This window comes from Ammodytes marinus (assembly GCF_949987685.1).
Source record: "Ammodytes marinus genome assembly, chromosome: 15".
NCBI classification, from domain to species: Eukaryota; Metazoa; Chordata; class Actinopteri; order Uranoscopiformes; family Ammodytidae; genus Ammodytes; species Ammodytes marinus.
This window is the reverse complement of record NC_137219.1, coordinates 5,515,896-5,660,074: the sequence shown is the minus strand read 5'-3', so window position 1 is coordinate 5,660,074 and position 144,179 is coordinate 5,515,896. Positions and strand designations below refer to the sequence as shown.

General features: G+C 40.6%; 6 protein-coding genes across 6 annotated transcripts; 4 read left to right on the top strand and 2 right to left on the bottom strand.

The window, feature by feature from the left end:
- The first annotated feature begins 21,168 nt into the window (after window positions 1-21,168).
- tmx1 (thioredoxin-related transmembrane protein 1) lies at window positions 21,169-26,923 on the top strand. Its single transcript, XM_080041781.1, has 8 exons — window positions 21,169-21,357; window positions 21,619-21,734; window positions 22,447-22,492; window positions 23,010-23,138; window positions 23,576-23,621; window positions 24,316-24,417; window positions 24,533-24,599; window positions 24,921-26,923. Exons 1-8 carry the CDS (start codon window positions 21,170-21,172, stop codon window positions 25,154-25,156), a joined length of 930 nt encoding a protein of 309 aa, XP_079897907.1. The 5' UTR covers window position 21,169; the 3' UTR covers window positions 25,157-26,923.
- A 40,294-nt stretch (window positions 26,924-67,217) lies between these two features.
- Window positions 67,218-94,606, top strand: frmd6 (FERM domain containing 6). Its single transcript, XM_080042810.1, has 14 exons — window positions 67,218-67,374; window positions 78,589-78,919; window positions 79,707-79,797; window positions 81,933-82,012; window positions 82,428-82,504; window positions 82,605-82,791; window positions 84,440-84,595; window positions 84,728-84,793; window positions 84,917-84,985; window positions 88,479-88,653; window positions 88,985-89,290; window positions 89,723-89,854; window positions 90,362-90,453; window positions 91,233-94,606. The coding sequence occupies exons 2-14, from the start codon at window positions 78,821-78,823 to the stop codon at window positions 91,551-91,553; spliced, it is 1,851 nt and encodes a 616-aa protein (XP_079898936.1). The 5' UTR covers window positions 67,218-67,374; window positions 78,589-78,820; the 3' UTR covers window positions 91,554-94,606.
- Window positions 94,607-99,856: 5,250 nt separating this feature from the next.
- Window positions 99,857-115,184, top strand: gng2 (guanine nucleotide binding protein (G protein), gamma 2). The gene is made up of 4 exons (XM_080042051.1): window positions 99,857-100,039; window positions 108,969-109,045; window positions 112,413-112,531; window positions 113,135-115,184. Exons 3-4 carry the CDS (start codon window positions 112,445-112,447, stop codon window positions 113,261-113,263), a joined length of 216 nt encoding a protein of 71 aa, XP_079898177.1. The 5' UTR covers window positions 99,857-100,039; window positions 108,969-109,045; window positions 112,413-112,444; the 3' UTR covers window positions 113,264-115,184.
- A 2,873-nt stretch (window positions 115,185-118,057) lies between these two features.
- Window positions 118,058-120,236, top strand: LOC307261803 (dual specificity protein phosphatase 23-like). Its single transcript, XM_080042429.1, has 3 exons — window positions 118,058-118,150; window positions 119,112-119,395; window positions 120,050-120,236. Exons 2-3 carry the CDS (start codon window positions 119,126-119,128, stop codon window positions 120,233-120,235), a joined length of 456 nt encoding a protein of 151 aa, XP_079898555.1. The 5' UTR covers window positions 118,058-118,150; window positions 119,112-119,125; the 3' UTR covers window position 120,236.
- Window positions 120,237-120,556: 320 nt separating this feature from the next.
- Window positions 120,557-134,585, bottom strand: LOC307261632 (afadin-like; the record flags this gene model as incomplete). Its single annotated transcript, XM_080042215.1, has 23 exons — window positions 120,557-120,679; window positions 121,030-121,081; window positions 121,208-121,307; window positions 121,766-122,635; window positions 123,336-123,476; window positions 123,640-123,731; window positions 123,872-123,961; window positions 124,116-124,234; window positions 127,151-127,224; window positions 127,311-127,376; window positions 127,480-127,566; window positions 127,663-127,754; window positions 128,238-128,436; window positions 129,812-129,955; window positions 130,065-130,336; window positions 130,485-130,579; window positions 131,065-131,210; window positions 131,663-131,868; window positions 132,169-132,236; window positions 132,347-132,474; window positions 132,584-132,690; window positions 133,024-133,216; window positions 134,490-134,585. 23 exons carry the CDS (start codon window positions 134,583-134,585, stop codon window positions 120,586-120,588), a joined length of 3,531 nt encoding a protein of 1,176 aa, XP_079898341.1. The 3' UTR covers window positions 120,557-120,585.
- A 2,355-nt stretch (window positions 134,586-136,940) lies between these two features.
- Window positions 136,941-142,646, bottom strand: LOC307261630 (solute carrier family 22 member 3-like; the record flags this gene model as incomplete). Its single annotated transcript, XM_080042213.1, has 11 exons — window positions 136,941-136,998; window positions 137,334-137,433; window positions 137,547-137,659; window positions 137,829-137,937; window positions 138,256-138,470; window positions 138,567-138,670; window positions 138,766-138,883; window positions 139,078-139,246; window positions 141,136-141,290; window positions 141,400-141,503; window positions 142,248-142,646. 11 exons carry the CDS (start codon window positions 142,644-142,646, stop codon window positions 136,941-136,943), a joined length of 1,644 nt encoding a protein of 547 aa, XP_079898339.1.
- Between the last annotated feature and the right edge of the window lie 1,533 nt (window positions 142,647-144,179).

Genomic DNA, 144,179 nt, shown 5'->3' with positions numbered 1-144,179 from the left:
ATTTCAGAATTCAACAGCTTTCAAATAAATACAATTTGTAAAGTATTATAAAAAGGACCTCTAAAAGTAACTGCATTTAGTTACTCTCCACATCTGAGTGACAGCAACAGGACAGGACTATTTTAAGATTGCTTAAGCCAGGATCTACATGAATAAATCTCCTCCAGTTTTGCTGCTATGCATAAACTTGCTGGATTTGAGTTGTTTGTTTGTTGTAAAGCTTGTTCATCTTCCTCACAGCTGCTGAGGGCAGAGAGACCATTCCTATAGGGACAAACATGGACGCTGGCACCTTGTGAGATGAGATAAACCTCTCAAAAGATTTTTTTTCTTTTTTGGTCTTCCAGTATCTAGAACCTCTCCATTCCTGTGGCCAAATGCCTCAGTCATCTCCGAGAGAACCATGGCAACGGAAGCTCACACACACATTTAGTTCCTTTAGCTAGGCTGTTGATAGGGAAATTATACACATTAATCCCATTTTACGGAACTGCTGTTTTCGACGACCCACAGAGGGCAACGTGAGGCCACTCAATCTGATTACATTTGCATATTTTGTAAAGCGTGGAAGAACATTAAAAATGGGCGTCTTTGTTGGATAAATATAATCATTTTATGCATTCAGTAATGCTTTCTGATGATATGGACATGAGGCCCGCGGCTGATAAACATTTCAAAGTGTGAATGTGAATAATCAACTTGATATCAGTGAACATGTTGATGATGTACTTGAGGAAATTAAAATATAACATGGTTTTGCCAACAGACATAGTTGGTACACCTATTATCTATAAAATTATCCTCATGTTAAAGGCGCTCCGAGGAACTTTCCGTTTGTGCGAATTCTTGCACCCCCTTTGGACACAAGCGGGAGTGTTTTTACTCTGCCAGCTGTTGTTCCTGGGTGAGCGTACCCATGACAAAGGAGAAAAAACTATATCAAATTGGCATTCTTAGAACTGATGGTCTCGTTTGCTGTTACATGTCATTTATGATCATCGGGGGGGGGGGGGGGGGAGGGGGAAATTAGACTGTTTCAGAAATATTTGAAAGTTCCTCGTAGCACCTTTAATGTATATATTTTGTAAATAAATATAATAATTCATTTCTCTAAAGAATAAGGTGGTTAAATCAATATGAGAGCCTCCAGTGCTGATAAAGTTTTTGCTCATAACTCTCTAAGATTTGCGATAAATACGCAACAAATGGCAAGTTTATCCATGTAAACATTTGCCTGGATTTAACCAAATGCAGTGTTGATTCAAACCAAGTGTCTGGAACCAGACCAGCAGCTATTTTTGGACACTTGCTACTTGCCGACGCCTCCAGTGCGATGACATTGTTCTCAGTGTAATCTCCTCGGCAGTTTGGGGGCCACACTGCGTCTTCCTGTTTGCTGCCTCCGAGCAGACAAGTGGCCAATCCTTTTCTAAGTCTATCTAATCTTTTTTCTTCTTCTCTTTTTTTGTGTTGGTGCCAGCAGCTCTTCTCCTGCTGCCAGGAAACAAACACACACACACACACACACACACACACACACACACACACACACACACACACACACACACACACACACACACACACACACACACACACACACACACACACACACACACACACACACACACACACACACACACACACACACACACACACACACACACACACACACACACACACACACACACACACACACACACAGGGGCAGGAGGCTCAGTGAGAAAATCTTCCCACAATGATCCAGAGTCTGTGATTGAGTTTCGGTGACCTCAGGTGCAGAAACAAGAAGATGCATCAAATGGTGAATAGCTGCTGATTTACTAGTGTGTGACATAGCAACAGTATCAGCAAACACACATATTAACAAATTAACAGCAAAGTTACGGTGGCCAATAAGGGGCAAACAACTCTGGCAGTTATATGCATCCACAAGGTGTTCAATTGCCGAACGGTGAAAGCACAATGGTGGTGGAAGGCAATGCTTTTAAAGAGGGTAAAGCCCTGAAGAAGCTACAATATGGTCATACATATAAGGTCACTGCTCCGCCTCACAATATATAAGCAGCAACCTTTGATCTCCAAAATCGAATCAGTTCATCCTTGAATAAGAGGACATGTGTTCAAAGTTTGAAGAAAACCCCTTGAAGCATTCTTGAGATATATCATCATCATCATCATCTTTATTGTCAGACTCAAGGTCCATAAAAAGAACACACAAAACATAAAAAACATAAAAAACCCACCCCACAGATAGGCCTACACACATTTTCATAAAAGACATTCATACCAATACTTCCACATTGGTGACTGGTAACGAATTGTACTGTAGCTAGGATTAGTCAGCACAACAACAATGCAATTCTGTGACGTATTAAGGCGACAGATAAATTTATACATCAGGTTCCTCAACAATGCTCTGAAAGTGCTGACACCTGCATTACAAAACAGGGCACTAGCACTACAGCACCTAGGCCTCCTCAGTAGAATCCTGAAGCATATACCGGCAGCTTTTACTAAAATGGCCTTGACGGACGGAAGGACAACCCAAAAACATAATGGCAAACATGCTGCAAATAACATAAACAATGCAACGTCAAAAACACAAACTCGTTAAAAGAAAGGCAACAAAAAAAGACTGCATATCCGATCAACTCCACAGAAGAGGATTTTTGATATCGCATGTCAGAGAAAGTTTACCTTTACATCTCTATACATGTCTTTTATTGTAAAGTTCATTACCACAACAGTTCTTCAAAACACCTTCAATAACCCAGATCCCTTGCACACCAGAGGGAAATAAAAATCCCATTGTTAGTTAAAGCAGTGTTCAACAACCCACAGTTTAATGTTGCCCAGGGCTTACTTAGTTTATTGCAGTCTGCCCCTCCATTGATAAGGGATGGAGTCTGCTTTGTGTGTTCAACTGAGTCTATTAACTTTCTCACCACACAGTCTCCTTATGTAGCCCAAGAGAAATGGAGCCTACTGTGTAAAGAGTAGACACAAACTGCAGCCCCGGACACTGTAGATAGGAATCTCTATTGGATGTAGTGGAGATACTGTCAAGATATGAATAGAAAGCGGTTGGAGTTTTGTTACCGTCGAGCTCTGGTTTAGGGAAAACTTTGGGTTTTATATCTCCTCACAGGATATAGTTACTGTCATGTTGGTAGAGTGGGTGGTTACACTGGGTCTGCAATTACTCAGTGAAGCAACCTTGCCCACAAGCATTGAAGTTTCTTTTCATTTGAATTAAAGATTAAAAAGTAAACTTGCCTGGTAGTAAATGAGAACTGCTGATAAGAATGAATGTAAAAGAAAATATTTAATTTTAAAGGTAAATGTCATTTTCATCTTCTGCAATACTCTCTGTAACTACTGGTTAACTATAGTGATGATGTCAAATGAATGAAACACATTTGTCCATACCCTCCCTAACAACACATTTTCTGTTTTGGTCGGAAAATAATACGGCTATGTCAACACAAAACAAACTTGAGACAATATATTGTAACAAATTAGTTTTAGGTGTGTAAAAATGTCTTAAAAGACTTGGTCAAGATCATGGCTACAGTTTTATTAAAAAAAAGGGAATAGTAGTCGCAGAAAGCAAACTCTGGTGTCTGGCATCTTGGACTTGTGTCACACCCATCCACCACCACCCTGACATACACACCTTTACTCTTTGCCTAGGGCTATAGGGCACACTTCACTTGATTTTGGCTTTAGACTTTAATTTGTGACATGCAGAATCGTGGGATATTGCATATTCAGCTAACTGTATATAGTGTGTTGACAAAGTTCATGGCTTTATCCAACCTTCAAAAAAAACTACTGAATCAAACTTATGAAGGTGCTGCCTAAAAGATCACATGCACATTCACCTCCAGTAAACTTTTCTTATGCAACGATATCTCACATAATCACCATATGCTACAATGGTTCACTGAACGAGCCCATTGGTTGACACAAGCCCAAAGTCATTCCACTGACTTCCTGACATGCCTCAGTGTAATGCAGCATCTTCAATGACCTCATATCAACTCATGTTTATGTATTCAGCACCAGCTGTGCCCTTCACAGTGACCGGAAAATTCATTTTCTTCATGCAGTATTAGGCTTAAATTAGTAAATTAAGCCTTCAGGGTGGTAATGATAAATATTTTGAAGGAGAAGTGGGAGGGAAAGGAAACTGAATATAAAACATGGCCTATAGGAAAAGTTTGTGTTTTGCATGATGAGGCCAACCATCTGGAATACAGAAACGTTTTACAGTTTTGTTATGTGCATTAGTTAATAAAACTTTGCCTACATCTGCATGTGGAGCAAAAAAATTCAATTTACATAGTACAGTTATCCAGGTTTCCTTTCAGTTCATGGACAAAATACATTGTAATCAGAAATCTTTAACCTTTTAACTTCCCTGCTCTGATACAACTGTAACTAATCATATTGGAGAATGCCCAAAAACACATTCTCATGCATCAGGGAATGATTGAGCCATCAAAACCAATGTGTAGTATTTTTTGCCAGTTTTTCCATCTTTTTTTGCATGCCGAGTTTAAATATTGCATTTCTGCACCGGGAATCAGCACGGGAGGAATGCCGTAATGATGTGTTTCTTATAGCCTCTGATTTTGGGTCTGGCTCTTTGCCTCTCAGTGCCATGTTGTCAGTGAAAAACACAAAGGCTCAAAGCATGCTGAAATACATTTAAGTGCTCCATTGTGTGCTGTGCTGGATGGTGATTTCTGTCTGGCAGTATATGTTGCACACAGCCTTTCTATAAGAGGTGGCCAGGGTCAGAGTAATTGTAAAGGAGAAAGTGCAATCGTCATTTTACTGTGTGGGTTGGCTGAATAGGCACGTGCAGCACGGAAAGGCCTCCACGTGTATAGCATCAGTTTCCACATCATCCACGGCTCTAAAGGGAATCTGTATTGCAATTAATAGACTAATGATTTTTTTTTCTTCTAAGTGGGATGGGGATTTGCTACTAAACCCAGCTCTCTCTCTCCTGTTGCACTGGGACTTACACACTGTTCTCCTAACCCAAAGAAACCTGAGGATCAGGCACACAAATAAGAAGTAGAATATTGATTATTTCCGGTGTAACAAGCAATCAGTCAAATGTAGGTGTTTCCAAAGGTCCTGTGGGCTAAAACATTACAAATGATGTGGCATGGAGTTTAAACTTTGTTGAGCCAGAAATAAATCAATGCAGCTTTAGGGATTATTCATTTAAATAATATAGTTGTATTGTTAAACAGGGCTTCAATAGAGTGTAGAGCCCTTTTCTATTGAATACATCAGCTCTTCACATTGTTCTCCCAAGGACAAACCAAGTAAATACTCTGAATAACTAAGAAATGTCGACAACATTAAGAGTTATGACGTGGGGCAATGTTCACATTGGTTCCCAGATGATGGATCATTTTTTCCTCTTCTCTCCTATTCTTTTTGTGATGGAGAATTGAACATTTTCAACACTACAGTTGCAAACACGCTTTAACAAGCCTCCAAACGTACATTCAGGTCTTCTAACCCAACCCCCACCCGGCATCCATCCAGCAGGGACGCCCCGCTAATGGAATCAGCTCTTGTTACTTTATTACTGGCCTGAGGACTCCTTTGTTTACCTCCGATTTAGTGAAAACAGAACAGGTGCAGAAAAATGGAGAAGAATATAAACAGGCTTTATATATATACTGTATATATATAGAAAAACACTATGATGTTACAGCCAATGCTAGTGTTTACTCATCAGGAAGAGAAAGATATGCCAGGTAACTACAGGAGGTATACTGCATGCTGCGTTTACACACTGTGTCTAAAAACAGAAAAAGGAGAAAATAAAAAATTCTGGCTTTAATGAAAATTTCATGGCAATACCCATCAGGGAATATAAAGCCTAGGATGTACTTTAGGATTTATGAAGAAGCCCTCCTGCTACAGCCTGAAGCCAATAGATTTAAACCCATTGAACACCTTTATCAAATACAGTATGAAGAGCAGCAGTTGGTATAATATAACTCTGATCTTTGTCCACACACTATAACACCTCAGGGATTAGAACTCATAAAACTAGATGTTATTTCAAATCTCAAGTGGTGGAGGAAACAGTTTTATTGTTTAGAGAAAGTCATGGGACATGTAATGTGATATAAAGTCCCAACTGTGCTGGGTTTTTGGGTCATGTTAACTTCATAACGAGAACCCGCATGACAACATAACTCAAGATAATGGTGGTGTTCCTGTCAACTACTGGCTACAGATCCCAGATATATTGTTGCAGACTATAAACAATTGCATTTATTTCACCAAACCAAAATTCAACCAAAGAAAGATCAAGGCCGATTGGACGTGCAGTAATATCTGTTGGACTCAGAACATTCTATGCATAACACATATGATTGTTTCTCATTGCCCTCTGGATTACTATTGCAGATAGCTACAACAGGATCTGGCTAACCAAGAAAGGCATTTCGTTAGCCTATAGCTTAATACCTTTTCTTCTGCAACAGCCACCGAAACAATGAAATATAAAACTTTCAGGACATTTTTATAGTATTTTTTCACCTAGTATGAGTCGAATTAGGCTACTTAACAACAGGTTTCGACCATTTTTCATGACACCATGCGGCTAACCTACTGTTCATTCACTTATTTCCCCACTCTCTCTATCCTCTGTATCCTTCTCCTTGTTTCTTTGTCAGCTCCATCTTGCTTCCATGTTTCTTTAAATGTTTTCCCCTTTCAATGCCAGCTCCGCCCAATACATCTCTCCTTACTGCCATTGAGGATTGACCTCCCACAGGCTCTAGATGAGGATGGAGAGGTTGGCTTGGTGACCATTGATCCACTGGTTTGCCAATTGAGGCCTCCCCCCATCTCAGCAGCCTAACCCCCTGGGGAACAATAAGGGGCTCTGGGGCTCGGAGGTGAACACCAGCTCTGACAGTAAAGGACATTAGAAAGCCAGCAGTCAGGTCTACGCATAGGCCTTGCTGGTAAATCACAGTGAAGGGTACCGTCTGGATAGTTGAATTTATATATTTCTTGGAAAGCAGTAGGTCATGTGGGAAGCATAAATCATTTGGTTTATGTAAATGTTCACACAAAAAAACAGTTTCAAGGTGGAGTCAGCGATTCTGGGGAATTTAATCACTTCTTGTCAAAATCAGTGAATATCTCCTCACAGTCTGCTACCTGTGTGTACTGTGTGTGGCCAGTGTTAATAAACGGGCATGTCGCTATCTACGGTAGGCCCCCTTTGTTTACATACCCTTTGTTTACATGCCAGTTTACAGAACCTAAGCTGTGTATATTAACACCAGATTTTTTTTTTCAGCACACACACTGTATGGACAGTTAGCAGATCGTACATTTTCACTTTTTTGAGTAGTAGTAAAATACTGGAATGCACAGTGAGTGAACACAGAGATCCAAGCAGGCCAAGTACACCTCTAACAACAAGGTGCTATTACCGGCCTTTTTGAAGAGGCAAAGTGTTCAGAAATAGAAGCTGAAGTGGGTCAAAGGCAGGTGCGTTTGTTGGAAACATCTCTCTGTTAATGCACTACAAACTACACCACAGACCAGCGCCGAAAGCTTTAAAATGTCATCCTACAGTGGACTAACATTAGACCCCTCACACTGCACTACAGGGAGATAGACGGAAAAACAAGAACAGGAAGTGCACATTTATCTCTAATGGCTAAGGCTTGAGAGAGTCTTTTTGTGTCGGATAAAAACAGCTTGTTGTGTACTTCCGATCCAACATTTTCTGTACTAGCTTCATTCTCTAGGCTTAGATGTACAGAAATTCACATGTAGTACATTCTTACATGTGTATAGATATTTTATAATTTTTCCATCATCTTCCCTTTACACCATACTAAACAAGCAGCAGTAGCTTTCTATCTACAGTCCAATATAACTAAATCCTGTTGTCAGTCCATTATAGCTTCCTTTGCGCAATATATTCTGAAAGTTTATAGTTGGGTTTTGTGTCTGCGATGAACTGGAATTGCAACATATTGCAGCAAAAGAGGGAGAAAAAAAGAATGACAGGCCGCAGCAACCTCATGTTAGCCTTGGATCGGCCATTTTTCATCACACTGAATAAAGATTGGCTTGGTTGGATACTACAGCCAGACCCACAACCTCCAGTGAATTTCTACCAAGGCCAATCTCATCTTGTTCCAAAAAAACAGTATAACACATTTTATCAATCCCGGTTTTGGTTTCTCTTGAAGATTTCTGATATTTACTCAAGCAAGCTCATTGGGAAGCTGGTTGGCTCATCTCAAGAGCATTTGAGTCTTTATTTGGGGGCTTTTCTTTAAAGTCTTTGGAAGAAACATTACATTTTGTCACTGAAAAACCATCAAACCTCTGCAGGACTTTTCTTTATCTAGTTCTATGATTCACCTTCAAGGATCAATATCGACTCTATCAATGTAGCTGCCAGCTTTGCATCATGACAGCAATGCAACGCTCAGTATGATGACGTGAGAAATCTTTGACGTCACCTTCCCGAATGAGGTGTCTGTTTCAAAGGACGGGTCTATTTTGGTAAAGGTATGTAGGATTTGCTCAAGGCAGTAAGCTTGTTACATAAAAAAATTTATTTTTGAGATGGTTTTGATGAATGTGTGTCTGTGTGGGTGTCTGTCCATGAATGATACGCCATTGTGTGCCTCCTACATTTCGGCTTTTCAGGCTGTTTCCTCACTCATGCCCGGTCTGTCCGCCCACTGCTTCACAAGCCTTCCTCCCTCTCAGACACCATATAGAGGCCTGTGTGAGCATCATCTGTCACTGACTCATAAATGGATGTACTTACATGGGCATAGGGGATCTTTAGAAACGAGGATATCCGCCTTATAAATGTCAGTTCCGGTTTATTGATGAATAAGAGCAAGAGTGGTGGTATTTTAGTAGCAGGCAGGAGAAGCAACGTAAATCATTGCGTCCGTGTTTGCCAAACAGCGAGAGCAGAGCATAGAGATGAAAGTATTATGACAATATTGGAAGTACTCGGAACCTTTTCTGTACTTAAAAGGAGCTCTACTTCAATATATGCTGCCTTCCTCAATGTACCTAATGCAGGGATCAGATTACATCAATGGTGGAAGGGGGTATTGAGATCTTTAAAGGTGCTCCAAGGAACTTTTAGTTTGTGTTAACTCTTGCACCCCCAAGGGGTAGTGTTTTTACTACGCCAGCTGCTGTTCCTGGGTGAGCGTACCCATCACAAAGGCATGAAGAAAAACTATATAAAAATAGCATTCTTTGCACTGATGGTCTCGTTTGCTGTCACATGTCATTTATGATCATCAGAGGGTAGGGTACATGAGATGTGTGTGTGTGTGTAAATACTAGTCGACTAGTGCTGCCAATTTCACAGAAATGTTGATTTATGTGTGTAATCATAACAAATGAAGAAGAGAAAATGACTTTCTACCGTGATTTCTCATGCCATATGAACTTTAAGGTCTGAGTCTGTGAAGGATCTGCAAGACGTCTCTTCCACAAGGGCCTGTGTGTACAGAACCAGCTATGAATGTCTGATCAATCAAATAACCTGGAGCAATAATATAATCAATAGACTCAGGCCATTTGAACACACACACACACACACACACACACACACACACACACACACACACACACACACACACACACACACACACACACGTTAATAGACAAAAGAGGACAACACAAAGCAGGATCATCTTTAAATGTAATTTTGAAGGAGACTGAGTCTGTCAGCCCCATTATGCCGCAGCAGATGAACAGTCGTCTGTGTGTTTCAGATGTCTTGCCATTAAATACGCCATTAGCAGAAAACCAGATACCAGTGGAGTGAGTCCATTACTTTTCGCTGTTTATTTAATGCCGTACATGTTCAGCACCTCTTGCCTTCACCTACAGACTGTCGCAGAGGAGTGTCAACATTAGTGTGAGCATGTGTGAATGTGCGATGCCTCCTCGGGCCTGTTAGGGCTAATGGATCTGAGTTGAAGTTTGTGTGAAGGCGGAGGTGCTGTGTTCCCGAACATTCGGATGAGGCTGAATCATCCACACTGACTCACTAAACTAGCAGATAAATGAGATGCTGTTGTAATTGTTCATTACTTTTAAAATGACATCAAATCAATGTTCCAGGTACATTGTGTGAGCAAAGAAGGGTTCAGTTGTTCTCTGCAGCATCTCCTCAAAGAATAACATTCAGGTAGAAAAAAACAGCCCTTTACTTATGAAGTGGATAAGGAAAAAAAAGTAATAAAAGCTCATATGCTAACCTCTCTGGGTTGTTGCGGCCTTGTTTCTTGCCTCGTGCAATCACATTTTTTTATTTAGGGAAAGAAGACTGTAGAAGATAGAAAGACAACATAATCTACAGTTGTGCTTTGAGATGCTAACATCAGTATGCAAACATACGCAGAGGGGCTATGGTGCTGATGTTTAGCAAGTTATATTGACAAGTGCTTTACACCAATGCATTTTCTCTTTTGTGTGTGGTAAATAAACCCTTTGCACCACAAAGCTGGTGTGATGTTGACGTCACCTATTAATCAATCACAACTTTTAAAACGGCAGAAAATCCCCCTTGCTCTGAACAAAAGCAGTGTAGCATGTCAAAACATAACGTGCTGCTCTATGTAGTTCCTACCTTGACCATGTTTGTATGCAAACAATAGTTCAATTAGCACTAAACAGTGTACAGCTGATAGGGATGTCATTAGCATTAGTTTTTTTACCTAGTTCAAAAACCAAAAATATAGGATGCTACAAAAATAACCAAATGGCTTGGCAATCTGTCCAATAGTTGTTGAGGCATTTCAGTCTGGACTAAATTGGTGGACCAACAAAGTGACTGACATCACCATACATAGAACCACATCTCTGGTTTGGCTACAAAAAGCCTTGTTAATATATGACAAATGTAGCTCAGAGTCTGCTGTCTGCCCAACACAATGGAAATGTGTCAGTGTGCTCATTCAGCCTCCATCCTGATGCTGTGACAGGTTGTATAGCGCAGTAGGGCGTCTCATTCTGTATGCACATCCCTTCACAATGTAAACTTACTGTGGGCGGTGAACACATGCTTGCTTGTCCTCACACAAATGTTAACGCCATCTTCTCTAACTGTAGCTCTTCGGACAGTGGAGTTCATACAATAAAAGGTGTTGTTTTCCTTTTTCCTTCAGGTTTTTTAAGACTTCACTGTCCTCTTCATAAGCTGTTTACCATAGAGCGAGCGAGGTGAAGTTAGGGAATTGAATACGTTGAACAATAGGATGTGCTGTGTATAGGATGAGCAGAATATAGTCTTTTGTTCCAAATGAATCCAGGCCTTCTTCCACACGTGGAAATCCAATTAGAGGGAACCAGAAGGAGTTGGCTTTCCCCTGCTGATGCCTGACACATTTACGGAGCCTCATAAAGAGGCATCCCAGGCCGCACACTATTAACCACCAACGCTCCTGAACTAATCGACATTGTGCGAAAACCCCTAGTGAACTTGTCCCCGCCGCTCCGTAAAAACCAAACAAGATATGCAAACAAATGTTTTTCATTAAATAGGCCCAGACACCACAGTAGACTTTATTTTTAACTAAGCACACATCGAAATAGAACGAACACAAGCAGGGGAACATATGACTCCATTTTCATTTGAATATCACTGACTTCTTTGAGTGTTTACTCTGACAAACATATAATTGGGGAGAGTCATTAACGAGGTTTGATTTAAAATGTCTGCAAAAAATGAAAGGACAGAAATATTCGCAAGTTTATATGGCATCAAAAAATTGCCTATAAAGGGAAGGATCCCAGATTAATCAAGCCATGCCTGAAGGTCAAATAAAAAATGATTCACTCTGAAGAACCTTGGTTGAGTTAATCTCGAGGAGCCTGACAAATTGAATCACTTTTGAAGAGCAGTAATGTATGCCCTTCGCTGCGTTAGTGGACGTCATAAAGAGTCATAAAAAGGTGAAAAATGTTTGGCCTGTGATGAGTCAAGGTGTCTGATTATAAACTGAGCTCAGCAGAATCTGTGGTGACCCCCCCTCCCCTCCCCGGCCCACTGACCCACTGTTCAACTTCTAACCACACCACCTCAGCTTATGTCATTCAATGCGTCACCCCTCCCCTCCCTGTCACGGACAACCAGCTCCGATGCCCATAAACCTAGGGGCACTGTTGCAATGACAAGTTGTGACAATCACTGACACACAGACAGACACACACAGACACAGACACAGACACAGACACAGACACACACACACACACACACACACACACACACACACACACGCGCTACATGAAGATCAAGACAAACACAAAACTGCAATATGATTATTAATGGTGGAGTCCTCACGTTCCACTATCTGTTCATGCTGTGTGCTGAAAACCGTATAGCGAGCAACATACACGTTTACAGATCCTAGGCTGTGTATTAACACTAGATCAGTTTCAGCATGCACACTCACACAGTATGGACAGATTGAGGATTGTTAGGAAATATTCACTTATTTGGCAAAAAGTGATTTTGACAACAAGTGTTCTCCAGAATCGATGACTCAACCTTTAATGAAATGGAAGGAAAAATGAACATGCAATGAGGCTTGAACAGACAGTCATGTAAACAGCCCTAAAGGATGTTCAGATTTAGTGATGCGTTTGAAAACATGGGCTATTATAGGCCAAACACTGCCTGTGACTAGCTTTCCACCATGAGACAGATGCATCTAATATACGGCTGGGGCTCCATGTCCTGACTGAGTAAATCAAATTGACCACTGGCCTATGCTGCGTGGTGGCAGCAGGGTCCTAAAGGCTTTTTCAGCTAATCTCACCAAAGCCAAAATGATGTAAGAGTGTTAGTAAAATTGTAGTTTCTTCCCCCCTGTAGGTGATGTATTTCTCCATCCTTGGCTGAATGGCCAGAGGTGTAATATAAATGAATCCCACGAGATATCTCATGTTGCACTGGAGCGCTCTAAATTTTTGCATGATTCTTTAGCTCCTGAATATATAGTCGTACATCAAATTTAGAAACGGTTTTCAACTTTTCATATACTGTCCAGGATTGGGTTACAGCAGCTATTTGTTTGAGTTTGTGTGTCACATTATTAGCATTAGATTTGTATTAAGTATACTATGGTATTCTATTATTAAACAGCCATTTTATCATGTGGGTCTGATCTATCAATTATATTTTCATGTTACTTTTTTCACTTTAAAAAGGGGATGTAAAGTTGCAAGAAAGCTAAAGTATTTTTAATATGATTTTGTATTTTTTAAACCTAGTTTGTATGCTGGATTTAGTAAATGTGTAAATATTCCCTTAGTAAGCACTTAATTGTTGTGCCTTCATTGTACTGATGGCCAGGAATAGATCATTTGTTATATTAAGATACCAGATGGGTAAAGCACTAAGGGAATCGTCCTCATTCATTTTTAAAGACCTTTCTCTGCTTAAAAAATATGACTAATTGTGTGGGGAAAACATTTATACAGTTGCAGCATTGTTCGAATATTGTTTTTCTAAAGGAATGCTTCTAAAGGAATGCTTTTAAAGGAATGCTTTAATAATTTTTTCTATCTGAGGACCATTATTAATGTAAACCAGGGGTGTCAAACATACGGCCCGCGGGCCGGATCCGGCCCGCGAGATGATTTGATCAGGCCCGCGACCTGTAGAGCATACATTTCTGAGTATGTCAAAAAAAAAAGTAAGTCTCTAGCCCATTCCTGTGAGGAGTTATGAATTTTTAAAGAAATAACCGAAATGCTCACTCCTGCCGCTAGGGGGCAGCCTAAATAAAAAAAGCACATTTTAGCAACGTGGGAAATGGTAAATGGCAATCCTGCTTCACCGCTATTAATGTTTCCTCCAGTGCTTTATGGCAAAGTAAAAACCAAAAAAAAAAAAACATTTTTATTTTTAGTACATTTATTTTATTACTTTTTTTTATAAAAATAAAACTATTTTTATTTTTAGTGCTGAACAATTAATGTACTAGCAAGCGTGGTGTGTCTGCGGCTCTGTGTGCGCAAAACGAGCAGGAGCATGCTAGTGTAGGCCTACAAGATTTATTTCCTAATTTTCAATGCTGCTTTATTTTTATGTTTTAAATTGGGAAAAACGAATTCCAAAACAACCAATAACCTCTGTATTTAAAAATAAATCAAAACAGTAGAAGTTGCACTTTTATTTAATTGTATTTTGTCTGCATGTTTGCACAAAATGTGTCCCTGTACATATAGTAAACAAAATTGGACAACTGTAAGGTCAGTGCCTGTTGTATTTGTGTATTCAAATAAACAGTTGTTTATTTCATTAGTGCACATTGGCATCTTTGAGCAAAATACCCCCAAAATTTTTGCTGCGGCGCTACGCGCCGCACCTCCTATTCCCATGGCCGGCAGCAACCTTTACTAAGACATCTCCTGGGGGGTACAGAGATCCCTTGTGATCCGTGATAATGTAGGTTACAAATGTAGGCTGATAAAGCATATTACTGAAAAACAAAGTTAGGGATTTGGAGTTATTTTGCCATTATTTTACTAGTCCGGCCCACCTGAGATCAGAGAGGCTGTATGTGGCCCTCGAACCAAAATGAGTTTGACACCCCTGATGTAAACCATCAGGAAAAGAAAAAGCATGTATCATACAGTGTGCGGTAACATATCCAAATGAGGAATATGGGTTAAATCTGACATGGTCCCCTCAAGTGAGTCAGACAAGGAATCAAATGAGGACCCCTAGCAGCACCTAAAGAGAGCCGAGCGAATAGAGGGGCCTCGTTAATCAACGGCCCGAGGGTTCAGTAGCTTGACACTCTGACACTTGTGCAGGCTGCCGAGCTGAAGGCTGCAGATACTGTTTGTACCGAGGCTTCCCAAATGAGAAAAGGCATTATGTTGCAGAGTCCCTAATGTGGTTCAGGGATGCAATGCGAGGTGATTTATAGCGTTTAGGAGGCGAGCAGGAGGCGTTGTTTGTGTTATGAAGGAAATGACTGCACTTTTTTCGCACTGAGGAGGAAAACTCATTACGATGTTAGGGTGAAAGGAAGGGAAGATTGGTAGGAAGTAATAAAATACTGAAACATTCTCTTCAGTCTGACTTTTTTGTTTTTACAGCTCCCTTCTCACATATTTTTCACTAATGGCATTTGGGTGAGAGGAGGAAAACATCTGATCACTGCAGATTTTGAAGTCGTCAAACATTTGAATGCCTTTTTAAAAAGCCATTCAGATAGATATCAAGAGAAATTAATGTGGATTGTTGTATTAAAGACCATTTAGGGATTTTGATTTAAATAATTAAATTTAGAGATTTTTAAGGTTTCCCTGCATTATCTGAAAAAGTAGCAGGAAATTTGACTTTAACGCTATAGTACATAACTTATGATGCCCCCATGAGGAATGCTGAGTAATTACAACAACACTGCTGGCATATCTACATGAGGTACTGTAAGCCTTTGGTGATCGTGCATGGACTTTATTCCTTTTGCTGTGCGTACAGGTTGTTTTTAACAGTAGAATCAACAACCAAAACATTTCTTGGGCACTTCTTGGGAGTTTGCTGAGCTCCTGCCCTCCTGCGCCAGTTTGTAAACACAGAGAAATACAGAGAGAGTTTTGTGGAGCTTAATCAACTTTGTGTCAACTTGTTTCGGCATTGGCTTGAATGTAACCAACATTCATTCATATAAAAAAGTTACGCACTTTAGCTTTAAAACATATACAACAACATTAAACTACAATAGTTGTTATCTCGGACCCTTTACATTGAGAGTTGTTTTAAGGTGGCCCTGCTTTAATTGAAATGGTCCCAGAAAATTTGAATTTAAATGAAATATTTTAAAAGAATTCCATTCATCAACAGCTGGTTTGCTCTTAGACATATGAACACGTATATCAAATTAAGTTAATTACCGCACTCTGAATGAGGTTGCTATGGGGTTGTGTTGTTACGGCAACAGCTGGAGTGTAAACCACACTGCCTGAAGCTTGTAATGTGTGAATCTCTCCGGAGACTCTGAACCGCGGGAAGTCCTCATTTATAAGACTGAGTAAGACGTATGAGAGGACGGGGGGAGGGAGGGGGCGAAATATGAAATCCCACAGGTAATAAGGAGCGCTCCGGTGGCTCCAGATGTTGATTGGGATCCTCCAACAGCTGGTCTCTAGCTGTAATTGCCACACTATAGGTTTTTTCAGGTATACCTTGTCTTTCTCAATGGTCCAATGGAGAAGCATCTTGTCTGCTTCACTTGGCCCCTCCCACTGATTCTGCTGACACAACATCATTATAAAGTTGAAGCAAGAACAAACATGCTCAGTCTCCTCCTCAATTTGTACTGATCACAATGTTCTTGATGGTTCCAGCCAAGCTTGACATATGCAACAAAGGTTATACGCCCCTAGAAAAAACTTAATCTGGAACATGTTGAAATCTGACAAAGATATTAGGTTTAAAGCTGCATCCATCATAAATAAACGGTCATGTGTCTTAGCTAAGGTGGCCCCCCTTTGTTTACATAGCAGTTTACGGAGCCTAGGCTGTGTAATAACAACATATATTTTTTTCACGCACACACAATACGGACAGGTAGGCGGATCGTGAGGAGATAATCACTGATTTTGACAAACGGTGATTTTGACAAGTGTTCTTCAAAATCGCTGACTTAACCTCTAACTGTGCAGCTATATTGAATATTAGACCTGAATATAATACCCCTTACCTAACAATGTGTCTCCACATCTACAAGGTCAGTCTGCAGCTCAACAACAGCGAATAGATGCAGAGAGGCACTATGGCTGTGCTCAAGAATTATGTCACCCAAACATGTTACCACTTCATCATAAAAGGGAAGAACAGAACACAAAGCAACAAAGACCGAGGCTGTGGGTTTGCTATTCATTACATTAAGTCTGAGTTCAGGTGAAAATTATGAAATGCCAGAGAAAGTGATTGGAGAGTGCTGTGTGCCGCTGTTTGAGAGGCTCTTCTGTGATTAGAGTAGTACATGCTCTGCCTACTCACTCCCACGCTCTGCCACTTCTCACTCGTCGTCACCCTTGAAATGACTGGAATCCATCAGCTGTCACGTGGATGCCAACGGCCTCCGAGAGCTGTATGTGGTAATATATCAAATGTAGTGCAGCACATAGATCTAGATCTGCCCTATGAAAGTCTTCACAATCATGCAGAGTAATACAGCTGTAGGCCGTTGGTAAGTAAGAATGTTGGCTCTCTTAAGGTAGGAAAAACCTTGAAAATATGAACTGTGGCCACTCAACAAAACACCTGCTGGTGCTGCTGTGCTGCAGTTGTAGCCTTTATGGGCAGTGAATGGCCTTCACACTAGTCCCTGAATGCTACAGGCCATGTAGAGCATGAGCAACTGAAGTGGAATGATGTACTCTGTGAATTTCTGTAAAGCTCTCAGCATTTTCAGGTCAAATATAACTTAATAACTGTTGCTAACATCTGCTGCAGTTTCTTTTTAAATGTATTTATAAATATAAATTCTGTATTTTACTTTTTTAACATGTATATTGATGCATTTTTAGCTTGTGATACTTGTTTTTGTGTCTTGTTGTATGTACTACAGCTGCTGGATTTTTGAATTTCCCTGAAGGAACACTCCTAAGGGATCAATAAAGTGTCTATCTATCTGTCTATCTATTTTCACAATCTGCTGGATGTGTAAATAGTTTGCTAACATGTTAATATTATGCCTGTTTATTACACTGCCAAAAAGTGGCTAAAAGGGTTAGCTCCGAGGAACTTTACGTTTGTATTAATTCATGCACCCCCTTTAGACAAAAGCAGTAGTGTTTTTACTATGCCAGCTGTAGTTCCTGGGTGAGGATACCCATGACAAAGGCATTAAGAAAAACTATATAACAATAGCATTCTTTGCACTGATGGTCTCTTTTGCTGTTACGTCAATTATGATCATCAGAGGAAAAATTAGACATATATATGTATAAGTTCCTCATAGCACATTCAAAGGAACCTACAGTATATTATGTGCACAACATCCTCATAAGAGATCTGAATCCTTTGAGGTCAATAATTAAATGTGTGTTCATGTGTTTCCCACAGTGAATAGGTCACATCAGCAGCTGTATTCTTCTGCCCCGAATTTGAATACAAACAGAAACGACCACACAGACATACACAGTGATGATCTCAAGTAGGAGGTACACTACTGTCCTTTTCACTTAGGATAGACCAGTATGTGTGTCTGCTTGAAAGGACAGGGGAGAGCAAAACACGGCGGTTTTACTGCTATGTACAACAGGTGTGTTTCCTCAGACCTATAATGGAAAACACATGCTGTGCCATTGATAAGCTGCAACGAGGAGCTGATTTTCTGGGCCTGTACTTGTGCTAGGGAGCCTTGCTACTCTATGCTTGTACAATAATCACCCTGATGGATTTTATATTGCAGCAATTACTGTGTTCCTCAACAACTCTTTATGGCTACGCACCAAAGTACAAGTCATTTGCACTTGGACCTATTCCATTGGACTAATCCACTGGACTTATTTCTTGGACTTATTTTACAGAACATTGTGTTGGACTTGTTACAATATAATTGCATCAACAGTAATAATCCCACTGTTCTATTACAAAACCATTGGTATAAATCCTGCTTTTGCCACCTCCAGCTGTCATTCTTTCTATGAGATTCCTCTCTTGAAGTTTCTACTATTTTCTTCCTTTTTGATATTGGGCAAAACCTAAAAATCTTGACTTGCTTTGACACAGAATATTGATTTGAAATGGTGATTTACATTCTGTTCCAAAGTTTGGTCTCGCTAGTAGCAGTTTAATGCTCAAATGTGATACAAATATAAATTTTCTTTTAAATATCTGTATGTGTAAACTGAGGCCCAGAAGAAGAAAAAATGGACTGCAGCCATTGCCTGTGTCTGGCATCAACAGGCTGAACTGTAGCAGAGCAGAAACCATGGCAACAATCAGCCTCTGGCCAGCCATCAACAGTGTAATCGACGGCAAAATAAAATGTAAAAAAATAAACTTGAAAAGAAGGAAAATGTTCCACAGCTGAATGTGTGCTCTTATCACATCAGCAAGGTCTTTCAGATGAACTCTTAACATGAGCCTCTTTGAAGGCTTCCTTGATGTTAGAGGTAAAAAAATATATAATGCAAAGTCAACATAGGCCTATTACTGATGTAAAGTTCATCCAGGACTGTGAATGTCTGTGCCAAATTTCAAGGCAATCCATCGCTCTGTGTTTACCCCTCCCTTTCGGAGAATTTACAGAAGCTACGTTGGCCTTCAAGGACAAGAAGCTAAAGATGCATCATCCACCACTGCGACAATATCAAGTGATGAGGTGAAGATGTATTTAGTTATTTATTCTATAGTACTTCTTCTAAGCCTTCCAACAGGTGCATTTCTGGCGTACACCAACTATATATGAAAACGCATGAACACCATGTTTGTCCATTTTGTGCTACTGTAGAAATATGGCGGTGCAACATGGCTGTGTGCCCTTCTCCTATGTAGATAAGAAAGGCCTATTGTAAGGAAATAAAACAACTCTTATTTTCAAGCGATTATACACTAATTAAAACATACTTTGGAATACTATATTCCATTTCTACCATTAAGTAATGGAAATGCCCAAAATGACAATATTTAATTTGGAATTTGGAAGAAATGTTGTCAGTTGTTCATTTACTCATACATGCTAAGACAATAAGACACCGATCAATTAAAGTGGTGATCTCTAGTTTGAGGAGAGAGCAGCAGCAGAAGAGAAAGATACATTTTTTACACACACACACACACACACACACACACACACACACACACACACACACACACACACACACACACACACACACACACACACACACACACACACACACACACACACACACATTAAGTTGGAGGAGAGATGCAGAGGAGGAAGGAGATCCACTTTGCGGCGTAAGTGGAGCAGAGCTGATGGCTGGAGAAAGGGGGCGACGTTCGGGGCACAAAAGCATGTCATCTGGAGGGTATTTATAGAGCGTGAGGTGCGCTGATAACTGGCTGCCATTGCAAATCTGCCGGCAGGTTTTTCCCAGTAATAATAATAAGTGCTGCTCCCATTCTGCACATTCACTCAGAGTAGAATCTTCTCATGCAGAGAAACACTAGCAGACTCTCACTCTCTTGCACGCACACACACACGCACGCACGCACGCACGCACGCACGCACGCACGCACGCACGCACACACACACACACACACACACACACACACACACACACACACACACACACACACACACACACACACACACACACACACACACACACACACACACACAAAATGGAAGAACACGCTTTTGAATCAACAGATTTACAATATTTGAGAGTGGAAGGATGGTTTTTAATTACACAAAACAAAATTAGGAGCAAGATCTTGCAGTATTTCCTCCTGCGATTTCAGCAGCAACAAAAAAATGCTGTTACTTGTTGAAATTCACCAGGGCTATTTACCTATTATCAACTTCTAAAACTTGAACATGCCCAATGGTAGTTTTGTCTGGTAGTTTTGTCATTAATGAGCTTTCATAGATACTGCTAGACTGCAGCACTTTTTTTTTTTTTTTACGGTTACAGCTTTTCAAGGTAAGATTTACACCATTGCTCTGTTTTACACAATTTTTAACTGAATAGGCTATGTCAGCTTGAGTTAACACTTTACAGTACTCGTAATTTGCATTTTTCAGTGGCCTATGTTCTGACATTTAGCCTAAGCCTTATTCTTGTCTCCGACCTATAAACAGACACATTACCCCATAGCATAGTAGATTAAGTGCACCTGTACCAGTATAAATACAGCCTATAAAACATGTATGTAGCAGCCTACCTATGTTTCCTTCCAGATTCAGTAGTCACCTCTACATCCTTTCTGAGTTATTTAATGGACAATAGCACCACCTGCTGCTGGGAATAAACGTTGACAATGACAACAAATGAGAATGACACACAGTAAAGTTGCTAGTGGTGTTACTGTTATGTAACCATTGATTACACACTGCCCACGTGACTCGGAGGTTAGGGTGCAGAGCGGAAGTGGGCGGGGCTGTGGGACAGATCAGACATGGCGGCGTGTGGAGGCTCAATGATGTTTTCTGTCACACGGCAAAGCAAACACTGCTCATGGATGCGTTGTTTGTTTCTGTTGTCGTGTTTAACGTGGCTGCCCGTGTCGGCGAAGCAGGGCAGCCTGAGAGAGGTGACCGACGGGAACTGGGAGGAAATCTTAACCGGAGAATGGATGATTGAGTTGTAAGTGTGCATGCTAACAGCTAGCTGCTAACTAGCCTGTCAGTTAGCTGTTTTTAATACCATACAAGCAAGGCAAATTGTGTTTTTTACGTCTCAATATGCAATTTGTTATATTATCTGCTTCTGTTTAGTCCTCACAAGTCACCAGCTTTGGTACACATAGTTGTCTGCTAACTGGCTAATAATATAGAAAACAGACGTATCTACATAATAAGCACCTTTTGCCTGAGGCGTCACCTGTGCATCTTTGTCCCACGTAAGCTTTGCGCCCTGGTGTCCGGCGTGCCAGCAGCTGCAGCCGGCGTGGAAGGAGTTCGCGGACTGGGGGGAGGACATGGGGGTCAACATCGCCAAGGTGGACGTGACCGATCAACCTGGTAAGGCCTGCTGGGTGACCTGTTAATCAGCTGACCCAAGGGGGCGGGTTGTGTCATTTTGGGGCTTGAGGCAGACACAAATGGTCCCCTCCACATTCCCTTTTCTCCCCCCTTTTCAATCCTTATTTAGATAAGAAATATCTTTGTAGCATGTTTCAAACTCAAATGGCTATATTGGCATGAAGGTTGGAGAACATCAATGTAACAAGTGCTATATTGGCAACTGGTTAGTTTACAGCAGGTGATACAATGGAAAGATATCACAATCCACTCTCTTTCCCCACATTTCAAACTTTGAATCTGTCAAAAAATGTCTAAAAAGCCTTAAAGATAGATGAAAAAATAAATGGTTTGTCCAATAAACAAGATTTCATTTATACATTTAAATTCAACACATTAAGATGAATATTTGCAAAAGATGTCTGCTGCTCTTCAGTAATGTTTTTGTTTTCATCAGTAGTAGTCACTGTGAAAAAGTTTGTCACTTTTGGTACTTGAGTCAAAAAGAGTCCTCTCACTTCCTGTTTTCAGTATGTGTATGATGTATGAGTTTTAACAAAATGGTATTGTACTGTATTTATCTGTGTTCTGTCTTTGTGTATAAATGTTGAAGCCAGTTGTTGCTAGGCAGCTGCTGTCAGACCTTAGTTGAGCCCGTCTGCCATGTTTGGTTATGAGTGAAACTGACACCACTCGTCTTCTCTCTCTGAAGGTCTGAGCGGGAGATTCATCATCACTTCACTTCCGACTATTTACCAGTAAGTTCTTTGTAATGTTGTGGTTGCTATTGCTTCCTTCCTCTTTTAGTTCTTGTATGCAATTTTGATGTGCACCATTTTGAAGGAAACCAATCTTGTACCATGTAAAACATTACACTGACAGCCAAATCATTTTTAACCAAAGTTTAATGGATCATCTATGTATTTTTTTTTTCAATGTCAATGAATCAGGTTTTACATCTCAAGAAACTGAAAAAAATAAATATCCCAAAACTACAATAAGCCAAAAGGAATCTAGTTATTGATTATAGAATTATATAAAAAAAAAAACAGCAAATCCTCCCACAGAAATGTTTGCATTTTTTTTTGCTAAATAAATTACTTAAATACCTATCGGGTTCTCTAATAAGTCTCTGTTCCTCACCAGAAACGGTCCTATAAAATGTGTGTAAGAGTAGATTCTGTTAAAATAACACCAGAGCATCTTGTGGCTAAAGCACAGACGTTTTAAAAGTGACATCATTTAACTGTTTACATTTGTGTTTGTGTGCGTCAGCTGTAAAGATGGCGTCTTCAGGAAGTACCAGGGCGCTCGCACCAAAGACGACTTCCTCAGCTTTGTGGATGAGCAGAAATGGAAAGCGGTGGAGCCGGTTTCCTCTTGGTTGGGCCCGTCTTCCATTCTGTGAGTTTCAACAATAATGGCGATGAAGTGGAATGATGTGGTAACAGATTTCCCTACAAACATTATGAGATTTTGGACATAATACCACAAAAATTAGCGTTTTGTTTTGTAAAATGTACATTTTATTGATATTTCTCTAAGGATTCAGTCTTAGCAACATAAAAACTCAAGAGTGAAAAAGTCAAGTGCTTTGTAGTGCTGTTGCACTCCTAAAAAAACCTAAAATAACATCAGACACATTCCCTGTTTTCTCTATTTTTAGCGTCTTTCTCCTGGGTTAAAGGGTGGAGTCAGCGACTGTGGAGAATGCTTGTTGTGTAAATCACTTTGTCTAAATCAGTGAATACAGTGTTAATACACAGCCTGAAGTCTTTATAGTGATGTTACATTAAGACAGATCCCTGTTAACTCACAATGCTCTTTCCTCCTCTTGTCAGAATGAATTCGATGTCTGCTTTGTTCAAGCTCTCCATGTTTATCCGGGTAAGTGAGGTTTTCAATCCTACTGTCAAAATCTAGGTTATTATATTGTGTTAAATAAAAATGATAGCAAGGTATTTGTTACGTTACGCACAATAACCTATTTAAAAGGAGAATATGCGGCTTGGTATACAATTGCATGAGGAAGTCAATAGTCAAAGACAGACAATAGGTTTGGAGAAAGTAGGACAGAAGGCTAAATTTACACCAAATCTACAGCTGTTGAGGTAAATCACCCTCCAAAAATCATCTCAGGTTTTAAATTTGATTGTTTTTTTGACAAAGCAAATGTCTTAATGATAGATAACTTGTCATCTCCATTATCAACAAGGATAAAGCTGCCATTCAACAAATCCAATGAAAATACCTATAAATAAATATATGTCAATACTTTACGAACTCAGCCCTCTAAGCCAAAGTATAATGTTTGGATTTTTTCCGTTTTTTCTAAATGCTCAGTAAAGTCCTAAAACACTCAGTCTATAGGATGGAGCAAATGTTAATCGATTAGGAGGAAATAGTGCATTTGTTCAAGAAGGTTTTGAGCTGTGGATATACATTTGGTGCTCTTCTGAGTGTTTCAGGTAGACACCTTTGTAAATGGGATTCAGTCAAAAATAAATGAATGTTCATAATGAGTGAAGAGCGAGGCAATTTGTCAAGTTATTAACTCTGTAAAAAATGATTGTTTTTCCAGCGTTGTCATAACTACATGACGGAGCAGCTGGGGATTCCTGTGTGGGGGTCGTATGTTATCTTTGGCCTGGCCACTCTGTTCTCTGGCCTTGCACTGGGACTGGTGAGGATTTATTTCTGATCATTTAAAACAATGAAATTTACAGTGAAAGTGTTCATCGAATACAAACACATGCGTCACCAGTGATTTAATTGTTGTTGTTTTCTTGTCTTTGCAGCTACTGGTGTTCATCGCAGATTTTGTCTTCCCCTCTCGACGATTTTCTAATCCAGATTACTACCAGAGTGAGTATGAGATTATACTACTACTTTAGTGGCCCATATGTGTATATATATATACACATATATCTTAACATTAGTCAGGATTTGTTTGTAGCTGATTTTTGAATGGTAAGTGCAATAAAACCTTTGCAAGTAAAAATCCCAAACTTTACAGTATACCAATTCAGACGTGACATAAACATGGACCTTCTCTGTGTGTCCAATGAATGAATGCCTGACTCACACATGTTGCAATTGCTGTCCAAATCCATATTTTAAACATGCACTCTGTAAAATTGCCACGTGTAACTGTTTACACCCCATTTTCTCCATGTCATTGTGCAGAGAAACAGTCGATGGAGCAGGCCAGACTGATCCAGCATCACGAGGACGAGCACGAGGCGGACGGCGAGGAAGACGATGATGAAGAGGATGAGGATGATGATGAGGACAGCTGGCAGAGGAGGAGAGGCTCTCCAGAGGGCCAGGGCCTCTCTGACCAGGCTCTGAGGAAGAGGGTGGTGGCCAACCGGGAGGAGAGGGACGAAGAGGAGGAAGAGGAGGAGGAGGAGGACACCTAGACACTCACAACACCAAGGAAATTGATTATATTGAGAAGAGTCAGCAGGAGTTGGAGGGAGTGTCCCTGTCCCAGCGTTTACAGCAGGGAAGCCCCTAAAACCTCTGCCCCCCCCCCCCCCACACCCTACACCTCCTTATTTCCCTTTGTCTTCCTCTGGGAAAAAAAAGCTTTTCTTCTCCTCCTTCCCTTGTCCTTAAACGGGAGCGCTTTAGACTCTCTCTCTCCGCCTGAGCAGCAGCAGCAAGTCTCCACCTGGAAAAAAAAAAGCAGAAACGCTCCTTGACAAACGTTTTCACTTCTGGATATGAATGGTCTGGCTGAGGTTTAGGTATGAAGTGCAGTACTAGAGATGGATTTTTTGCAATGTTGTCTATGCTATGCATTTTTTTTTCTTTTTTTTAAGATGTGTGCGTTATTATATGTTTTATTTCTAATTAATTATACTAGGCTTTTGGTTTGAGGTTTATCTCCTTACATTTCTTATTATTCAGCTAATGTATACCTATGTTGCATATTATTTACAAACCCTTACATTTTAACCCAACCTAACCATGTCACGGAAAAAGAGAGAAAAAAACAAATGGCCCCCTGAATGTTAGTTATACTCCTTAAGATTTAACTCTTGGTTGATTTTTGTGACACCCGGCCGTCGTGGTAAAAGTGCAGTCCAATGCTAAGGCAAACACTGATCAGTCAGAAGTCCTTACAAACTTGCTTTGTTTTAAAAATCAAGATGTCAGTTGATGAGAACTGCAACTTGCTACCCGATTTTGTCCACAGTAGGTAATGATTGCGGATGGGGTTGGAAGTTTTTTTTGGTTCAGTTATTAAAAATGCATAAATTGACAGCCGTCTTGTTTTGTAGAAGCATTTTTGACAAGCGGGGTTTGGGCTCACCTTTTGTGACAGACAAATTGCGTCACAATAAAAGCCCCCCCTTGTGTCGCTGATAGGATACTTTGAGCAGCAGTAGGGGAAGTTACTTCACAGCAACAGTGTTAGGAAAAAGAGCAGTGAACAAAAGAATGATATCGTTGAGATCAATTTAAAAGATGCCTCTGATGATCATAAATTGCATGTAACAGCAAACGAGACCATCAGTGCAAAGAATGCTATAGTATTTTTATATAGTTTTTCTTATTGCCTTTGTCATGGGTACGCTCCCCCAGGAACAGCAGCTGGTGTAGTAGAAACACTACCGCTTTTGTCCAAAGGGGGTGCAGGAATTAAGACAAACTGAAAGTTCCTCGGAGCAATTTTTAAAAACAGTATAGCTGGATTAGATGCATGCCCCCTTTCCTGCGAAGGCACTTTGATCAACCTATGGTGGGAATGGTGGACTCCACAAACAATGACAAATAACTACATAGAGAAGTCTTAACTATATGGTTTGATTTCATGTACATCTTAAGGCTTATAACTTCTAACGGTGGACACAGAGATGTTACATTCTCAGTGTGTGTGTGGACCATCTTTCTCTCTGCACAGGTATGTTTGGGGCAGGAACCCCTTCTTACAGCGGCTGTGTTTTTGTTTAGCAATCGCACCAAAACGTTGATTTAAGACTGAGCTGCACTCACACCACACGAGGTAAAGATGCGGATTTGAAAAAAGGAACGATATTCACTCCGAATAAAAAGGAGTATGTGATGTAATGTAATGTGTGTGTGTGTGTGTATGTCCCCATAATGTATCATACAATCAACCAATGTTTTCTTACTAATGTTTTCTTGTGATTCTCTAATTATTAAAGGATGTTTGTGTACTTGTGTTGTCGACCTGTCCGTAGGTCTAAAGAACAGTACATGCATGTTGTTATCATACAGTTAAAGAGAGGGACAGTTTAGGGACTATTTTTTTATCAATTATACACAGAGAAATGTGGCGTATCTGTCCTGAAGCTGATCTGCTTTATGGAAAGGGCTGTATTAAAAAGGGAGGCATAATTCATCTCAATGTAATCTTTTTTTAGCATAAACAATTGTACTCTTTTTTTTTTTTTTTTTTTTTTTTTACGGCCCAATATTTTAATTTTAATCTTGAACCTCCAATTTCAATTTCTCTAATTTAACCCAACTTTGGTGTACATCAGTTTTCTTATTGCAATCATGAACCCTGGCCAATGCATTTCTTTTCAAAAAGTGAATTCCACTCTAAACTCAACTTATATGCATTTCAATATTGTAGAGCAAACAGGAGCAGTGTGTGTGGTGTGTACGAGCTGTGTTTTTTAATACACATTTCACTCTGTTCTTTTTACGAGGCTTAGAATGACTCTGGCATAGACTTTGATTTATTTTTATCCTGCTTTCTATTCCAGAAAAGCTTATTATTCATTTCAGTTGTACATTTCTTTTCTTTTTTACCCAACCCACTATTAATGGCTTGTAGCATTCACTCTTTAATCTGAGCCGGCTGGGCTCCTTTTTTTCATGGTTTCAACATTTCTTTGAATAAAGGGTTAAAACTCTGGAAACTTTTGCCACTTCTGTTGCTTCCAAATATGAACCTTGCAGAGAATATTTATATTTATCAGATGCACAAAGGGAAGAGAAGATTGTTGCTCACAGCTGGAAACTATTTGGATCATTAGATATGTGCCGAGACCGAGACAGCTCCGGGAACTTCCTGACTAAAACAAACACAAATCAAATACTTGGAGAAACATTTTGGCAAAATGGAACGATATAAAGGTTATTATAATACTGTGCAAAGAGTGGAGGATGTACTCAGTTATTTTACTTCATAAAAGTTCCAATAAAACAATGTAAATACTCTATTAGAGGTGTCCGTAACTGGAGATAAAGTTTCAATAGTTAAAGTACTGCCTGTGATCTTATCATAGGCTACATTATTGTATACTGATGTGTCATTGTGTAAGAGACATTTAAGTAACAAGACAATACATAGTTTGTACATAACATTACTACACAACATAGTCTAATTATTTAAAAAAGAAAACGTTTTTTATTATATATTATGAGTATAGGTCTTTGCCAGCAGAGGTCACTCTTGGGTTTGTTTTGGGTTCAATGCCCAACCTATGAAGCCAGTTTATTTGTAGAGCACCTTTCAACAACCTTGCAAATTCAAGTGTTTAAATAGGGCTTAAGGGAGTAAATAAACATGAGCTTAAACATTAATAGAACATTGTATAGTATAATAAAGCTACCACTTTAGGAAACCGATGCCAGGAAATGTCCAGCATCTTTTAATGAGTGTTGAAGGAAATGTAAATCTACTGTTAAAAACAATTCTTCCAACTCCCCCTGCATCAAGACAGGATTAGGGGTGTGTTCCATTACCTATACTTCAATACCATTCAGTATGCCAGAGAAACAGTTTAGATGTCCCTCTATGGAAGAGTGCTAGGGTCAGGGATGAGTTTGAACAATTTTCATTATGCTCTTCAAGAAATAGTTAAAAAAACTATTTTGTCTTGAATAAAGCCGAAAAGTTTATTGATATGATACATATGAATTATATATGACTTTGTGTCACTTCAAAAAACTCACCTTGAACGTTACACTCCAAGGATGTAGTAATGGCAGAGACGGTATGCTTGGGCTGCTCCCATATGTCAGTCACTCCCCTAACTGGATTTGATGGAGCAGAACAGTTGACTGATGCCCTGCTACATCCGATTGCATTTTGCAGTTTGCAGTTTGCAAACCACCATGCTTTCTCTGTCCTTATGACCCACAATCCACTGTCACATCAACTGAGCAGCCGATAGAGAACAACCATTGACTACAACAGATAAATAAACAATAGGGTCAGAGTTCAAGGCGCAATGTTGTCATGAAATAGTAATGCCCAATTGTAGCATACTGAATGCAAAGTACATACTTTTTAAGGATAGCTGCAGTATGTCATATAGGAAAGATAAATACAAAAGTATGAGATTCTGAATGCACTGTGGTCTGGAGTGAATATCCAATCAGGGCTGTTGCACCTCCATCAGACGAAGATTAGGAAGGTGGTTGAAGGTGATTCCCCTTCTGTAATGTGCATCTGACATTGTAGGGTGTGTGTAAAAGTAAAAGCTCGGAGCAGATGCTTGATAGCCCACCAGTTGCACGCACACTCCACTGATGCCTCCACGCTGGCTGGTGATTTATCCGAGTGCAGTGGACGGGCAGTCGGCTGTTTTATGGTTCTGCAGTGTGGAGTGAACGCAGATGGCTCCCGCTGCTGCTTTAGAGGTTTCTGCTCTCGTTCATTTAACTCGCTCTGCTCCATTTAGTTTTCTATTGTCTGCAGGGTTTTTTTTTCACCTTAACAGCAAAGTTATTTCATGACTACAGCAACAAAAGAATGCTGGAGTTCTTCTGCATAATAAAAACTCATCCAAGCCACAAGACTTTTCATATAGCTTCTTGTTAGCTGTGCTAGCAGATTTTGACTCGGGGATGAATTGTTGGTCGATCGGTCAACCACCTTCCTCCAGGCTGAAATAACTCATTATTTGATGGATTGCCATGACATTTAGTGCATATATCCACCGTTCACAGAAGTAAAAAGGTTTTGATTATCAGGACTCAAACTATGGCACCCCCATTGGGTTGACATTGGTTATGTTTAACTTCCATACCTAATATACTTGCTGTTTGATATTTCAACCGTTGACAATATGATTTTTAAAAAAAGTAAAATATTTAATGTGGACTGGGAAAGAGATGTTTGGGGTCCCCTGCTTGAGCTGCTGGCCCCGTGACCCGACCCTGGATAAGCGGTTGAAGATGAGATGAGAATAATGCCCTCTACATTGTAGTTGAGTAAAAGTATGAAGTAGTTTAAAATAGACATACATCAACATTGTACTCAAGTGTTGTTCTATAAGTAGAGGTAGGGATGCGAGTCTGTCATGGCAGCATCTCTTTATCATGGTGGGAAACGTCCACAGCTCCAACCTGAGTCACTGTTTCCACCTCAGTGGCAAAGCAGCCGACCACAAACACAAACAGAAAGTCTAAAGGTCCGGTTTCCCACACACTCCTATATCAGGTTTCCACACATCGAAGGCATCCAATTCTCAGTGTAAACCAAACGAATTTCCCATTTTGGCAACCACATTTTTAGTTGAATCTCATCTCATAAATGGTAAAGGGGGCAAACTATACAATGCTGAATTATATCAAGTTGCCTTTTGTTTCATTGTAGGTGAATCAAGCTGCTCTTCACTATGCAGGACAGGGCAGATACATTTTTAGATTGAGGTCTATTTTGAATCTTTAACCCTGGGATGTTGGCCAGTTTTTTTTTAGTCAAACCACAAGAATCCATGAGAAAAACAAGGCAGTGTTACGTGATATCGCTCTTGCTTGCAGAGCTACTGGACGCCAGTGAGGTGCGAGTGCGAGCGCTCAACAAGGCAGCACTTGTTCTCCGAGCTGCTGCTTCCCCTCAGTGTCCCTCCATGTGGTTACACCATTAGATCCTATGGAGAAGATGAAGAGATTGAGACTGCTCTGTTTGGGCTTGTAATGATGATTTATTCATCAATCTGAAATGCTGTGGAAGATAATCAGGAGGCTGGAACAAAGAAACTTGTATTGTGTTTTTTTTGCTCCTTCTTTCTTCACCCATAGAAAAAAAACATTCAGCAGATCAAATGATGGTCTCAAATTATGCATCCACGCTTATGAGACAGGTCCTCATTGTAATCCTGGAACTATAGCGACTGCCTGAACTTTCAAAACTTTGAAATCCAAAATGTTCGGCAGATTTGGATATTTGGAGTGTAGAGACAGAAATGTCAGTTTGTTTGAGACAGATCTCTCCACAACTATCAGATGGATTGACATGGAATGTGGATCAGACACTCATGGTCCCCAGAGGATGAACACTCGTGATTTTGTCGATCTTTATATTTAAACTTTTTCTTCTTGTTGTCATTTGAAATTTTGAGTAAAATGTCTTGGGAACTATTGTTATGTTTGATATGAGATTTGATTCACACATTAATTTTCAAGTACAATGCATTTTGGTACATTATCAACAATGTGTATACTCCTGATTGCAATTTGTGCATCAACACAACAGGGGTGAGATTTTCTGATGGTCTAAAACATTTCTCATATAGGACTATATAAAAAACTTCCATTGTCAGTTATATAGAGGCTATTTAGACTGAATGCACTTACACAAAACAAACTCTGGCCTGTAAATAATGGAACAGTTTTTACACCGAAGGTTTGCATCACAAGGTTGATGATTTGTTTACACAGAAAGTTTGACTTTGCAAATTAAAACCCATTATTCTGGTCACAGACAAGGTCAACCAGGTTGGTAAACATGACTAAAGTAAATACAGTAAGTTTTTCTTTACTCACCACCAAGTTAAGCTACTTTTAGTGACGTTGACACATACATGAATACTTTGTAAACACTTTGCAGACCTAGTGTAAGTATTAACATGTTGCCTTCAGTATGCTCAGCATGAACATACTTATTTAAAATATATATAATATTTAGAAAGATCTATCCTTTTATCTTTGATGATAGTGTTGAAATTGTGGGAGAAACTGTCCTAAAATAGTCATATAGTCAATAGTAATATTGTTTCAACATCGATGGGTCCTCTGTGTCACTAGAGACTCCCAAAGTATGAGAAAAACCACCCTCTCTTTTCTTTACCTTCATGAAAACCTGTGGTCCTGTGAACTTTAAAAGGCTTTTCTCAAAAGGGATTCACTGTTTCAAATTGAACTCCCTCACAATAAATTCACCTTATTTTTCCTTAAGTGACTAATTTGCTGGTCTGGAGCAGAGGCGCCGTACAGCAGCTATAATACCTCGTTCAGCCCACATACTGTATGCCCATTGCACTGTTACACATCTATCAAACAGTAAGACTGTGTAGTGACTAATTGTTTCTTTCCACTATGATTACACTGACTCCACCTAAAAGATTTTTTTCTTCTTCTCTCACCCTCTGCGAACCCATATTTACATCTAGGGAGCCGTGTGTCACTTCCTTTCAGGCCCACATAATTACATTGTGGCTCAGAACAGAAATACACAAAACTAAACACAATGCTTTGTTGTCGTGTCTCCCCTCCATGTCTGCAGCTAGTAGCAGGTATATTTTCAGTAAGCAGCTGTGGTCACGCCAAAGAGAAAATCTCTGCCCGCTCGTCTATGCTCCGATGCAAATCTCTTCCTCTCACTGTATATGCAGGATACTAGAATAGCAGCACACGCTCGCTGAACTGTAAACACAGGGATATATACACAGGCTGGGTTTGTGACGTGAGAGCCAGAGCAGTATAAACGCTGAAGTAGAAAAGGTCCATTTAAAGAAGTAGTATATGACATAAACTTATAGATGTCATTCTGAGGTAAGTAGGGAACTCCACTGAACTGCTTTTACTCTGGTCTTTAAAAAAAAGCCCTGTTTAAACCAGCTAGGACCATTTACTCAATTACTGCTTAGTGCTTACGAGGCACTTTACTTTAGTATCTCCAATGTAAGCTACATTGTGCTTCTCCACCACTACATTTCAGAGGGCACTATTGCACTTTCTACCTCCCAACATTTATTAACTTGCCAAATAATGCAGAGTATAGGCAAGAAAAGTTTATTTATATAGCACAATTCTGACACAAGGGCATTCAAAATGTTAACAAACATCAAGATTATACATTAGAAATGGCATTTAAGAGATAGTATAAACAAAGAAAATATATCACGATTTAGACAGGGATGTAGAATGAATATTTTCTATGTAGCCTAATTATTAGTATAGGTATGAAGTAGCATAAAACGTAGCATTCAAAACATTCTCAGGTAAAGTCGTCTCCGTTGTGTAGGTCAGGGTTAATGTTATTTCCTTGTCAGGTTGAGTTTATATTGGTGAAGCAGGTTTGCTGCAGAAACAAAATGTCAGAACATTAGTTATTTGTTATTGGTGAGTTCTCAGGAAATTATTTTGTTCCTGGTGAATCATACCTTTCAGCAGTGGTTACATAACCAGGGGAACGGTGATGATGGCGCTTTGTGTATTCGGCGACGTGCGTGGTATTATGGTTGCCCAGTCAGATGTGGCATTACAGCATTTCCTCTAACCAGTAGTGACGGGTTGTTTTGGCCTTTAGCCGGCAACGTTACATTCACGTCTTGGTCTACGGAGAGGGCAGCTGCTGAGTTCACTGGCAACATGAACCAGAGATTCACAACCCGGAAGGCCTGACATCATTTCAGCAGAATCCACCAAAAACATTATATTATTGCAAAAAGAAATTGCCAAGTAAGTCTACATTTGTGGACTTTTGGTTATTAGGCAACATTTAATTGAGATGGACAAATCTAAATCCAAATCTGTTTCCCACATGCATTTTGGTCCTTAGGTTTTAGAGACGCCTATCACATACAGCATACAAATTGGTAAGGTTAACGAGTGGCTTATAAAACCGGAAGTAATGGAGTCAAACTCAATACATACACACTGATGAACCATGGGTCTTTCTCGTGCAAAAGGAAGGAGAGAAGAGTGACTGGAGTGACTATATAAGATAACGATTCACACCTGATTGCAATCACCTCTGCAAAGATTGGCTTAGGCAGCACAGGTGTCCTGAGTTTGCAATTAGGGCTCATCAGGTGGGGTGACATGTATCCAACATTCAGCTAATGTCTTAAATATTCAATGTGAAAGTACATGTAAACATATTGAAGGAATACAACTTTTACCAGTTAATCCTTCAAATAAAGACTATTAGCATGGACCCTTTGTAGTCAGGTTTTTTTTATTATGGGGTTTTATATGTTTGTAAATATGGCGTGTATAGAGCTAAGTTAGTGTCACATGGTTGTCTAATGCTGTGATTTGTTTTGTGATACGCCAAAAAGTACATTTGAAAATTAAATAAAAAAGTTCAATTCATCCAAAACTGGCAACCATCCAGGCAAAAAAAACTTTCTCTGTATGCTGCTGCTGACCCAAATATTAACCCGACATGTGCAGCCAGACACCATTTTTCTTTTATTGGTTTTGCCTTCTCTAACAATCCTTGTCCCTTTTTAGATGTTAAACTCACTTATCAAAATAATGAAAGCCTATAAAGATATCTCTATTACCTGCTTATCCGCTATGTTGAACCGCCAAATCCCCTGATCCCGACCACATCAAGGCGACCTCCACACTTCCTCTATACCCTTCACAGGCAGCACACACATCCTGGCACAGTTTCTACCTCGCTGCTCCAACTTCCTGTTTATTTTTAAAACAAAGGTTCAGGAAAAAGGTGTCTCGGAGCTGTGATTGTGACTCTCTGGAGGCATGCAGCTGTTGGTGGTGGGAGCAAGGAGAAGGACGGACTATTTCTGTGGCGTCCTGACAGCCTAGCACACGGAGAAGAAGCCTTGATCGCCACAAGGTAATTACAAGGTTTGTTTGGCTAGGGGGACAGTTAGTGAAATTCGTCAGCACTTGCACAGATGCACAGGCCTTTTTAATTGCAGTGCTCTGGTGTTTGTCAACTTGTATTTTTAGCAATAATAGGAGGGTTCATGTGACGATCGGATGGCTAAAATCCAAAAGTTGTTGTTTACATCAGGAGACACTGTGTGGGTCACTGTATCTACGCAGTGATACTTTAGCAGATAGTCAGCAGATATGAAGAGGTCAAAAACAATGTAATTAACTGATGAATCTTTTCCAGATTGATCACTTTATAGTGTGACAATAGCGACATTACATTTCTGTCACCTGACTGGTCCTCCTCGAGTCAAAGGTGTTTGTTTGTAAGTGGACATTGGCATTATTTAAAAGGGTAATTTAGGGGTAAGTTCCCACAGCCCATTGGTCCCACAGCCCTATTTTCCAGAAATTGGCGATTAGGGTGAGGCATCAGAGCTGGGTGGTTAGGGTTTGGGTAAGGGGACAGAGAGAGGTTAGAATAGGATTTAGACCGACACACACACACACACACACACACACACACTGCTGCTGAGTGGTTATAGTTGTGCAGTTATTGTCAGTTTCTAAGGTTTAAAAAATAAATGTTTTGCCAAACTAAACAGTTTTATCAGCCAATGCTTTACAGATAGTGAGAACAGGCCGTGCAAACCAAATGATAATATCTGGTATATCACTGCAAGGTTGTTAGACTACGCGGGATGAAATATGATTACGAGTGCAATAATAAGATGATCAAATGTCCGCTGACCGTCAAGCTGCGGTTATGCACATGTTCACATGTCCGTGACCATGAGGGAGGACTGGTTTTATGACCTGTTAATTATAATTCAGAGGACGACCGCGGCCCTCGACTCACATCAGTAATAAACCCATCGGAGGCTGCGCTCATGTTTCATGTTGTCTGACCTGCGTCGCCTCCATCCACTGTGAGCAGCCTGTGGTGAGCGTATGAATATTAAAATGAACCCACTCGCTCTTTTGACAAGTTCATTACTTTCCACCCATCAAGTATGGATTGAACCCTGTATACACACAAGTATATATCATGCCAAAGTCTTAAAGGTGCACTATGTAACTTTTTGGTGTGTCAGAGAAATCAACATTTTCTAATGTATATTATCATAACTGAATAAACACACTTTTCTCAGAAAACTGTTGTTGTTTACAGCTGCAGAGCCCACATTTAAATTACAAACACATTCTAGTCTTACGTTTGGTTCCAGGTGCCTCAAAATATTTTTTGTTTTGATTTATCATGTTAGAATTATTCCATTCTAAGAATTAAATGTAAAGAAAATACATTTTGTAAACTTACTGCTGGCTTTGCAAATTAAAACTAAATTTCCCTCCCCTGAAAATGCATAGTGCACCTTTAAACCTTTCACTATTGTCCCCGTACATGTAGCCTACCTAACACAGCCTAATGTCTTCTGAAGAACTTTATTTTTCAGATGATATTTTGCAAGCTATTCCAATACACTAGGAAAAGTTATGACAAGTGAATGTGCAGCTCCAGGAAAAAACTCTTCAGCCATATGTTATGAATAATAAAACAGTGAAGGGTTGTGTGCAGTCTGTAGCTGAGGAATACAAGGACACAGTGTTCCTGCAGTAGAAATAGATAGAAAAGTTTACAAAATATGAGTCAATCGTAAAACACTTTTTAGATGCCTATAGTGGCTTAAAAAGTTTAGCGATCCTATAGTCGTAGAGCTGATCGTCCATTTTATTGTCTCCATTCACTTCAGTTGATGTTTGGGTCAGTTCCTGCTTTAAAATGAGAGGCCTATGATACATGATGTATGATGTTAAGTTTTAAACATCCTCTTAATGCTTTACTCTCTCTGCAGCCTCCATCTCTCAGCACAGCTACTGTCATTTTCCGAATCACCTTTTCTGGTTAATTTTGCCAAGGAAAAGAAATTGCACATAATAAATTCAGACATCATATAAACCAACATTAAATTTAACGACATAGAGACATTTGGAGACTTATTACTGTATTTTACGTTACTCAAAAATAGCTTCAGGTTTTATGAAGGTGGTGATGAACCAGTAATTTCTTCAACATGAGACCCAGACTCTGTTTGTGTTTGTGAAAATGTCAACAGATAATAGCCGATGCCTTTTATTCTATTGGCTTGTTGTCATTCATGAACTGCAGCCACGCTTCTTCAAAAGGTCTCACACACAGAGATTATGAAATGTGACACCAACACGTTTTCAGTGCTGCAGGCACCAGTTGACACTGATTCAACCGTGCAGCACATCAAAAGAGTCAACGTTTTGCCATCCTGTGAAGTTCACAGACTTATCCTCTTTAAATTCCGGCCACTGTTTCAGTCAAGCCCCTTTTACACAGCCGGAATTTCGGCCCTCCGCCCTGCTGTATAAATGCGACCGTTGCGGAACGAGGGAAGAAAGGTGCGAGAGATTGTTCCGGGAATTTTAATACCTCGGGGGGTAGTAAGATTCCCGACACAATCAGTTCCGCCTCTCTGTTTAAATGCGGCCAGCTTGTTGTTGCGGAACAGGGGGGCGTTTGACGTTCCATAGCCTACGTTCTAAACATGCGACCATGTTAGCAGTTGAAGGACGTGTGTTTAACATTAACCACGGCGGCCTGATGTCCTGTAAAAATCACCAAATAAAAGGAACGGCATATAATCTAGCTTGTCATAAAGTCCGCTGCTCAATCCAAACCCCCACGCTTCATTTTGCAAAGTGTATGAGTCTATTTCTGCCCAGGGGAAGTTGTACAATGGGAAAGCTAGGCTAAGCTAGGCTAGGCTAAGCTAGGCTGCGACCGGATCGCCACCGCTATTATTATCCTAAATCTGAGCGTATATCCACACTTTATTTCTGTCTACAGTAACGTGACTTCACACACTGTGTGTATGTGTATGTCTGATTGGCAGATCGCTGCCCTTACAAAGAGACTCGCTCACAGCCAACCTGTCACACAACACACACACACACACACACACACACACACACACACACACACACACACACACACACACACACACACACACACACACACACACACACAGACACAGACGCAGAGGTGAAGCAGTGAGCAGCCGAGTGATTTTTGTCAGTTTGGTTAACAGTCCCAGAGATGTTGGACTCAGCGCGTCGCGAGATCAACTGGCACATCGTGGGGACAGTAAAATACGGCCCTCTTACTGCAAGCTCCAGCACTTCTGCTCTCAATTCACCTGCCAGTGTTGTTGTTGTAAAGCAGCTGACCGGCGCGGCGCTAAGTGTTTACGTCACACCTGACGCTGTTTACAAGCACCTCTTTCATTCCGGAACGCTGTGTAAAAGGGGCTACTGATGCGCCAGCAGGCCGGCGTTGCTTGGTTCTGTGTAAATAACACAGAAGCAAGCAAAGCCGGCATATAATTGGAGTGATGTTGTTCCGTCAATATGCCGCAATCTGTGTAAAAGGGGCTAATAAGAGGGTGATACATCTCTGACTAGCATCCCCGCGTTAGCATGACGTCTGTGGCGATTCACAAGGTGTTTTTTAAATAGGTCAAAAGTCAAAACTGCTCTGATCTGCTATTTCGTATGGTAGAAAAAAAAGATTTAGGATGTCCCAATTCTTGTGGTCAGATTTAGTATGCGTGAAATGCAACGGATATAAAAGCAAAAGGCAAGATCAAGGCTCACTGTTATGATGAAATAAATAAGTAAAAGTAGGCTATGTCCCAATGGTATGCATGCTAACTAGATTAATTTTATGTTCAGATGTAGTATAGAATAGACACAAGAGAGAGTATGTGCTTTGGAACGCAGGGTAAATGTCCTCACCAAACTTTTCTACCCAAAGAGGAATATATTAGGCAGCATCTTAAAGGTTATTTCTGTGTGCGGCATGGTTTTAGATGCAGGCGATAGATTGAAATAAATCAACAGGTATTTGTCATTACGTGTATATAACAGCATTCAGTTCAAAGTGTGGCTGTTTGTTAAAGATGCAAGATGATTAAAAAACTTGATTCATGCATTTTCAAAAAGCACAGATCTCTGCCTGTGAATGACTTGCAGTTGTATTTGCCCAAACTGCAAACACATGGCAAAGGAAAGGTGTACTTTTTTAACAGATGTGGCAGCTGAAGAGAATAACACAAGGTCTGTTTTTCACTGACATGAGAGACAAATCAAGCATCTTCTCATTCTCTAATCCACGCGCCTGCAGATGCACTTAAAGCAGTTTGACCCCCCTACACACACACACACACACACACACAAACACACACACACATACACACACACACTCCTTAAAGGACTAAAGGGATTATCACAGGTGCCCGAATTCTTGAACCCCTTGGAGGGATCTCCGGACCGTCTGGAAGATGACATTCCTCGTGCCGCATGTGGAAGATTCATTTCTCCAGCCCGGTGATACCACGGCGACACCATAGCAACAGGACCAGGGTCAGTGAGAGGGTGAGGGGGTCGAGTCCCAGGCAGCTGAGGTCGCAAGGTTACAGGCTGTGACGATAGCTGGTCGTCTCCTTCCTGTCTGATGGAAAGAGCTAATCGAGGACTTCTACATTCTTGATGAGTGTTTTAAAGCTAAAATCGGTTATAGCTTACGTCCTGGTTTGGTTTGTGAATGCTTTGATCTTTAAAGGTGCTAAGAGGAACTTTGAAATATTTCTGAAACAGTCTCATTTTTCCTCTGATGATCCTAAATGACATGTAACACCAAATGAAGCCATCAGTGCATATAATGCAATTTTTATAATACTTCTTATTAATGTCTTTGTCATGGGTAATCTCACCCAGGAACTATAGCTGGCGTAGTAGAAACACTTCCGCTTTTGTCCAAAGGGGGTGCAAGAATGAACACCAACTGAAAGTTCCTCGGAGCACCTTTAAGATACAGAAAAAAATGCATATCAAGGACCAAAAACATCACAAATATAAAAAGTCTGACAAAAAAGTAGTATCGTAGTATTTAGCAGCATCTTCCAACATGTCAATTTGCCAAGGACACTCACTATATGTATAAAAAATGGGAACGGCCGTGAAGTTTGTCCATTCTATGCTGCTAGAAGCATGGTTAAAAATCAAACACTCAAACGACATAATGTGAAGAATCTTTAAGAAACTATTTCTCAGTTTCTCTGCTTGTCTGTTTATCGTCCTCTCTTTCAACATACCTGGAATTCAACGACCACAGTAACAACATTACTACTAAAAAAACTCAAATTTGAGCCCTTCACGCCACAGAGATCCTGACTCTTTTTTTTCTCTCATCTCTTTTCGGTCATCATTTTTTACTGCGCACAGAGCAGATTGCATTGCACATTGATTTTCACGCTCTATATGGAGACACACATTCCTGCGTGTCAGCTTAGATCCAGCCCGCTGAATGCAGGACAGGCCTTAACCTGTTCACAGCTCTCCTGACACACTGCTCCCTCCCTCACAGCGGTAACCCAATCACTCACTCACACTCATGCTATCCTTTTTTTTACTGGTTAAAGTTAACTGGCTTTGTTCCACCAAATAATCAATTATGAAATGCTTAAATCATCATCTATCTTCAGCATACCATCACTTCTGTTATGCTTGTAAAGAAAGCAAATTTACTTGGACAAATCCCAATCTTAGTAGCTTCCAAAGCAGAGTTAACAACACATAAACAGACTACTTTGTTGGTTTTGACAGCGCGTCTGTGTTCACCCCTTTAGCAAAAGTCACCTGCAGGTCCAGACATGTCGAGGCCAGCATACAGGTTAAACTGAGCGCAGTTTTTGAAAGATGCACTTTGACAACAGTGGAGTCATTATGTGTATGTGTGTGAAGCTCTTGGGTCTTTGCACATACTACAAAAGTGTTTTGTTTTTGAATGAATGTAAATGATGCATCATTAAACACTATTTTTTCACAGCAAATACAGTGAGTCACTTGGGCATTGAGTGAGTCAGCAGAGATTCTTATCCAATCAAAATCCTGCGTTAGAGTTCTGGAGAAAACAAGTAAACCTTATCCCCATTAGATTAATACTGTCGAGAAATGTATGGGAGAGTATTAGGACCACAAGAGGGAGAGGAAAAAAAATTTAGAGAGTTTTTTTTTGGTCAATATGCACCTCAAGAAAAAAGTCGAAATGTCGAGAATAAACTGACAGTTATAAGACTGCAGTTAAGTATGATAGATGTTGACGGATCAAACTTCTGTGATCAATAACTCATATAGGTAAAACGTTATTTAAACACATACGATGCATCTTTGCTCTCGTGGGAAGGCAGACAATGGGCCAAAACTTAATTTTCACAGAAAAAAGACGTCCTCTAAGCTCAAATAATAACTGCACTGCACTGCATCATAGTGAAGGTATCAAATATTTTCATCTTTTCGGTGACGGATGTTGCGCTTATTAGACCGCGCTCTCGTCTAACAGCCCGCTGCACATAGAGAGCAATGCACAAACGTAAATCTCACATTAATTGTTCTCAACATTTCAACTTTATTCATGAAATTTTATTTGAATTTATTCTCAACTGTTTCGACTTTTTTCTCAAAGTGCATAATACATTTAAAATAGAATGACTCCTTGTGTCCCTATTAGGCCAGGCAAAGTAAGGCATTTTGGGGCCAAAAATAGAATAAATTGTAAAAGAATTTTTTTCAGCTCAGATAATTTCTATGAGGTGTCCAGAACAACATACTAAAAGTCCTAAGAAATCCTAGTTGGGGAAATATGTTTAATTCTCATCAATCCGAGATGTGTGCCAATAAGGCGAGACACCAATAAATCCCAATGGGGCAATTTTTTTCCTTTACTCCTATCAAAATGAAACTTTACACAATGAAAGTATCCATGAAAATTTAAATGTTTTGTATTACAAGTTTCTTTGGAAATTTATTTTAATATGCAAATGAGCTATACACTAATCGTACACGCCCAAAATAAACCCAAATAGGCTTAATTTTTTCCTTTACTCCTACCACAATAAAACTTTACATAGTAAAAGTATACTTGAAAAGTAAAACATTTTGTATTACAAGTTTCTTTTTAAATGAATTTGAATATGCACATGAGCTCCACACTTATTGAATATCCAATCATCGTACTGCCAATGGGTGATGGCAATGCTGCTTTTAGACTGGCCTCTAACCTGAAAAACTGCCTGGCTTACCTGCCAGGGGTATAACAGGTGCCTCTCATGAATTAGATTTGTCTCTTCAAATACCACTGCACGTAATTTGATGGCACTACATCCAATCAGAGCAATGAACAATGTGACGTATTAAGCCCCGTTCGTTTAGCGAACAGCGGGGTTAACTGTTAAATCGAACTTTTGCCGCGGTCGGTCAGCAAAACAGAACATTCCTCTTACTTGCTAATGAAAGATTTGCGTGCCGTCTTCCAAATTGTAAAGGGTCGAGGCCCCAGAGCACCATACATAGGGCTCTGGCCCGCCCATATCAGATAGAACCAATTAAAACGCGGCTCAGGATTTCTTGACATATTTAATGAGCTTCAATGGAGAGTGCCCAGACCAACAGGCGCAGCACATTTAATTTGCCAGCGCCTAGTGGCAGGTCTGGAGTTCCAGGCTAGTGCCATTCCCTTTCCTATGCCAAATAGATGAGATGTAGAATCACAGCCTGAAATGGCGAAAAGAAGGAGAAAGAGGAGATTGTCACACACCTTGGGACCAAGTAACTCCTTTGTCTACTTTATGCACCATATCCGTCTTGTTTTTGTTGCTTTCTTTGGTTCTGGTGCCGGAAACAGCTTGTGTGCATTCAGATCAGTATGATGCAACAAGAGTACTAACAAGTCTGTGTCATCACCTACTGAGACTGTGTCTTTTGTTCTGGCAGAGGCAATGGCAGTTTGGACAATGAGCACATCTGCATCGTGCTTTGCATGGTTTGTTATACACCATTTTTATCTTACAAGTTTCTTTGAAAATGAATTTTAATATGCAAATGAGCTATACTCTAATCAAATATAGGCTACCCAAAATATATCCGCATAGGCTTCATTTTTTCCTTTAAAGATCCAAGTGACTGCTGCAGATATTGCTACGGTTGGTTGCATACACATTCAGTACTTTATGATTCCTCCTATACGTGAACCTATTGTGTATCAGCCACTGGCTCTGTTGCCAGCAGATAACAAAACATCACAGCTGGATGTTTTGTGGAAGACATCCCTACTCCTTCACTCTCAAAGGCCATCATGGTCTGGTATGATGCAGATCCTGCATCTTCTAGATGAACACCCTGGGAGAGCTTCAGTAACATTACTTCCAATGATTGATCTTGATCCCAGTGATGAATCCTGCATATACTCAACATTGAGGTTTGTGGCAACTCAAGCTCTGCAGTATGATGTGACCCCTGTTCTGACGTTCGACCAACCCCTTCTGGAAAGCCTTGACCAATATAAGTTAACTTCTAATACAAATGTTTTACTTTTCATGTAGACTTTCATTGTGTAAAGTTTTAATGTGGTAGGAGTAAAGGTAAAAATTAAGCCTATGCAGATATATTTTGGGTAGCCTATATTTGATTAGTGCATAGCTCATTTGCATATTAAAATTCATTTTCAAAGAAACTTGTAAGACAAAAAATGGTGTATCACAAACCATGCAAAGCACGATGCAGATGTGCTCATTGTCCAAACTGCCATTGCCTGTGCCAGAACAAAAGACACAGTCTCAGTAGGTGATGACACAGACTTGTTAGTACTCTTGTTGCATCATACTGATCTGAATGCACACAAGCTGTTTATGGCACAAGAACCAAATAAATTAATGTATAGCTGTCCCCAGACAAATGTGCAACATCACATCTCTCTTCCTGAGATCCTCTGAGATTGTCTTTCCCTTTTGGCATGTCTAATCTGTATGGGTTCACTTTCGTGGGCCTACACTGACCTGGTTTAATCTCTGTTTTATCTGGTGCCGCCCAATTACTTCCCTAAAGATCTCTCATTACATTGGTCCATTTCATCACTCAATTTGGCCCACCTGATTGTGTTTACCTGCTCCATTTAAGCAATGCAGCTCAGGGTTCACAAACTTTTGCACATACAAAAGTTGTCAAATAATTAATTTTTTATCAGTTTTAACAATTGATTTCCGGTAAAGAAAAATGTGGAATTGATAAACAAAAATCTGTTATTTCATATAAAAAATACTGGTATTGATAAAAATTAATTAATGATAGTCAAAATAAATAAAATTACAAAAGGCGAGTTAATTGGTCCCAAGGTGTGTGACAATCTCCTCTTTCTCCATGCCATTTCAGGCTGTGATTCTACGTCTCGTCTATTTGGCATTGGAAAGGGAATGGCACTGAAAAAAGTAAAAAATGACACTAGCTGGGGGGGGAAATCTAATTCATGAGAGGCACCTGTTATAAGTAAGCCAGGCAGTTTTTCAGGTTAGAGGCCAGTCTAAAAGCAGCATCGCCATCACCCATTGGCAGTACGATGATTGGATATTCAATAAGTGTGGAGCTCATGTGCATATTCAAATTCATTTAAAAAGAAACTTGTAATACAAAATGTTTTACTTTTCAAGTATACTTTTACTATGTAAAGTTTTATTGTGGTAGGAGTAAAGGAAAAAATTAAGCCTATTTGGGTTTATTTTGGGCGTGTACGATTAGTGTATAGCTCATTTGCATATTAAAATACATTTTCAAAGAAACTTGTAATACAAAACATTTAAATTTTCATGGATACTTTCATTGTGTAAAGTTTCATTTTGATAGGACTAAAGGAAAAAAATAGCCCCATTGGGATTTATTGGTGTCTCGCCTTATTGGCACACATCTCGGATTGATGAGAATTAAACATATTTCCCCTACTAGGATTTCTTAGGACTTTTAGTATGTTGTTCTGGACACCTCATAGAAATTATCTGAGCTGAAAAAAATTCTTTTACAATTTATTCTATGAAAAACGCTATTTTGCCTGGACTATATGACTCGTCCGTAGAAATGTTATTCAGGAAAGCAGTGAACACATTATCCTGAAACAAAAAACAAAGGAAGAAATCTTCCTTAATCCCTAACTCCCTAATGCCATATGCTTTAGTGCAGGTTTCCCAACTTTCCCACATTAATAACAAGCGGGAAATTCCAACTTCTGCATCGCCTAAAACAAGTTTAAATTCAAACACACACACACCATCTACTTTAACTGCCAGCTATTTTGAGTAAAAAAGGAATCCGGCTCTCTCTCTCTCTCTTTCTCTCTCTGTGGGTCGTCCACAAAACTATCAAAGCCTCAGCGTGCGCGACAGATGCACGACATGTTCCGGGGCCAACCAAATGACTCGTGTTATTTTTGTTGTTCTGTGGTCCGTGCCAGCGCTGCGGAATGATAATAAAGGGGTTATTTGAAGATTTTCCCTTTGGCCAACCCACTTTGTTTGGCTGAACACATGCATAGCTTGATCAGAGCGCCGTGTCATTTGTAGAAGGCTAATTATTTGGCATCACACAATTTGCATTTTGGGGAGATTTAGCTCCTGGCTGTTGACAGTTACATGGGCTGTGGTGGTGGCGAACAAACTTTTGACCCCTCTTGATGTGGGACCATGCACAGTATATCAGACCCTCCACAGCTACAGTATATGAATTAGCTTCAGCGTTGCTATTGGTGGTCGGTTTCTATAACGATGAAAAGGGGAGAACATGATGAGGACAAATGGAGGACAGGGAGGAAAACTGAAGGGAGGCTTGCATGCCTTTACTGCACTTCCCAGCTTGGCTTATTGGACTATCCATTTGACACAAGACACATCATCAAAAGATTATTTCCCACAGTAACCATAACCACACTCATGCCTGCTCTTTCATTTATATGGTGTACAATTTACATGGTGTCATATGTCACACAGACGGTTCTATCAAAACTTTACACAAGTTTAATTAAGTCAGCCTGTTGAAAGAGATTAATCAAGACAAGCCATAACTGGACAGCGGCCCAATTGGCACTTTGAAGTGCTGTGTTAATTTTTAGAACTCAAACAAACCAATTCTGCCATCATACCACTCTTTTCAGTCTTCTGGCCATGTTATTTCTTATGGAAAACATAGAACATACTTCTTCAGGAGCCTGATTAAAGCTATGTTCGAAACAAGCTGCTCTTAATCAAAAGATATCCTGCAAGTCCCTCATGTCTTAAGTGTGCCACATTTGTGGTATTTTTTCCTTTATACTTCTTGAACATTTCATAAATATGTCATACAGCATAAACTACCTAACAGACTCAAACCATAGCTTGTGTATGTGACTGCTGCACAGCCACATGTACATCTGTGAGTGTGCATAATAAGCACTAACCATTCCAAATGAGTCACAGGGTTTGGTCTTTTTCTGAGGAACCATTTTTCATCATCTACTCTTGTACCATGACAAAGCTGAAATGTCCTTCTTTTTTTTTACTGTAAAACTAATGGAAACCTGTACCACAAGCACAAAATGAACAGCTTCCCCTCGGAGTCTAATAGATAGTTTGTGGGTTCTGGAGGCTGCGGTTTGACCCGCGGAAAGTGCTGCGTATGTAGTTAACATCAGCATGTGAAAACGCTGCTCCCTAACCCACCAGTTGTGTAACAGAACAGCAGCAGAATCTTATTGGGAAGGCAATGGAAGCATTTCTTTCTCCTCCCTAGAAACAAGGGTGGATCCCAGTCAAGTCCTCTACCAACTGGATGTTTCACTCGCTATGTTCCAACACTATCACCCTGGGAAACCCAACAAGAAAAAGCCAGATTCCACCCAAGAGGCATCATCTAATAAACGCGGGGCCTGTAACCATAATGCTTGTCAGATGAATAAATGATGCAGGGGAATGTGAAAATCTGTTGTTTTCAGTGAAAATATACATGGACCATGGAGACTAATCCCACAAAGCTGTTGCCTCTCCAAACTTTCCCCAGCCCGAGTTTTGAGTTACAACAAAAGCATGTTCCCGCTGCCAAGACATCCATTTAGGTTTTCATCTCACAATTTATGCAGTGTCATTACTGCCTCAGGTTCCCATGCAGTCTTATAAAATGTCAAGGGCCTTGTTGTTTCCGCTACCAAATAAGAGATTTTGAAACAGACACCAACCTATATCTCTTAAAAATTACATTTACTATATATTTTATGGTTTCACCAAGAGTGTTATTGAGGAAACTAAACATAACTGCCTGGATTTTATTCACTGGAGAGTATTTTTTTTGTATCTCATCTTCAGGATTGTCCCTGAGCCTGAGGTTGAAATGGATTTAATCTTCCCTATCCTTGACCGTCAGATAACATCTCTTCCCTCTTCCCCTATGTGTCTGAAGTTTCTTCTTGTTTTGCGGCTGTGTGTAGTTCAAAGGCAGGTGGTTTAGCTCTGCATTGAGACAGGGAATGTCCTCGTTCAGCCGAGCAATCAAAGCCTCTTTACTGGATAACACTGCCATTTAATAGCAGAGATTTGTTTAGTTAAAAGTGTATAAATGTCATTCTTTACTACTACTACTGTTCCCAATCTTCAGTTTGTGTAAAGCCATGTTAAGGTGGTCAGTGTTGGTCTGGATGGATTGCCAAGAAAATGTGTAGAGACATTCACGGTCAATGGAGGTTGAATCCTACTGACTTTGGTGATCCGCGGACTTTTCCTTTAGCATCACCATTATGAAGACATTTGAATTTTTGGTGTGCAAGGCTCTCTATGGAATACATTGCCACGGAATTCTGTTAAGCCATTCAAGTCTTCCTCAAGTTGAACTGTAATAAATTTGGTGATCCCTTAACATTTTCTCTAGTGCAGGTAGGATCAAATTTAAAATGTTCCAAACATTTCTATGATGGTCAAATCAGCCTCAGTGGTATTTTATGTTTGGTACTGATGCTAAACATGCTGCTAACATGCTAAACTAACCCAATAAATGGTGTAAACATTAACAATGCTAATAGGAGCATTGCCATTGTGACCATGCTAGAATACTGACATTAGTATGATGTAACTCAATGCACCTCTATGCCTCAGTTCAGCCCCCACGACCTGCCAGCATAACTGTAGATTCTTAGTTTGCTATATTTGTGCTTTCACTTCGGAGGCAGGATGTGATCATCCAGAAAATATGCCGGTCCGAATAAAAATAACGAGGCTAAAACACGCCTTACTACGCACACCTACGTAAGTAACAGAGCTCACAGCCATGGGTCACTTCAAAGACATCACTTCAGCGTTAATTCTCCAGATTAAATGCACACACACTGCAGAATAACGGGCCTCAGAACAGGAGAAGTGGTTCCTTTGAGGCACAGGAAAGAGAGCTGTTATGCTAAAGGCCTAAAAGCTGGAGCTGGTTTGCCCCGATGACGCTAAGGGGGGATCGGCCCAACCCAGAGCGGGATAACAGCGCTCTCCAGTTCAGGCACATCTGGTTCTGTTTAGGCACAGTGTTTATTCCACGCGTCGGTCCAGGGGCCGTTTGTAATGCGTTCCTATGTCCATGCGAGGTCTCAAACACAGGAGTTCAGCCATGAGATAGCAGATCTAATCCCCCACCCACATGTCCCTTAAGGATTTTCCCTTAAGCTTGAGTTGAAATTGATTTTGAAATGGATTTTATGGACATGTTTTTGTACCATCTACACACAGTCTGAAGTTAGTTTGTTTCGTATTGTCCTGTGGCTGGGTTTAGCGTAAAGGCAGGTGGTTTAGCTCCGCATTTAGACTCTTTGGGGAATTTCCTTCGTTTCAGCCAAAGCATTCTGGACCACTGGCTGACAACACTACCATTTAAAAAAGCGGTTCTTTTGTTTTAAGGAGGGAGCAAATTGCACCGTTAAAGCCCCGAAAATAGAAAAGTGGAGGGCACGACAAACTAATTTCCGTTGCTCAAAGCCTATATTGTGTTTCTCCCAAAGAAAAAAAAAAAAAGTTACACAGAGAGCTCAGACCTGCAAATTGTACTTTTTACGAGACGTGTGTAGAATTGTGGACAGAGGAAAGTAACCGGCATCATTACCATACTTGTTCCCATTCCCAACTGCCATGATGACTTCCAACTATAACAATATTCCCAGAATCCTTTGCGGCTCCAGGTCCACTCAACACTCCCAGTCTACTAGTTTCCTGGCTTCACTTTATCACGACAGCCACACTGATCTCCTTGGCAACTAGCAGGAAGGGGATGATCATTGTGACCTACAGGACGGTTATCAGGAGCGGCTTCGTGATACAATGAACAAGAATGTTTTTTGGGGAAAAGCTGTAAACATATCTTCAGGCCAGGATTGTTTACGGAACCCAGAGGCCTCCAGATTTGGTGCCTGAGTGGCTGAAGATAAAAAAATCTGTTGACTAAAGCAGTTCATGCACACTGCAACATTAAAGGTGCTACAATGATTTTTTTTTTAAATATTTCTGAAACAGTCTTAATTTCCTCTGATGATAATAAATGACATGTAACAGCAAACAAGACCATCAGTGCAAATAATGCTATTTTTATATCGTTTTTCTTGATGTCTTTGTCATGGGTACGCTCACACCGGAACTACAGCTGGCGAGGCAAAAACACTTCCACTTTTGTCCCTAGGGGGTGCAAGAATGAACACAAACTGAAAGTTCCTCGGAGCACCTTTAAGCAATCTTTGGCATAACTTTTATTTGTAATGGAATTCTAATCCACTTTTGTAAAAGGATAAACAGAACAGAAATGGAGATAGAAGAGATAGAGATAGAAGCCGTTATAAAAGGTTAAGCAAAGAGACGTTACAGTAAAAGCTCTTGAGCTTTGTCATTTATGTTGTTTTTCACACATCAAAGGCCTTCATTAATACACACACTGAAAATAAAAGCCAGTGAGAATCAGTTTTCAGCTGCGACAGACAGACATACTAATGTTGTTGTGTGCTACAGGTGCTTTGAAGCCGACTGGGTGAGTGTAGGGGGGGTTCAGGGTTTGATCGTTGAAGTATTATATTGCAGATGGGAGGGGAGGGAGTGTGTGTGTGTGTGTGAGGGAGCAGGGGGGGCTGTAGACGCACAGCACGAGATCACACACTGGAGCCGGAGGTGAAGTGTCTCCCCTTTGAGAGGAAACAAGGCACCAGTTAATCATTGCCTAATGTGTGTAAGGAGGAGAAACTACAACAGGATTTCTTTTTCATATGTGTGTTTTACAAAAATAAAAGGTGATGAGAATGACGAATCACCAGAACATATTGCGGTGTCCTCCTCCCACCTAATGACAGCCTGCTTTGGAAGTTCCTTCATGTGTTTACATTCACTGGGAAAGTCAAAGACATTTGTTAAAAAATCTGCCCAAAAAGCAGTAAAATTATTTAGAAAAATAACTAAAATATAACTAAAAATTAAGGGTAAAAATGAAATAGTTTATAGTTCTAACGCTCTATTCTGATAATGACATTAGCAAATGTTAAGCAAAGCAAAATAAAAAGATTTAACATAATTTCTTACAGTAAAGATGCATAATATGCAAATAATGCTGCAGCTAATTTTCATTAATCAGTTGGCTTACAACTGAGTAAAAGAGGTTTCAAGAATGATTTGAATTATTTTTTAAATCAAATCAGGGCTCTCCTAAGAATCCTCAATGGACAGAAGTTTATTGTCAACCTGTTTCTAATATGTACAGTATGTGCATTTTCCAAAAGAGTGCAAACACATAACAACCCTTCCATGCAGATCTTTGTCAGGTATAATGTTTGTTTACCATGTTGACCATCATACACAGCAAGTGCAATAAACCCAATAGCATTGAGATCATCCTTTCCTTTCTGGCTCATAAAGAAACAGGATTGCTTTGTAAAAATCTGGCCCCGGCTGTTTGTTCCGCAGCATTAACATGAAAAAGAAAACTCCTTTTGTTCCAGACATCGTAATATAGACAACACCAGGTATGGTTCACAGCACGGGGCACGCAAGGTGGGTGGCACTCCCACGGGTTACTGTTCCCCTTAATTAGCCCATTACTGGATGACAGAGAAAACAGACCTGCAGGAGATTAATAGCTCGCAAAATTCTCTTTGTTGATCTTTGTATCCCACCAACAACAGTCCCGCCAGATACCATTAAGCACATTTACGATGGCGGGCAAAGCTGTAAAAAAAAAAAAAAAGCCTTTAAAAACACAAAAAACAGTTAACAAGGATTGTAATTACAGCCTGCCACACATCTTTACTCAATCGGTAGTGTGTGTGTGACAACCGATTAGGCTCCTGAATATGAGGAATGATTGATCAGGTGACAAGTGCAAACAAGTAAAAAGGCAGGTGAGCATCCTCATGGAGGCGATCCCTATCACCCTGTGCTGCTTAATCATATATTTTCAAAAGAGTCTTGAAACTACGCAGGAAGAGTTGTAAGTGTTTCAAGTTAAGGAAAACCAGAACGTGTCATCTGCTCATGTCTTGTCATGTTGAGGAGGGACACTCAAAGCTGCGTCATTGGGGAGCAAAAAAAAACTGTTACAGCCAATCAAAATCCAGGAACTCTAGTTTGGTAATAAACACTTGACGAGCCTGCAGGGTGCTGAGTCAACGCCAGGAAGCTGTTTAATCACGCACAGGGAATGTACCTTCAGGTGTGTGTTTTTTTTGTATTTTGAAACAAGCAGTGTTTTCTTTTTTGCTTCATCATAACTCAGTCTTGTGACTGGGTTGGCCAAAGGTTTAGACTTGTTTTCAATAAGAGAGATTAAGATTTACAACACTTTTCTATTGTTGGACTCTCGTAAAGTGTTAATGGCAAACATTAGAGTTCTAAAAATAAAACATTCTTGCCATCCACTGGAGCCTACTTATTAGAAGAAGAACATCAAGAATATAGGTAGTGCCAAAACTGCCAGTAAAGGTTGTTCTTGAATCTTTACTCAACCTGAAAAACAATATGTATAAATGTGGTTGGTTCTGAGAAGAGGCCAAAATCATGAGACCATATCCGGTCTTGAGTACCACATACAATACCGAAAGGCAGACAACTGAAGTTAGCGACTAGCCAGGTGAACATAGTTGACCGTTTAAGTTGTCAAAGAAGCAGATATCTTCACCTCAGGAGTTGGTGGAGAAAAAAATACAAGCAAAAAAGAACTGGGACTGAAAGATAACGTTGTTGTATCTTCTGGATGTGTTTGTTGAAACTTAAACATAAATGCATATTTAAAGCTACTTACTGGGGACTGTGTTGAAGAGTTTTGAACACGATTTGTATCATTTTAAACTTTCTCTAGAATGGACTCAACGTTTCTAAAAGTCCTTGGAGGATACATGGTTAATGCCATCCTATTTGTTAACGTTAATGATCCTATGAAAAGCCCAAAGCCTGCAACAAAATGTCCTCTTCCATGAAAAGTTTGGAGCGAATTTGCATGATGACAATATGTTCTCTCCCTGATAGATTTTAAAAGCATAAGCAGTGTTGTGGTTGATGTACGGCGTGTTGTTGATGTGTATAGGCAGAGAGACAAGCAGCTGCTGAGCTGGGCGAGCCTCCTGCTGGCTCCGCAGTGAGACAGGCAGAGCACAGCGTGAGTCACACAACCATCATTTGATTCACTTGGAGGATCATAAATTCTTCGCTTTTGCTCATTACGTCTGACCAGCCGCCAGGAAACTTCCACTCATTTATAAAATCCCGCTCGGCTGTCCTTACTGGCTCCTCTCTCCACTTCCGAAGCCTGTTGCTTGTTTGTAATGAAGCGCAAAACATCTATAGATCAAGTCGATCAAAGGGAAGGTCTTAAGATGTGATGTGATGTGACATTGACTTCCTTTCAAATGGTTCTTTTGGGGGAAATTTGAGTAAACTGGGTACGAAGAATAAGGCGGTAAGATCTCATGCAATGGCTTGGAAAAGTCCCATCAAAGCCAGATTTATTTCTGAGGGATCCGTAAAACAAACATCCAAAAGTGTCTTATGAAGAACAAAGGAACTGCAAAATAAGATCAAAACCAATGACAAAAACCGCAAGACAGACCAGACATATGAAGTATGAAGTCCCAGAGTCTTTGAGTCAGTGTGTGGGTGAGTCTCTAAAAACCAAAGCAAATCCACTCCAATCATTAGCTTCAGTTTTTCTTTTCGTACTATTAGTTGCCCCCAGTGTTGTAAATGCAGATTGAAAAGGGATTTCTATTTGTGAGGGTAATGACAGGTGAAATTGCCAATGGCTGTTTGTCCTCCCGTGTCTCCACATTGTCTTCTCCACGTTGCTTTCCCCTTAAGCTAAAGAGGATTTCTGAAAGCCGTCTATGAATAATTTAAAAAAGCGATTTCCTGAGTCCGGTAATTCATTAACTGCCCATGAGAACAATTAAAGGTGTAGTCAGCGATTCTGGAGAAGGCTTGTCGTCAAAAATCACTTTTTGTCAAAATCAGTGAATATCTTCTTTGATTCTCTAGGATCGCTCACTCTACTTTTATCTGTATAAAAACTAACTAAACCATCATACAGCATGATAGATGGTTTTTATTTCAATGTCAAGACGACTAAAGCAGAGAATCATTTTGGAGGAAAGTAATACAAAAAATAAAGTTGTGTCCATCCAGTCCACGGAAACAGAAAAAAGCTGAATTACTTAACTTTGCAGTAAGCAAGTGCAGTGTTTGGCTGCAATGAAACGGTGGTCTCTAATCGTCCCAGTCCTGGGTCCCAGTCTGACTCATTGCATACAAAGTGTCTGTTAAAATGCTACATTATGTTCCTACAAAAATCCCCTGTTAACGGTGTGGTGATAATAGATGCATTAGCTGTTGAGACAATAATGCAGAAAGCCATTAGTTTCTCTAATTAGAATTAAAACTCATTATGCCGTGAATGAGACCAGCGCTGGGACACAGACTCTTCATTCATGTACCAGTTTTAGACTGGTGAAATTTACCTTAATGTAAAAGCATGGCATGTGTTTTAAAGATAAGTTTGATGTTACAGTCCCTCTCTTAATACCTACCTTGTGTGTACCATGCCAACCAGCTTACGCAAATGTTAGCATATTGACACACCAACCTAAGATGATGAATATGTTTATAGTGACAACGAGGAACTTTTAGAGCATTTGTGAAAGTGAAAGAGAGACTGCAGGATGCACAGTGATGAGGTAATGTGTTTATATTTGCCTATGTGAGATTAATGGCAATATGACAATGCCGTCAAGCAAAAATAGACTTTGATGTAGTACCAATCAGGAAACATATGATGTTCCGTTCTGCTTGCCGTAGCCTGAATCCTTTCGTCTGAGTTGGTGGGGGGATAAGAACCGAGCTAAGGCATTAATAATAAGATAGCGTTGTTTTCGCTGACGGTCATCATGATCATCAGCGGAAAAATGAGACTGTTTATTAGACAATTGTTACCATTGTCTGACATTACCAGCACCATTGATAATGACGTTGTTGTCCTCAGTTGACTTGAGCGTTGCCGTAGCATAACACCTTTGGGGAATCATTTTTAGCTCATGAAACATCCGATTTAAGTTAGTGAAACATTACCTGAAGGGTAAAAAGGGGTTTAAGACTATGAACGATCAAAGCTGAGCTACTTTGGCCCCACACACTTATATTTAATCGCCTCAGTCAATCTCAAGATTACTGCTGGCTTCCAAGGCGCGGCATGCAGCCCGATAGCAAGTGAAGCCGTTAACTGTGACTGAACTCTCTTTGCAGTAATGTTGAATTATAACGGGGAACGCAAGAGACACAGGAGGACAGAGAGACAATAACATATATATATAAAGAGAGAGAGAGAGAGAGAGAGAGAGGGAGAGAGAGAGAGAGAGAGATGGCAGCTGAGGGTGAGGTCTTTGCTTTAACACAATAACTCCACAGTTTAGCTATCAGCATCTTGGGCTGTGATATGGGGCAGCACACCACTGCAGACGGGGCCCAATCACAAAGAGATACGCAGGGTCGGCCTCACCAGTCCCGGTGGGAGATGATGTAATCCGATGGTGATGTAATTGACAGGCAGCAGGGGGGTCCCACAGTGCAAACGTTAACCCCACAGCCAATCCCTGATGTTGGATGGGACCCTGCACTCTGTCAACGTCAGGTCTCTGTACAATTACTGTCTGTAACAAACAATCAAGTCTTTGCCTCCTCACCGCAATGACTGATTACTGTTCCTCGGTAAGAACGACTCAGCAGGATGACCTGGTGTCTGGAACAAGCCTCGGTTGTCCATCACTGTCATGTTAGGCCGAGGGCAAGACAAAGAACCCAACTTGCTTATCCACTCAGTGTCAATTAGTTCAGATAACATTGCCAGTAAAATACAAAATACACAAAAAATTCTATGGAAAATAATTATTTAATAGACCTTTTAAGTTGTCACATAGTAGGAAAAGCACACTCAAATGAATGGTGGCACCGTTCCAATTGAGTATAAGCCATGAACAATAACAGCAACCTGGAAACTGGTAAACCTAAATGGAACGCAGCTGTTACAACATTTATTATTTTATTAATACATTTAGGAGGTCGATTGAATTATTGAACCTCTTGCTTCCAAGTAGGTGCTGTTCATTATATTACTGACTTATTATCCCAGAATTTTGTAAAAATAATAAGTCATTAATAGGTCATGGTCATGGGTCAGTTTTATTCTATTGTAACCGTAATATTATGTAATTTTTCTGCTATTTCCTACTGTACACAATCTGTGCCACAGGGTCCTCAAAACAGTCCAATGATCATCATGCGCAAACCCAGCCGCGTGAAATTCTGAGTCGCAAACTCAAACAATGGTCGCATAAATTGGTAGTATACTATACGAACCTTACGATTGCAGTCTAATCTCTGAAGGAAAATCTAAAAAATGTAATTGGTTGTTAAAGGTGCTACGAGGAACTTTAAAATATCTCTGAAACAGTCACATTTTTCCTCTGATGATCATAAATCACCTCTAACAGCAAACAAGTCCATCAGTGCAAAGAATGCCCTTTTTAAATATATTTTTTAATGCTCTTGTCATGGGTACACTCACCCAGGAGCTACAGCAGGCCTAGTAAAAACACTACCACTTTTGTCCAAAGGGGATGCAAGAATGAACACAATCGGAAAGTTCCTCGTAGCACCTTTAATTGAAGCTTAAGTATGGAAAACCAGATCCAAACCACCCTTGAGCAATTTTCTGTTCAATGTCCTGTTTTTTTTTCCCTTTTTCCTGTCCTACACAGTGTTCCTTGTATTACCGCTGTTACATGGGCAAAAAATAGCACAAACCTTCAAACCTCTAACAGCGAGCTCACAGCGGGACCAATGTGCCTCTCTCACACAACCCTGAGGCCCGTGAAACTTTTCATCCAGGCAGCTTATTTTTAGCTTTCCCTCTTGACAGAAAGAGCCGCATTTAGAGGGATGCTTAAGACACACATGTTGAGGTTTAAGCACATGATTCTGCGCTCCGGGCGGGCAGAACAGGACGGCCCCATCACTCAATAATAATGTATGTTCTTTATTTTTACTAGCTCTTAAATGCAATTTCTAACGTCTAATCTTGATGAATTTTATGTCTCTTTAAAGCCCTTTGAATGGCCTTGTGTCTGAATTTTGCTATAGAAATAAACTTGCCTTGCCTTGTGGTATGCATATTTTCTCTTCAATATTTGAAACAGAGAATGCACAAGACATTTAGGACTATACATCATTATATAAAATAAAGTCTATGCATGTTAAGAGTTTTCACATTATGTACCAGTTCAGTTTAGGTCACTTCAGATGCGTGCAGTCCCACAATATTACATTATTTCAGCAGAAAGGCATAAAACATAAACAACAAGCAATACAAACACGATAGCCAAATAAATTCAGGTGTTCATCTGCTCTACTCTAAACTGCAATCATTAGCATCTGCAGCCAACAAACTTTCTACCTACAGCAGCCGAGCGTAACTTCAAATGCCAAGCTGTTCATTATTAACTAACTGCATTTGTTTGACAGGTTAGAGGTTAAGAAAAAAGGTGTGAAAAAAGACGAGGGTGGTCAATCTAAATCTGACACTGTTATCAGTGTAAACCATAGATATTGTATATTAAAATGGATGTACTATCCTGGCTGACCTCAGTTATTCACACGGCATCCAATAATCCTGGTTTATGTGCGTCGCCATCTTGTGAGATTTTTACTCCGCCTCACTCCTCTTGCCGAAAAAGGGAATCGACGTCACGTCGGGGGAAGGGAGATACGCCCATCGAGCTGACGTATACCTCCGAGGCAAAGTGAGGGACAACGGGCGGAGAGCTGTCACTCAAGAGATCGCGCCAATACATTTCAACCTCCAAAAGAATAAAAACTAGCCTGCTAGAAAAAAATTCACCCCCCTCAGTGTTGTCATACAGACTAGAATGGTTTTGTGGACCAGGCTGTAAATAGGTTTAATAAGACTGTGAAAACGGCTTGTTTAACAAGTGAGTCAAAGAAAAATTGCTCACTCATGGTACCACCCCCAGTGGTCACCGGAAGGTACTGCAATGTTTGTCACTTCCTTATTGGATGCTGGTAAAAATCGCTGAGGTTGGGGCTTGGTGTAAACTCCATATGTGCCGTGTAATGTAAAAGCCTGACAGCCCATCAGTTTATTAAACGGCCAATAGACTCATGAATCCATTAACTCTAAGAATAGCACTTATGGAGGTTTAAAAGTACTAATATTTCCACTTAAGTGTCATATTAAACATGACAAGTAGAGCTGTTCTATAAATATAGAGCGGTTAGTATTAACATTAGGGCTTTAGTGTTGTCTCTTATCAGTAATTGTGATGATTCATTGGAAGAGTTCACAACCCACCCTCCAACCCCCTGGTCTCAGTCAGTGTAATCCAGTGTCCTCCTCGATCCCCTCCCATCGCTGGCACCGGCGCTATCACTGCCTGCGGAGACACAACAAGCAGGGAGCCAAACATGTGGGAGGACAGTGAGTTCGCCTCTCAGTGTGTGTGTGTGTGTGTGTGTGTGTGTGTGCGTGTGCGTGCGTGCGTGCGTGTGTGTGTGTGTGTGTGTGTGTGTGCATTAGTAGTATTTCTGACAGGGTGAGATGGGGAGGCATTCCCAGCCTTGAAGACATGCATCAACAGGATTTATAATCCTCGGAGCAGACACACTCACAGAACATCATATCTTTCTTCGTTCAAGCAACAAAACTGACTCGCGTGTGTGAATCTAAGGTCAAACAACACCTGCTACGGGGGTCAGACATTTGTCAAAGAGGATTTATGTTTGCACTCGCTGGTATTTGTTGTTTCGGTTTCAACTGGTGAGCCACAGTTTCGGAAAGTGAAATGAAGAGGGACAGTTTTAGTATATCTGGACTTTGGACGAGGTGCCCGAAACCCAAACACCTCTCCAACAAGGGCTGTAAATATTTGCCTTTGCCCCTTTTCCATTTCCTTATCCTTTTCCACACAACACAGTATTTTTCTCTATCTCTTGATATTTGTCTATCAACCAAAAGCAACATGTCCTCTATTTTATCCTGTTTTGTCCTTTGGTGTGGATTGTTTTGTAATACTAAAGTTTTAGTTTAAGGGACATATTCAAGGACTCTGATAATAAAAGCAAGGTTGTTTAAGGATTCGGTGTCCCTAAAAGACACTTGGCATCTCATGATCCCATTGCTTTCTGCTTGACATAAGTGAGTTTTGGCAGGAAAGGATTTTCAAGCTTCTCTTCTGATGTCTCGCATCACGTCGACTTTGTGAAATGGTCCAATGTGTTAACATAACAGGACAGATGGAAGAAAAAGGAGACATGCAGATAGACACCAGAGCTGGGAGTGTCGAATCTGATCCAATACTTGTAGTGTAATGTGAACAGAGAACGCACACAATCTGTTCTTTTCATCTTGATTCGACCACATTCGCATGTGCTTCAAATCACTGTCTTCTGTATTTCGACCATTAAAACATAAAAAAAAGCTTTGAATGGAATAGGAAAAACCACTAATAGCAAAATAAACGTCAGAGATATAGCTCCAGGATTGTAAGTCAAATAATTGGCTTTGGCTGATAACCATCCATTGTCTTGTGGATGCACAGTAGGTCATTTAAGGCCTGTTCAAACAGATATTAAATATTAGTGGCATTAGAAAAATAGAACACAATCAAAACCTTTAAGAATAATTAAATACACTGTCAGTTTCAAGACGCAACGGTTACTTTTATATTCTTAAATATGGGCGAATTAAACTTAGTAGGACACAATGAAGCCTTTAAGCGCCTTACAGCTCATTTTTTTTAATCCTACATCTTGAAAGTGTTTTCTAGATGCAGCAGTAGGCAACTGTTTTGAGCGACAAAGCTCCAATCAACCTACACTACGAAACAGCAGACAGAAGAAGTTGTAAGCTTGCTGTTGGACAAAATTTCATATGCATTATTTGAATTACTAAAGATCCAAACATTTCCATCAGTTGTTGGTGTAGGTCCAGCAAACAGCCAAACAGAGCTAAACCCTCATTGATCAGGTGGCCCGAAACACGATTCCAAATGAATGATAACGTTGCTTCGCATATGCTAGGTTTGTAAACAGTAGTGTTGTAGTTAAGACCAACAAAAAAAGACTAAAAACGGTGATTCCAGAAAACAAAATAACCACCAAATAAGTGTATTTCAGTGAAATGATTCTATCTTTCTCTCAGGATTAGGAGTATGATCCTGCTCCCCGACCCTTACTTTGCACTCAACCCCCAACTCACATATTCAGAGAATGTTTTTATTGCAGCAAAGGGGGGGAGGCAGTCGTAACAGGACTCAGTAGGGGTGGTGGTGGGGGGGGGGGGGGGGGGGGGGTGATATCCTACAGTGCCACACGGATCTACCCATGTTCAACACACAGGCACCGATTCTATTAACCTGCATGCTTTGACATTTATACTGAAACGTTAAAGTTGCTACAACATCTATTGGTGTTATTTGACAGTTAAAAATGGGGTGGTCCAGAGCAAACATACATGCAGATTCCATGCAGTGGGGGTGGGGAGGTAACTGGACGAAAGGGGGGGAATGTTTGTTTTGTTGGCCCAAACCCTCCAGCCTTTCTGGCCTTTCCCCAGGCTTTGTGACCTCTACAGCCCGGGAAGGATCAGTGATTACAATCCTACTCTAATCCCTGATACACACCAACAACAGATATTGTCAAATCCTCCGTAAAACCCTGAAAGCGAGATGCTAGACAAGGTTAGCCCAGGTGATTTATGACCCGGGAACAACCGGTGACCTGTGACTGGACAGAACAAAAAGACGCTGACTGAGGGCTGCTGTTGAGATTGCACCAAAAGGAAGGACATCTTAATCCATGGTAATGGACTTCGGATGTGCTTTAGGAAGTAACAATAAACTCAGAAGTCTTTCAGAGGCGCAGCTAATCGCCCGTAACTTGGCTAACGCTAGCTGATGGAGTTTTGGGGGGGGGGGGAGGTTAAGGTGTCCTGTGTTTGTGCACACACCACACAACACCAGTCACAACTGCTTGCTCAGGAGCTTTTTTACTGACACGCTTTAACCTTGACTGCTAGACATCACAATATTAATATATGGTCGCTATTAATAGCACAAGTTACAACCTATATGCACCAGCAGTTAAAGGCGGTGAGATCTCATAGTTCATTTGTGTGCTATATTTACTCCACTGTTCAATACATCTACCCGCTGCAATGACTTATATCGACACGAAAATACATTTAATGCCAACTCAAGCAGAAGACAAATCTGGCTGTGACCGTAAATGACAACACATCTGTTGGAATCAGCTTCTATTTGGGCCTGAGGACAACCAGCCATCCATGCAAACCTTCTCACTAACCTCCCTCAAAGGCATAAATATCAGCTATCACCAGCCTCGTGTGACTGCGTGTCCATCACTAGTGTCTGGTTCTTGCCTATCAAAGCCTTGCCTTGTACCAGCTCAGATGGACAAAGGGAATCAATAATTGTTTATGACTGTGATAAAACGGTCCATTAGCCATCTATCTCAATAGTCTGTTCAATACTCTCCTGACCAAATCTGTCGGTCAGGGAGGCCACACATGGGCAAAGCACATATAAATCCTGCATCACTCAATTCTCAGGATTGCATTCAATAGCAGCGTTAATAATTGAGCACATATAACCGCCAGGGATCTTTATGAGGGCGATGCCCATAGCTGAGGACACTTCCAATCAGTGTTTGATTGTTTTGAAAGTGAAATGTCCGCAAATTGAGAGAGTGAAACCTATAGCCTACTCTAACACAATCACAATGATACAATATAAAAGGTTAAATGGTCTACTCCATTGTCTACTCCACCTGGACTTCAACAACATTGGAAAAATAATCTATGAATAGTAAAAAAAAGGTATCCATTGACACAATTGCGATTTTAAAGATACCTTGTGGAGTTTTTGACCACTAGTATCGCTATGGAATACGACTACATAATTTGTATCCGGGAAACAGTGAAAAATTCCATAATACAGATATACAGAAATGAGTGCTTGTCAGTACAGGGATGTCTCCAGAATTGATCACTGTTTTCCCTAAATAAGAGAAAGTTATACTGCCAGTGATCTTCTTCTCAATGGATGTCCCTTTATCAGAAATACAGTGTTGGCTGAGGAGGGCCCAGAAAAGTTGACAAAGTGCCAGGTGGCTGTGTGAGTGCATGGTGACCAGGCCAGGTATGACAGCTGGTGCCAGAGTTGTCTCACTGCTACTAGCATGACCCCATGATGCTAAATAAGCCATGTTGATGCCGTATCAAAACATAACAATAGCCCTAGTTTGCACCCAAAACACATGCTGAGACATATTGTATTATATATCCTGGCTCATATTTCTGACTCGGATTGAAAATAAGATTTGTTCAAATGGGGTTTGAAGCAATAGTCAGGTACGGTAAAGTCTGGCCCCTTCGTTTAGATTATCAGCATTTCTCCCTTGTATAAGTGAGTTGGATGCTAATATAATAATGGTTGTTTTAACCTGATTTGCTCAAATTGTATCATCCAGTAGCTTATGGTAGATGTCTTTTGACCTCAGGATATGGACAACAATACTTCAGAATCATGTGTCAGCACGAAAGAAATCCAATTAGAGGAAACTCTATGTTGCAGATGCTAATGAAGCAAAGGCCAACACCAGTGTATACCAGTATCTATAAATAAAATGGCTTTGATAGTTATCCATGCTATGTCCAGAGCCACTGATGCCAAACTAATGCTACATTCTGAGCATGAGCTGCATATACCATTGCAGTGTATGCGCTTACATAACCACAGTGAATGAAGCCAGTGTAGTGTTACCATTGTGTATTCTTTTCACTGTACCATCTGGTGATTTACGCTCCTCCACCCCCCCCCCCCCCCCCCCCCCCACACACACACACACACCATTACTCTCTCACTTTCTTTCTTTGTTTACATTTTCCTCTCTCTCTCTCTCTCTCTCTCTCTCTCTCTCTCTCTCTCTCTCTCTCTCTCTCTCTCTGCATCAAGAAACGAGCTGGTGACCATGCAGATGTGAGTATGACTCATTTTATCGGCAAACGATTGGCCCTTCAGAAGCAATTGTCTTTGCTAAACAATGAATAAAAGGAGTGCTCACATTTTTTTTACAATGAGGAAAAACAATGTTCAAATCTGGAGGGGAAATGGGGATTTTTTTAAGGAACATTTTCCATCAAAAGCTGCACCACAACAGTTTTGTGTGTAAAATAATTAGACGGCATAACAAGCCATCTAATCACTGCTCCGTTATTTATTTCTGCTTACAGTGCCATTACTGGTGCCACAGAGAAATAAATGGATTCCCAGACAGCATCTGAAGAGGACTTTGGCACAAGCAGCATCTGATCAATGCCCTCATTTGTCTGCCTGCCTGCAGGGATCTCAGCCTGTTTCTAGAGTACTTTTTTTTTCAACTTTAACTTTATAGAACACTATTGCTTGAGAATCAAGGCTGCACTTTTCTAACTATATTCCAAGATGAGGCAGTTCATTCTTATAACTCTAAAGTGGTCTGTTTTACTATCACTCTCCAATACATTTACTATACTCTTGAGTGCATTTTGTGGTCCTTCCTTTCACTATACCTTCCCAGCTAATAGCCCTTCACTATTTCCCTGATATTTCCCTGAGGGGTGAGAATATTTATTGAATCAAGGATCTCACGCAACTGACCTGCCATCTGCCTTTAGAGCCTGAGAACAAGAGCCACATTCTAACTCACTCAACAAAAGAGCACATCAAATAAACATGGCCATCAATATCATACAGATAGTGCTGTTTGATCTGGCACTTAAAGCCGGGGGTAGATTCAACCCTTTCTTGACCCAATGTTATTCAGTAGGATCGGTATGTATATCCATTCCTTATATAACAGCGCACCACCAGATGACCGCAATTAGACAACATCTGCAGTGCTTTGATTGAACGCTTGGATTCTTAGATTTCACGTCCCAAGCTCGGAGGAGTTTCAAGGAACACATGCTTGTTGTCAGATCGAAACTGCAGCAATTTACAAGCATTCTTTTGAAGGAAAAGTTAAAAAATAATAATTATAAAAAAGGCTACCAAGTTCAGTTATCAATCTTGTGCATCTAGTGCATTCCAGTACATATGGGTAATGTATTACAGTACCTCTAAAAAACATCTTGGAAATGATATAATTGTGACCACATCACAATAATGTTTAATATAAAATAGATGAAAGCATAACTGGTTTGCTCATAATGGATGTAGCCAAAAGGTCACAGGCATGTGGACGTCCCTTATATGACCTTCAGCCGCCAGTACATGAACTCTGGATCACTGTGTAAGATGTGTCCGACCATTTTTTGTAACTTTCCGAGAGCGACCATCCAACATAAACAACCACCTTACACCAGTTTGGTTGAACTTGACTTGCACAGATTCGTGAACTCAATCCCATCCAACTCTGTGGTACTCCATGAAATTATTGCTGTGGAAATGTCACGATTCGTCGCTTTCTCCTTGCTGTAGGGGGGTTGGGAGAGTAACTGCATGTGTCACATTAAGCCAAGGAAAGGGCTGATGGCAAGGACTCTCACTGATGACTGAAGTCCATTTGGTTGTCGTGGGTGGTGGTGGTGGTTGTCTGTGTGTGTGTGTGTGTGTGTGTGTGTGTGTGTGTGTGTGTGTGTGTGTGTGTGTTGGGGTGTTCTCATCTTCCCCTGGGGAGACAGAAACATTTAAAGGGAGCTTTTTCAATTAGTCGGATACCTCCACAACAAAAAGAGCCCAACCTGCTCCCCTCTGCACCTCCAGCCCGGGCCAGAGAGACAGCGAATCAAATCAAGACAGGGGCGACTGGGACACAGACTGGGGCACTCTGCGGTTTGAGAGGGAGAAGGTGTGTGTGTGTGTGTGTGTGTGTGTGTGTGTGTGTCGGTGTGTGTGTTTTTAGGGGGGAAAAGAGTGTTAATATGAGCGGCTACAAGTGTGAGTGAGAGAGTGCAGAGACATTTTACTTTGCTAACCAAAATTATGAATGAATCTGTTTTGAATATGTTGCACAACTCTATTATTCTCTATTAACTCTGTATTGATAGTGCCAGCCTATATATATGGTGTTGGTGAGGCCTCACACACGATCCTGTATACCACTCCCAGTCCCAAACATCATGCAAGAAATGATTTACATTTTGACTCTTTTCTCTGCTTCAAACATGACAGTCAGTAACCCGACCAGGTCTCTGTCTGACCCGGGGACTGAGGATTTAAGGTCTGCAGGCTTTTCTTGTGAAGTCAGTGGGAAGCTTTGTAGTTCACGGGTCCCTTTCTGATGTCACTTCAAAGCCATGTACAATCTGAGGCCGGAGGGGGTTTAGGCTGGCTTGACCAGGCACACTTCCGCGCCCCCTTTTCATGTTTGGCACTTCATTTCTCTCTCTCTTGACAAGCAGTAGGAGAAGAGTGTGGGCCCCCGAGCACTAATTACAGGTCACCATGTCAACTAAAAGGGGTTCTCCCCACTTTTGAACCAATGGCTGACATCTTGAAGGGGGGGGGGGGGGAGACAGCAGGACTTTAGGAGAATTGTGAGGATCCAGCAAACAAGGAATGTGTCTCGATAAACATGGAGAAGGAGCGTGTGTTCATTTATCATCATGGCACAGCTGGTTTCTCCACTACAAACCTTGTATTTTAATTACCTATGTTAGTCTGGCTCTGCTTGAATATCATAGCATACTGTTGTCCTCCCCCCACTCCATAGTTTCCATACTCACTCTTTGGCTCAGGTTTTGATTAGTTGCTATAGGCACCAGCCAACTTGGCAATGGTTTCCCACCCACCAACATATACAAGAAAAAACATCCCGTGTCAACAGATTGGCACAACAAATAGGACTTAATATTAGCCTGAAGAAAACAGAAGTGATGAGCTTAAACACAAAAAAATCCCCCATCTATACAAATAAATGGAATAATTATACCCAAAATAGAGGAGTTTACATATCTAGGAAGCACTGTTAGGTATGATGGAGGGACAGGCAATGACATCAAAAGCCGACTCAGCAAGGCGAGACACACATTCAAAATGATGAACAATGTGCGGAAGTCCCTGAAGTACAACAGCATCAACACCAAACTCAAGTTATACCAGAGCTGTGTTCTCTCCACCTTACTATACAGCTCTGAATGCTGGACGATGACAGAGAAATACCTTTCCAAGCTCTCAGCATTCCACAGGAGGAACCTCAGAAAAATTCTACTTATCTTCTGGCCTAACACCATCTCCAACCAGCAAATACTTGCTCAGACCAATCAAGAAAGTATAGAGACCATCATAAAAAGATGGCGGTGGAGATGGATCGGACACATTATAAGAAAAGAACAGGATGATATTACAACAACGGCGCACTGGACACCAGAAGGAAAGCGAAAGAGAGGAAGACCCCAAGAAACCTGGCATAGAACAGTGGAGAGAGAACTGAAAGCCCTGAAGCAGACCTGGAGTATCATCCAAAAGCTCAACCAAAACAGACAGGAGTGAAGATCCTGTGTTGCTAGTAAGTATAGGCACAAAACCATTAAACTGTGCAAAAAGGAACTCCTTTATTGCTTTTATATTATTTATGAATCGGGATGACTGGAAGCAATGATGGAGGACTCGTCTGAGGACGACCTAGAGAGATATTTCCCATCCCATCAGTGATTGAATAGCATTTATGTACCAATCAGTAAAAGTAAAGATGATGCTTTAATATAATCTCATTAAATGACTTTTAATATAAAGTCAATTTGACTTTAAATTGACTCTCCCAGATAACTCCCTTACTCTGCTATAATATTCCTATAGCCTATGTACTTAAAATCTGACTTCTCACTTAATTCAAAGTCATCTTATGGCTGCAATATGATAATTTGATGTGCTATGATATCCTATAATTGCAGTCTTGGCATCCTTGTGACGAGATTTATTACAGGGGGTAACTACATTTTCATTTTCATAATACATTACATTAACGTACAGTCTCCTCCAGAATCAATGCATTATATTAAATCACATTTTTACTGACTGCATACTGTGATCCTTCGCACCTTTTTATAATTCGGTTCACTCCTGCACTATTGTATACTCTCCTTTTTAACAACAGAGATTTGTACATGTCTTTTTAAATGACATATTTGACTGTAAATGTTCTATTATATATGGCATGGATGGGTTGCAAACGTCTGAGACCACTTAACTTGTCATGATGCTTGTATTTTGCATTTGGTCAGGTGTCCAACTCTGCAGTAGAAACCCCCCACCATGTTTCACTGTGGGTTTGATGATCCACTCGGTATCATTCTCTCTCACCTGTTTTTCTCTTCACATAAACCTTCTGTTACTGCCATAAATCTCTAACTTGGATTTATCAGGTCAATAGGACTTTTTTTTCCCAGTCACCCACTGTGCTACTTTCTCTTAAAGCAAGAAGTGTTTTTGTAGAAATGTGAACTTTGCTTATATTTGATAGCAGACTTAAATATAGTGTAGAATCTTTATAAAACAAAAACAAAATAAAATACTATTTATTTTAACATAACATAAACTGTGGTTTCAAAACTTTTTTAATCCTAAAACGTATTTATTATTTCCAGGTCAATTTTAATTTGGTCTAAGGACATTTGACCCCACTCTAGGCTTGACTTGCTTTGGTTGTAGCATATGCACCAAAAAAATGCAAATGAGACGACCAGCTGCATGGTCTTGGGCAATAAATAAACTGCCCTACAACATCGCAAAACTTTTTTTTTTTAGATCGCTTTTATTACATACGGACGACGCCGTTACTATTTCTCCCCGCCGACTTCCAAAATTAATGCGGCAGAAGTCTGGAGGAATGGAATGAGAGGCAGCCGTGGGCGATACCAAATCTGGCTTCCATTAGGGGGGAGGTGGACTGAAAGCACCGCGGCAATTCTTGATATTTAAAACCTATACACACACATACGCACACACATGATGTTAAATATACCATTGAGTACATTTTCAATTAATTAAATTACATGTCTTGCCTATTTGTCTCTGCGTCAGATAACTAGGAAACTGTTCATCTTCGTCTCACCCCCTCCTCTTTCAACGCTTCCACCCACCGCACATGTATTCCTTTCGACTTGTTACGGTTCTAGAACAGAATGTGGCTCTCGTCGAAGGCGGGCAGACTGACGACTCTTTCTCCCAAACTTTTCCCTAACTGAGGATTTTCTCTCCTTCCGTTTTCTTTAATAAGATCGCAAATAAAGCCCGCAAGGATTACATTTTCTTTATTTTTCTTATTTCAAAGGAATAACTTGTTTTCCCATTAAAAAGGTGAGTTTTTTACGTTACTGTCTGGGATGCTTTTACTGCCTTTTAATCCGGAATCTTAACGGTTACAGGGAGTTTAACGAGCCGAGAATGTGACGTCATTTCAGCCACTCGAAAACCGTTCAAATGTTTCAAAATTAAAATGTCTTTGATGTAAATGTAGCCTACTCGTAAGTGTCAATTCAGATAAGGGTTTGTTATGTGTTTAATGCGGACACATAAGATGTGTTTTTACAAGGAATGTTGCGAGTTCTAATATGCAAAAGCAGGCATTTTTTCTATAGGCTACCTGATATAAAGCAGACTTTTTTAGCTTGTGAAATCGAGTAATAGATTATAAGCAGTTACAACTTTTGATATTTGCACACTTTTATTTTTATATATATTATTTTACCTACTGTCCTCCTAACTTCAGCACACACTAAAGTTGCCCGAAAATCAACCTGGTGCCATTATTGAATGGCGAAAATATATTTAGTGTCTTTATCCATTTCAAGCTAACGATGTAGTAAATTATATAACAACCCCAAATTCCTCTCGTGTTATGTTGTTTAGTTACCATGGTTTAGATATATGGCTCAAAGTGATGTGTAACCTATGCTAACATATCCATCCAAAAGTTGTTTTCCTAGTTCTCAGGAATGCCAACAATCCCTCATCAGTTTAATAATATACCAGAGAGCAACCAGGAAAACAAGGGGGAATGGGTATCCTCACTCCTTCCTGGAAGGTTTAAGCTAATTTTAGACTGTATGGGCTACATTGTTTGTGTTCACCAATTTTCAGTATATTGGGTGACCCCTGTTGTGCAATACCAGGGAAAAAAAGGAACTCCGATGGGAAATAACCTTGTTTCCAGGAATGTCAGAGGTCATATGTGGAGATTGTTTGTTTGAGGACTGAATGTCTTGCTCAAGGGCCCTTCAGCAGAGATGATGCTTTTCCGTATAAACCTGCGGTTGGTTGCTTTATCCTCCCTGTCACTCATATGTCCCGTGCCAAGTCATAATTAGGTCATTAATGTAATGTAATGTAATAAGCTTTCTTGCGATGCACACTGTGTATTCCGCACATTGTTCATCATTTTGAATGTGCCTCGCCTTGTTGAGTCGGCTTTTGATGTCATTGCCTGTCCCTCCATCATACCTACAGTGCTTTCTAGATATGTAAACTCCTGTTGCACAAGGATTTTAGTTGCATGTGTCAAATTTGCAATTTACAGCTGACAAACAAAATTAAAACTATTTGCTTGCTCTGCAGACTAGATTGGTCACAGGGAGATCCCGTATTGTTAACACTTGAAACTGGTCTTGTACACATGGTAGGTTAATCAGCTACCTAGTGTGTGTGGGCCATACATGCCATAGACTAGATGTCTCTGCTCCAGTTGGAGGATGGGGAACGGATGAAAAACAACTCATGTTTTTGCAATTGTGGATGCTGTCTTGGCTTGATATTGTTATAGAGCAAAGTGAGAGGGAGGGGGGGGGGGGGAGACATGGTGCAGGTGACGTCTGGTCAGGAAGAGCGCCCCCATAGTAGGAAACAAAAAGGAAGTGTGTGTGTGTGTGTGTGTGACTCATTCAGATGAATCTGTGTTGGAATGTGTGATGATGGGATGGCCCATAATTGCACAAGGCAATCCCCACTCCCACATTGAACTACAAGTACAGGAGGAACGGATATGTTTTTCTAACTCGTTCTGGAGCCTTTAACTTTAACACCGTATAAACCACAAATAACACTCATGACACAACTTGCTACATACGCGCTCCAGTGAATGCTTGATCTGTTGTTTTTCTGAATTTAAGAGTGATTTCCTCTGTATTTAACAGAGCATCAAACAGCTCAACTGAATCCCTAGCCTCAGGGCTGGCTTTCTCTGATAGCTACAACTCTGCTTCCAATACAACAACTCTTTGACACATTAACCTGAGCTGAAAATGAAAGAGTATGTGATGCTACACACAGGTAACTGGAGATAGTAGTCTTATTTACATAATCGTCTTCTCTCACAATTCAAATTCTCCAAAGTGCGGCCTGGCTGCTATATGCTACTAGGAAAGGAGAGATGCTAGGTAGGGGATTTTCATACTCTTCCAGAAGCTTGTTTATAAAAATGCTCTCTGCTGAATTCATCATCACTCAATCTGTCTTCAGCCTTGTTGCCAAAAGATAAGGTGTAAGGGGGAACCATGCTTTATGTGTCAGGACACTGTAACCGAGGAGTGAGGGTGGCAGGCACAGGTCCGCAAGGGAAAGATGAGATTACAGTTATTGCAATAAAGAAGGAGAAACTCTATATCTTACTGTTGGATTACATGCATTATCACCACTCTGTCTGCAGTGTGTGTGTGTGTGTGTGTGTGTGTGTGTGTCTGTCTGTGTGTGTGTGTGTGTAGTCAAATGTCCTTCTTGGTTTAAGTTATACTTGTGCCCAGGGCAGGCCTTCCCCACTCATATCTCTCTCTTCACTATCTGGCTATTGGATGCAAACCGGCTTGTATCTCAGGTAACTCTGCTTGTGAGGTGAGACACTGCAGGTGAATACAGTAACGTGTTAACCTCATATGAAACGTTGCCATTTGATTGCTTCTATCAAAATAATATTTTTTTTGTATGACAATATTTTTTCTGAAATGTTTGAATAAATATGCAAATTTGGCTGTATCTCACTTATTATGCACATTTTGCAAATAAAAAAAAGACTCAAATCTAGATGTTTTACAACATTTTAGACACCAAAGTTTTACCAAACAGATTTTTGGATACATGCGCCCTTTTTCAGTTTATAAATCATACATTTTTGGGAGGGAGTAGACAGATTTCCAGAGAGGTGGCTGTAAGTTTTTAAACATAGGCTTTGTAGTCCACCAACATCACAGTGTTGCATGCCTTGGCTTTTCCTCCGACATGCGGGGGTGTTGTGTGGCTCCTCACATCCACGTCTGGAGTGCACCAAAGGGGACAGGAAGAAAATAGGTCAGTTCTTCCTGCATTTGTCCCTCTCCCTTTATCCCCTTTCCTTGGATTGTGTGCGTGTTTTTTTTTCTTCCTCTGCTAACTTGGCTCTCTTACTGGAGCTGAAGTCCTTTCAAGCAAGTCGACAGAGAGAGTTTTAACCTGCCAGCAGCAGCATCATTCCCCCTAAGGATATTATCAGCTTATCTTGCACGCGTCTCACTGGAGCTCTCACTGTTTCCTGTAGGAGATTGGTAGCAGGTAGATGTGTCACTGCTGCTTATTCCTTGCCGGCCAGTAACACCAGATAGATAGGTAAAGTTTTGGAATAGCTCTTAACCCATTCCAAACCCAGTTATGATCTTAACACAAAAAATATATTTTAAAGTTGGGTTCTACTCTACTTGCAATCAGAGTCATCAGCAATAAAAAAGCACAATGTCACTTTTGTGGGAAGTGTCAAACTCAAAACCTCCCTCCTGCACATTTCAAACGTTTTCCCTGAGGAGACAAAGACATACCAAGTTTCAGAGCCGTCACTCGTCAGGTGCGACAGTTCAAACAATAGCAGACAATCCTGTTACAAAGGCCTAACACAGAGGAAACAGATCAGATCACCTGCTGCAACAGCCTTTTTTCATTCAGTCAAAATGGGAAGAGCTTTGCCTGAATCAAAACAACAGGGCTTGGTTTGGGTTTGTTATAATTGTAGCCCATTTTTTTTAACCCTCTCCCTTAAGGGCTGCTTGCACTATTTTGAGCGTACGTAATGGTCGGGTTGACGTCTACGCGGTGAGTTGCATAGCGATTGCTAGTTCTGTGGGGGTTTACTCATGCTCAGTCCATGCCACTGGGCGGGGAGGGAAGGGAGCGACTGCTTACTGTGTTCTAACATGTTGGCAGTGCCGTCGGTTTGAGATGTGCCTACTAGTGTTGTGTGTGTGTGTGTGTGTGTGTGTGTGTGTGTGTGTGTGTGTGTGAGCGCTCTCGCTCCTAGCTGAGAGCCACATGGAAGCCAGATGTTATGAATGTTGGAATAATTTTTCCACAGAGGTAGCCGAGTTTAAGTTGTTCTTCTCACATAAGTTTTAACCGTGCTGATCTCAAAGAACCAACATATTTCATCTGATCATTCCGTACATGTTTAACGTTGTGTTCATTTCAATACGAGGTGAGTAGAAAGTTAGACACCTAAAAACCTGATTCTACAATTCTTTATTGATTTGTGAATGGAATGTCAAGTGTATTAGTCCATCACAATAGCGGCACAGTGCGGCATCCGGACACTGTATACAGAGCCATTTAGTGGTTTGTCTTCAAACGTGTTAGGACACATTATCCGATAATTAGCTTACTATTTTGTGAATACTTACAAAGACAACTTCAGCCAACTTCCGACCAGGCGTAGAAAATAACTTGTTCCAAACTCTGTTTCAGTTCAAAGGACCTGTAGTTACATGGTGTTTAAGATGGCTACAGATTTCTCATGGAGATAACATTGGTAAAAGCACAGCAGAGTATATTTTCCCCCTCTTACTCCACAACACATAGACCAATTTCACAAACAACATTCGGCTGTTGGTGGTGATCAGATACTGTATATCAATACAGACTGGAGACAACCCTCACTTTATTCTGCATTTGTTGTTGGTTGTCAGGCTAATGAAGACCAGTTAGTTGACATGTTGCAATATTGCAATCCATCAGTGGGAGTGAATGGTTTGGGTGTGGATTTAAGAGCCTGAAAAGAATGCCCCCATTTCTATATATTCAGCTGGGACTAGAATTTTGGATCCAGAACCAATTATGAATTGAATTTCGACACCAAGATCCCAGATGAAAAACAGTTGAGGAGCTGCTGTGTTGGCATTTCTAAGGGTTTTACTGAAAGTAGCCATTGTGAAACGAAGGCTTTCACTGTCACTTTCCTAATCGTATCTCCATCGAGAAGGAGAATGACTCATCAGACAGGAAGGCGCTCTAGCCTCCGTAATCCAGAATAATTCCTTGCAACGGATAGGATGGGGAACGAAAGTCAAGAGCCAAATGATTTTTAAAGTCTTTAATCTCACTTTCCAGAAAATCCAGATAATGTATGGTAAATATTGCGGCCGCATGTGCTGTGAGAGCTGTGGTTCAGCCTGAGGCCACCCGCCATCCAATTCATTCCTTGACTTTTCTTTGTGAATTATGTAACAGCGTCACAATACCATGCTGTGTGTACTGGCCTGACCTTCAGTGGTTAATGAGCCTGACATTTGATGAAGAAGGCCATCCATCCAGGCATTTTCTTCACCCATGTTGGATTTGTATTGAGTAAACATATAGATTATAAATGCGTTAATAAATATTATATTTAATGGCTCTATTTGTGTTGTGGATAATGATTGCTATTATTCTGATCCTATACATTTCAACTTTAGATAAGGAAGTTCAAATCCTGTTTAGGTTTCTCAGACTAGTTTAAATAGATTGTTTCTGCTCCCTGCTAGCTTAGTGGAAATAGACATGTACATATCTGCTCAATGATCTCATAGGATCATAGGAAGTTCTTGCATACTGCAATGTGTTTTCCGTGTGCCTCTGAGATTAGGTTTATCGGCTAAAACACACACACACACACACACACACACACACACACACACACACACACACACACACACACACAGAGCATCCAGGTATTTCTGGGGCGGCAGCTAAACATGCCTCCAGGCTCTATTAATATCAGCAAGTCAGTGGCACAGTTATTTGTTATTTTGTGTGCACCGTCGTCTATAGACTGTTGTTGACAGCCACCAAATATAAGACTCAGAACAGCTTCATTTGCCAAGTCAAAATACACATGAGAGTATGTTTCCAGCACATGACAACAACCACTTCCCGTCGTCATGATAAGCCCACCAGAGTCACAAAAATAGATGTTTAGAAGATCCCAGAGTTTGTGGTGTTGGGTGGTCAAGCATATCTCCGACGAGCATGCTTTTTCCTGTTTATTTTCCAACACTCGGCCGCACTCCTTTTTTAGTGTATCAGTGGGTTAAATAGAGAAAAGTGAAGTGTCTATGTGAAGGCTAATGCCATCCTGTGACCAATGTGATTTAAGAGCTGCTCTGCAATATTTCTCATCAGCTGAATAAACAGTTATCTTGGCAGCAGACTGAGGACAGACTTAAAATGACCAGTTCCCATTCGGATCCAGACGTTTGGCACTATTTATAAAGGTGGTGCTCTTTGGAAAGGGAGCCCGGCTTTAAATATTTCAGCAAGGGCAGTATGTGTCAGCATCTGCAGCCAATGAAACAGGCTTTTCCTCCCTTATGACGGGTGGTGGCTACAAAAAAATAGAATTTGCTTTGTCTCTCTGTAGGCACCCACCCAGCCCATTGTAAAGTCTTTTTTTGGATACCACTTAAGTTCAACTTCAAGATGATAAATGTCAAAAATAAAGAAGTCACAACTGGTGGGATTTTGTAGTATACTTTCTGTATGCCAAAGTTATGTATTATTATTGTTTTGCAGAAATCCATTGTTAACCTTTAAAGATCTAAATACAAATATAGTTTGGTATCTAAAAATGATTTGCTCATGACGTTAAAGTACCTATTTGTATTTAGAATAGGACAATTGTATGCCAGCAAGTCTCAGGTGAAGTCTTTTCAATATCTTCTACACAAATATATTAGTTTTACTATCAGCCAATACTTACAACATAGAAGTTTGAACTAAGTATTTTTGTTTGGCTTCAAAATAAATAGCTTATGAAAATATCTAGTATAATATATCTAGTAGATTATTCTCCTATTAATCGACTGTATATGAGTGTACCTGACTTGTTGTGTACAAACACCTCTGAGATAATGGATGACAGGGAAAGTTTCAGGATGCTGTCAGTCAGAGGAGACGGTGGCGATGCAGCTCGCTGTGTGCATCAGGAATCAAAGGCCGCCATTGTTGGAATGAGAAGCAGATGTTAGTGAGGAATTCTCCTGACTGCAGCAGTTTTTTTTCTTTTCATGCCTAAGCTTCGAGCTCACTCCATCTCCCTCCCTCCTGCGTTCTCTCTCTCTCTCTGCACGCTGTATACATCCACCCTGTTCTCTTTTTCTCTTTGACACAGTCTGTACCTGAAGCTATTCTTAAATAAGCATTGTGACAGCTCGCCTGCAATTCTGTCCTTAGGCAGAGCAAGTTTTCCATTGGCTCCAACATCCCAGGAGTTAGACACATAGCCCTTTTCCAGCAATGCTAACCTGGTCCCAGTTCTTTGCTGATTGCGCCAGTTTGAAGTAAGTTCAACTTGCAAACTTTCTAAGAATCATCCTGCTTTTCCACAAGAGAGCCACATCATTATGTTACTGTTTCAGCCTCTGCTCTCCCAGCTAAAGTTAGCACCAACTTCAAGCACAATAACAACAATGGCAGACTACATCACAATTTTAGAAGTGTAGCTATTGTCTCCTACATAAGCATCCAAACAAGACGGGTCCTGCGTGTGCTGCTTGACACGATTTGATACAGAAATAGGGCTGTAAATCAATTATGATTTTTAATCCCATGATTGTCCAGTCACTGTTGATCACCAATTAATCTTGGAAAACTATTTCTTGGTTTATACAAAAGTATGTTTATTATTCTTGCAACGATGTCACATACTGTCCATAATATTCTGCAGAATAACCTCAAAGCTAGGCTACGGCATGTTCATAAAAAAACTATTCAAAAGCATAACTTGGGTCTAACTTTGGTAGGGGGGAGGAGGGCTCACTGAATCAGCTGTTTGCGTAGTCAGCAAGTGTTATTTAATACTCAACGTTCTCCGTCGATTGTTCGACAGTAAATGCGTATTTTTTGAAAAAGGGGTAACCAGACTATCCACCCATGTCAATGGAGGAGGGATAGAATGAGAAACAGAGGGTTGCAGTAGTTGTGATATAGGCACTTTCTCTGTGTCCCAATGTGGGATCGGTGTCATGCCTGAATCCTGAGGTTTGCCACGTTGACAGAATCCCGTTAGAGGCTGAAAGGCCGGAGGAAGCTCAGTTAGCCATGTGCTGCATTAGATGGACTGTGTGCGTTGCATCACTCTTTGCATGGCAGTGGAGGGGGGGGGGATGGACAGCAGCAGTGATTTCATTAGCCAGCACTTTAACTCCCTTACTCAGTGTTCTGTTCACGCTACACAGTGTGTCAGAGAATCCCCCGGTTCATTTCCTCTGACACTAGATGTTTAAACCCATTAATAATGACCCCTCTGAGTTATGTCGGACTTACCCTTGTCTCTGCACGAGGCCGACATCCACTTTCACCATTAGCATTCAGCCAATGTAATAAACAAGTTGTAACTAGGTCTAGGATATGCAAGTGGAAGCTATGGATCATATTTCCTGCTGAAAATGCAATACAATATTACTTCAGCAGAGCCAACTTCAAGGACCATTAACTTTTCTACAGGGAGTTAAAGTTGCTGTATCAATAAATGATTTCAACCTTTGACTAAAAGAATAAACATGCAGCATAAATACGAGAATACTTGAAATGCTTTTTTAAACTTTTTGAAAACTCTTTGGTTTTGGAGATGAATGGCTTTCAAGATGGATGGAATAGGATCAGCTGAATATATACCGAAAACATTGATATGATATTTTAAGACAACGTCCAAAATATGCGCTGTCTTTATTGGGAATTTCTGTTTCGGTTCTTCTTACTCTTCTCCTGTGCCTGACACCTCGCCAATTTGTCAAAACCAGGTATTTCCTACAAATATTCTGTCCCAGCTCACCGGCATTACGCTCAGTCTCTGTAGGAGGAGGGAGGTGATGGAAGGAAGTAATCCAATTAGATGGATCCCACTTTAATTAACCTTGCTGCCGTAGCACAGCTGTTTTGTAGTAGCACCTGACATATGGTACTGTGTGTGTGTGTGTGTGTGTGTGTGTGTGTGTGTGTGTGTGTGTGTGTGTGTGTGTGTGTGTGTGTGTGTGTGTGTGTGTGTGTGTGTGTGTAATGCCTCTGACGTACATGTCTGTTTGAGCAGTGCAGCTACTACGATGTGTTAAATCAAGGTCAGGTGCAGCGTATGGAGCCATCCCGTTCCTGGCTCATCAGCAGACTGTGTTGAGTGGCTGGTTGCCCTCCACACACACTGCTCATCCAATGGAACGCTCTAAATGAGAGCCGACACTGTATGTCAACAGTATGTGTATTTATGGCTACTCTGCCCACAATGCCCCATGTCTCTGCTGCAATAAAGCAAGTGTTGTATGTCGACAGCGATGTTGAATGGGTACTTTATCAGAAAAGCACTTTCTGACTTTGCAGCAGAAGTTCCAAGTCGCAGTTAAAGCTGTTGTTTATTGGCATCATTCCAGCCACTAATTGTTTTGTTTTTTCCGCTGTTTGCCTTGTTAAAGGTGCTCCGATGAACTTGCAGTTTGTGTTCATTCTTGCACCCCCTTTGGACAAAAGCGATAGTGTTTTTACTACGCTAACTGTTGTTCCTGGGTGAGCATACCCATACTATGACAAAGGCATTAAGAAAAACAATGTGAAAATAGCATTTGCTGCACTGATGGTCTCGTTTGCTGTTACATGTCATTTATGAAATATTTAAAAGTTCTGCATTGCACCTTTTTAAAGTAATCATTTCTAGATAACAAGGCAGGTTTGTCATAAATATATTCATTGCCCAGGCTTACAAAAAGCCTCAAATTAGCATTGTGCGACTTAAATTCACACTTTGAGTAGCTGGCCGCTGGAGTAGGCTTTAGTTTGCAGTGAAATCTGAATTGTACTACTTGTATTCAGGTATTACGGTTTACAATCACTAACTCCACAACTTTTCCTTGTCATGAATAATCCTAAATACCCCTGATTGCAACTTCTTTAAATGCAAATTGTTTTTCACTCCTGTGAAATGAGCCTACCTAGTACCCATCCGATCTGTTTATAATGACAACACCACGGCTTCCAGGTGAGTGACTCTCAACAGGAAGGAGTGATAATCTGGATTGATTGTTCTGTAACATTCTTTTGTCTGGTGTGAGACTTATCACATGTCCTGAAGGTCTCACACGTCCTTGGGCACAGTTCATGCTGGGAGCTATTTTGCTGCTCATAGGACAACTGTTAATTGTGTGTGTGTGTGTGTGTGTGTGTGTGTGTGTGTGTGTGTGTGTGTGTGTGTGTGTGTGTGTGTGTGTGTGTGTGTGTGTGTGTGTGTGTGTGTGTGTGTGTGTGTGTGTGTGTGTGTGTGTGTGTGTGTGTGTGTGTGTGTGTGTGTGTGTGTGTGTGTGTGTGGTTGGTTTGTAGAGAACAAGGGGAACCCATTGCCGTCACTGAATAGAAGCAGAAGATTAGGCCACAGGTGCAGCAGGATTAAGTTCCAATAGATGTTGTCAAAACACATCGCAGCTTGAAATTCTCTGTGCTGCCGATATTATTTCACCTTCCTGTAACACTTGGCCATTTGTCTTTCAAACAAGTTGGAAAATAAACTGAATGAGGTGAGGAGACAGCTTTTTTAAGCTGTGCATGGTAGTGAATTGTGTTGTAGTATATCTGGTTTGTTAAAAATTCTCAAAAATGAATGTTTAGAACTGGTTTTGTTGTGTTTTTTTGTGAGAAAGTGATAGAGATCAAATCAGTGGGTTTTGAGTTATGAGTCACCTAGCCTAGCCTAGCCTAGCCTAGCCTTCGTGTTTTCCTCATGCCATCATTACATTTCATCAGTTCCTCTCCAGACAGATGTTCACATGTTCCTCAGGAGTCACACATTCCCCTCAAATGATGTCACTATTCACAGACACAAACAGACATGTCGCTGCCCTGCTTTTTTTTTCTTCCTCTGTGGTGTCTTTAATTTCTCCTGTCACTCTTTCGGTACATTATTCTCTTGCAGGTTTGCTATTGTTAAATGCTAATTTAGAGCTTCAAACAAATTCATCATCTCAACCAAGAAGCCATTGCCTCTTTCCGCATAGCACATTCTACAGAGCAGAATGATACGTTAGTTTAGGGCTGGGGGATATTTAGTTGAAAAACAATTTAATTTATTTTCATTTTTCATGTGCAGTTCTTCATAAGAGTGATTACGATATATCTTGATTATTGATTCTTGATGTCTTTTATGCCCCTGTTAAACACTTTGTCACTCGTGTCTGAATTGTGCTTTATAAATATGTTTGCCTTGCCTTGCCTAACGTAGTTGCTGCACTAAACACCAAAGCTTAATCTTCTCCTCTGTGTCTCTCTCCACAGTGGCTGACTGCAGCTCCGGTCCACATGATCTGCCTAGTGAGGTCTGCTTGGCCCTCTGAGCCTATAGGTGCTGGTTGGTCTGTCCTGGGCTGCAGCTGATCCCAGATCCAGTGACTGGTGGTTGGTGTCGGTACCTATCTGTGTGGGTCGGTGGAGGAGGGGGGTCGTCAAGGGCGCCCGTTGCCCCGGTAGCAGGCGGAGGAGGGGCCTGTCCTGTCTCAGCCACACGAAGATGAACAAACTTGGTTTCCACAACAACAGAACCATGCAGGACCGCCGCTGTGTCTGTGTCTTTTTGCCCAATGACGACACACTCAATGTCATAGTTAATGTGAGTTCAAATGTAAACAATGTTTTATTATTATTGTATTATGATCACGGCATCACTTTCCATGATGTAGGTTACAGCTATTTTACTTTGCACATGATGAACAAATATATAAAAACAAACATGCTTTGTTGATGGAAAAGTTTGAGGAATACTTCAATACTTAGAAAATGTTTGGTTTGCTGAGAGTGAGATGAGTAAATCGATACAATTTTACTACAAAACTACAGCTATCGAGCCAGTCAGCTTAGCCTGGAAAGGACTGGAAATGGAAAATCATCATAGTCTGGCTCTGTCTGAAAGTAGCTGAGCATAAACCTCCCTAAAACCACAACCAAACAAGATATAGAAAGGTTGGCTTTTTAGACAGAGTCAGGCTTGCTGTTTCCACACATTAAGATAGCAGTAGGATTATACAGTGCTGGTATCAATCTCCTTATCTTACTCTGGAAAAGAAAGTGAATGAGCTTTACAAACTATTCATTTGAGAGCATACAGAATGATTTTAATTTTGGAACAAATTGGGGTCAATATTTCAGTTGCTACTTATTATTATTTTTGTTTCATTCTATAACAGCCTTTATATAATCATTAAGAACAAAAAACAGTACAAACAACCCCCTCGTTGGTGGCCATAAACAAGGTTTTTACTTGATCTGGAATACTTTTAAAAACAAGCACAGCTTTCATATCAACATGAGTTACATGCCAGACATAACTAAATGTGATTATTTACATTTGTGTTATTTATAAAGTGGCTCAAAGATTCCTCCTCTTCTCTCCTCCGCAGGTGAAAACCTTGTGCCAGGAACTGTTAGTCCAGGTGTGTGACCTCCTGAGGTTGAAGGACTGTCACCTGTTTGGACTCAGCGTTATTCAGAGTAAGACTTTCTACATTTCAGGGATTCAAACAAATAAACTCTTCCCTTGTCTGTATGTGTAGTTTCCATATGTTGAATGAGTTGTAGTTTGCTGTACACCGTTTATCTTACCTTTTAACTTGTCTACTTGTTCAGCTCAACAGAACAGTCTTTGTCTCCTATGACTGTCCCCTCACATCTCCGTCTGTCTGCGTGGACAATGGCGCACTTTTATTTTAAAACACACAAAAACCGTGTAACCAGGCAGTTACTTTTCCTCAGACCAATAACTTGGCTATGAAACAGGAATCTGTCCAAAGCGTAGTAGCATCTCTCACCTACATGTCATGGAACCAGGGGCCTCCCTCGCCCTGACTGGCTCCCATTGTGCAGAGAGGCTAAAGTTGTTTTATGGTGACGCCAGGTTGAGGGTCCTACGTATATGGAATGATTCACAGTGTCTAGTGATTATGGCAGGGGCAGACAGTTGAAGGCAACTGCAAAGGGAGAGTAAAATGCAACAGGAGTGTTTTCAGACAGCTGGCGTCCAGATGAGCCAATGACAGCCGAGCAGGTCAGTTTGGGCCAGGAGCCAATGGTTCTGATTGTGGGACATTCCTGAAGTGCTTGTCTGAACAGCGTGAAATGGCCAAGGCAAACAAGAGGCCCACCCACTCCCTATGTGTCACCCACTGTCCCCCCCTTCAGACCAGAGCATCCACAGAACATCTCTTTGTTTGCTCGCCCATTCCGAGGATGAAAATATCCAGCATTGACGTGTGCAAAAGAAAAGTATTTTTTTTTTCTGTGAGACCGTGGCTGAGCTGCTAGAAGGTCTAAATGGCGAGTGGCAGCAACACAGAGATGAAAAGATGAATAGATTAGTCTGTCAACAGAAAATAAATTCAGATATCTTAAAAGGCAGTCAATTTGGTAAAGTCATTTTTCAAGGACCGAGCCTGTCAAATGTGAATATTTGCTGTATTTGTATTTAACATCCATGATAGAAAACTGAATTTTTGGGTGTTTTTGCTCTGACATCATCCTTGACTCAGAGAACTTTTGTTGAACCTTTCTACACTGTTTTTTTAAATGTATTGACCAAATGATAAGTTGATAAATGAAAATTATAATTCATTTCTCAACCCTATAGCAACATTGGACTGATCTAGCTCTAGGTTAAAGGTTCAGAGTCCTCAAATCTTTAAAAAAAAGTATTACCACCACTGACCCCTTGTCAACTTTCTGGTGATGCAAAACCACAAACAGGCTGAGCCGCAGCAATATTATTTCTGGAAACAGATTTTGCTGTTGAGTCTTTAAAACGTCATATTTGGATCTTTTAATTACCACAAACCAAATATAATTGACCTCCCTTGTGTCAGAATGGCGGCAGAAGTCTCCGTGGTCGAGATCTCAAATCGTCCCCAAATAAAACCAAAACTATCTTCATGAGAAGACACCACTCAGGCTTTTAATTAAACTAGGCGTTTACATGGATCAGAATATAATACATCATATTAAATGCTCTTGTCATCTAGTTTTCATTGCAATTTACAAATTTTGATTTAAAGGTACACTTTGTAACTTTGAGTGTGTCAGAGAAGTGAACACTTTCTAGAATTATTCCATTCTAAGAATAACGTGGAAAATAAGTTTTGTGAACTGACTGCAGGCTCTGCCAATGTGAACAAATCCCCCTCCCTTGGAAACTGCATAGTGCACCTGAGATTAAATGCATTGATATTCTGCAAGAGAGACTCAGGCGCTCCTAGTCTTAAATTTCTTCTGCTTTTCAACCGGTTTTTCATTGTAAAGAAAGTCAAGAGTTGTCAGATCAGCGGGCCTGCAGCTCATGAAAGGCGTCACAGATTAAGAACATGACAGAGTGAGGTGACGAAATGAGAAGGAACACCGGGGGCTCCCAGTACAAAGGGGTAGTGCAGAGGGCTGTGTGTGATGTGGCGTCTTTGAACAGGGCGCATTCAGGGGGGATTTCTCTTTACATGTACAGACATGAAGGCACTTATACATCTACCAACACACACACACACACACACACACACACACACACACACACACACACACACACACACACACACTTGTGACGCACGACAATGTCCAAGCTTAAAGCCATTCTTCTCGTCTCCTGACAGATAATGAACACATCTATATGGAGCTGGATCTGAAGCTATCCAAATACTGCCCCAAAGAGTGGAAGAGAGAAGCCAGCAAGGTAAGATATCACGTGATTAATTATTGACTTGACACTTCAAATATAACCTACTTAGCCTAAAAAAGTCACACAAATGGATTTGATAGACCTTCTACTTTGGATTCTCAGTTTTTAAAAATAAATTTTCCCAGAGGAAGCTCAGCTATAAACGGACTCCACAAAGGCTGCCTCTATTTGAATATACAACTCCAACGTTTCACAGTTCACAGGAGTTTTGAGAACTACAGGACAACTTGCTCTTTTTCAGTTTGATTGAGAGTTTCCTACAGGCACTATATATAGATGATAATAATTAACCCAAAAAAACAGCCACTTCTATACACTGGATTAATTACTTGTGTAGTCTGATTCAAATGTTAAATTCTGCCTTTAAAAAATTTAAATAAACAAAGATGTCCACTTGTTTCTTTCCCAGGGCATCGACCAGTTTGGTCCTCCGATGATCATTCACTTCAGGGCTCAGTATTACGTTGAGAACGGGAGATTGATCAGGTAAAGTAAAAGCCCCTCAAACTGACTGTACACAGTGACTACATACTGTCTTGAATCACCACTGATTTTTAACATCTAAAATCCTGTTCATTTTTTGCAGTGACCGGGCGGCCAGGTATTACTACTACTGGCACCTGAGGAAACAGGTGCTGCTCTCCCAGTGTATCCAAAGGGAGGAGGCCTACTTCCTGCTGGCAGCCTTCGCCCTGCAGGCTGACCTCGGCAACTTCAAACGCAACAAGCACTTTGGGAAATACTTTGAACCTGAAGCCTACTTCCCCCCATGGGTGAGTACATCTAATAAGGAGCACCATGTGTATGTAGGCTCCGGTGTCAAACTACAAGCAGAGAAGAAGAGAGGAAGATCATCCTGCACGTTCCTTTACCCTCATGTTCAAACCTGATCACATAACATTTAACATTATCTCTGGCTCTTAATTTGTATAAATAGCACATTATTATGTGTAATTATTACTTAAAAGGCACATACATTTATTCTCTGACGGTCCAAAACTCAATGATATTTAATTTACAATAATAAAATACATAAGAACCTTAACCATTCAGCTATCCATTGGGATGCCCCTGATCACTTTTGTGCTATTTTTTAATTTCCCATTTCAGTTGCGAGGCTGCATCATTCACAAAAACTTAAAAAGTTATGTTAAAAATGGGACGCATTATTGTATAAGACTGGTAAACCCCTTTTGCAGTAAAAGTCTGTCTGATAATCCAGTGAGTCACACTGAATATAATCAGTGACTCAGCTGAAAAAGCCCCAGAAAATAAACAGCTGTATCACTGACTGGGAAGCTGAAACGTCTGGTAAAAGTTTGTGGGACATTGTTAGGTGGTCTGGCTTGCAGTGAACAGTACGTGGATCTGTTGCTACCTTCCGTTCATCACTTTGACCGCACACCTCGTGAAAGCTCCACATGAGGGATAATGAGAACTGGGACACATAGTTTATTCTTGTCCCTGGAAGTGGCACACACACTGTTTTTTAAAACATATACACACTCGATTACTCACTCACTCACTCACTCACTCACTCACTCACTCACTCACTCACTCACTCACTCACTCACTCACTCACTCACTCACTCACTCACTCACTCACTCACTCACTCACTCACTCACTCACTCACTCACTCACTCACTCACTCACTCACTCACTCACTCACTCACTCACTCACTCACTCACTCACTTTATGCTTTATTGATAGTGTAGAGACAGAGTTGAAATGGGGCAGAGAGGGGAGTGACATGCAGAGTACGACCGCGTGCTGGAATCGAATCCGGGTCCGCTGCTGGCCGAGGCCCATGGGGGGGACGCCCTGCCAACTGAGCTAAGGGCGCCTCCCCCCCCCATGCACTTACATAGGCCTATTCAACACACACACACACACACACACGCACACACACACACACAGTATAAATATAATCTTGAGAATTGCTCCCGCTGACTATTCTGGCCACTCTGGCACCCTGCCCCCATCCTCGCACTCTCGGGGCAATGACAACCACACCCGTCTGATTGCCCTCCACTTCCTGTAATTTGCCTCTTGCCTCCTTATCGCCACTTGAAACTAGCAGTGACAGGAAATTGTTTGGTAATGTAAGCTAACCCTATAGTAAATCTTCCACATATTTTGGTGCTTAGTAAAAACCTTGAAACACCATAACATACGCACAGCTTAGCAAGTTTGTTTCCAGGTCTGTGCCTCTCTGACTCTATTACAGTCTCTCCAGTTTGACATGTGTTTGCCCCGCGGTGGCTTCATTATCGTTATTGGCAACCTGTGCTGTCAATCTGCTGTTATTAGTATGAACAGCTTCAGGGCAGCCGAGCCTGACGTTTCTCTCTCTCTCTCTCTCTCTCTCTCTCTCTCTCTCTCTCTCGCTCTCTCTCTCTCTCTCTATACACCTGCTCAGGTGATAGCCAAGCGCGGCCGGGAGTATATCCTGAGGCATATCCCCAACATGCACAAAGACCAGTTTGCTCTCACGGCTTCGGAGGCTCATCTCAAATACATCAAGGAGTGTGCCCAGCTGGATGACGTCACTGTCCACTACTACAGACTCTACAAGGTGAGAGAAGGGGGATAGTTATTATGGAAGCTTTTGATGCACTTGTGGCGCATTGCACTTCAGGTTATCCTACTCTATCAGATTTGACTGGATGTTTACCTGATATTAATTTGATCGTATCCCTTTCAACAGGACAAGAAGGAAGTAGATGCATCTCTTACATTGGGTCTGACTTTACGTGGTATCCAAATATTTCAGGTAGGCCTATTACACATTTCTTACTTACCAATGGAAAAAAAAGGGTTATGTTAAGATGTTCATAAATCACAAACCATCAAAATGTGTGCATGTAAACATTGATTTCATGCGTCTGTTTTGCAGAACGTCGGGTCGGTGAGGCAACTGTTGTACGACTTCCCCTGGACCAACGTGGGAAAGCTTGTGTTTGTGGTGAGTCAGAGGCACCATCATGCCTTATTCAACACATGGCTCCTCAGAGGAACATTTGTTTCATAGGTGCCATATACTGTATGCATATATTTATTTATTTTTTTGACGCACATTCCAGCGATGACGAGGCCCAAGAGTCTCCTGGCTTATGACGATGTTTATGAAAGCCATATTCTTGCTCAGGATTGTGGAAATTTTTACGAAAGCCTTCTTTTCCTCCACGCTGCTGTTTTATCTTACTCCACTGGAACTAATCAGGGATTTAGAAAGATTTTCCTTGCCTCTGCGCGCACACACACACACACACACACACACACACACACACACACACACACACACACACACAGAAATACACTGTATACAGTATACACATTTTCATATAATAAGCCGCAGTATTTTCTCTCATAATTTATAAATTCTGCTTGATTAATTCATTGTATCTATAATGAGTGGTGGCACTGTGCCCTTTAATGTAAACCCCGGTAAATCTTCTCATCTTGTGCTGTGAGCCTGTCTTCGAGCTGAGCACAGCAGTCGGTTAATTTGCTTCCATAGGGTCGCTGTTATCGCAGGAAGGCCGAGAAGCTTACTCCACTATATATCTGCTTCACTGTGACGGCTTTGCCTTTTCTGCCAGTCGGCTATTAATCCCAATCCGGAGAGGCTAATAATGCTTATCATTGCTACTGCACTAAAACCAGCCCTGTTGTGACGCTTGATTTTGGCTGCGACTAAAGGGAATTTGTAAGAAGTTTTCATAATAATAATAATAATAATAATACTAATAACTTTCTATAGCACCTTAAAAACTATTAGTTTACCGAGTGCTTTGACAGAGGTAACAAAAGCAAATACAAATCAAATACACATACAGCATATAGGTAGGTACATGAAATGAAAAAGGGAAGATGAAGCATCTTAAAAGGACAAAAAAAAGAATGAAAAATTATTACTGTAAAACCCCTGAGAAAATCGCTTGTCCCAGAATAAATTGCTTTTTTTTTGGAGCGGTGTTTGGCCTAATTTTAGTACAAACAACCATCGCCCCCATTTGCCACGCAGTCCATGCCGGTCAAGACATCCTGTTTCCCTCATTCTTTCTCATTTCTTTCGGTGGTTTCCGTGCGTCCGCTGCATCGTGAGAGTTAACCGGCGGCGGTGGTGGTGGTGGCGTGGCTGTGGTTTTAACTGTGTGGACGTTGAAGGGGCCTCTCTCTCGCGGGCCCGTCCCACCCTGCTCCTGAATAACAGGCTTTCTCTCACTCCACCCCACCCACCAGTCACGTCATACAACATCGCCACTGCCACCTCTGTTACAGGCCGAACAAGCTACAGGGTGGAGAGACCTGTGGGTCAATAAACATCACATGTTGCAATGGTTATTCGGGGGGAATTTTCTGTTCGGGATATTGAGCCAGCAGGATTACTATTATTTAGCTCATATTTGTGTCAAGTTAAGGAGGGGCATGTTTCTGTTAAGTGTTAGAAGAAAACGCTGGAATTTTTCTGATGCAACTGGAGGAAACAAAGTCTCCTGAGTCTGAGAGCGTTTGATCTAGTTCCAACTGAAAGCTGAAATGAAGTAATAACCCTTTTGCCAGCGAGCGCTTTTGGTTGATTCTGGTCTTGTCTTGTTGAGCGATTGCTGGATGAAATCGGCCCCTGGGTTATGGCGGGAGTTTTCGATGTGTGTGGCCCAGTTTGGGGAGGTCTATTTGGAACGGGGGGAGAAAGTTGTCCAGCTGTCCTCTGCAGAGAGTTCAGATGGACTGGCCATGTGTACTGCATGAAACTAGAAACGTTTCTAAGAGGCGTCTAAATACCTTCTAATAACCTGCCATATGACACCAGTCTGCTGCTGCTGAGTGTGTTTGGTCTAGAGTAGATTTACCACCGGCGACGTGTGTGGATTTTAATGTTTTTTTGCCTATTTTAACAGCCTGATTAATACAGCAACCATCGCCCCGACAAATTCATTGTTACAGTAGCATACAAACATTGACTTCTAGAAGATAATGAATATTGAGATAAGCTAAATGTAAACAACTTCAGGCAAAAAAAAGAGATACATACACATACTCACATGACTACAGAGTGAGTTTTGTGAAGGTAAATACAGAAGCTCTATATCCATCCATCGGGGTTATGACCTCAACTGATGTCCTATGGCTGATATGAGTAATAGTTAAAGTAATAGTTACAATTATGACTTTGGTGATATCATATGCAACTTAGAAATTGGTAGTAGGCCAGAACTCCGAACATTTGATCCCATATGGAAATAAATTGAAAGGAAAACAATATGACTAGAAAATCCATGAAAATATCCTTTCTTCATGACACTACTCGGCTAATCAACATTTACAACATACAATGACATGCTCCTAGATCATAAATATATAGTACAGTTTATTTTTTGTCTCAACAAGTAAAACAAATAAAAAATTAAATATGACCAACATAAAAATGTCTTAAAACATGTGTAGTACCTCTCACAAGGCCAATGATGAACATTCTGAGTATAGTTGCATCATCCCAGGCTAAGACCTGTTATAAATATGCATGGACCTGTTAATAAAAGTAGGGAAAGTCCAGCAAAAAGAACCAGCCAAGGGTACGTAGAGGTAAAAAGGGAGAAAATAGTTTTCATGCAGCACTGAATCACTCGGGTTTGGCTCATTCACACTCGCTCTGTGCCCAGTCCGATCCGTGTGTTTTACTGGTGGCCACCGCGGGCTGCAGAGGGGCAGTTTGAGGTTAAAGACAAATACTCAACTTGAGCGATTTTGAAGAGAATTTTTCCCCTTCATTTTCCCACCCAGAGATTTTTCCTTCAGGCCTATGAGGATTTAGAACAGGAAGTCTTTAAGCCCCCAAAAGGATACCTCTTGCCCTGAGAAAAATGATCTTCTATAGGAAAGTCACTGTCAGTTGTTTTCTGAGCTCATTTCCTCTGTTGTACTAAACTGAATACCTATAATGTGCTTCCCTACCTGCACTGGCTTAAACCACACTTAAGATAAAGCTGGTTTCTTTTAAAAACGTCTGGATAAATAAAACCAAAGCTCAAAGCCTCTGTAGTCAGAAATATGCAGCTCTTTACATTTTCCAGGGCTTTAAATCCACCCTGTCTGTCTGCCTTTTGAAAGTCCAAACCTTTGCAGAAATGTTTATAGTTTATAGTTCTGTATTGAAAACATTCCCCGCTGACACTAAAGACAGCTGTTATTGGCTCCAGCCTTTGCCAAAAAGCACAAATCCACCATTTTAGTTTTTCCTTTGCGTTTGGCCAACATGTCCTCTTTCTGGAAAATCGTCAACAATGCTCTTGTTTTCATGTCTGTAAGAAGAAATTAAGAACAGACACAAAGCGACTGATTGCTGCATTGTGCTTGGCTACGGTTCATAATCTTATATTACAAACTGCCACAGAACACTGTCCTGTAATCAACATTCATGTGTTTTTTTTCTCTGTCTTCTTCCATTCTCTCAGGGGAAGAAGTTTGAGATCCTTCCCGACGGTCTGCCCTCGGCCCGTAAACTCATCTACTACACGGGATGTCCCATTCGCTCTCGCCACCTCCTGCAGCTGCTTAGCAACAGCCACCGGCTCTACATGAACCTGCAGCCTGTTCTTAAACAAGTCCGGCGGTTGGAGGAAAACGAAGGTATTTTTTCTCAGCAATTTCACATTATTAAAAACAACAAACAACCTACACTGCAAAAACTCCTTGAGCTAGCTTCTACTTTACAAACAATTTAACAGACAGGGCCAGGCTAGCTGTTTCCGCCTGTTTTCAGTCTTTGTGCTAAGCTAAGCTAACCAGCTTCAAAGACAAGGATATGATCTATCTATCTGCCAGAAAACAAATCGTTTCCACTCAGGTTGAACTGTTGCTGTTAGGTTTCTATTTAATGACATTATTTCAAACCTGTGTCAATGGATAAAAACATTTAAAAACTGTTATTAAAGTGTGTCTTGTGTTTGGCTGCCTCCAGAGAAGAAGCAGTACAGGGAGTCGTACATCAGTGATGCTCTGGACATGGACATGGACCATCTGGACAAACGTTCCCGGGCGAGCGGCAGCAGCGCGGGGAGCATGTCTCACCACAAACGTCTGTCCCGCCACTCCACCACCAGCCACGGCAGCTCTCACACCTCAGGCATCGGGACGGACAGCTTCAGGGCCCCGGGGCAGGCCCCACACCGGCCCCTACGCACCTGCAGCTCCTCCACAACCAGCCACGGTAGCTCACACACCTCCGGCATCGAGAGCAGCGGCAAGGAGCGCATAGACGATGACGGTAAGAGTCAGAGCTCTTTTCTTTTAAGGGATTTCCACCTTTTATTGACAGTTGAGATGAGAGAGTACAGAGTGGACATGGGGAGAGAAAGGGGAGGATGACGTGCATTAATCCATTATCCATATCGTCCCGTTGCAACTTTTACTCTAATACATCACATTTCTGGTTTTATGTACTTTTTTGAATGACCAAATGAAAAAAACAATAAATTTAAAATTTGAAGTAGATATCCTTTTCACTGGGAAGAAGAAGTCATGTGTTATGCTAAATTACCCCTAACCAACAGTAATTGATTTTTGGTACAATTGGTCTTTATGTAATCTTCGTCTTTAATTTAATTCCAATTGCATTAAAAACATCCTTAAAGTCTTAAATCTATCTTGCTTTAAGCTGTAGGAGCCCTGTTAATAATCCAGACGATTGTTCCTTCAGAGATCGAGATGCTGGTGGACGACCCCAAAGACTACGAGGAGCTCCATGAGATGGTTCTGGACCAGGAGCTGTGTATCCACATCACTGAGGACATGTTGACCATGTCACCTGATCAGACCAACGGATACACAGGTATACAGCTGGCATCCATTATGAGTTCTGCTCTACTTTTACTAATGTATGTCTTAAACCTTTAGTTAAAGGTGCTCCAGTTTCTGCTAATTCTTGCACCCCCTTTGGACAAAAGCGGTAGTGTCTGTACTACGCCAGCTGTTGTTCCTGAGTAAGCTTACCCATGACAAAGGCATTCTTTGCACTGATGGTCTCATTTGCCGTTACATGTAATTTAAGACCATCAGAGAAAAAATGAGAATGTTTCAGACATTTTTTATCATCGCACCTTTAAAGACTCCTCTAGGGTGGACTGCAGCATCTGCCAAGTGGAAATTGCGTTTTTTTTATTCCAACATAATGAAAAGTCAAACCCATAAAATAGGATTTAAACCCGCAGTGAATTAATTCTTTATCTATTCTTTAATGGCTTCCACCAGGCAAGTCAGGCGCACTGAGCCGAGAAAAGCCTGCGATGAAGGTTTGTTTCATGCTGTATCTAAAGCATTTTCATCTGTTCTCCTTCAGGGCTGATAGTGAAAGACGTCAGCTCCTCAACATCCAGCTCCTCGGAGACCGTCGTCAAGATGAGAGGACAGAGCATCGAGTCTCTACCACAGGTAAATCAGACTGGATTTATGGGTCATTTTGAAAAGCACAACGTGGACTTGTGTTAGTGTACAGTACCATGACAACATCCAAAGACAAGTTCTGCATTCTAACCTGAAATGTTGGGCCTTCATTTTGTGTTTGGTTGTTTGTTTTTTTAAATAAATGTAAATGTCTTGATCAAAGTCAGAATCAAAGAGTCCGATATCTTTTTCTTGACTGGAAGTTTTACTTAAAGGAAAAGTCTTGGGAGTACTTAAAAGAAGCAGGATTTATACTACACAAAAGAGTTGACTCCCTCTACAGATATACTCACACATACTTCACACTTGGCTATCACCCGATATCACGTAGGTTTTTTATTAAAAAGTTCAGCATTGAGTGACACCACCACCTCAGCACTATCATATCACATTTTAATTATACGCCCTGCAGTAATGTGTGTCTATATTCTTCATTCATTTGTTTGGGTCTGGTTTCATTCCTTAATGCAGGACTATAAATCTAGCTTAAAGACGGATGTACAGAGGAGGAGGGAAAGTTAATTACAGTATGACTCCGGGACGATATTTAACATCAGTAACATAATACGATTTCTAATTCTATGCTATGTACAGGTCTTTAGGGATGCATTTTCGGCATGTTTTGGGGAGAAGGTGTCTCGTAAATCATATACAATTGCCCTTTTTCTATTTTTTTTATTATTTTTTTGCTTGTTGTTAAAAAATGTAATAAAAATAATTATACAAAAAAATGTACTTAATACAATTTTTATTTTTCCCCCATCCAGACGTCTGCGTGCAGGAAGCCCCAGTCTTCTACCGACCGTCACAGTCAGTCTCTTGATGACGTGCGGCTCTACCAGAAGGATTGTCTTCAGTGGGCCGAGCTTTGCCAGGACACGGCCCACAGCTACACCTTCGGCTGCGCCCAGGAGCTTAGCGACGGTGGCTGTGGCAACGGCGGTGTTGGCGGGAACGGCGGTTACCAAGGCCTCGCCGAACAGCGTGCCGGCATGCTAAACGAGCAGCACCCGTTCCCCATCAAGAGAACCAACAAATACTTCTCCCTGGACCTGACCAGCGACGAGGTGCCCGAGTTTGTGGTGTGATGACGGAGTCTGAAACTAGGCGGCCATTTTGGCTCCTGCGTGTCAAGATGCAGAGATGTTTCAGCCCTCAGGGAACAGGACTACAGTGGAGAGCTGAAGAGAGGAGGTTTCTATTCTTAGCAGCGTAACGGAAGCCAATGAGTAAACTGGCAGCAAGTTGGCTGTCTCTTCACATACCACTTCAGACTAATGACACTTAATAAGCGAACAAACAATGGAGTATTATGACTGAAACTTTAAAAAACAAAACACTTGGTTCTATAGAACCTGCGTCTTTAAAAACGTAACCCGAGCTGCTCCCCTGTGTGGAAAGGAAACAAAAAGGGATCATATCATAAAAAAAGAAACATTTTTATTCAAATATTTTACCTGCAAACTGGTTTCAAGAAACACATGTCGTGTTTGCCTCCTTTTTATAAAATCACAAAGCGAGGCTTACAGCGGACTGAGACTCGTGCACAGACATGAAGAGCATTTCAAAGTTTTACTCTCGAGGAAAAAATCACTCAGAGCTACGAACCAAAGACAAGAAATGGAAATAAACTGAAACTAAATATCCTACTTATTCTCAGTGTGCGGCCATGACAAAAACATTTCAAAGTCATGCTGGCAGGGAAGGGGAAATGTACCCACAATCCTTTGAGAGAAAGCGGCCATGGTTTCTTTCTTTGGTCTTTTTCTACGCCACTTCATTTTACCTCAACAGGAAGTGCGGTGTGCCAACTCCCCCTCTCCCCCACACTCAGACTGGACTCATGTGAACACACACACACACACGCTGTGCCTTCTTCACACTATGCAGGTGTCAAACCGTCGCAATGACAATCACACACCCATGATCCAAGCCATCAGAAATCAAAGCTCTAAACCTTTTTTGAAACATTGCACACACACTCTTTTGTCAGAACAAGCCAGTTTTTCAGCATCTGAAAATGTCAGAAAGATATCAAACTGTTTCCTGTCCTGTGAAAGCGGACCTAGTGTTCCTGGGAGGAATGAGGTCGAGTAAGTTCCTACATGTCCTGACATGCGTTTGAGTTTGTGGCCACAAAAAGCTTCCCTCAAACCTAGTCTCAAAATGGAGCCCGGGTTGGCCCTAGACCAAAACAAACACTATGTTTCGATGCGTAGACGTTACGTCTTCCTTATATTTCATTCTCCTTGTCTTCTGTTTCCTTTCATCCATCATTTTAAACTGGAATTTGTTACTTTTTTTTTTACATGTTTTTACCTGAATTCTCTTTTTACGTGTTTATGTTTTTGTATGAATTGTCCAGACTTGTGTATGTATGTATGAACAGTTATTCTGCGGTTGATTTCATTCAGTATTACAAGAAATATGTATGTATGACAGTATTAAGGACGTGTGATAGTTGTGGCTCAACAAAGACAGGTTTTTATCATTTTAATCTCATTGTTAGAACCACAAGCCTGTGTTAGCCGACAGGATGTTATTTCTCACAGACCACATCTCAAATATCAATAACTGATGTGAATGAGGGCAGGACGTTAAAGCTACAACATGGTATTTTTTACTCATAAAAAATCATGCAGCATAAATGCCAGATTTTAATTATTATTGTTATTTTTAAAGATACAACCAATCGTAATACTTGCTTCTCTGTGGTGCAAATACTGCACCATAATCATTTAACACTACCACAAGTGCATTTTGACTTTTAGTTCTACATACAACTTTCCAAGTGGTTAAAACAAACCTTTAAATTATAGATGAACACGTATTGAAAAAGACTGGAACCTGCTGTTTTATGATCTTAAAGGGAAAAGTGTATAATTTTTTTGGAAATACCCTTAATTATTCTTTCTTGCAGAGATTCAAACTAGAGAAGCGTGGCACCACTCTTGTGTCGGTACACACAAAATATGAAGCGCCAGCCAAGAGTTAACCAGCTTAGCCTAGCATAAGCACTGGGCACAGGGGGAAAAGGCTAACCTGGCTCTGTCCAAATGCAATTTAATTAAGTTATTATCTGATATCTCGCTCCGTATGAAAACAGAAACATATTTCGGTAAGTGGGGGACATTTTCATGGCCAGGAAATGACTATTCCCTTCCAAGAAATAGTCTGACACAATATGTCTTTCCACACTTTTTCTACAAATGAAATGAGCGATAACATGTTAATTAATGAGCTTTGAAGGTGAATTTCATTACCTTTTGGACTGAGCCAGTCTTAATGCTATGCTAGGCTAAACTAAGTGGTTTCAGTGTGATATCAATCTTCTCTTTCAACTCTTTGCAAGAAATTGAATTTCCCAAAATGTCAACCGTTTACTTAAAATGTTCTTGAGCTCACATAGTTGCTGTACATGTTTTCTGTCATGTGTCAGTTAACAAAAACAAACAACTGACAGGATAACTGTCCAGTCCAACTTCAGCTTACTGATAGCTGAGCCAAGTATAATATATAGTTGTGTCTGTGTGGCTCAAAACCTTTCCAAACTCATACAACACTTCATTACATTACAGTCATTTTAGATCAACGTCACTTGTCTAAGTCACCCCAGTTCACGTCTATTCAATGCCAGTTTTTTTTCACATACAAAAGCATCTGAACAAGATTAAAATAAAATACATTTATGTAATACATAACAAATACATGAATTTGATACTGATATGTAATTAAAAACTACTTTTATATTTCTTACATTTTTTCTTTCATATATTTCTTCTCATTAATGGAAAATGTCTCAAGTCATATTTTGATGGACAACGATGTTTCTTACATAAAAAAACAGTAGCCTATGTGTTAAGGTACATAGCCATAAAGTCATAACCCATGTCCTTAAAGTCTATACAATTTGTTCTAACTTCCTTTTTCTGACTTCAATATATGGTCATACTTGCATTGTGTAAGCGTCTGTATGTCTCTGTCCACAGTCCTTTCTGTGAAAGGATCTCCCTTCAGGAAAAAATGAAAGATTTCTTTGTTTTTGTCACCCTGTAGTTAAAAAAAATTATTTGTTACTATGAAGTCTTGTCCGTGCCTTCTTGGTACTAATGCCCTCAATATCCAATAAAAAGGTACATTTACTTGCCAAAAGTTCTGCTGTTTTTCTGGTGATTCAAAGAGTCAGTTTAAGTTCTTATTCAAAGAGTCAGTTTAAGTTCTTTTTTTAAGGCAATTTGTAGAAGAAAAAAAATGGCAAACCGTTTTTCTCCAGTCGCAAACAAACATACAGTTCACATTCTGAATGTTGCAAACAAAGCTTGTTAAATACCATTTAAGATATCACAAATATAGTTCTCAGATAATAAAAAGATGTCATATTCCCAATTCGTTTCATTAGTTGGTGCTGCCCTCTGGTGTCCACACACGTTGGTGTTATTATCAGTTTGCCCTGAAGGGGGCGGTATAGTCTGACACATGAATCTACCACCTGCTACTACACCCATAGACTCTGTACTGTAGGCTCAAACATACAAACAAACTTTATTATATCAAAAAGCTTTTATTTAAACTGCATTTTGTATTTGAAATTTAAAAGTTAGAAAACGGAATCAATCAATGAATCAGGTTTTATTTGTATAGCACTTTCCATAAATCCAAGTTCCAAGTAACACTAAAAGCTTCACACTATAAAAACCGATATCCCTTCACCACAATCCCCACACAGAGCAAAAGATGGATTTATGATTAATAAAACACACAATACAAGAGGCTGCTGGAAATCCGAGCGGTAGATAAAGAGATGTTAAAAATACAAGACAATTGACATTGGGAATTACCTGTTTCATCCGGATTGTTCTACAATATTTATACTGCTAGCAGTATTGGTAGGAAAAAGATTGATACAATTACTGCACAATATTTAACATACTAACAAATGGAAGGCAAACTTTAGTTTAGTTTTGTTTTAATTAGTATCCCCATTAGCTTCAATTTAATGACAGCTTGCTAGTCCTGATGGGGTCAGCACAACGCTTCAATAGCAACACTGAATACAAATAATACAAGATAACATTTTAAATAATTATATGAATACTAAATACAAACAATAGGATGAGCCTAATTATAAGAATTTTGAAAATCATTTGAAAATCAAAATGATATAGACAATGAATATTATGAACTTGTGTTAAAATGTGTATCGCTGTGTAGGCCTATTGTTTGTTACTTATTGTATGATACATTTGTTTACTTACTTTAATAGTCTGATACTTATTTCACTATAGGCTTCATTTGTTTACTTATTTTAATTGTGTCACTTATCTTACTTTATTATATAATACTATACTATTTATGTTTACTTATTTTATTATGCCTTCTGCTCTGCTGCACTGTCAAATAAGGAATATTTCTTCATATCTCTTATCTGGTGTTGCTAACGCCTGGCTGCATTGTGTGTGGCCTACAGACCTCTTTACTGTTAAAGAAAATCCTATAAACAGACATTCAATATTTAATTATGATATTACGATATCCGGGCAAACAACAGTAATCAGCACTGAAAGACTGGTTTTCAGTTTAAGAGGAAACGTGGATGGCGTTTCCTCCTCCACTACTGATAACGTGACTCCCTCTCTGTCTCTCTCTCATACCTCTCTCTCCCACTCCCTCTCTCTCCCGCTCTCTCTCTCTCTCTCTCTTTGTCTCTCTCTTCTTCCACTCTCTCTTTCTCCCTCTCTCTCCCTCTCTCTCTTTTTTCCTCCCTCCCTCCCTCTCTCTCCCTCTCCCACTCTCTCTCTCTCTCTCTCTCTCTCCCTCTCCCTCGCTCTCTCTTTACGCTCAGAGTGCCACAGCTGTACAGGAAATCAGTCATCCACCATCCACTGCTGTCGCCATGGCAACACAAAGGAGGGGGAAATCCATTCTCTGTCCCTGTCGCCGCCCCCCGTTCTCTCCCGTCTCCTATCCATTGTCTTGTTGAATCAGGTGAAGCTCATGTCACGATTTGGACTGTTTTTTTATTTAGCCTATATTCCCATATGCCACCTTTTGGATACTTCAATAGATCTTATCTCCTGATCTACGTGTGTGTGTGTGTGTGTGTGTGTGTGTGTGTATGTGTGTGTATGTTTGTTTGTGTGTGTGTGTGTGTGTGTGTGCGTGCGTGCATGGGTTGAGTATGTGTTTGTATGTTCGTGTGGGTGTGTGTGTGTGTGTGGGGGGAGGGGGTGGGGGGAGTGTGTGTGTGTGTGTTTGTGTGTGTGTGTGTCTGTGTGTCTGTGTGCGCGCTGTCATGCGTTGAGCATGTGTGTGTGTGTCTGTGTGTCTCTGCTTGCGTTGAGTATTTGTGTGTGTGTGTGTGTGTGTGTGTGTGTGTGTGTGTGTGTGTGTGTGTGTGTGTGTGTGTGTGTGTGTCTGTGTGTGTCTGTGTGTGTGTGTGTGTGTGTGTGTTCAGGGTGATTAGGTGACAGTGTGTCTTCAGCAGCAGCAGCAGCAGCAGTGGTGGTGACCTCTCGGTAAATCCCACGAGGCATTGGGGCAGATGAGGCGGGGCAGCTCCGCTCTGCTGCCTGGACCGGCCAGATGGTCTCAAATCAGGAATGAAATCCAAGGCTCTTCCCCTCCCCACCCTCTCCCTCTCCCTCGCCGCAGGTCATGATAACCCCACGTCTCGTGCACTTTTACACACACACACACACACACACACACACTAACACACACTAACACACACAAACATCAACTGTATATACAGGATCCTTGGAACATCCCTCATCATCCTCTTCCTCAACCCAAAATCACCATTGATGCATGAAAACCTAGAATACGGTCTAAAAATCTGATATGTATTTCAGCTATATATACAAAACAGCACTAATTATCACAGATATATTTCGGTGTGCCCTTGTCCTCTTAGAGGCGGATTATCTTGGACCTAATAAACCAGCCTATTAACCAAAACAGCTGCAGTGAGACCGCAAGGTTCAGAGATGATCCCCAGAGCCGATAATAAAGCATAGTAATCAGATTACTAATAAACAAATCTCTGGATTTATCTCTTCTCTATGAAGGAAAGAAGGGGTTTCACTCTTCTGCTGATGCTAAACAAGGCCATGACATACTGTAGCTAGGGAAATAACTCCCAAGGGATACTCTTCATCTGCATTTGAAAAGGGAATTTTAAGAATAGAGTGCGTGACAACTACCAAGTGAGCAGAGAAGATGAGATAACTATGACAAGTAATGGGTTAACAGTTGGCATGGTTAGCTGAAACAAAGCTAATGAACAAATAGTTGAAAAAGTTAAGGTGACTGAGGAACTTTCTCAAAGTTTATTTTATTTTATTGGTGATTCTAGCCGTCCCTTTGGACAAAAGCGGTGAATTTGAGTTCAAGGTAATTTGTTGAAAAATTTTAACCTCACTGGTTATAACATCCAGCGTTTGCCACTCCAAGTAGGCCAATAATATGAAAGCAAAGATAAACAAAGGAAACAAAACACAGATGATTCATGTACAATAACTTTCTTTATTTAGCAGTAAATAACATCCAGTTAATAATCCATTCATAAAAAGCTGATTTGGAGCATGACAGGTGGTGCAAATGAAGTCTGGTGCTTTTGCTCATCTGATAAGGCTGTTGATGGGGGGAGGGGGGGGGGGGGTACCTCGGGCTTAGGGGACCCAAGAAGGGCTATCACCATGGATGGTACAATAACTCTATATCACAGATCTCTAAGGCTTCCTGTGTATACGCCTTCACTGGAACTATGACTCACTAATTCTCCCTCTTCTCTTCCCTCTCTCTCTGTCTCTCTCTCTGTCTCTCTCTCTGTCTCTCTCTCCCCATCTCTCCATCTCGCCTTGGATGTGTAGCTACTGTTACTGTAAGTTTGAATGGAACGGCACGGAGGAAAATGTGATTCACAGAAAGACATGACGTTCACTTCAGACAGTACGAGCAAAAAGATGAGCAACAACAGCTGAGTTTACCTGCGGGCAAAATGTGAGCACATGCAAGAAACCAGATGATGCACACTATCCTAAGCTCAAGTAAACACGAGTGTACAGTATGCTAGCTATGCGAACATAGATTTAAACAAATATGCCGTCAAGTATAGGACAGTATAGTGCCAACAATCCTCATAATTAAGGCCTATGTAAAATGGCTAACTATAGGCTATTGGAAACTCAGAAATATTTATTGTAGCCGACCAAATTTGTTAAAACAAGAGTCCAATACTATACCCCTTGAAGCTGTATTTGAAATACAAGCTGTTTGAGCTAAATGTTAACCCTTAGCACACTGCTAAAATAGTCAAACGTTTGGGTTTTTATTCCTTCAAATTGTTTAAATAAGACCAAAACTTTATTTTTTATAAAGTTTTATTGCAATCTGTTGATTCATATTTGTAACACACTGCTTAAAACAACAACAAAAAACTGTATGTGCAGAAACATATAGGACCAAAAAACACAACCTCCTTGGTTAAGGTAGTAACACACTTTCTCATTTACACACCAGCTGCATGCAAACACACACACACACACACACACACACACACACACACACACACACACACACACACACACACACACACACACACACACACTCCTTAAGTTGTTGATCTCAGCTTAATGGAGTGTATCCTGTACGTGCAGAAAATCCGGTACATAAACACTCAGACGTGAAAGAGCAACGTGTGCAGTTCTCTGTTTGTTTATGCCTGTTTTTGCTTAGACTGTCTTTTCTTCCTTGCTTCTGTTTTTAATCTTCGAAAGGCTTTGGTGTAATAATCAAGTGGTCTAAAGATTAAAAAGCCGTGGGGCAGATGTCGTGTGTGTGTGTGTGTGTGTGTGTGTGTGTGCAACGTAGGATGTTGTTGTTGTCTTATGCAATGCCTGGATCATTACACTGTCGACTTTATTGGGGCAGGGGAAAAAATGCCAAGAAGAGAGCTGGAAAAAATAATTGCAGCAGCTGAAATGCGTGCAGCAACCCGTATGAATATGTATCAAGAACAAGACGTGTATGTACAGTAGCTAGTGCAGAATGTCAGCATTTGTCATGGTATGCATTTGTTTACTGTAGGTGTTTAGAGAGACAGTCAGTCAAGGCTTTTCCTGTGGACCTTTGGGAGATGGAGGCAGTAGTGTGTCCAGATAGCAAGAGAAAAGGTGGGAGGACGGGTTTGGGGTAGTGGAAGGGTGGAGACAGCAGCAGCAGTTAAGGAGGCAGGCTGGGAGGATCTCAGCTGGAGAGAGAGAGAGAGAGAGAGAGAGAGAGAGAGAGAGAGAGAGAGAGAGAGAGAGAGAGAGAGAGAGAGAGAGAGAGAGAGAGAGAGAGAGAGACAGGGAGAGGGAGAGAGAGAGAGAGGGAGGGAGAGGCATACAGAGAGAGGAGTGTGTGTGTTGTGAGAGTGGATGTACTCGCCTAGCCTCCAAACTGACTGACTGACTGACCGTGTGTGACAGAGAGAGAGCGTGGATAGTGGGTACTATATTCCACAGGACTGCATGTGTTTGGCATCACCACAGAAGGAGACAGCAGCACACACATACACACGATTTTAAAAAAGGTAGGATTTTTTATTTATTTTAATGATCGGGGGATGGATAGGGGCTGGCTGGTATTATTTGTATTTTTCTGTTTTCGGTGGCATGTTTGGTTTAATCAGATTCAAAGCAGCAGGGTATGTTCCAGAGAAGGTTGTTTTTTTTTCCTTTTTCTTCTGGTTGTCATATTCACGCTGTGGTTTTGTCAGCGCTCGTGGGGCGAGATTGATGCCACTGGCTGTTTTTACATCATGGAATCCCCCCTCCTCCCTGTAAAAAATCTCTGAATAAACCTCTTGGTTGTCAGGTGAGCTGCTGCTGCTGCTGCTGCTGTTTATTCCACCCACCACCACCAACACCTCCTTTCATATATGTGTTATATGTGAGGAGTAGTGGGGGAAGGAAACAGAGAATGGAGCAGATCTTATAAGAAAGGAATTAAGGGCATCTGTTTCAGGGGGATAATTGCACGAGCAGAAAGGGGGGTGGATGAGAAAGATACTGAAGTGGTGTGAGAGAGGGTTTTTTTTTTCACCATTATTTTCGAAGACATTCTTAACCTCCCATGTCCCTTAATAATGCTAGAAGAATGCAGTCGGCCACACACACAAGATCCATGTAGTGGTTTTATCAGGCAGATGGCTGGAGAGGCAGAGGAGATGGAGGAGGAAGAGTAGGAGGGGGGTTGGTGTTTTCATGTCGCTCATATAGACAGATACAGTCGCTGGCAGGGGCATGCATTCTATGAGGAAGAACAGAGAGGAAAAAAACGGTACACACACAAACGTGCTGTTTTTCACACAAAGGCATCGTCATGTACAGTACAGCTCCCAATTAAATCATCCAATCGTGTGTGTGTGTGTGTGTGTGTGTGTGTGTGTGTGTGTGTGTGTGTGTGTGTGTGTGTGTGTGTGTGTGTGTGTGTGTCGGTGTGTGTTTGTGTGTGTGTGTGTGTGTGTGTCGGTGTGTGTGTGTGTGTGTGTGTGTCGGTGTGTGTGTGTGTGTGTGTGTGTGTGTGTGCGTGTGTGTGTGTGTGTGTGTGTGTGTGCGTGTGTGTGTGTGTGTGTGTGTGTGTGTGTGTGTGTGTGTGTGTGTGTGTGTGTGTGTCAGTGTACACATCCAGGCTTGTTACAAATGCAAACAAGCGAGTCAGAATTATGCAAGAGCCAACCCCCCAGCTGGTTTGTAACGTATCTAGAAAGGCAATCAGCACCAAGGCCACCGTTTGTTTCACACGCACATCGATTGTTGAGACTCGGAATAAAGTATCCAACGATTAAAATAAAAGAAGAAAAAAAACTCAAAAAAACCCTGGGAGTTTTCTCCCTGGCACACAGTGGAAAACGTGTGAGCGGTATGATGCAGAGATGCATGTAAAAGCAGAGGGAGTAAGGGAGGGAGGATATGTGGGGACGGGGGGGGTGGAGCAGCCATCCACGCCTTATCGACCACTTTGACCTCTTCCCTCCCATCGCTGCCTTCAACCATAAAAAGCCTTCCAAGTCAGGCCCAAAGCGTCAGCAGGTCTTTAAAACAGACCGGCCGGTTTATTCGCAATATACAAGACTTCAGGGGGGAGATAATACGAGGCAGGAAGGATGTTGTCGCACTGAAGGCTTTGACCTTTGCACTCGCTGCAATCATTTGCTTCTTGCAGTGTTGATTTGGGTTTTAAGCTTTCTCAACCGTGCTGTGGTCACTAAATAGAAGCATCCAGTTCTGATGTCGCCCTAAGTGTCTGTCCTTCAAAGACAGTCCAAGCTAAGTCAAAGGTGTTCAGTCTGCCAGGTCAGAACCTCAGACTGGAGTGTTTTTGCTTTAAAGTCAAGTCTTTAAGGAGTCAAGACTCAAGTAAGTAAGAAGGCTTTCACACTGGTTTGGTATGGATCGACTATTGGACTTTTCCATTTAAAATGACAGGTGTGGAACCTGAGAGCTGGTCTCGGTCCGGATCAAACTAAGAGTACTAGACAATGTCCAGTATAGGAAGACACATACCCCATAGACACAAGGTACTGATGTCATGGAAAGTTTTTTAGTGCCATCCCAGAACTGCAATGTGAAACCAACCGTAACCTGATTAAATCCATACAACGGAAGTTCTGAAGTCAAGTCTTCAGAACTCACTTTGGGACCTTCTTTCTACAAGAGTCCAAGGCCTACCATAGCTGTTTACGAGTCATTCTATGTTAAATACAAGTCAAGCATCAGGTCTTTTCAAACCAAGTCTCAACTAATGCCTCTTCCATGAAGGAATAATATGAGACCTTTCAAATCTCAAGCCACGTCTTTAATAAGCCAAGTCTTGCAGCTGTCATATCTAAGTGAAGTTCCCAGTCTTCATTTTTGTGCGATTGAAATCTGACTGGAGTCCAAGTCTCCAAAACGTTGTGCAGTTCCTTTGAGGCAACTCTCACCTCTTTTCTAACCAACTTTCGAAAGGCAAAACTAGTTTTTTCTTTCAAGTCACACGTCCAGTTAAGCCTTTTGGGAGTGGATTCTGCCAATATATTCTCCCACATATGTCGGAATAAAGTCCAGGTCTAAAGGCTTCACCTCTAGATGCATCAGCTATAAAGTTTCTGACAGCTTGGATGAGATCTCAGCCAAGCAGAGTCCCTCCCCGAAGTAAGAGACACTTTCATTACTTTATAGCCAAAGCTGCAGTCGGAGCAAGGCACGGTTGGAGCAGCACTCTCAGCAGAATCTAAACAAGCCCGGATGTTTGTAATATTGTTAACAGCCCAGGAGTCTGGCACTGTTATTCTTGGCATGCTGATTGGTTCCAGAGGAAAACTATGTTGATGCCTAGTCTTCACTCAGACAAATCCTGCTGATTCCTCACAGTTTAAGCACAGAAAAATAGAATCTAATTTAAACTATAAATCTTGACTAACGGGAAAGGAAGTTAACCCATTTGAATTTTGGCGACCTCGCTGGGCCACTTGAAAAATGTGATCTCTCCTTAGCGGAAAAAAAATCTGCACGGGATGGCTGGTTTCCTGCCAAAGTGGCCTGGGGGGAATTCAAAACAAAACCCTTTCACTACCAGACGTTTGAGGAGAAGAGAGAAAACATTCAGCCACTGCTTTAATAGAACAAAGACGAAACATGCCGGGGCCTTGATCGACTGATTTAATAAACATAATAGACCACATTTGTGTTCCCTGGAGCAATAAGCCTCTTCCCTGCTGCCTCCTTGACTCCCAGGGGAAGCATCATTTCCTGGGCCAATGCCTTCTTCTACCCTCCCCCCTTCTGGGACCTAACCCCTACCAACACACACACACACACACACACACACACACACACACACACACACACACACACACACACACACACACACACACACACACACACACACACACCACAATCTCTGAAATGGCAGGATGGGCACGGCATGCTGGGGGTGGCACAGATGTCCGGCCTAATCGAATATTCACGGGTGGTAATGGTGGTCTGACCGAGAGGCAGTGGCAAGAGTCGCTGCTCCAAACCACTGAGTTGCTGTTATAGTGAAACAAGACACCATTCTCAAGGAAGAAGTAGTAGCTCCACGCTGTAGATACTACTGTACATGTACGTGTGATGATAAAACATTTGAGGTCAGTCAAGAATTCTAATCCTAATTGATTCGTCTCAATAAGAAATACCAATGGTTTCTACACTTATTGTAGGAATTCAGTTTGATGAGAGGCTTTGACGTTGAAGTTGACGGAGAAGAAAATAAGAAAAAAAGTATGCTAGTGTCACTATACATTAAAAACCAAAGAGACTATTTTTGGACAGTGGTCTAGAAGAACAGAACATCTCTAATTCATTGAGATATACACTGTAAGTCATTTAGAAAGAGATTCTAGACTCTAGAGGAAGTAAGAAGAGGAAGGTGATGACCTGTACAAAGACTGGGCTTTCGTTTGTCTTTTACATGTCACTGTTCTAGTCACTTTATGTACATGTGTTGTATTGTTGTCTTCTGTACAAGTAAGCCAATATTATGCTCTTACTAGCATAACATTTATCCCATTTCAAGTAATTTTACATGATATACAATTCACATTGGTACACAGATACCAGCTAGAAGTAGTCACAGAAGTAGTATTGTTGTACTGTAACTATAAATAATTAATAATTTTCCCATAGTATCTTATCTAGTCTTGAAGTGATATTAACCATATCTATCAGTACCATTGATTTTAGACTTATTTGTATGGACACTATTTTGGGACTAAACTTTTCCACGTGGGCAGTTCTTTGGAGGCTGTTGCAATGTGAGCCTGGAGGGTGTCCGTTAAGGTCCAGGTATCTCTCTGTGTCTTGCTCAAAGTGTGATGGAGAAAGATGCCGGGCTGTCACGCTCAGCAGCGTCATCTCCCCAGACACAGTCACTGACAGCTCTGTTCTCAGTGTCTCGTACTGTCTGTCTGTGTGTGTGTGTGTGTTTGTGTGTACACAGGGAGGGGTTTGTCCTCTTAACTCCCATCCAAGGGCATGGGATCCGGGCAGTGTTACATTCGATAGTCAATATCGTCTTTTTTGTCCGTGTTCATTAATAACTCCGGAGGTCAGTTTTTAGTTACTTCCCTTTTAGCTGTAAAAGCTATTCTGGAAGAAGATAACACCATCATCATATCTCAGGGCCAATTTTATGTCTTCCTGATAAACTTTAATCCTATTTCTAGTTTTGATCTTTTATCTATTTATTTATGTAATCTCTCCTATCATTATACCTTTTGAATCTCTATTTAACAGAGTTTGCCAATCTCTGCGGGACATCGCGGCCTGTACTGTAGGCTATGTCATTGTCCTATGACACACTGAGAATGGTACAGTCACGCATTCAAACACTGATGCCTTGATGAATTAACTTTCTGCATGCATGTAAGTGCTGCTGTTTTGTCTTTAAAGTAACCCAAATAACAACAAAACACATATTTTTTTACCAGTAGTACTTCAGTATTACAGTACAATCGAGGGGCTCTTGGTTTAAACTTCCTCCATTAACTGATTATAAGGACATCATTAATTGCAAGTGTCCTGGATTTGGTCCAGTTTTGAAAAGCTGCACCCGCAAACCTCAGCACTGTTGCCTGCAATTAATTACGAGTTCTATTTGGGCCCAACCCGTTTGGTTAAAGTAGAACAAAACTGAAGAGACAGCAAGATCAAACTGCGACCACTGCAGTTGCTTGACTGTTTGTTTTGCAGGATAGGGTGACGACTATGGATGACTCGACCATCTCTGACCATTTAGTACCTGATCCTGGTACATACTTTTTGGGAACTAAGACCGACTTGGCACCGAAAAAATTGCCATTGTTGTCACTGAGCAGGGGTCCCATCCTGACTCCGCTTGTCCCTGCTGACCCTAACTTCTTTGGAACCTTGACATAGTAAGAACCGAAAAAGTAGGTACTATTTCCCGAGTGGAAAACCAAAAAAAAGGCGAGTAGAGTAGAGCTGGTATAGCATGAAATAGGAAAGTGCCATTAGCAGCCCTTACTACGTCGTCATATCTGAGCAGGGGTCCCATCCTGACTCCTCCCGTTCTTGCAGGCACTCGTAGGTTAATCACTGGCTCTCCGGGGTCCAGGTGGCCGAGCAAAGGGACATATTTTTAATCACCACGCTCTGATTTCACAGAGGACAGAACTCTCCCTGCCTGGCTGGCTGCCTCAATTTCTCTCTTTGGATGGTGGAAAAAAAATAAAAAAGACACAGGGATAATAAGGTGTGCAAGGCGGAGGGAGAGCCGAGCTCGTGTAGGAGTGAGTGAGAGATCATCACTCTCGACAGGTCAGTAATTATATTTCCCTAATCAGGATATTTCCCGCTGTGCTTAATCGCCCTTCAAGTCAGCGACATCCACAGTCGGGGCCGCAGCTATAGTCACATCTGTGGAGGGGCCTCGTCATGAACACAGAACCCCCCTAGAGACCCTGAGGTATGGGTTCAAAACAAGCTCCAAATGGCAGGGGAAGGATAGCGGAAGGGGGTCGGATTGATTCGGTGGTGGTAGCAGCAGGACGATATGAGTCCCATCACTGAACACCTGTCGGCCACGCAGGGAGGGGCGGGAAGCAGAAGGCTTGAACACGGGAGAGAAATGGATCACCAGACACGTCCCGGGAGGCAACTTCCTGTTTATGCCTTCAGTACAGTCCACCTCAAGATGCTTCAGTGGCATAAAGGTCAAGAAGAATTCTGCCAAAGCACTTTTTTTTTAAGATGTCGCTCAGCTTTTGTGCCTTGTTTGTTGTTGCAGTTCAGTACAGTACAGTGGAGAAAAACAAACATGGGACAGTACACAGTGATATATGTAATAGTGCAGGCAGAACAATTTGGTGCTGCTTTAGTACACAACTTTTCATTCAATTTGTAAAGCTTTATCTTCTACACTAAAGGATAATCTAAGGAAAGATCATAATGAACTTAACGTACGCCCCATTGTAACGAACTCTTAAGATAGGCATGATGCTTTCTAAAGGACTTTGGCTACTTGGGGAGGGGGGAGGGGGGGGGGGGGCAGCAAAATACAAACTGTAAACACAAACACTGACCTGAAACGTTTCAACAATATAACAAACTCATTATCATAGCAGAAATGGAGCAACATTGTTATTCATTTGGGTTTTTGATTATTTGATGAATGTAGGTCCAGTATTGAATCTGCTTTAGCTCTTGTTTTGCTCTCTCCCAAACTAGCAAGTCACTAACTTTGTGAGTCTGCCTTTTGGTGCAAGATGAAAAGCACTTTAAATACAAACTATGTTTCCTGTACTTCAGTACATATCTGTATAGTGGTTTCTATAAAAAAAATGTTTTTTACAGTATGAAAATCAATTAGAAAAATCTTGGACATTACCTCTTAATGAATTTGTAACTTTCTGTCCAACATGATGGATAACACAAGTTTTAGAGTGTAGTAATATATTTCAATTTTATATGGTGAATGATCCTGGGATGCTTTAGTCAAAATACATTTATAAAACACAGCAGCATGGTTTGCAAAGTCTTCAGCTGTAATTGATTGATCAATAAAGTCATCACAGAAAGTTTAGCCAAAACACAAATAGCTGCCTCATCTATTGATCTGATCTGGCTCCAAACCAGCAAAAAAACAAACAACAGATGATTTTTTCAATGTGAAATGTGTGTGTCCGTAAATGTGACTCCGTTGAATGACGAGCCGGATGTCTCTGGGAACTAAGAAGCATTCAGTCTGAGCAAACAAAACTTAGCATAAAAAACACAAGTTACAGGTTATGTGACTCTGACTGTGTTTGTCATCTGAGCTCATGTGTCAGAGGTAACGTCAATAAAGGCAATACGTTTTCGCTGGTTCATAACATCTATAAGGCGCCGCCAGTCTGTCTGGTAAAAGGCAGTCGCCTATATAACAGGATTGATATTTATATTATTCTTTTCCATCTGGGACTTGTAACATAAACTGTGTATTCACAACTTGAATGATTGAAAAATGACTTCTTCTGTAGTTCTCTACCGAAACTGTGTTTCATTTTTTCTTCCTGGATTTTATTTAGTTAAAAGTGCTACGAGGAACTTTTAAATATTTCTGAAACAGTTTTATTTTTCCTCTGATGATCATAAATTACGTAACAGCAAACGAGACCATCAGTGCAAATAATGCTATTTTCATATAGTTTTTCTTGATGCCTTTGTCATGGGTACACTCACACAGGAACAACAGCTGGCATAGTAAAAATACTACTGCTTTGGTCCAAAGGGGGTGCAAGGATTAACACAAACTGAAAGTTCCTCGGAGCACCTTTAAAGAAACGCTGCACTGATGAAGATTATTACACAGCTTTCATAACACAGAGTAACAGCGTGCCTTGATCATCTCCTGTGAATCAGTTGAGGCTACAGTATATACAGTAAGAACTCCTGCTGGTCTTTTTGTTTGTTTCTTAAACTGTGGCTCAGTGGTTGGGGAGTATTTGTTAATGGATGCCTCAGTGTAACGTCACTTTGATGTACGATGGGTGGAATTCCCTTCCTCTGCAGATCTGCTCATGCAGGGTAATTGTCCCATTTATCAGCAGCAGTGGAAACACCACGCTGCAGAGTCACAAATGCCTAAGAATGAATCAGTTGGACCATAGCAAGATACAGATTTAGGTAGAGGAGGGGAATGAGTGAATGGGTCAGCACTAGCCAACCCAGTCTCACAAGCTCAGCTTAAAGGTGCTCTGAGGAACTTTCAGTTTGTGTTCATTCTTGCACCCCCTTTTGACAAACGCGGTAGTGTTTTTACTACGCCAGCTTTTGTTGCATTTTTTTCCCGTGAATTGTGAGAGAGATTGTTATCTGTCCGTTCAATACAAAGATTTAGCCAGCAGCACGTTAGCTTAGCTTAGCATAAAGACTGGAAAAAGGGGGAAACAGCTAGCCCAGATCAGTCTGGACTTTCTCCAATTTCCGTGTTGAAGAGTCCAGTCAAAAATGATTGACCGAGCCAATCAGGGCCTGTGTTGTAACCTAATGAGCCTAATGAGAGAAGCTATATCTCACAAGCTTATTCATTGATCCATGTTGACGTCAATGACTACAAAAAACAATCAGGGGGCTGCCTTCCACTGACAGAAGGGGCCGGGCTTCTTCCGCATGGAGATTGGAGAAAGGCCAGACTTATCTGCAGGAGAGAAATCAAACCCTATATGTTTTGTTGTGGTGTGTCTCCTTCCAAACTCTTTTAAACGAGCTCTGACACACAGTGATCGGATGACAGCGGACACACACACACACACACACGCACACGCGCGCGCGCGCACGCACGCACACACACACACACACACACACACACACACACACACACACACACACACACACAGCCTAGGTGTAATTTATCAGGAATGCAGGAATGGAAACGTGCAGCGCTTTAGCCTCTTGATTCACTCTTTTTATTTAATCTCTTTTGTCTATTTCCAGAGTGCGGGTTGGAAGTGAACTGCTGACTGATCTGCAGGCAGACACCAGGGCAGAGTGTGGAGGAGTAAGTAGACAAGGTAAGTCATAACAAGAGGAGGAAGGAATGTATTGTGTTAACACGAGCCAGTTTTAGAATATTACAGTAGTAGGCTATGATGAATGAGATAAAAAAACTAAAAATAAAACTCAGTTTGCTTGGAAACTAGTGGAAATCGTGCAACGTGGACGAGTTTATATAGGCCAATCACAGCTTCCACACAGCTGCCACAGTGAAGGCCCGTGTCCATCTGAACTCATTATTTATCAGCTCCTGTGGCGATGTCACAGTTATCAGCATGTTGACACCATGTGTGACATCTGGGGATGGTATTTTAAGCAGCTGACAGAAATGAAGGAGGGAGGGACGAGAGGTTTCAAGAGGCATAAAATGAGCAGAGTAGGGCCGCCTACAGTGGAAGTTATACTGTATATCCTAAAACAGAATCACAGGAGCATCTTGAAGCTTAAAGGGGCACGAAGGAACTTTCAGTTTTAGTTAATTCTTCCACCCCCTTTGGACAGAAGCGGTAGTGTCTTTTTTACGCCAGCTGTTGTTCCTGGGTGAGCATACCAATGGCAAAGGCATAACCGAAAACTATATGAAAAAAATAGCATTCTTTGCACTGATGGTCTCATTTGCTGTTACATGTATTATCATCAGAGGAAAAAGTGAGACAGTTTCAGAAATATTTAAAAGTTACTCGTGGCACCTTTAAAAAATGTAATGGTCTTTAAGTTTTTTGTTTAAAGAAAAATCTTTTTCTTTATTTAGAAGGGAAAGTGCACATAAATAAACAAGAGCATCAAAGTTCAACATGTAAATGTGCCAGATTTAGCCATGCAGGCTAATTTTCACCTTGTGCATGGTGTTAATTGTTTCAAAGTTTAGGGAAGCTCTCCAAAGGCACGAGAGGTCACACAAGCAGAACTAGGTCCTTTCCTTAGTCTTTCAGCCCCTGAAGACACAGTTCTCCATTTGCTTTTATAATATTTATTTAAAATCTCATCTCTTCCCCGTCAATTCCGTTCAAACTAGGCTTTTGTGTCATGGAGTTGGCAAAGAACAGAGCTCTTCTTCTTGGTCGGCATCCCAGAAACCTTAAAGATTTTTGATAGTCTGCTGAAAAAGCTGGCCTGTTTTGACGTCTCCCCCGAGTGTTGTAACAATGACCTCAATACGAAAAGATGCCCAAAAGGCAAATTTGTTACTTGTCAATCAAACCCTTGTAGTAAGTCTCTGGCCTATTTTCATTTTGGTGAGGGACTATATGGAAGTTTGGGTACAAGAATTCAAAAATATGTGTGCATAATTCGCATTTAAAAAACATAATTAACTTGACATATAATACTAAACATACATACACCTCTGTCTGTGATTGCAGGGAAGTTGCTAATTGGCTTAAAGGCACCAGATTTGAAAGTTTTTACTTAATAATATAATACCAATAATAACAATAACCTGGAACCAGGAGACAATTAATGTAACAAAGTGTATTTATTCTGTGCTGCCTAGAATTTCCTCTTGAAATCAACTGATTCCATTGATTTAAAGTATAACTATACAACATCTTGATTTCTTTAATTACCAACACTCATAACCAAATTTCTTCTTAATTTTTTTTTATGACCACCTAAGTTTGAATAAAAACACTAAGAACCCACAAAGCTGAAGCCCTCCTCAGACTGAGAGCATCAGGATGTTTATATTACAGTGTTAACACCGAGCAGCACTCTGCTTCAGGTGCTGCTCATAAATCCTCCGCAGACTGTCTCCGGTTTGCTCACAGAGCAGGTTCAAGATTTTCATGCTCAGTTTGGAGGAATTGTTTCTGTTCTTAATAACGTGTGAGTATTTGCTAATGAGATAATCCTTAATTGCAGGTGGAATATCTTTACAAATATTAGTCACATCTACTGTAATCAATTATAAGTGTTGCATTAGGGGGACCTAAATCTGAGGGGTTCGATCCTCTGCACAGGACAGGATGGTGTTATTTGTAAAACTAGTGGTGCCACCATCTCTACTATTGTGTCCTTGTGCAAGGCACTTAACCCCAAAACTTCTCCAGGGGTGTGGCTGTACTATGGCTATCCCTGCGCTATGACCATCTCTGAAGTGGAAAACTTGAGAGGGCTTATACGAAAAGACAATTAAACGTGCCCTGTATACAATTGACTTACTTACTTGCAACCACTTTGGCAAACAGTCAGAGACTCATCAATTTTATAATCATGACGAACTGTAGCTGATGCAGGTTTGAACTGCAGTCAGGTTATTGAGGTTTGTCTCCCTGGCCCCTGCAGCAGTTCACTGTCCTGATGAGCAGGTGATGTGCCGCCGAGGGCCTTCATCAATATTCACGCTCGGCTCCAGCACCTCGCTGAGATCAGACTTAACCCCACGCTGAGTCATACCACAGAGCGTACAGACCACGGACGTATTACAGACGGGGGAGATTGATCACACGCCTGGCATGACGCTGTTTTAAGAGCGAAACACAGCTTGATCCGTTTAATCAAAGAGGTTCAAAAAGACAGAGAGGAGCATCTGAGGACACGGATCCATAAAAACTGTCCAACAACACAGACAAAATCAGGCGCAGATGCTTCAGTTTAGGACTCGAGGCCTAGCTGAATGGTTTAAGGAGGATGGAAACAAGGTGAATCATTTGCCTAAGCCAAATCTCAACAACATTAAACACAAATTTGGGAGATTTTAAATAGCCTTTACTTTACCACAGTAATATGGAGGTAGAAATCTCCTTTATAATAAAGAATCTGAATCTTGATTAGCTTAATAGAGAATTAATGAGAATAAATCAAATAATCAATTAGCAGTTAGCAGTGAAATAAGATGACTTTGTGACATCTGCTGCCTGCATGGTGCCCTGTCTCAACTTCAACAATCAATTCTTTCACCTCAGATCTATTTATTTATTTATCATCATTTACACAATGCACATGAGAGGTGTCCATAAGCAAAGTGAGCATTGGGAAAACAATTATCAGTTCTTATTTCGGAAACCAGATTATCTGTCCATATATTTAAGATGAATCTATTTATTTAGATCTATTTTAGAGCTGGACAAAGCACAACCCCCACAGCCACCTCCCAAGTCACTGTCACTGTCATGGGCTGCCTAGCAACTGACACCATAAATAATATGCCTGTGTGTGTGTGTGTGTGTGTGTGTGTGTGTATGTATGTGTGTGTGTGTGTGTGTGTGCTCAAAGGCATGTGATAATAAACAGGGTATCTGTTACTAGCACTCCTCTTCACATGCCTGCTCGTGTTATATTGCTGGTCTTCATCACCGCTCACTGCCTGCTGTAGACTTAACTAAGATGTTTATGATTATTAAATCACACTCTCTCTCTCTCTGTCTCTCTCTTTCTTCTTGATAGGCAAAGCACAGTAGACCTGACTGATCGCGCCCATGGCGAGCAATAACACAGCCAGCATTGCACAAGCCAGGAAGCTGGTGGAGCAGCTGAAGATGGAGGCCAACATCGACAGGATAAAGGTGAACAGAATTGACACATTTTTGTTTTAAAAGACGGCCTACTTTAAGGTTACTGCTGGTGGTAGGTTTAAGTTTTAAAACTGATCTTAAAGGAATAGTTCGACATATTGAAGAATATTCCTGTTGCTTATTTGTAGCTGGACCCAGCACCAGGTTAGCTTAGCTGTGCATGGATTAGAAACAGCTACCCTGACTCTGTGCGATGGTAAAGAAATCTGTCGCAGGTTTTCCAAAGCTCCTTGATTACAAGTTATATCTAAGTTACAAGTTATCCTTATCGCTAATTTCACTCACAAAATGCAAATTCAAATCCCCCTCATTCACCCCTTCTAGTGCCATGAAATACTGTTATGGTGTGTGTGTGTGTGTATTGAGTGCTATCCCTGCAGTTGTGGTCTTGAAGAAGAGAAGAAGACGGAGGAAAAATGTGGTGGATTCCGAGACCTTCAAAAAGTGATCTCGAGACCAAGGCCGGTCTTGAGTAGTACAACCCTGATACTGACATGAGCATACATGTGTGTTTGTTTGTGTTTGTTTGTGTGTGTGTGTGTGTGTGTGTGTGTGTGTGTGTGTGTGTGTGTGTGTGTGTCTGTTTTACTCCAGGTGTCAAAAGCAGCAGCAGACTTGATGTCGTACTGCGAAGCTCACGCCAAAGAGGACCCTCTGTTATCACCGGTACCGGCGTCAGAAAATCCGTTCAGGGAGAAGAAGTTCTTCTGTGCCATCCTGTAAACTCGGCTCGGGGCCCTTCAGCAGTCTGCTCAGCGTGGGGACTTTGATCGTTTTGGACGTTCAAAATACGTAGCAATCTTCTAGTAGGAGATTAATGCCTATGCCCCTCCCCTTTGCTTGAACGGCACCCAAAGAGTGCGACAAAATTAAAAACCCACAGAGTTTACATGTAACTATTAAAGGGGTTGTGATTGCTTTTTTCTGTGAGGGGGTGTTGCAGCATGTTGAACGGGGTCTGTGCTTTTTAGATGACACAAAAAGTATGATGATGACGATGATGTTTATGATGATGAAGAAGAGTGTGACAATAGCCCAGAGACGTGACGTAACTACCAGTGAACATACCTAAGTCTTTAGGTTGTGATGTGTACAAAACAAAAACAAAACAAACAAAAAATATGTTGTGCTTCTTCTGGAAACTTCCAAATGTTCTGTTTAACGGTTTGTGGGAGAGCAAACAAAAATATGCCTGCCAGTTTTTTGTTGTTTATTTTTTTTTATGTTTATTACAACCACCTAGATATCTTTCTACAGTATGTCTGTGATTACTGAAGCAGCTCTCTCAACTTGTTTTTCTTTTTCTTACACAAGCTTTTTCTTTCAAAGAGATGTTTGAAACATTCAACTCTGTGATCCTGTCTGAGGCCTGTTTCAGGTAGCTGGTTTTGAGGCAACCCAGAGTTTGTTCGCTCTGAGTTAGTGGAAACTCTGGGTTTTCCGTTTCAGGTAGCAGGTTCAGCGCAACCGAGAATCAGTTACTGCGGCAACATACGCCATGGGTCTAACCTGCTCGGGAGGTGGTTAGACCTACCCTGAGTTTGTTTTCACTTTACGCTGCAGCTCCGACTGAAGAAAGAGTGTCACTGTCACACGCGTCCCTGTACAGTTTGAAGCAAAATCACTCCATAGAAATCTCCATCGGGATGTTTTTATCATGTACTGATGATTTTACGTTTGACCGATCATTTATCTGATCAGTAGCCTTGTTCTCAGCCCTCGATCCGTTCATATAGGCGGCCACCTAACACATCGTGACATGCTCTACATTCAGATTAATAAAATTTGTATTGTGTGGTTGTAACCTATCGTTACAGTTCACTTGTGCGATCCTAAAGTCACAGACGAGCCTCGTTAAATAGCCTAATATGAATATAAAATTATATAATAATTTAAACTGTTATCACTTGAGGAAAATGGATCTGGTAATAATTCAGGCTCTTATGGAAACTGTCACCTAATGTGTCTGTTTACTGCACAGTATTAGGCTATAGCTTGCCAACATATTATACAGCGATAAAACACTGTCAGCAATGCTGTGCCGCGCCAGCTTAATACTTTACTGCTGATATGCGTAACTTTTTAAAATAGACTATGGCTTCTCATACGAAAGCGAAATGATTCTCTTGACAAAAAATGTTTGCTCTGTTTTTTCTGAATTGCCGAGGAGATTAGATCAGAGTTATGAGACAATATCCCCGTTAATTCTTCTCCATACCATATGCTCATTCGTTAATATTTCTAACTCTAGTGGGAGGAGAAGTGGGAAGATCAATCATTTGTTTCTCCTGTTTCCATGGTGAATCATGTTATCAGCGATCCATTGACGATGGCTTTTACGCACACGCTCCACCCAGAGTGAACACGCTCAGAGTTGATTGACCCAACGGTGATCCACTGTTCTGAAACCGAAAACCCAGAGTTGCTTCTCAACCCTGCGCTCTGAGTTGACCAACTCAGAGCGCAGGATTCAACTCAGAGTATGTAAAACCAGCTACCTGAAACAGGCCTCTGATAATCACTCTCTGTGTATCAACATCTATCTGGCAAAATGTGATGCAGTATGTTTGTCTTCTTCAGATACAAACCCTCTTTCTACTGTTTGTACAAAACAACTAGCAAAGTAAACTGTGCTGTGCTGTGACTTCTGGCTGTTTGTTTGTGTCATTCACTATACTATCATAAACAGACTTCACCTATTTCTATCATGTGGAGACTGTATGAGACAGGGGCGGAAAATATAACATATTAAAATAAAAAAAAGGATTCAGTACAGACTCAACAAGGACATCACTCAAATAGTAAACCATCTAAGAATGGCATAATTATTAACAGTCTATGATAGAACACAGGCTGAAAAACACATGAAACAGTAACCAATTTAAGCACTTATAGGCCGGTACGCCCTCTGCTGGTAGGCTATTTCACTGCAGGGATCATACATGTTATCTGACACTTTTATTAATGTTTAAGTGCAACAGTTAAAGGTGAAGTAAGCGGTTTATTTATGTTAATATAAGTCTTAAATCGCTCTTTATTCATTCAGTGATCACTTTCATAATGTGCGCGTTTCATAAAACCGATCTCTCAGTCAGCTGCTCTGCATCGGCAAATAAGCTTATTGGAGGATCCCAAAATGTTTATCCAATTACAAGAGAGGACACTACAAACCAACACCCATCTCACTCATAGGTCTCACTGCCGGTGCACGCCAGAGCGACACATGGTTGAATGTGTATGCGCCTACAATGGTGGAGCAGGTAAAAATCCTTCCCAATGTCTGTTTTGATGGTTTTTATCATTCCGCTTGCAGCGGAATGGTTCTTTTAGCTAACTTCCTGTCAGTTACTGCAGTTAGCAGTCCCCTCGCTCGTCCCTACGTCACCACATTAGTGCACTGCGGTCATCAAGCAGCGAGTTATCTAGCATCATCTCAGATCCATAAGTGTGATAAAACACGATAAAAACCATCAAAACAGACATTGGGAAGGATTTTTACCTGCTCTGCCATTGTAGGCGAATACACATTCACCCATCTGTTGCTCTGCGGGTGCACCGGCGGTGAGACGGGTGTCGGTTTGTAGCGTTCTTTCTCCTGATTGGATACCACTTTCGGGATCCCTGAGCAATTTAATTTGCCGATTACATGCAGAGCGGGTGACTGAGATCAGAGGTATGAAATGTGATCACTGTATGAATAATATAGAGCGATTTAATACTTATATTAACCTAAATATATGCTCACTTCACCTAACAGATAAGAAAAAGTAAATAATGCACAATATACATTTGAGAGAAGACTTTTGTGTCGTAGCTATAGTAGCCTATAATAAATCCTGGTGTAAAATAAAGTTCACAGAAGGCAAAACTGGTGTATAAGTTGATTGACAATTATAGTTGTTTCTTCTTGTATGTAGCCTTCTACAGTAAAAGGATACTGCCAGAAGCATGATTTGAACCTTGGCCTTCTGGAGATAGCCTGGCACCGCGTGCCATAGATAGTACTAGGACCAGGCTATGGACAGACTGCAACAGAACTGGAATGTACGAAATATTGGACAAATCAATTTCGAGAGTCAAACATTCCTCTCCACCGATTGGTTCTTGCCTCCTACATTTCCAACATTTGACCAATCAGGGCATTGTTACCTGGCTGCAGCTGTACCGGAGCCATGACCGGAGCCCTGCAAGTTTGGGAAAACGCACGTTTGGGACCCTGACGTCACGTTACGTTACGTTAGGCATTTTTTTAGATGACTGCTGGAAGAAAAAAAAAAGTTCCAGTTATTTTTCTCTTTGGAATTAAATGAAAGTTCGCCGCCGATTACATCAACTGTTCGTCAACTTACCGACTGGTCAGCTAAATGTTCAGGACAGAGACATGTTAGATAAAACATGAGCCATGTTACGTGACCGTGAGTTTTGTCCTTGGCATATTCCGTTTTTTTCCGCTGTAGGCCTGCCATTGACGACGACATGGTAAGAATTCACACGTTTACTACGAGTGCTATAACATATTAGTTTAAAAACGTAATTTCACCTGTTTTGACGACTCATTTAGCTATCCAAGTCATAATATCTCGGCTAAGTTGAATTTAGTTCGTTTTCGTTAGCCTATGTTTGCTAGGTCGGGGTTTCACCGCATGGTACAGGCTACATATTATAGGCTAAGGCTATTAGCCTAAACATTTACTAAAGCATTAGGAAACTAAATACCAGCTGTAGACGTTATGTAATTTCACCAGCCGTGTAATTTGTTTCACCGAACTATTTTGCTCTTTAGGCTAGAAAAACTTCATGACAACAATTTATATTTTTTCAGATTCTTTACATTAGCCTGCGTTTGCTAATGCTAAGCTGCATGATACAGTCTAGTGCTTGACATAACGTATAGACGTAATTTCCCGGTTGTCATGTTGTCATATGTATCAATTTCTTTAGCCAACAAATATTAATTACAGTTTTAATTTGTGTGTTACTTTTATGCCAACAACCTTAGACTATTATTTTTAAATATAAGTGTTTTATTACATATGCATTTTCAAGTGTATTATTACATATGCCTTTACTGTTACGAGGCTGACAGCAGTGTATGCAAATTTCAGCAAGTACTTTAATATTTAATTTCGTACTCCAAAAAGGATTATCAGTATCAGTTGTTATTCCTACCCAGTGTATCAGTTGTTATTCCTACCCAGTAAAAACAAATGATCACAAAATAACATTTATGCCATAATAAGGCAACGTGATCTAAAAACATAAATACGAAAATTGTAGAGAGTATGGTGTAAATGGGAAAAGGTTGTTGTCAGAAGTGGGATTCGAACCCACGCCTCCAGGGGAGACTGCGACCTGAACGCAGCGCCTTAGACCGCTCGGCCATCCTGACATGTATTTTCACGAGGGGATAGCGTGGAATATATCAAACCGCTGCAAGGCCCACCCATATAAACAGCTTGTGGCCCATGTAGCTATTATAAGCGCCACCTAGCATTGCAACAGTTAGCGTATGTTACATAACGCTAAAGGTCTTTGCACTGTGGTGGTGAAGTATAGTTAGTTAACAGGGTTTGTCCCAGTCAACAAAAGGACCGTAAAATCATCTGAAAGGTAAAACTGAGTAATTTTGCGTCTAGCCATTAGCTTACGTTAAGCTACATTCTGCTGTCTCTCTCGTCTTTATTTTTCTCATCTTTAAATCAAACTAAGAGCTGTCTGGTTAGGCCTACAGGGTGTGTGCATTAGGTTTTTGTTTCAGGCCTGTGGTTTATTATTTTGAACTATGTTTTACTGTCAGGCGGTGAACCTTTGCTTAGGCAGTTTGCTAATGTTTGTTGGACAAATAGTCCGATGGGTTCAAACACTTTTTGTAAAGACTGTTAACTTTCTGCACTTTGTCCCAGTGTTTCACCCTGAACTATTCAAATTATTGAAACGATAAAAGATTACTGGTTAAAATGTCCTGCTGATTCTTAAAAAAGTATTAAAGGTGTTTCATTCATTCACCTAAAAATAGGCCTTAATTGATATTAAAATGTCATAAACAAATCTTTCTAAAGTATTTAAAATGCCACAAAGTGTGAAGTAGCATTTCAGGAATTTTTCTGATGATGCAATTCAAAAACTCAAAATAATTAACGAATAACATCAGAAAGATCCACTTAGGCAAATTATTATTATTTATGGCTTCATAGTTGTGTGTTTTGAATGACCTGATAAATAAAAAGATATTTGAAAAAAAAAATTAAAACATTTAATCTATAAACATTTGGGCAAAGTTGTCCATAACCAGAAAAAAATTGTGTTTTTTTTATCGTGTTTTCTTTTCAGCATTTTAATTTTGTAACATGGGTCTTAAATTTAATTCCAAGTGGCTCTAAAAAGTTTCATATCTAAATTGCTTTTAGCTGTAGGAACCCTGTGAATAGACAGTCTCACCTGTCTACTGCTGTATGAACTGTATGCTGCTTCATGATGTACATGACAGGTTATCACTGCTTCACTAACTAATAAGGTGTGACATGCAAATAAACTGTCTTGATTTGACTCATTCTCCCTTCTCTCTTCTCAGATTGACAAACAAACATGGCCTCCATTCCTCCAAACAATTTCTCCTGGGTCGATAAAGACAAGGTAGCCGGCCTGGCGCTTCCAAGGATGACATCAGACTACCAGTACATGCTGGACAACGGTATCCATCACCTGGTTTGTCTGTGTGAGAGAAAGCCACCCAACCATGACACGTGCCCAAAGTTACAGCTGCACCATATCAAGATTCAGGACTTCACTGCTCCTTCACCGAGTCAGATTGATAGATTTCTATCTATCGTGGAAGAGGCCAACTCCAAGGGGGAGGTAAGGTCACAGACACTTGATAAACTGTGCTTTATGAATGGTTTTGCATATAAAGTACTTTCTGGACTCTACAGGGTTGAGTTTTGTATTATGTGCAACGTAATGCATTTTGCATCAGGTTCACTAGGCTTTGATGAAAGCCCCTGGACCAGATGAAAGAACTGTCTTCCTTAACATTCCAGCCCCTCTTAAGTGCATGACTCAAACAGTGAAGGGAGAAAAAGCTTTAAAAGCCCTAGTCGGTGAATGAGATAGCATACAATTTATTATTTAGTTTTAATTCTCACAAGAAGATCAGCACTAAACGTTTTTTACCAAAGCGTAGCCTGTTGGTTTCTATTCCTGGTTTTGTTTAGCTGTACATGCAAACAGGGTTGCAACTTACAAAAGTTTTCATTGTTGATTAGTCCAATGTAATGACTATTTTATCAATTAAACCATTCATCATCTATACATATAAAATGTCAACAAATAATAAAAAAACAACTTTATTAACATAAGTGATACCTTCAAATTGCTTGATTTAGTATACAACCCAAACATATTCAGTGTGACATCAAATGAGACAATGAAAAGCAGCACATCCTCACGATTAGAAAATTGGAACTATCAAATGCGTTTGCAAAAACACTCAATAGTATTGTTCCTATGCAGGGTGTGGGGGTCCACTGCATGCACGGCCATGGGCGGACAGGGACCATGCTGGCCTGCTACCTGGTCAAGACTAGGAAGATGTCTGGGATGGACGCCATCAACAAGATCCGCGAGCTGCGACGAGGCTCCATCGAAACTCAGGACCAAGAGAAAGCCGTGGTGCAGTTTTACCAGCGCACAAAGTAGTCTTAGCAATGTTTTTTTTTTACACTTACTAAACATAACACAAGTAGAAGGAATGCATAAATTCTATTGCTAAATGAATACTTTATTATCTAAGTATAGAAAAATACATCAATTAAGGTTCAAAAAGGTGAAAAATTATTTTTCTTTTAAATTAGCATCCTGAATAACAATACTGATCCCAATTATCTCTTAGACATTTGATGAAAACAAGCATGTCTACTGTAAATACATACATAAACTGCCTCATTACATGGTACTGTATACTGTTTACTTTGCTAGCATAACATTACTTTTGTTTCTATAGAAACATTCTTCCTCTAAGGTTTCAGCTCCAAAGGCTTTAACCTTATTTATGCACTGGTTGCCAGGGAGAAGAGACGCTGACGCTCCTTGAATGTTAGTTTTTCAGGAGCAGACAATCTCTTGGTTTTCTCCTGCTGGTTTCTGTAAATAAACATTTATATTAGCAATTAGGAATACTTGAGCTGTCTTAAGGGAAAGCACTTAATGGGACACAAACATTAGCCTGTAATGTTTTTGAAATATATTTATACTACTGTACGAGTGTCGTCTGTAGATTTATTATACTTCCTCAGGGATCTCTTTCAAACTCTTTTTAAAGAGTTATTTTTAAGAATAAGTTGCAGTAATGTGTCAAACTTAAATGCTTGTTGTGAAGGTAAACAACTGTGCATATACATTTCATTGTCATCATAAGTAGAAATGCTGCTTACATTGCTGGTTGTTAGATTTAATGCAATTTCTTTTTATTTCTGCCAAAAATGTAAACTCACTCGTCTGATGCAGTGCTGTTTATTTCCTCACTGGGTCCGCTTTGTCTTCGTTCTGCCATACAACATGAAAATATTGCAATGTAAAATAAAATATTGTCAGATGAGCATTGCCTCTTTTGAATGAATAAATCTTAAAGTTAAATATTTTTTTCTCTTTAATTTAATAGCAAATAATTACCCGTCTTTGCCTTTTCTTCCGTATGGGAAGGATTAGTTCCTGGATGGTTCTCCAATTCTTTTAGTTCAGTGTTGACGTTTCCAGTAGAACTTCTGCGGTTCTGAAGATGAATACAAATAATTATTTAGTTAGAGGTTACTGTGTTTTTTTATATACCAGCTTTGCTATAGTTAACAAAAGTATTACATTTTTGATAAACAATTTTAACGTTTAATTTTTACGTTAAACATTGGTTTTATGAACAAAATGTATCAAATCAGACAATTAACATATGAACAGATCTTTCTGTAGCCTAATAACATTCAAAATAGAGCTAATAATTATTATGGACATTTTTGTTGATGTAAGTGCTTGAGAAATTGATGAAGAAATTTTGAAGATATATTTGGTTCAGTGTAGAAGAAAAAAAAATAATGTTGAGATAATGACTGTCAAAGATGGTTGCATGTTAATGGTTGCTCACTTTTCCCGGAATACCCTTCGTAACATCAGAATTTCTAGTTTTTTATTATTGTAGGTTGGCTCTTTCCTTTACCAACACCTATATGGAAACCTCACCTGCGCTCTGTTCTCCATCTGCTGTATCATCACCATCATGTCCATATCCTCATCTTCCTCCTCATCTTCATCCTCTCCTCTCTGTTCGATCTCACGCAGCCTCTTCTGAAACTGCCACTCCAGGCTGAGCTTTCTGAGCCGGTCGTTCTCCTCTGCTGTGCGTTTTGCTTTACCCTCCAAGTCCAGCACCTCCTGTTGTAGTAACTCCACCACATGAAGCCTCTGCTGCTTCTCAAGCTTCTCCTGGGCATCCCTCTTCCACGGGTCAGACAGATTTTGGGGGTTTTCTTTTTGCTTTGTAGGACCAATACTTTGCTTCTGCTGAGTGGGGGGATCTTGAAAGGAGACGTGCTTTGTCGGAGTGATGCTTACTTGGGGTTTTGCGGCTCGGTTCTTTTGCGGTGGGGACAGGAGCGAGGGCTGAGGTAGCTTCTTGGTGGCAGCAATGGGACATGCATAAATGTGGTGTTGTTGGTTCTGTTTATGTCCGTTTACTTGAAGGGTTTGGCTCTTCTTCAGTGCGGTTAAAGTTGAACTCTTGAAGGTGGTGAGTGTAGGATTAGCCTTTGTGTTAGTGTTCACTGCTCTGGTTACAGGGATGTCTATGCGTATCGGCTGGATGGAAGGCATAGGCGTTGGGTGTTGTGTAAAGGGAGTTCTCCACACACCGGCGCCACTTGTACGTTGTGTTTTTGTAGCGTTGTCTGAGAGGATGTCATTAGTAGAAACACTGGAGCGGATTGGGAAAGATGAATAGTGGCTCATGCTTTGCTTGGCACGCTGCTCCCTCTGCTCCCACAAGTTCTGCCTTTTGTCCAGCAGGGGGCCTCCACTGTCCACACACAAGTTCTCCTGTGACAGAGCTTGGCGCTGGAAAGGGAAATATGGAGATTTTTGTAGCATTAAACCTACTCCTTATTTGTAATTTTTTTAAACAATCAGTTGTTGAGGAAGAAGTCACATCTTTCACTTAACTAAAAATGCCATTACAGCAATTTAATGAGTTCATTAAAAGTAAAATTTGTATATAAGTAAAAGTACTATTATAAAAACTTTAAAAGAGCTAGTACTACAGTTAGGCCATTTTAATAAAAGTGGTTCCCATTGGATGGTTAGAAAGGAGGGAGAAAAGACTAAGATCTATTACACACCAATGTATAGGCTATTTATATTAATGACTTTTCTCTTATCATTGCTCATTTTTGGATGATAAAGTTTAGTTTTTTTGTAAGAGATCATGGGTCCAAAAGGTTGGAAACCGCCGTGTTAATCTTTAACAAATGTTGTATTTAAAAGCCTATCATATGTTTTTTTGTGTAAAAGGGTATTTTTATGTATATATATAAAGCACACAGTTACTTTAACCTCCAGATAAATGTAGTAGGGTTAAAAGTATGATATTTCAGTGTAAAGAGCATTAAATCAAAATACTCCAATACCTCTAAATAGCTGCAATGTCACTGTTCCCTTCCACTACTGTGAACAACATATTGATTTTTACTTTATTTACTGCTCAATAACAAGTTTGCCAGAGGGACATAAAGACTCTCTGTATTGCATAGAGGCTTACCATGAAGGTCCTCTTGCTGGCGCTCTGTCCATCTAAAGGCCTCAAAGACACTTTGACTGCTTGCTGAGGTCGACTGTATTCAGACAGGTTCTTGTCCTGGGATTTAGGGGTCGGAAGTGTCAAGTATTCCCTTTGAAATGTCTGAAAACGGACATACATTCGGTTAAAAAAAAAAGTACTTTCTTGTAACCAAACAGCATTTCTTCCCACTTTGGGTGTTAAACTGGCATTTTTCTTCATAGTGACTAAACATTTTACATATATTTCAGATGGAATTAGATAGAGAAATCTAATAAAATCTCACATCAGTGCAAAGGTTGATACTAGAGACCGCCGAGATGTTGTTCCCTCTCACCACGGGGTCACGCGGTTCATCTCCGTCCTCTGGGGCAAAACCTGCTGGAGATTTTTAATTTTTAAAGAAGAAAATAAATACACTGGAGTGTGTCGCCCTCGAGCAATAAACATATTTCCCATTTAGACATTTACTGCATATGCCCAGAAGGGGTAGGTGATACAAATAGAATAGCACCCACTGGTCATGTTGGGGTTGGAGCGAAAAAGCTGTCGGTTCCTCTGCATCATCTGTTCTTTCTTCCTTTTGCTGCTTCCAGTGAGCTGTTGTTCTGAGGGGCCGGGACCCACAACACCGTACAGCACCAGCGATTTACCATTTGGATAAGCATGGCTTCTATCTATGAAGAAGGAATTCTAATTAGGTCCGGAGAGTTAAAAAAAAATTAAAATCCACAATAGTTACATTTTTTATTGTGTGTCTACCTGTAGTCGGCTCTGAGGTTGATTCACTCAGCAGAAACCCCAGGCCGTGGTAGCTCGCTCCAAACTTCGCAACCCGTAAGGTAACAACGGGGCCGGTTTGCATCATGATAGCTGCTGCCCTAAATCAGTGTCATGAAATTCATGAGGTCATTTCTCCATCTCATGCCATTAAATTAAACTTGTAATTAATTGAACCAGTGAGAAGATGGTTAAGCATATATACCCTAATTTGTATTACATAATCTTGAAGAGAAGTGATATTTTGGATAATTGCATAATATTGTCCAATCAAACATTGATGCAGTGTAAACTTAAAGCGGCTACGAGTAACATTTAAATATCTTTTAAACAGCCTCATGTTTCCTCTGATAATCATAAATTACCTTTAACAGCAAACGAGACCATCAGTGCAAAGAAAGACGTTTTTAAATAGTTTTTATTACTGCTTTTGGTCTGGTCGCACACCCAGTCCGATTTTCGGTTCGCTCGTGCAGGCTCTATGGTCACATATCCATATTGGTCGCAGATTTCAGTGTGGCGCAACAACGTGAATTGAGAAGCCTATCCCTCCAGGTGAGGGAAGGGGAGCGGGAGCCTTGTTTGAGACAGTTATTTGTCGTCATAATGACTGATAACGGGGCTGAACCATCAAAGAAAAAATGCAATGAAGAAAAGCTAAAAGGGAGAGTGATATAGGCTACGGGCGGGACCAGGGCGTTGCCAAGCAACGTGTATACAATTTCACGAGAGCGAAACTAGACTGCAGTGTTTACTCCTAAATGAATGAGCGGTTGGTACTAACACAAAGTTTGCTTTGCTTCACCATCATCAGATAACCATTATCTGAAATAGTCATTATTTACAACAACATAAACACATTATCTCATCGTGATCCATAACTAACTGCCGTCTCTCGTTCATTCGCTTTCTGTGAGGTCGGACACGTAATCTTTCAGCTCCGTGAGAGAGAGTAGTTAGGTGACACTGCTGGATCAACTCATTGCAATCAGGTGTGTGTGCCAGACTGGCATTAGTTGATGCAGTGTCAAAACCACTCTCACGGAGCCGAAAAGAGTCCTCACACTTTCAACACACGGACATGCACTATATTGCTCCCTTCTTAGTTCACACTCGCGCGCCTGGCACGAGCTAGAAAACAGCTTTGCGACAGCGGGCGTCGTAAAAATACTACCGCTTTTGTCAAAAGGGGACGCCAACGTGCCATGTTACTCGTAGTGGCTTTAAGTTAAGTTACTTTGTTAGTCAATGACTACACTGATATGTGTCTTTTTGCATATCAATGCTGGCGATCACTCAGAAACACAGACCTAAACCTCATGTTGACGCTAGAGGAAAACATTCACAAAAGTTAAAGCGGCTACGAGTAACATTTAAATATCTTTTAAACAGCCTCATGTTTCCTCTCATAATCATAAATTACCTTTAACAGCAAACGAGACCATCAGTGCAAAGAAAGACGTTTTTATATAGTTTTTATTACTGCATTTGATCTGGTCGTACACCCAGTCCGATTTTCGGTTCGCTCGTGCATGCTCTATGGTCACATATCCGTATTGGTCGCAGATTTCAGTATGGCGCAGGAACGCGATTTGAGAAGCCTATCACTCCAGGTGAGGGAAGGGGATAGGGAGACCAGATCCCAATTCACCAGATGTGGGACAAAGACTACGTTTGTGCGGGACAATGCGGGACAAAGTGCCGTTTTTTTAGCAAAATAAACTCGTGTCACCACCGGTAATGCCAGAGACACGGCTTTCTATATTTAAAAAACACTATCTTTAGATCAGCGCGCAGCAGTTAAGTTAGCTACTGTTAAACAAATAGAGCATTAAGGCTGCGGCTTCACATTAAAAGCATTTCACTGGCTTCACATTAGCATTTCACTTGACAAACGTGAGTTGGCTTTTATTTTGAAGTAACAGGAAGACAAACGTTGAAGCACTACAGGCAGCACCTTCACAGAGCCACTGAGCCCAGCAGCCCGATACACACACACAGACCAATACACACACAGACAAACGGAGACTGCTGTCTCCTCACAGCTATCGGATAAATGCCAGATTATAAAACACGCATTTAAAAAGGGGGGCTCACTTTCAATAACAATGCGGGACAACGTCTCAATTTGCGGGACGTGTGAAAAGTAATGGAAATGCGATCTGGTCATCCTAGAAGGGGAGCGGGAGCCTTGTTTGAGACAGTTAGGCTATTTGTCGTCATAATGACTGATAACGGGGCTGAACCATCAAAGAAAAAAAAGAAAATGCAATGAAGAAAAGGTAAAAGGGAGAGTGATAGGCGGGCGGGAGGGCGTTGCCAAGCAACGTATACACAATTTCACGGAGCGAACCTAGACTGCAGTGTTTACTCCTAAATGAATGAGCGGTAGCCTACTAAAACAAAGTTTACTTTGCCTCACCAGCATCATCAGATGACCATTATTCATCTGAAATAGTCATTATTTACAACAACATAAACACATTACCTCATCGTGATCCATAACTAACTGCCGTCTCTCGTTCATTCCTTTGTGTGGGGACATATACTCGTTCAGCTCCGTGAGAGGTGACAATGGATCAACTCATTGCAATCAGGTGTAGTTGATGCTGTGTCACTAACCACTCTCACCGAGCCGAAAAGAGTCCGGTGCCCTCACACTTTCAACACACGGACACGCACTATATTGCTTCCTGATTATTTGAATCTTGAGGCCCTGCACGAGCTAGAAAACAGCTTCACGACAGCTGGCGTCGTAAAAATACTACCGCTTTTGTTCAAAGGTGTCGCCAACGTGCCGACTTACTCGTAGAGGCTTTAAGGACATGCACCCATTACCCTCTGAGAGCAAAGGGTGTGTGTATGTAATGCCATACCAGTCCAGGAGATACAGTATGTGTGTGTGGAGATAGTTCAATCATGCCTCATTGGCACATACACATAACCTTTTCCCACATAACAGTCTGTTGTACAACAGTCTGTTGTAACAGTCTGTTGTACAACAGACTGTTACATACCTCTCTTGGCTGAGGCCCAGCAGACTTTGACCATCAACATTCAGCAACTGATCCCCTGCTGTTAACCTGCCATTCTGAGACAAGACAAGAGATTTTGTCAATTTTTTTCAAACTTTCTTTGTAGCCTATTGACATGATCTCACAGAGTGTTAGATCTCACCATCTCAGCAGGTCCTCCCTTGACAATAGATTTTATATAAATCCCAAGGTTGCCTTGCCCTGCTCCCTGTGGAAAAATAAAAGGTTGAGACATTAATGAGATATGTTTTGTTCCAGTTATTGAGCACATTATGGGGGGAAAAACATTTAGGCAGAATTGAGGCAATCACCTTTGCAGCCACAATGCTGACCCCCATCCCACTGTTCAAAGGTTTGTTCAGTGTGATTGTCATTATCTCAGGCTCTGTATGTGCTGCCTGTTGAAGAATTTAGAAATACAATATATAAGTCCGGTAAGTAATTCTATTGCAACGCATCTGAAACAACAGAGCACAATCTTTGTTTTTGCTCACCAAGTATGTGGTGTCTGCAGAGGAAGTTGATTCAGTGAAGTACACGGTCCAGTCTCCTTTGGAGTTCGGCTGTGATATCAAAGAGCAGAGTCCTGGAAGAGAAGGATGCCGTTCATGCAAATATCACATCATGAATTTGTTTAAATGTGTTTAATTTTAGATACAAAACATAGCTGTTATTTTATTTTAAAGGTGCACTTTATAATTTTGGGTCAGAGAAGTGAAAACTTTCTAAGATATATTTTCACAACTGAATAAACATTGGATCCCATGAACACTGTTTGAAGTAAAAAAGCTGCCCGAAAAGTTAGGCTACCTTTTCCACTTTTATTGTTTACATACTCTTGCATTTTGTTCCAGGTAGGCATACCAGAAAATAATTTAGTTTAGATTTATGATGATGGAATTATTAAATACTAAGAATTTGATGTAGAGTAGGCTAATGATGTTTTGTAAACTTACTAGGCTCTGCAAATGTTAACAAATCCCCCTCCCCATAAACTGCACAGTGCACATTTAAAATTGTTACTTTTTGTTAATATTACAGACTATTATCAGACCAGACGCCTATATACCTTTCCGGCAAATTGGATCCAAAAATTCCCTAAACCCTGGAGGGATTCCTCTCGCAGTGTCACAGGAGTATCCTCCCTCCGGCAGCAGGAAGGGCAGGTGGATGTCCAGACTCTCCTCCGACCGAACCTCCCGTCCTTCGCTCCGGATCAGGATATCTGCTGAGGCCTCCGCAGCCATCACCACCGCATCCGTCAAACCCTGCAGTGTGCATGACAGGTGGAAATATTTCAGGAAAAGGCCGGTCTATAGTTTACGGATTCAGGAAAGGGACATCCAATCTGCCTGCTGTGAGCATGAACAAAAACCTGAAGATGACCTTGACCACTGCCTTTCTTGGACTAGTGGAAAAGTAACCAATAATAACAGGAAGCAACGTTTTTGTAATAGTAGGTAAAGTAACCAACTGACCAACCAAAGGGAAGTAACTTTTCAGGTAGGCTTATAGGCTATTTTTGCTCTACTTTTCCACGCTTACTTTTTACTCCTGCTTCAACACTAGGGTAAAATAGGCCTAGTCCTACTGTTCTTTTCATTAATGTAGGCTATTGAAAACCTACTTTTAATTCATTAATAATATAATGCATTTTTTATGATTGCATTGCTAAAACTACCCAACAGTATGCAATGTAACTTAAGCTAGTCTCTGTTTCCATGACTCCTTGTAGGGGTGACCCATGGGGGTGACCCCATGGACCTATTATAAAACCCTCATTCTAAGGAAATAAAAAACGATTTTTTTTTCAAGAGATTATACACTAATTAAAACATATCTATGAATATTATATTCCATTTCTACCAGGTTTGTTCTGAAAAATGCCAATTAATTCAATTTCTATACACTGCACCTTTAATCTTATTTTTTAGATCACTTCACATTGTCCTTGTGGTAACAGCACACAATGCCTGCGATTTGTGATTTATATCTCCCGCCTTTTTACTACCGTCCGCCATGGCGAGGCCCTCTTTCGTTAGCTGCTGTAGCAAGAATAGTCACCCTTAAAAGGCTACGTCCATTTGCTAACCCGAAGCTAACAATACCAACTAAGCTTACAACCATGGTTTATTTCAGTTTGGTAGTGCGGAGTTTCCTGTCCTCAAGTCGACACCCTGTGACCTCAACTCTTAGGCAAGTACTTACTTTCTGCAACAGTTTTAAATTCTTAGCTATTCTTGTGTTTGATAAGCTAGTTAGCCATTTGTTATGAGGCTGCCAACTGGCTGCTGCTAACATTATCCTACTATGGCATATTAGGGCCATTATGTAAAATAGATATTTATCTTAATCTTAATCAATTTAAATAACTAAAGCTGTGCCTTTTTATATCTATTATATTAATTTTTTTGTACGTGCAATTAAAATAACTTAAATTCCAGTGTGTAGCCATGCGTCTTTGAACAAACCGAAATAGTGTTAACTATGCAAAATATAGGCTTACCTCAGTTATTTTAAGTTATTTCAAATAAAATACGATTTAAATTTTTTTTTTTCAAAAACCAAAACAAAGATGGGTGGAACAGTGTCCCCCTTGCTTGTATTGTTTGACTCAAGAAAAACAAAGCAAAATATACTCACAGGGGGGATGTGAGGCTCATTGGTTGCATAGAGGTAGCCGGCCAGTAATGTCCGCAGCTGCAGTGAGTTCAACTTGAAACAGGTATTCTGGATGACCTTCGTATCTTGCATTGAGTACTTGTTCATGGTCAGGAGCGTGGTTGCCTAGAAACAGCCAGGTTGGTTATCCTATTTTAACTGTTTGTACCGACTGAAATATGTGCTCTGACCATACACTGTATGTAAAAGCGGCTGTGACACTTAAAAAAAAAACCTGGATGATGTGTCCGAGGTGGCAGTCTGCAGCTAGCTCCAGACCCTGCCTCTCAGCCCAGGCTTCAAGGCCAGAGAGCCTGTGGCGTAAAGCGGCCCCCCAGTAGTGCGAGCGCAGGCCCGGAGTGTTGGCCTCGGGGCTCATCAGCTGGTTGAAAAGCCAGGCACTAATGAAATGGAAGAGTTGTGAGAAGAGCTGGATGGTGAGGGCAGGGTTGACTCGGCAGCGGCGTAGCAGAGACATGGCGTTCATCAAGGTGTTCAGTACCATCTCTGCATCAGGGAAAGAAAAAAGTTCACAGTTTATGAACAGGAAGGCAACATGTCCTCCAACATTACAGCTCCTCCAAAGGCTTAACATTATATGGTGAACTGAGTAGGATCAATACTACTAGTATTCATAAATAGAACAAACATTTACCTATACCAGCAGGCAGCCTGCCATGTTGCTCAGGATCGTTCAAAAAAGTTGGCAAGTGCTTCCTCAACTCATTCTGCAGACACTCTAGAAGAAAACTTGAGGGTAATAAAACACAATAAGCATTGGTTTAAGTATGTTCTGTCTGGATGCGTTTTAAGCTACATAATTCTACTCATTTTATATAAACACATTTTGATAAGGATCCCTTAAAAATCCCCTCAACATGTTGGAATTTCTTTACTGAACGTTCTGTTTCGGTTGTAGCAGATCTTTTTCCATAAGTCATGAGTCGATAACAGTATCTGGGATTTATTTGGAGTTTGGGGTTGCTATTGCAGTGAGAAGAAAAACATTTTAAAGTAGTTTCTTTTGGAGACTTGTATTGTCTCTAAGAAGGCAAAAACTTGAATAGGTAGAGAGAGCAGGGTGAGTCGGGTCAGATATGATTTTAGCTTCACTTGATGGCTCATTTGATGGGTGGTAACTACGGAGGCTTTTTTCTTGGGTGATCTGGTTGTGCTGCAGTTTCAGTTTGGTTTCAAAATCACTCTATCCCTATGGTAAATTCTGTTGTCTGTACCTGTAAGCTTTGTGCACCAGGTGGGACAGATCCAGCTGGCTTTGCAGTGTGAGCGAGCTGAGGTCTTTGTCATGCTTTAGGAAGTTCAGCAGCTCAGAAGAGTTGGACATCCAAAAGGCAAGAGCGCCCGCGATGGTCTCCTGCCTCTGTAAGGCAAATATACAGTAGCAACAGAGTGAAGTAAACTCACAGACACCTGGCAGATGTGACTTTGCGGTGTTGAATTTCAAACAATGGACTCAGCAATTCTGGAGAATGCTTTTTGTCAAAAGAACCCTGATCAAAATCAGTGAATATCTCCTCTCATGATCCGCTGTCTCTTCATACTGTGTGTGATGGAAAAAAAATCTTCGATGAGCTTTGGCTGTGTATCAAAACTTGATTTTTTTTCCAGTGCAAAAACAGTTGTGACAGGTAGTGGATTTTGTGAGAATTCACTGATTTTGACAACAAGCATTCTCCAGAATAACTGGCACCACATTTAAAGTCATCAAGCAGCAGCTTGTTTGACTTATCTATGGTGGCTGTCAGCATCACTTATTATTATGATTACATTTATTCAATGTGAGAAACTGTAACACATAGTATTTGGACTTACCTGGATGACCTTCCCTGTCATGGTCACCATTTTGTTTGCCATTAAGGTGACACTGTGCGTCCGCCCCGAGGGTGGAGGGCCTCGCCTTTGATGGCGTTGCAGAGCAAAGCGTCCAGCAGCATAGAGGATGTACGCAGGTGATAGCTTGAAATGAACGGTGGAGCTGTTGGTGTAATTTATGACTGCAGACAGAAAGGCTTCCTCAGCTGAAATGTTAAAAGACACCAACAGGGGGGGGCAGGAGGACATTATGAAAATTAAGGAAGGCAGCGAAGCTTCAACTAACAAGTATCAAACAAGCAGAACACATTTATCTTTTATTTTTTTAATACTCACACTTATCACATAATTTCAATCCAATTGGTAATCCAGGTTGATCCAAAAAGTCAGGATAAAGACTTTCTCTGTGCTTCACTCCTGTATTTTAGCCAACACAATAATCATCTTTTTTAGTCCTTATTGATTGTAAATTATTATCTCTTAACTACATTTTGCAGATCACTTACCCGGGTCACGTTTTGTCTCATGGTTAGACACACAATTGCTCTTGTTGTTCAGTAGTTTTTCAGTTGACCTGGATATTGTTTAAAGGGAAGGATGTTATTCTGACGGTTATGCAGGGCCTGAAGCCAGCAGTTTGGAAAATATAAATAAAACTTGATTGTGAACAAAGAAGCATTATACCCGTTCTCATCCTCTGAAACGTTGTCAGTTGCTTTAGTTGTGTTCTTCTCTTTCTTCTTGTCTTTTCTCGACAGTGTCCTCTTGAAGGTTTGGAGGACGCCTCCCTTTTCCTTCCCGTGACAGTTTTCCTTGATTGTCAACACACAGACAATGATACAACCGAATTTAGATGAGATTTTTGTGTGAGTGAAGAGAGTGTGTGACACTGCAGACTAGATGAATGTTTCAATGTAGTACCTGCAAACTCTCCTTGGATTTCTTGAGCACAAAGCGTCCTTCTCTGTTGTCTGTGGTCCAGTTTAATTGTACAACCAAAGGTCTCTCGTCCAGATCCAATTTACGTTCTTATTCCCACGTACACAACACAGAAAAATTGTCAGAGCACATTCCTAAATTAACTGGATTAAAACTGTACAACACCTCACTGTTAGCTAAAACTGTTACAGTATGTGGCTATTGTTTTGTCATACTGCTTATATTTCATGCATTGTTTCACCAATTATAGATGCATATTTTTTTTTTCAATGTAATCTTTAAAAAACTATACATTTATTATTAAAATTGTTCAAAGTTAAATTTCTGTCTACCCAGTACTTGGTAACTTGATTTATCATTTCAGAGAATTTATTAAAGATGAATCAATTTTTTTTGCATCTCGAGTCACCAGTGATTATTACCTTTACTGGCGTGGATCTCATAAAGGTAGTAACTTGATGTCAGCATTTTCATGTCAGGCCTGAACTTTTCTGAGAGAATTTCGATGACCTCTTGAGTTGAAGAGTTGCTGCAAACACGGAGACACTTTGTGGCCACATTTCCTCCAACCGGATCCTCAAAGTAGAAGCGCATCACACCATGAAACTCCAAGTTCTACCAGAAATAATTAAACTTTTTTAGTTTTTGTGTGTAGAAAAAACATATTTTTGTATAGGCTCTGAGGGTGATAAGACAAAACCTTTCAAAATGGAGACTTTGATTGGGCATAACCATGTCAATTTCTCAATGATAGCTTTAGTATTTAACATTAACATTTTACATTTGATAGCTTGATTACCTTCTGTTACTTAATGAACTTTAAAATCTAAATTTAAAAACATAGTAAATTCAATCGATTCAATATAGGGTCTCTCCCCCACACCTTGACCACACCAATCCCCAACATATGTACACACAAAAAGTAGGGCCACACCCACAACAAGATTATCTGTTGTAAATCAGACCAAATTTAAAGAGTAAATTGCACTAAACATTAACATTTTGCTGTAGTATTTATGTTACTACTCTCAGCATTAGTTAATCCATGTCCATGTCTTTGCAGAATTTCAATAAAACAACTCCATCCCATCCACATTGCGGAAGGCTGAATTCTTTATGGAGGAGGCAAGGTAAGTTTATTTATTTAGCACTATTTTGACACAAGGCAATTCAAAGTGCTTTACAGTGGCATACAAAACTTTAAAAAACAAGACACTGTGGGGGCGTGGTTAGAGCTTGCCCTCCATGAGGCTCAGTCCTCGCAGCAGACCCGGTTTAAATCCGACCCGTAATTGGTTATCTGCATGTCATATCCCTCTCCGCCCTATTTCATCTCTGTCTCTCTGCACTATGATTAAAGCATTACAAATGCAAAATAAAATCTTTAAAAAAAAATAAAGACACTTTGAAACTTCGAAATTGCATCTAAGAGATAATCAAAACAAAAAGTGCAAACTCCAATCAAGCATCATATCTGCCCTACAACACAAGTTTGTTTACTTGTTTACTACTTACTCCTCTCACTACACAACACTGTGCCAGCCTAACAGCTTCTGTCAATCAAACATCAAACACGCCCTACAGCAAGCTGAGAAGAAAAGCAGCATGTCTGATATTACTTTTTCTTCCTTTTTTAATTATAAGAATAGATTTAATTTTTTCCTAAACATTACTGCACACCAAAGCATAGTAGAACAGTGGTTAAATGTAATTGGGTTGGTTGGTTTTAACTTTTTCTAAATGGAACTTTACTAAAACGTACTACTAATCTAAAGGTGAATTTCAAACTGGGCAATTGACAAATGGAACAGACAATAAAGGTGATTCCAAATGTTAACAGATAATTAATTTAGCCTATAACCATATGTGATGTCTGCAGGCGACTCACCTTATCAGGTTGGCTAATTTCAAACAGGTCCAGTCTGTTGTTGTTCCACTGTCTGATAACATCGGCCAAGTTCTCTCGTTTTTCCTCTTCCGGCATATTTGAGAAATTAACCTCAAAGTTTCTATCTAGCTCGCTGCTGGAGATCTTCTCCGCAAAAAAAGGCAGTGGAATATCCTGTGAGAGAAAAGCTCTCATCTGTCCCCGGGTATTGTATGTATGTATATAGACCCCACCCCTTGTTCAGTCCATTCCCCATTAGTTTTAAACTCATTGTATTGTGCATTGAGTTCTTAAACATAATTGCCTACTTTATCCCCTCTCCAAGCCCCCTCGCCCCTCTGACCTCATCTAACGGGTCAGTGGAGCTTCGTTATGTGAGGCAAACAGTTTCCTGATAATCTGTCACTGGCAAATGATTCCCATCTTTATAATTCAGCACCAAAAGTCATTTTCTCTTGAAACATTTTCACATGCGCAAAAGGGCATGTTTTGATTAATTTACATCTTTTTACACAAGTTTAAATATCAACAAGTTATTATTTAACCATGCTGCAGAAGTCATCATGCTATAACAATGTGCAAAAGTTTCAAAAATAGTTTCATCATCACAATGAGAGACTTCCTCCCTCCATCCTCCTTTTCACAGCGACACGGATATTTACGCTTGAGGGAATCCCACTTCTCATGCATACCATTGGTTTTCAACACAATTTTAAGACTTCCCAGTCATTAATTTTTATGTATGTAGGGCAGCTTTTGTCATCTGCTCTGAAGCATTCTGGGTAAACCTACAATGGAACAAAAGCCTCAACCATAACAACCCTTAATTAGATATACAGTATAGCATTAAAATACAGAAACAACCAAGCGTATTGTTGTCTGCATGTTGGAAAATGAAGAAGATGTGCCTTTAACACTTGTTGATCCATTTGAGAAACCACTACAGCCCATCAGCAGAATCATTTTTATTTGAGTTTATGAAGTACAAAAACACCAGCAGTGTATAACTTTGTCAAGGTTACATGATCTTCCAAAACAGTTTGGACATTTTATAACAAACACTTACTGTATTTAAGCAAAACTTATTTCTGATATCAAATCGTTCTTGACTGCAATAATGTATCTCAATACTGTTCTCTTGGCTGTGTTTTTAATCTCCTAACCACCCCCCAAAACAAAACAAAAAAACAGAAGGGCTGCTTCCTTTCTATTTAATTTAAATCAATTAACAACATTGCTTTTGGGATATCCTGATAAATAACAGACAGACAATATAGAATGAATAAAGAAAAGGGACCAACCATTTGCTCAAAGTGCATATGGTCCATAATCTAGACCACCATTTCCCAACACCTCATCCCCTCACAGTGCCATTCTCACGTTAACACCTTCTAGGGTTGCAAAGGGGTGGAAAGTTTCCGGTAAATTACCGTAAAGTTTCTGGAAACTTTCCACGGGAACTTTCGCTCGGGAATTTTGGGAATATTCAAAATTGGAAATGATAGGAATTAACTAAATGGCAGTAATTTAAATTATTTTTTTTTCATATCCAAACATAAATCTAAACATTTAAACACTATGTTTGGTCATAGGCAGACATCCATGCAAAATAATACAATTAAAAAACATTACATTTGAACAAATTCATTTGTAAGAAGAACTTTAAGTTTTGATTATTTTATGAACAATCAATAATTTCACTGAACAACAAAAAGATGAATGTTGAGTAAAATATTATATACATCTGTCTGACCCCACCCATTCAATAAATAAAGTAAAATGTCCCCCATTTGATGGAGGAATGCAAAGAGCATGTAGGGGGCGTGGCCTCAGTACCCCTGCAGTAGGATGTGTGCTATGTGCAATTTGCCAAGTGTACTTGCATAAAATCTGGTTGTTTAAGTCAAGATTATGCTAAAATATATTTTCCCCAATTATATTTAAAATCACAGTTTAAGCCTCTGTAAACCTGGTCTAGTAAAAATCAATATAAGATATCCAGTTGGGTGTCTCAATAAACGTAAAAAAAAATCTGATTTGAAATTAAATGTTCATAAATATATTAAAACTTAGTTGAAAAAACTTCTTTTTACTGTCTAGAACGTTTGCCTGGACTGAAATAACATAGTTAGGAGAATTTAGTGCATGTGGGTCGCTTAAAATTGAGGAAATTCCCGTTTATTCCTGTTAATTCCCAAAATTCCCGTTAATTCCCATAAATTCCCGTTAATTCCCATGGAAAGTTTCCAACTTTGAAAATTCCCGGAATTTTGCAACCCTAACACCTTCTAAAGCTTTAGAATCTTAAATGTATACAAGTGAGCAACACAACCACTGTCATGCATTTCGAAATAGTTTTCACTGGCTGTAAATCAATACACAGGACTGTATGTGTATGGTAAACACAACACATTCAGTATGTAGAAAAGTATCCAATAATGTTCCAGCTCTTCAAGGCTGAATTATAATCAGGCTGGTTCGCTCTGCTTCTTTTGACTTGTCTTCCCTCCTGTTAGAAAACACAAAGACACATTAAGGATTAAAGCGTGAACCTTTCTGCTGCACCTGCCTAATGCAACACTCACACTCTTCCTGCCAACTTCCCCCCATTCTTGACACCTTCTTCCTGTTGTTATGTCAGGACCACTTTTCTACATAATTTTTTCCCTTTGTCTTTCCGATACTCAAACGGTTTTGGAAAAAAGAGTTGCATTGGTTTTCTTCTTGTTGTTGGTTGGACACTCCTTGTAATATTGGCAATTTAATTCTGGTTTGTTCATTTGTTCATTGTAATCTGCTATACATATCTATAATAAGGTAATTTAGTAGTAAAAATCAATGTACCGTCCTAGATTCTCCACATCTTCTATGGTCTCTGGCAGGGCGACTCCGTTCATCTCGGGCAACATTATCACCAATCCACTGTACAGCAATGATATCACACCTGAAACAATATATATTTATTCGCCAATTTTACTGTTTTAAGCATGATAACAAGGTATCTAAAACATGTATTTGAAGAACTTGGTGGCAAGAAGAGGAAAGGCAAAAATGTACCATAAAGAAAAAGAGGCAGCTCTTGCCAGATACTGGCCAGTCTGTAGAGAAGAAAGGGTGCAACAATTGATCCGATGTCACTGGCTGATGAACATACTGACACACCCAAGTTTCTATAAGAAATTGAAAGGAAAATCAACAACAACAAAGGGAAAGGGACAATTCAGAATCTCTGACCTGGTAGAGCATTTTGTCTTCATTTCACAGACAAATTTTGCTCCATATTTTTCCATAATTTATTTCAGCATAAAGAAAATCGATCAACACTTATTGGTTTAATACCTAAGTGGTGTCGGATACATCTCTGTGTTTGCAAAGTTCAGCGTCTCATAGCCAAGGGCTACAGCAAACCTTCCGATTATTGCAATGGACTTTTTTAACCAGACAAAATCTGTAGAAAAAAACAGAAAAGACAAAATTAGGATGGAAATGGGAAACAAGTAGAAGAATCATCAAGAAACAACCAAGATGGGGGCGCCTTTAGCTCAGTTGGTAAGGCGTCCCCCTCCCGGGCCGGGCCCAGCAGCAGATCCGGGTTTGTTTCCCACCCGCGGTCGTTTTCTGCTTGTCACTCCCCTCTCTGCCCCATTTCACCTCTGTCTCTCTGCACTATCAAATAAAGCATAAAAATGCCCAAAAAATATCTTAAAAAGAAACAACCAAGATATATTTTCACCGGACTCCATATACACCAGTCATCTGTAGCTACCGTTGGGGACGAAGGGGACTACTAGGCAGGCGATGCCACCAGTGAGGTTGGAGACGGCCATGAGCGAGCGCCGCCCCACTCTGTTGACCAGCAGGTAGAAGACAAGGCCCACGGGAAGCTCCACCAAAGCCGAGATAAAGAAATCCAAGAAGAGATTGCCACCAGTGATCCCAAGCCGCAAGACCAGGCCTTGAAACACAACAGCACTTGTAAACCTGGATGAGAGGAGTTTTCACGTTATTTGTATTTTTGAAATTACAAGCATGCTGCGGGAATGATTCATCACAACAACTTGCATCAAGATGACTTACCAGGCATAAGTTAAAATGAGTGTGTTTTTTCTCATGTTTGGCGTCTTAAACAAATCCATTACTGATACAGGATTTACTTCTTTCTTCTCCTCCAAAATAATTATCTGAAAAATATTATATTTAACATTTAATCATATTTATATAAATGCATTTTTAGTTGACACAGTTCATAAGGTATACAAATATGAAAGCATGATACCTCAGGAAGATTATGCGGTAAAGATCTTCCATTGCATTTTGCAATCTTAGCAACAACTCTCATGGCCTCTGTAGTTCGTTTTTGTGAGAACAGCCAGCGTGGGGATTCAGGAATGATCCTTTGCAAACACACAATGTCACCATCAGAGATAGCATGCAGATAAATAAAACATTTGCATGGAAATTATGAAGCAAACTATATTAATTTAATGTTTATTGTTTTTTCTTTATATTTTTTGGGCCATGTAAACAACTTTGAGTGCTCAGATGTGTTATATAAATCTCATGTATTATTATGTATTAGTATGTATACCAGTAGTATAAGATGAACAGGATGCAGGGCAAACTCATGACCAGCTGCAGAGTCCTCCAGGAGGACTGGAAGTAAGCCAGACAAGGCAGGAGGATCATGCCCACGGAGTAGAAAGTCCGATTCACCATGGACACAAACCTCCTGTCATTTGATCCTAAGAACTCAAACACTGCATCAGAAAAAATAATGTTTTAGCAGACAGACTGACTTCTTACAGACATACAGTGCCTTGCAAAAGTATTCATACCCCTTGGAATTTTCCACATTTTGTCACATTAAAACCACACACATACATTTATTTTACTGGGATTTCATGTGATAGACCAACACAAAGTGGTGCATCATTGCGAAGTGGAATGAAAATTAAATATGGTTTTAATATTTTTTTATAAATAAAAAACTGAAAAGCGTGGCTAATATTCAGCCCCCCTGAGTCAATACGTTGTAGAACCACCTATCGCTGCACTAACAGCTCCAAGTATATTGGGGTATGTCTCCACCAGCTTTGCCCATCTAGAGACTGATATGTTTGCCCATTCTTCTTTGCAAAATAGCTCAAGCTTCAGATTCAGCATCAGATTGGATGGAGAGCCTCTGTCAACAGCAATTTTCAAGTCTTTCCAGATATTCTCAATTGTATTGAGGTCTGGACTTTGACTGGGCCATTCTAACACATGACTATGCTTTAATTTGAACCATTCCATAGTAGATCTGGCTGTATGTTTAGGGTATTTAACCTTCTGGAAGGTGAACCTCCACCCAGTCTCAAGTCTTTTGCGTACTCTAACAGGTTTTTCTGCCCTGTATTTGACTCCATCCATCTTCCCATCAACTCTGACCAGCTTCCCTGTACCTGCTGAAGAAAATAACCCCCAACGCATGATGCTGCCACCACAGTTGGGGATGGTGTGTATAGGGTGTTAGTTTTCCACCACACATTGCACTTTGCGTTAAGGCCAAACATTTCCTTTTTGGTCTCATCTGACCAGAGCACCTTCCTCCAACCCTTGCCACAAGCCATGCGGGGGACGCAGCATATTCAGATGAGACTAAACTTGAAGTTTTGGGCCTGAATGCAAAATGCAATGTGTGGCGGAAACTAACACTGCACACCACTCTATACACACCATCCTCACTGTGAAACATGGTGGTGGCAGCATCATGCTTTGGGGGACCTGTTCTTCAGCAGGGACAGGGAAGCTGGTTAGAGTTGATGGAAGATGGATGGATCCAAATACAGGACAGAAAACCTGTTAGAGTCTGCAAAAGAGTTGAGACTGGGGTGGAGGTTCACCTTCCAGTGGGACAACTAGCCTAAAAATACAGCCAGATCTACTATGGAATGGTTTAAATCAAAGCATAGTCATGTGTTAGAATGGTCCAGTCAAAGTCCAGACCTCAATACAATTGAGAATCTCTGGAAAGACTTGAAAATTGCTGTTCACAGACGCTCTCCATCCAATCTGATGCTAAATCTGAAGCTCAAGCTATTTATTAAAGAAGAATGGGCAAAAATGTCAGTCTGTAGATGGGCAAAGGTGGTAGAGACATACTCCAATAGATTTGCAGCTGTAATTGCAGCGATAGGTGGTTCTACAAAGCATTGACTCAGGGGGCTGAATACTTTTGCACGCCACACTTTTCAGTTTTTTATTTATAAAAAAAATGTAAAACCATGTTTCATTTTCATTCCACTTCACAATTATGCACCACTGTGTGTTGGTCTATCACATAAAATCCCAATAAGATAAATGTAGCCGTGTGGTTATAACGTGACTAAATGTCGAAAATTTCAAGGGGTATGAATACTTTTGCAAGGCACTGTACATACAGCTCATACTTACATACAGTATGTGTTTGTCAAAACGCAGATGATTGACAGACACAAGTTGTGAAATCAGGCTAGACTTACATCAATCAATGAAAAGATACATGACCCTGTTTATGACTCCAACATTTGTGAGTGAGTGTATTTCTAGTTAAAGAACTTTTGTGTTGTTTGCTGCTAGAAGGGAAGCAACATTTTATATTACAAAATCATCCAGTAATTGAACATACCTAGTACAAAAGTGGCCGTCCATGCTCCCTTTCCGCAAAACCCTTGTAGAAATCGAAAAACTAGTAGCAGTGGGTACCATGGTGAGAGCATGACCCCTACACCTGAGATACCAATTCCGAGCATTGATACAATGAAACATGGCTTTCGACCAAACCTGTGAAAAACACAATGATTTTTTTTATTAGTAATTAAATACGTCCTGTGCGGCTCAGTGGAAAATCTGAGGGGGAACATTTAAATCTACTGAATATTGCATAACAGACCTGTCTGCCAGGTAGCCAGTGACAAAAGCTCCAATAAAAAATCCAAATGCCAGGAAAACTTGATTCAGATCAGCGAGCCAAGATTTCTCACACACCAATGAGAACTAGGAAATAAAAGAGATATTTCATCCAAAACTACAACTAATTTTTGGATAGTTACTCAGATAATTATGATTATGGCAGTAATAAATAACTCAATGAAGGATACAGAAGGCTAAAATCTAAATTTGACCAAGAAACCGAATCCAAATTTAAAATGTTACAGGAGGATAACAGTGTAAAGAGTTACAGGACTTTTTGACATAGGAAAAGCAATGTACTGTATCAGTGTACCTCAGTGTCAACAAAACAATGAAATTGTGTCACAACACAGCTCGTGTGTGTTTTTTCTAGCTATAGGACAGCTTGGCTCATGTGAACCGAAGTTCACAATGTCACGTTACATGTGACAATGTCACGTTACAGTGAGCTTTCACTTAGGTAAGGATGGGAGTCCTAATGCAAAAGCAACAAAATACAACCTATGTATACAATTTATTTCCAGAAAAAGATGACAGCATTTAAGATTTCTGACACTTCAATCAATATCCTTTATGTAACCAGGTACAAAACTCATTGAGATTAAAATCTATTTTCTAAGACTAACCTGACCAAGAAAGCAGCCCATGAAATAGTAAATAAGCACAACCAACACATACAATTCTCATACACCACATTCTGCATCCAATTAAAATACAATACAGGACCAGGCTCTAGAATACAAAAGTTAGAAAATGAGTACAATTAAATGTAAAAATTAATCAAACCAGGACTATTATATTGGTAGAAAGGCAGAAAGGAAAAGGTACCTCTGAAACAATCGTGCTCCGGCTTTTATCAAATACCCATCTACTGTCACAAGATGTCAACTGGGTTTCGTTAGAAGTCACTAGCCAGTCAGGTTCAGTGCAGTTGTTTTGGCTTTTGCTCCAGTCGATGCTGAACCTCTCACAGCGGCTAAAAGATCCTGACTCTTCAGATCGGGGAACCGTTACTTCACGCAACTCCAGGTCCGTCCAGCCACATTCCTCTTGGAGGTGCTCAGACCCCAGACTCTGACACCAGTGATCCGGAGTGTGACCTAAGAAAACTACCCCGACTAGTACAAAAGCGAAAAGTATCAACGGTAATGCACCAAGTGTAACAATTTTCTTCTGGAAAGGCCCAAAGTCTCCAACGTGCTCAAGGAGTTTGTCTACATTTGCCATCTTGGCTGATTGTCTTAATTTTCGTAACAAGGTGATGGCAGGTGCTGAAGCTGCTCCACTCTGACTGAGAGTTTTTAGGAAGAGGAGACTATTTAAAGAGATGAGTGGGGCAAAGTCCCCCTTTCTTTCTCATCTTTGAACCTACTGGTCATCCGTTCTGTGTCTGTGATTTTGCACCACCATGAGGTTAAACTATGTGGTTTTGAGTCTCATCACAACTTCTGAAAGGATTGTGATGAAATGTGGTACATACATTCACATTTTCTTCAGTATGAATTGTAATAACTTTGGCGATCCCTACTTTTTGCAGTCTTATTATTTTAACATGCAATAATGCAAAACGAAATACTAAGTCTGATGGAAGTTTCCTTCTTTAGATTACTTAATATATTAGGTATATTATCTTAGTGTCAAAGTGTATACCAGTTCAGCTCAGACCTAAAACATTGATTATCTCAGCAACCAAATATTGCAAATAGTGTGTTCTGAGGACAGACAATATGATTTAGGTTTCCAGTTACTAATTTATTTTTTAGTATCCAATAGAATGTTCAAACATGTTTATAGTACCCTATTTGTATATGCCGTAATGCCATATGCTTGTAGTTTATCGAAGTGATTTAATATATTATATATGCTGTATTATATCGCAGAACCCCTTTAACAAAACCAGAGTAGCTTCTAGCTTGAGTAACAGATGACACAGTTTGGGACTCTCAGCTTTCATAATGTAGGTTATTTAAAGTAAACATTAACCAAAAATGGAGCATTTCTGAGAAACAATATATACTTTAATCTAGGTTACCTAGCTTTCCAAAAATTAAGTAAGTAGGCCTAAGTACATTTTTTTCTTCCATTGATAGAAGTTATTGCCCAAACCTTTTTCTGGGTGGGTTTTCTGAGAAGTTAGTTGTCTTTGAATGTCCCATTCATCTGCTCTTTCAAAATGTCACATCATTTGTATTTGCAGTATCCTTTATTACCATTTTTATTTATTTTATCCTTTAAATCTATATGGTATTTACGGTATTTATAGTTTCTTTTTATACCAAACATCTTGGGCATCATTTTCTATTGAGTTGCAGCGACGAGTCCATTAATCAATCAGTCGATCAACAGTAATTTGATCGACTATTTGGGCGATCAGGTTATCATGTAGAGTCACTTTGTAATACAAAAAACAGTCACAAATCATATCTGGTTCCAACTTCTCCAATTCTTTACAAACAATTGGCAAGCTTTCAGTTTCACTCATATTTTCAACTGATACATTAATCTTATCGCCTTACAGCCCCTGTTTCTGTTCTTCTATAAACCAATAATGTGCTTTAAGGAGTTTCATTTTCACAGTGCAGTTAAAATGTCATCAACTGAGGGTCTGTCTATGGGACTCTGACAGCAGTGAGAGAACAGCACCCTCTCGTGTTTGTCAAAAACAAAGTCGCCCCCAAGCTGGAAAATACCGAGGAAACCAAATCACCAATTGAATTATATATGACATCTAATAAACTTCTCGTAGACGAAACCAACTAA

Excerpts from the sequence above, each read along its gene's own strand:
- frmd6 (XM_080042810.1), top strand. The coding sequence starts at position 78,821 with ATGAACAAACTTGGTTTCCACAACAACAGAACCATGCAGGACCGCCGC. Across the intron at positions 78,920-79,706 it reads CACTCAATGTCATAGTTAAT|GTGAAAACCTTGTGCCAGGA; the intron begins GTGAGTTCAAAT and ends TCTCCTCCGCAG. Across the intron at positions 90,454-91,232 it reads GCATCGAGTCTCTACCACAG|ACGTCTGCGTGCAGGAAGCC; the intron begins GTAAATCAGACT and ends TCCCCCATCCAG.
- tmx1 (XM_080041781.1), top strand. The coding sequence starts at position 21,170 with ATGGCGGCGTGTGGAGGCTCAATGATGTTTTCTGTCACACGGCAAAGC. Across the intron at positions 22,493-23,009 it reads TCACTTCCGACTATTTACCA|CTGTAAAGATGGCGTCTTCA; the intron begins GTAAGTTCTTTG and ends TGTGTGCGTCAG. Across the intron at positions 24,418-24,532 it reads CTGGCCTTGCACTGGGACTG|CTACTGGTGTTCATCGCAGA; the intron begins GTGAGGATTTAT and ends TTGTCTTTGCAG.
- LOC307261803 (XM_080042429.1), top strand. The coding sequence starts at position 119,126 with ATGGCCTCCATTCCTCCAAACAATTTCTCCTGGGTCGATAAAGACAAG. Across the intron at positions 119,396-120,049 it reads AGGCCAACTCCAAGGGGGAG|GGTGTGGGGGTCCACTGCAT; the intron begins GTAAGGTCACAG and ends GTTCCTATGCAG.
- gng2 (XM_080042051.1), top strand. The coding sequence starts at position 112,445 with ATGGCGAGCAATAACACAGCCAGCATTGCACAAGCCAGGAAGCTGGTG. Across the intron at positions 112,532-113,134 it reads CCAACATCGACAGGATAAAG|GTGTCAAAAGCAGCAGCAGA; the intron begins GTGAACAGAATT and ends GTTTTACTCCAG.